General features: G+C 42.6%; 4 protein-coding genes across 6 annotated transcripts; 1 reads left to right on the top strand and 3 right to left on the bottom strand.

Annotated features, from left to right (window-relative positions):
* Window positions 1–32671: 32671 nt before the first annotated feature.
* Window positions 32672–51263, bottom strand: LOC308092835 (scavenger receptor cysteine-rich type 1 protein M130-like; the record flags this gene model as incomplete). The annotated part of the gene is made up of 18 exons (XM_080438934.1): window positions 32672–32739; window positions 33011–33308; window positions 33593–33612; window positions 33647–33883; window positions 34113–34410; window positions 34915–35057; window positions 35260–35565; window positions 35682–35969; window positions 36235–36454; window positions 37657–37758; window positions 39859–39957; window positions 40428–40556; window positions 45099–45397; window positions 47478–47490; window positions 47716–47771; window positions 47880–47903; window positions 49036–49161; window positions 51224–51263. The coding sequence occupies 18 exons, from the start codon at window positions 51261–51263 to the stop codon at window positions 32672–32674; spliced, it is 2766 nt and encodes a 921-aa protein (XP_080295060.1).
* Window positions 51264–59095: 7832 nt separating this feature from the next.
* Window positions 59096–69601, bottom strand: LOC308094435 (NXPE family member 3-like). Its single transcript, XM_080441087.1, has 5 exons — window positions 69466–69601; window positions 67973–68736; window positions 67797–67867; window positions 66008–66247; window positions 59096–65594 (listed from the first exon to the last, which is right to left on the bottom strand). The coding sequence occupies exons 1-5, from the start codon at window positions 69553–69555 to the stop codon at window positions 65041–65043; spliced, it is 1719 nt and encodes a 572-aa protein (XP_080297213.1). The 5' UTR covers window positions 69556–69601; the 3' UTR covers window positions 59096–65040.
* Window positions 69602–83825: 14224 nt separating this feature from the next.
* klhl20 (kelch-like family member 20) lies at window positions 83826–119504 on the top strand. 2 transcript variants are annotated; one of them, XM_080441085.1, is made up of 14 exons: window positions 83832–83925; window positions 87137–87202; window positions 88668–88925; window positions 91783–91891; window positions 93716–93922; window positions 99004–99162; window positions 102831–102925; window positions 103692–103807; window positions 105473–105656; window positions 106326–106469; window positions 106966–107099; window positions 112544–112752; window positions 115420–115526; window positions 116142–119504. In XM_080441085.1, exons 2-14 carry the CDS (start codon window positions 87180–87182, stop codon window positions 116224–116226), a joined length of 1830 nt encoding a protein of 609 aa, XP_080297211.1. In that variant the 5' UTR covers window positions 83832–83925; window positions 87137–87179; the 3' UTR covers window positions 116227–119504. The 2 variants fall into 2 exon arrangements, with proteins under 2 accessions (XP_080297212.1, XP_080297211.1); XM_080441086.1 differs by lacking the exon at window positions 87137–87202 and having other exon boundaries at window positions 83826–83925.
* Window positions 119505–126178: 6674 nt separating this feature from the next.
* On the bottom strand, window positions 126179–134675 carry cenpl (centromere protein L; the record flags this gene model as incomplete). 2 transcript variants are annotated; one of them, XM_080440344.1, is made up of 5 exons in its annotated part: window positions 134537–134675; window positions 131438–131591; window positions 130307–130558; window positions 127219–127830; window positions 126179–126253 (listed from the first exon to the last, which is right to left on the bottom strand). In XM_080440344.1, the coding sequence occupies exons 1-5, from the start codon at window positions 134551–134553 to the stop codon at window positions 126179–126181; spliced, it is 1110 nt and encodes a 369-aa protein (XP_080296470.1). In that variant the 5' UTR covers window positions 134554–134675. The 2 variants fall into 2 exon arrangements, with proteins under 2 accessions (XP_080296470.1, XP_080296471.1); XM_080440345.1 differs by having other exon boundaries at window positions 130307–130555.
* Window positions 134676–144179: the final 9504 nt, after the last annotated feature.

The raw sequence follows: 144179 nt of genomic DNA, 5'->3' as shown, positions 1-144179 counted from the left end.
TGAGTGAGTGAAGGGGAGGAGGAGAGGGATGAGTGGTTGGATGAGGGGCCTGATGGAGGTGATGGGGAGGGGGATGAGAGGGGATGAGGGATGGAGAGGAGCGGGCGGGGGGCCGGGCGGTCTGGGGCATGGACCCTGGGTATTTTGGCTTTGGGGCCCGTGGTCGGTCGGCGGCCTGGTCGCGCCGAGATCCCAAAAGATGGTGCGGTATTTTAACAGAAGAATGCGATGTGGGCTTGGAGGAGGTCGTGGGAGTTGGAGTGGATGTACGTGTGGTATGCTTGCGATGACCACCTACCCAGGATTTGTATGATGTGTCCGGGTTGCCTTTCCGGGAGGCTGTGGAGGCTGCGCCTATGCGGAATGAGTGGCCCGAGAAGTGCGGCGTAGCCGGCTTTGGTGAGAACGGAGCGAAGGTGGTGGTGAAACCAGGTGCGAGTGACTATGTTCCGAACTGTTCCGAACTGGTCAGTCTTACTGTGCTTGAGGGTGGATGGGCTGAGTATGGATAGGTCAGACAGACAGGGGTGGCGAGCTGGTTCGAACCTAGTGTTGGTGGAGGTGAATTCTGAACAGCGGAGGAATCCGTAGAACGCCAGGAGGAATACGGACTCGAGTGTGGAATCTGTGAGCGGATCTGAGTGACCGGAACGGAGGACGGTGATGCAGTCGGCGAGGACGTTGTCGGTGAGGGGTTGACGGCTAGGAGGGTGGTGAGGCTCGTGGCGTTTAATGCCTTTAAGCAGCAGTGAGACGTGCGGGTGTGAGTGAAAGGGGTGAGCGGCGCCGATGAGGAGTTTGACAATGAAATTGATGCCGGCTATGTGAGCTCGGATGGTTGATGAGTGCATGGACCGGGAGTAGTGGCAGTGTAAAGTGGAAAATATTCGAAAATGTCCTGCTTAAACGGCACCAGGCCACGTAGGACCTCATCTCGGAGCTACACGTGGAGGGAGAGGTTCTAAATGGGGCTATATGTAGAGCAGCTGCACAACAGCACAAGTATAAAAGTTTGGTGTGTAAATTGTGTTGAGTTTTGTTGGGATGTGCGTCGATTGCAAATGTGAGTTGATCATTTTCCATCCATGTTATATTTCAGTTCAAAGGGGGACGGCGTCCGAAAAAAGACAACTGGATCAACAGGAGAAGATGATAACCAACCAAATGGGTAAACAGACTGTTAAGAAGATTCCCCAAACTCTAAGTTTAGTATTATTGTCTCCGCCAGGCCGAAAGGCATGGCGAGAGAGTATGTTTTGCCCCCTGTCCGTCCGTCCGTCCGTCCGTCCGTGTGTGTGTGTGTCCGTCCTTCTGTCTGTGACCAGCTAATCTCCGCCACCGTTGGCCCGGTCGCTGTGAAACTGCGCACACACACTCCCTGGATGCCACAGCAGAACCTCTGCCCCACATTTTTCAGATCAGCCTGTCATAGCGCCACCATGAGGCCGACTTTTGCAAAATACTTTTTTTGCTTTTACTCCTACAGATTTTGTCCAAAAAACACGCAAATCGGTACACAGTATCTCTATAGCCATGTGATCAACACGGATCTATCTGATTTTCCATATTCCATCATGATTGGCTAAAATTGGCTTCCAAAGTTTGCAGGATTGGTTCATTTTGAACAAAATGCCTCAAATCATGAATTTTCCACAGAGATTCCCACTTGGCCCAGGAAGAAATGCCACTTGAAAACGTTCACATAAGCCTCATGGTGGCGCTATAACAGGCCGATTCACGTTTTTAGCTATAACTGCACCGATCTGTGTGAAACTTTGCACGCACACTCCCTAGAGGCCAAGGAAAAACCTTTGCCCTGCATTTTTCACATATGCCTTTTAGAGCGCCACCAGGAGGCTGAGTTTTGCTCTTACTCCTTCAGATTCTGTCCAAAAATCACGCAAATCGGTACACAGTATCTCTATAGTCATGTGATCAAGATGGATGTGTCCGATATTTCATATTCCATCCTACTTGGCTAACATTGGCTTCCAAAGTTTGCAGGATAGGTCCCTTTTGAACAAAATTCCTCAAATCATGAACACAGTGTGCGATTTCCGTGAAATTTTGCACGCACATTCCCACTAGGCCGAGGAAGAAATGCCACCCTTTTCACATTGGCCTGTTATAGCGCCACCAGCAGGTCTAATTTAGCAAACCACATTTTTGGAACAAAATGCCTTTAATCATGATTGCAGTGTCCGATTGTCGTGCAAGGCCTAAGAAGAAATGGCACCCTTTTCACATTGGCCTATTTTAGCGCCACCAGGAGGTCACAATAATCTACCTGACCTGGCGGAGACTTGTGCTCCGAGGAGCACTTTTTCTAGTTGTTTCTGTGTTTCCTCTAAAATAGACCCTTTGTTTTCACTTTGATTTGTGCTGAGTTTTGACATTTTCCTGATTCCTGGTTGGCAGTGGCTTCTTGGATGTGGTTATGATACATTTCTTTCTACAAGTCTGAAGGTGTATATACCTTTTTTTCACTCCTGTTGGAGGTTTTCTATGGCACTTAGAGTCTGTACAATAAAAATAAAGTAAAAAAAAAAAAAAACAAGAAGTGCGTTGTCATTTACGCACCACGGTGATCACACCTACCAACCTACAAATTATACTATTGAACAATTTTACATATGGTGATTTCCGTGGAAGTAAGATGTCTTCACCAAGTAGAGATGTGCGTCCCAAGCGCCTTGTGCGACCTCCAGGCTGGCTGGAGGACTACGAACACAGTTGACAAAAAGATTGTCAACATTGCCAGCAAAATTAAAATTAAAATAACCGCAACTAAAGTTGCGAGGATGTGTGATGATTTCTCTCTTATATCAACAATGCAAGCCATCTCCTTCTGCAATATGCATATGGCATTTGCGTACAGTTCCATCAGCTGTCTTTATGGTATTGTAGGTATTGTCTATGGGATGGAATTGGCCTTAGACAAATACTCATGCATTTTACACCTAAGATCAGAAACAGTAAGCTGTCCACAAGCATTGTGAGCTTGTAGATCTTTTTCTTTTATTTATTTAGGGAAACCCATTGAGAGCAAGCTCTCTTTTTCAAGGATGCCCTGATAACAACATAAATACATACATAATGAGAAACAATAACAAACATTTGAATCACATTACAATGTCTCAACTAATTTAACAATAAAGCAAAAAAGAAAAGCAGAAGCATAAAACAACATTAAAATAATCGCAAAAGGCAGATCAAATATACCAACGTTACACTTTCTTATCTCTCGTCCCCAGAGATACCATGTGCTGCAGTGGGCGACATGGTTGGCAGAGATCACCTTTGATGTCAATGCAGCAAACAAGTCAGTTGTTGCAGGTACCACGGAGTGCAAGATGCAACACACCGTCCACCACGTTCCCAAGGAAATCCCACCTGTAGTACTACATGGAGTTAATTCGAGAGATTCGCAAAGACTCTTGGCTTGGAAACCTTATGTACAACCTTAGGGACAACATCACAAAACTAGTAGGGTGCTGCAGCACCTGCTGAGAGACCACCAGCTGAGAGACCACCACATGGAGAGAGTGTATCACCACACAAAATGAGCTGCCAGTGCATGTGCAAGATAATTTGACCACATGTTATTATTGTTAAGATGTTGTCAAAAGAACATACTGTATCTGTGTTGTGTGATATTTTATTTAATTTAAAACCTAAGTCACTTTTGTTGTACATTAACATTTACATAATTGTTATCGTTAGTATTACTTTGTCTATTTGAAAATGGTTTTGTTGAGATGTGCGTCGATTGCAAATGTGAGTTGATCATTTTCCATCCATGTTATATTTCAGTTCAAAGGGGGACGGCGTCCGAAAAAAGACAACTGGATCAACAGGAGAAGATGATAACCAACCAAATGGGTAAACAGACTGTTAAGAAGATTCCCCAAACTCTAAGTTTAGTATTATTGTTTCTGTTTTTCCTCTAAAATAGACCCTTTGTTTTCACTTTGAGGTGTGCTGAATTTTGACATTTTCCTGATTCCTGGTTGGCAGTGGCTTCTTGGATGTGGTTATGATACTTTTCTTTGATTTTTGATTTTTATGATTTCTTTCTACAAGTATATACCATTTTTTTCACTCCTGTTGGAGGTTTTCTATGGAACTTAGAGTCTCTACAATAAAAATAAGACAAAAGAAAAGAAGTTGTCATTTACGCAACACAGTGATCACACCTACCAACCTACAAATTCTACTATGGAACAATTTTACATATGGTCCTTCGAAGCGGATAAGGTGATTTCCGTGGAAGTAAGATGTCTTCACCAAGTAGAGATGTGCGTCCCAAGCGCCTTGTGCGACCTCCAGGCTGGCTGGAGGACTACGAACACAGTTGACAAAAAGATTGGCAACATTGCCAGCAAAATAAAAACAACCGCAACTAAAGTTACGAGGATGTGTGATGTTTTCTCTCTTATATCAACAATGCAATCTAAGCCATCTCCTTCTGCAATACATATGGCATTTGCGTACAGTTCCATCAGCTGTCTTTATGGTATTGTAGGTATTGTCTATGGGATGGAATTGGCCTTAGACAAATACTCATGCATTTTACACCTATGGTCAGAAACAGTAAGCTGTCCACAAGCATTGTGAGCTTGTAGATCTTTTTCTTTTTCCTTTATTTATTTAGGGAAACCCATTGAGAGCAAGCTCTCTTTTTCAAGGATGCCCTGATAACAACATAAAATACATACATATTGAGAAACAATAACAAACATTTGAATCACATTACAATGTCTCAACTAATTTAACAATAAAGCAAAAAAGAAAAGCAGAAGCATAAAACAACATTAAAATAAGCGCAAAGGGCAGATCAAATATACTAACGTTACACTTTCCTCTCTCTCGTCTCCAGAGATACCATGTGCTGCAGTGGGCGTCATGGTCGGCAGAGATCACCTTTGATGTCAATGCAGCAAACAAGTCAGTTGTTGCAGGTAGCAGTGAGTGCAAGATGCAACACAGCGTCCACCACGTTCCCAAGGAAATCCCACCTGTAGTACTACATGGAGTTAATTCGAGAGATTCGCAAAGACTCTTGGCTTGGAAACCTTATGTACAACCTTAGGGACAACATCACAAAACTAGTAGGGTGCTGCAGCACCTGCTGAGAGACCACCAGCTGAGAGACCACCACATGGAGAGAGTGTATCACCACACAACATGAGCTGCCAGTGCACGTGCAAGATAATTTGACCACATGTTATTATTGTTAAGATCTTGTCAAAAGAACATACTGTATCTGTGTTGTGTGATATTTAATTTAATTTAAAACCTAAGTCACTTTTGTTGTACATTAACATTTACATAATTGTTATCGTTAGTATTACTTTGTCTATTTGAAAATTGTTTTGTGGAGATGTGCGTCGATTGCAAATGTGAGTTGATCATTTTCCATCCATGTTATATTTCAGTTCAAAGGGGGACGGCGTCCGAAAAAAGACAACTGGATCAACAGGAGAAGATGATAACCAACCAAATGGGTAAACAGACTGTTAATAGTAGGGGGTACTAAGCACAAAAAATGGCCAAATCGTTACGCGGCGGATAAAAGCACCAAATTTGGTACAGATGTCCCTTGGGTCATCCTAAAACATCCTAGAAGGGGTGCCCAAAAAAATCTTAAACAGGAAGTGAGTTATGGACAAAATTCAAAATGGCCACCTAAACTGTTGACCGTTGACTCAAAAGACACAAAAATAATCTCCAAAAAGCATAAAATTTGGCACATATGTCCCTTGGGTAATCCTTAGACATCCTAGAAGGGGTGCCCAAAGGAATCTGAAACAGGAAGTGAGTTATTGACTAAATTGAAAATGGCCGCCTAGTGTTGTCGAAGTTTAAGAAGACAAAAATCTCAGCACGGTATTTATATCCCAGATTCGAATGCTGGGCAAGTGTAGATATGCCACAACTGAACCCAGGTGAAGCCTGGACGGTGGGGTACATACAGGCCCTCACCAGTCTGACTGACCACGCCACCTATGAGGACATAGGCATGTAAGTTGCTTTGATAGGTGCGGTGGACAATATCCACCATGAGACGTGTGTGTGTGTGTGTGTGTGTGTGTGTGTGTGTGTGTGTGTGTGTGTGTGTGTGTGTGTGTGTGTGTGTGTGTGTGTGTGCGTGCGTGCGTGCGTGCGTGCGTGCACGTGTGTGCACATGCAGCATGTTAGCATATGATATATATTGTATAACAATCTCTGTCGACCCTACCACCTTCACAGCTTTTGACAATAAAACTGATTCTCATTCTGGAACCACCTCGCACACACACACACACACACACACACACACACACACACACACACGCACACACACCGACACCGACAGAAGGCATGGTAGCTTAGCTTGTTTACTGTCAGTGAATCTCTCTGAGTCTGTCCTCTCTCTCTCTCTCTCTGCTTGCTGCCACAGAAAAACAGTTCATTACTGGCAGCTGCGGCCGGGTCCAAACCATATGGGGGGCATCAGGGACTCAGTGAACCCTGACGTTAACTTCCCATGGGTTGACAGCAAGGAGGATTGTGTTATCACCACCACTGGCACTCCACACAAAACGTTGGATTTGTTCATGGATGACACCCCTAAAGGGAAAGCAGAGTTCTGCTGGTCTCCACCGACTGAAGACGACTGGTCTGGCGAGCGTGCTTTAGAAGATTTCCGCCAACACCGGACCTTCTCCACCTGGCTGGTTGCCTTTAACCACACTGCCATGGTAGGACTAGAGGAATGTAATGTGTTACATTCTACTTGAACTGTAAAGTGCCTTTCACACTGAGCACTATAACTATGAAGATGACTATAACTATATCGTTCACCATTGTATTTCTTTTAAACAGTTGGTGTGAACTCTGCCATCCACTTGAACGATTTAAAAATATATTTTTATAATAGTTATAATTATAGTTATAGGGCTCAGTGTGAATGGCCCTTTAAAATGCAGATATTATAACAGCAGTTTTTTTTTTGTTTCAGCGATACATACTGAAACTAAAAATAATTCAAGAACCGACTATTTACTTAAGTACAGTCTGTTGAATCTGTTCTGAAAATAGCAGATCTACAAGCACACAACATGTCGCAGACGCAACACATTGTGAGCTTGTAGATCAAATATACTAACGTTACACTTTCCTCTCTCTCATCCCCCAGGAATACCATGTGCTCAGGTGGGTGACATGGTCGGGAATGATAGGCGCTTCATGCGATGCAGTCAAGGGGAAATATAAGCTAACTACCATTGTGATGGAATCCGACATCCACACCCCAGATGCACCTAGTACCTTCAAGGCCATCCCACAGAGAGCACTGCGGGGATTTCGGGCGAATGATCTCAAAACAACAGACATCTGGTTTTTGGAAGATTCTGATGACTACCCTGACATGTACCAGCATGTGTCTCGATGAAATGCAGTATTGATACTTTTACTTAAGTAAAGAATTTGAGTACTTTTTCCACCACTGCTCACCAGGCACACACGAACACGCACGCGCGCGCGCGCGCGCGCACGCGCACACACACACACACACACACACACACATGTCAACAGTCTGCAATTTAAGCATTTATGAATATTTTGTGCCTTGATCCTTGTTTCACGCCTATTTTTGAGTTTATTAATTCCTACATGAGGACTTGATATGTCTGTAAATAAATATGCACTAAAGAAAGTACAATTGTAAAGTATTCTGTGCCTTAAATCATTCTACCAGATCAAGCAAGCGTCACTTGTTTTCAAATGGTGGCAAATCGAGAGCAATAAAGTGCATTGATTGGGATGGAGAAAATGTTCTCTTTTTAAAACATTTTTTGGAAATTCCTTCAATCTATAAAACAATCTTATATGAGGTTTAAACTTTCTCTTGAGCTGATAAGAGCATTTCCTTCACAAGGCTTTTTGGCAGGAAGTGGACTGACGTGCAGTACTACGAGTGCAGTACCATTGATTTCTGATTTATTTTGATGATGTTCACTTAACTAACTTTTTACATGGTACATTGCTCTCAGACTCATAGGAGAAAACAAATCAAATCATTCTTCTGCCTACACATACGTCATGTCCTAGTATGAGCGAATAGGGGAAGGGAATCAACGTCACATGATGCCTTTGTTTGGCCCGGCAAAAACTGGGATGTGTCTCAAAGAATATGATTATTGGCAGTATCGCGGAACGTTTAGAATATTTGGCGGTCCCGTTTGAATTTTTCACAAGATCGGTGGTTGTTGCAATGACCTGCATACAATACTTGACCACATGTTGCGCTATGACGGAATAAACCCTTAAATGTAACAACGTGTACGTTCCTTAATGCAATTCTTTTTTCTTTTTTTTTTTATCCCTCGATTTTTGTAACCCATTTTTTTCACCCGGTGCCAATTTCCTAAGTGATCCTGGGCGCTACACCAGCCCTACACCAGCACTACACCAGTCCCCCACAGTAGGGAGGCCAGGGCCGAGCTCATGCTTCCTTCAATGCATGAGAGCCAACTGACCTTCTTGTCACCTGACAGGGGGGAGTTTCCCTGGTTGGACGTAGCGCGTGGAAGGAACACGTTATTCCAACCAGTTCCCTTCCCCTCCATCAGGCGCCCCGGCTGTCATGGGGGAGGCGGTATAGCGACCAGGATTACTACATGTTTTTGTGAGGGTATTAACTACCCTAGGAGACACGGGGAGAACATGCAAACTCCACACAGAGTAGGCCCTTTCGCCAACCCCACCTAGGGTATGGGCGCTGATGACGCGGAGGAGAAGACACGCCCCCAGCGCCCTCCTTAATGCAATTCTAATGGTGAAAGCTGTGTTGTTTCACCCGGCGGATTCGGCCACGCCCCGAAATACCCGTATGTGTGTCTCAAAGAATACGCACACACACACACACACACACACACACACACACACACACACACACACGCTCGGAATAGGATCATTTAGATATTTTCATTTTTGTCTCCACTACACATATCTGCTTTGATTAGTCTACTACTAACATTACAGTATCTTACATTGTTGTGTTTAAACTCATACTGTGTAGCATACATTTTAGTCGCGATTTTTTTGGGGACACCTCTTGTAGCTCCGTTGTCATATACATACATATTTTATAGTTTGGCCATTCAAAAATAGCAGACCTACAAGCTCATACCGCGGCACTCGGTGCTGCGCTATGAGCTTGTAGATCTGCTATTTTTGAAAGATTGTGAAAACTTGTGCAAAACTTTGAATATATATATATTTTTCAAAGCGAAGATTTGTAACTCAAATCTTTGCTTCTGGGGGGTCCCTGGAACAAAATATTTTCAGATGGGGGTCCGCGGCCAAATACATATCATTTTGGGGGTCCTTGACATGAAAGCGTTTGAGAACCGCTGAACCAGCCTATACTAGTTGACAAGTTGCACTGCCTCAAGCTCATGAACACAATTTCTCCCCTTGCCAAGCTGGTATTATATCGTACCGATGTCTGCATGCATGGTCTTCCATGCATATGCAGGAGAAACAGGGTTTTGCATGTTGGGTTTTGGACATAAAACTCACAGATTGCAGCTTTAATTTGTCACCTGTTTGTAGATACGGTATATATTTAGCGATTCCTGGACTCCTAGCATTCCTGGCCTCAATATTATATATTATAGGCCAATACTGATATATTTTTACCTCTGCTTCTCTGTGTGTGTGTATGCATGCATCTGTGTGTGTGCATGCGTGCGTGCGTACGTACATGTGTACGCAGTGGTGGAAAGTACATTTACTTAAGTCATGTACTTAAGTACAATTTTGAGGTATTTGTACTTTACTTGAGTATTTCCAATTTCCAATACTTTTACTTCTACTCCACTACATCTCGGAGGCAAATATTGTACTTTACTCCACTGCAATACATTTGAAAACTTTAGTTACTTTGCAGGTATTAATTATGATATTATGAAACAAACATTAAACACTTTAGCCCTATTTTATAGGCTATTTGAAAATAGCAGATCTAGAAGCTCACAACGTGTCGCGGTGCGACGCGTTTTGAGCTTGTAACTGCTATTTTCAAACAGTTTAGCGCTTTTACTTTTGGTACTTTAAGTACATTTTGATGCCAATACTTTTGTACTTTTCCTCAAGTAAATGTTTGTATTCTGGACTTTTACTTGTAACAGAGTAGGCTATTTCTATATTGCAGTATCGGTACTTTTACTTGAGTACTTTTTCCACCATTGTGTGTACGTGTGTGTGTGTGTGTGTGTGTGTGTGTGTGTGTGTGTGTGTGTGTGTGTGTGTGTGTGTGTGTGTGTGTGTGTGTGTGTGTGTGTGTGTGACCTATCTTGTCGTCCGATAAAGGAGAGGTGAGCTGATAAACGGGGCAATCGTCTGGTTTTACAACTAATCCCTGCTAATCCCTCCTCTTTATGACACAGCCTCCTATCTCTGTTTTTCCCTCGTACGCCCTCCCCGCACACACACTCACACACTCACTCACACACACACACACACACACACACACACACACACACACACCGATGTCCCCGTTCGTTCGTGCACAGACTTAAAAATAATAATATACAGCGAGACCTCGAAGAGAGAAAGGAAGAAAGAAAGAAAAAAAGCTGCAAATCCACCAGACTCATCTCTCTTACTGTCTCTCTCTCTCTTCAGCACCATATATCACATGGTTCTCAAACTTTTCCATGTCAAGGACCCCCAAAATGATATGTATTTTTGCCCGCGGACCCCCATCTGAAAATATTTTTGTTCCAGGGACCCCCCAGAAGCAAAGATTTTAGTTGAACAAAAATATACATAATTATTCAAAGATTTGCACAATTTATTCATGATTCAATGGAGACCCCCCCCCCTCACACACACACACACACACACACACACACTCACACACACACACACACACACTGCCTCACATCCTCTATCCTTCCTTTCCATCCGTTACGACATCATTTGGTTCGACCAAAACAACACCTAAAAAGGAAACTGAAATTGGGTTTGCCGATAGACATTAGTTGATTATAAAAACCCTGGTATGGCAATTCCACACACTGTGGAATGAGGGTTTAGTGAGAGGGCACAAATGTAACCAAATGGACCCTATAACTGTAATATTAAAGGGATAGTTCACCCAAAAACATGCTTTATTTCTATGGATTAGTCACCCCATGGGGACTTGAATTCATGGATATTTTTGTTGTTTTTGTCGCATTCCTAAGCCAATAATTTGATGACCGGCAAAATGGCAGCAGTTCCGGTAGGAGACACAAAGGAGACTCTTTGTGTCTCTTACCGGAACCGCTGTCGGTCATCAAATTATTGGCTTAGGAATGCGACAAAAACAACAAAAATATCCATGAATTCAAGTCTCCACGGGGTGACTAATCGATAGGAAAAAAATCTTTTTGGAGGTGAACTATCCCTTTAAAAAGGTGGTATAAGTGATTTGTTGTTGATATAAAATGTGATTCTGATAGCCATCATTGCTAATGGAGTGTATATTCAGTAACAGTAACAGGGATGTGTATTCTCTGTATCTCTCCAGCTCTTTAGCAAACAGAAAATGCAAATTGGAACATATGTATTTTCTGTTTACTAAAGAGCTGGAGAGACATCTGGAGACGATGCACCCCTGTTACTGAACACACACTCTATAACAGTGATTTGCCATCACATCATATGTAATGGTGTGTAGGCAGTTGAAGAGGTGACTGTTGATTACTATATTGCATACACAGTCTGAATGCTTTCGGCTATCTAATTAATTGTCTGCCAGGACAATGGCTTAGGCCAAATGGAAGAGGACCCAATGAGTTTGAATTTCAGCTTTAAAATCACATAATAAGTTGAAGTGTACAGCCTAATTTATACCTCGGTATATACCTCTATATTTACCTGGAGTACATATACGTGAGTACACGGCAAGGTTATTATAGTTAACTAAAACTAACGAAATAACGAAAACTAAAGGTGAAAAAACATTTCAGTTAACTAAACTAAATAAAAACTAAAAGAAAAAGAAAAACGATAACTAACTGAAACTATATTGTGTGTTTACAAAACTAACTAAAACTAACTGAAATTATAGTCAAAATGCCCTTCGTTTTAGTTTTTGTCAATATTTATAAGCCTTTTAGATTTAAATTAATTCGATTCATTTCCCCTAAGCAGTTCTACCTCAGTTGTAGTCACCGTTGGTCCGCTGACATAGTCGCCCCAAAACACCGTCGCCCCAGGGCAAATCCGGCGGTATTAGAATCACTGGTACGCGAAAGAATTGGGGGCGAGTGTGTTTTGGGGCGAGTTACTCCGGTCGTTTTCAATGTGCATCGTAGCACGTGAGCAGCACTGACTGACTGACTGACTGCACAGCACTGCACGTTACTTTATAATGGCGACGGAGAAACAAGTTGGGTGAAATATGGTCCTATATGGGATTTATTTGAATACAACAGCAAGAAAGACAATAACAATTGCCCTGTAGTGCAAACGGGTGATACAATGTGGAGCAATTATCTAGGGGAAAAACCCCACAGACCACGGTGTAAAGTAACTAAGTACATTTACTCAAGTAGCCTACTGTAGCCCACTTAAGTACAATTTTGAGGTACTTTTGCTTTACTGGAGTATTTCCAATTTTCTGTATTTTTACTTCTACTCCACTACATCTCTCAGAGGTAATGATGGTACTTTTACTCCACTACAATTATTTGAAAACTTTAGTTACTAGTTACTTTGTAGGTATTTTGATTATTATTACAAAACATACATTATACCCACTTCATTTCGGCCCTTTGAAAAAAGCCGATCTACAAGCTCGCAATGCTTTGGTGAGCTTGTAGATCTGCTTTTTTCAAAAGATTTGTTTACCTTTTATAGCCTACATTTTGAAAACTTGTGAAATGGGACATTCTGCATAATGAGTACTTTTACCTTTGTTTGTAATTTTGATACCAATACTTTTGTGCTTTTACTCAAGTACATTTTGAATTCCGGACTTTTACTTGTAAGGGCGCGCTCCCACCAAGAGTTGGCTGGCCGCTGTTTGCAGAATCTGCCAATGCATTGTCAATGCAAATGCGTTGATTCACGCAAGAGCAGATTTTTCCGCTAGTCGCGCAGACCTTGCGTTTATCTGCTCTCCGCGACTAAGCATAAAACTGCTGGAGGCAGGCGCTGATTTTCTCCCTCTGTCCAATCGGGTGAGTCGAAGGCGGACCGTCTCAAGACTCAGGAAGCAACATGGTGCTCAAGGCAGCAGGCACAGGCGGGCTACGGGGAGGCTCCTGAAAGTGAGTGACAGGCGCGACACTCCCGTTTTTTAGAATCCGCTGGCTGCAAAAAACTGTGGCCGCGCACAACCTGCGTTTAACAGCGGCCAGCCAACTCTTGGTGGGAGCGCGCCCTAACAGAGTATTTCTACATTGCAGTATTCATACTTTTACTTAAGTAACAAATGTGAGTACTTTTTCCACCACTGATAGCGAGTACCTTGACAAGGCAGCCTCTCTGAGCACCTCGGAAACCTGAGACCCCTGGACCCTGTGTGTGTCATGAAAGGGTTTATGTTCATATATTGTATGGCTATTTTGATTTATACCAGGCACAGTACATTTTGCACTTAAAGGTATCATGACATTCATTTTCACTTTTTTTATTTTCAATGTTTTATTTGGGGTTTTATGACCTCAATTACACCCAAAAAAACTGAACTTAGAACATTCAGTGGATTTTCTGTGGTCTGGGGTTTTCTGAATAATTAGGCTGAAAAGTAATCTGAGCTTGGCCCTTCGACAGTGAGGTTACAGTCGATTAATCCCGCCCACTCTCCTCCTCGCCCCTCCCCTCCTCTATCCTATCCTTTGGGGGGGGCGGAGCAGAGGCGATGATTGACAGGCAAAATCCCTCACCAGCGACACCCGCAGGCAAAGATTTCTTTTTTCATTGCAGTTGAAAAGGCTTTAGAAATGTGAGAGAAAAACACCTGCCATTGATCACTGGAATGGAATTTTCACTTAAAACTTTTTGTACACTTTTGAAGGACCAGGACAAAGACTTTGAATGTGGTGTAAAAGTGAATGTCATTAAACCTTTAAGGCTGCTATCTTGTGGACTGTTGTGTGGATGGTTGATTGTCAAACAATAACTGAATGATATATATTTTTAAATGGTATCTTTTGTTTTAGCTTTTATTACACAATACTTACTTTGACCTGTTGAATCCTGCACCTGACAAAAAAACCAAAGTATGAAAAAAAACCTAAAACTAATAAAAACTAAACTAAAACTAAGCGTTGTCACAAAAATAGAAACTAAATAAAAACTAGCAAACCCGCTCTAAAAACTAACTAAAACTAACTGAATTAGAAAAAAAAAAAGTCAAAACTAACTAAAACTAAACTATAATAAAAAATCCAAAACTATTATAACCTTGGTACACGGTACCATTCAGTATTCCCAGGGGGAGACTCACTCAGCGTTTGGTTGCAGGTTGTTGATTACTGTCAAATAAAACATCAATGAAAACAATCATGTGAACACACACAACCTAAACATACTTGGAAACAGCGATATTGAGTTGATTTGATTTGTCATTTCTATTGAGTTACATTGAGTTCCTGAATACAAGTAACTGGGTGGATAAAAAACATTATAACCTTGCTTCCAAGCTGAAAATATGCTTCCTGTACAGACATGCAGTAGATCCAGTTTCCTATTAGAATGTAGGAGTTTAGGCATTTAGAGTTTAGGCATTTAGCAGACGCTCTTAATCCAGAGTGACTTATAGTAAGCAAGGACACAAGATAATACATCATAATACATCATAATACACATAATACATCAAATGCATAAAGATAGTAATCTAATAATAAAGTAATACATAAGTTAACCAATAATCTAATAATAACTAATACATACGTAAACCAAGAACCTATCATCAGCCTACATTGAAACTATACACACTATAGGATGCCTGGCATCTGTCTAAATAACATGCTATCTAAGTTACATTTTAGGCGTTGCATAATCCTGCAAGGTCGTCAAGGCTAGGACAAGTGTAGGCTGCCCCAACGCTCCTGATTTCGTGTATAGAGGGGCGGGTGTATAGAGCCGGCGAGAGATTGCGCCTGATCCCATTGGTTCACCGATCTGTCCGTCAACCCCCGCCCCGTTAACACAACATTACGAGCGACGCCCACTGCACTCTGGTTGGTTGGGAAATGAAACACTTCCTCATACCGAGTACACCGACTCGCTGGGCCAGGCTTTTATTTTTTGGCAAAACTAAACCTAAAAGCCTGGAGATCGAGGCTAGGACAAGTGCTACGGGCTGAGATGGAGTCTGAAGAGGTGAGTCTTCAGATTACGGCAGAAGATTGGGAGTGAGTTTGCAGTTCTAATTGCAATGGGGAGTTCATTCCACAGTTTGGGAGCCAGAAGGGAATTGGGTCATGGAAGCAGTGTTCTTATCAGTTGGAATATGGTGACGTCTATAGGAATGCTACAGACTCAACCCTATGCCTCTGGATTTGGTCTACCACTTTGCCATTTGATTTCACTAGAAGTTCGGCTTGCTGCGCGGGCCTCACATCTAGCGTGACATAGCGCCCACTTCGCAGCACAGATCGGCCAGATCCACCCTCTCTCTCCCTCTCTCGCCCCCTTCCCCTCTCTCTCTGTCTCGAGTGTCGCCCTCCCCTCTCTCTCTTCCTGTCTCAACCGCCCGCCTGTCCTCCCTTAAGCCAATTGTAATATAGGATTAGTGTGTTGTATTATTATTACTAGTACTTTCGTCTGAATCAATGAATGAAACTCAAGAACACACCTTCGCGCTGTTATTGGTTAGAACTCTGCCCCCCCCAAGTTACCTTGTATCCCTTTAAATAACATGACAAAAAAAGATAATCTTAAAAGATATATAACCACTAAAAAGTTATACCTTCAACCATCATGAGGACTCAGTGAGTCCTTAATGGGGTGAATGGATGGAAATTATGAACGGATATCGCACGGTAGCACTTAAAACAAATATCCTATTAACAAGCATTAATTAATAGTTAATACGATACTTATAAGTCCATATAAGATGCTATATTATTTTTTATAATAGCACTGTTGATACTATTTGCAAGCATTAATTAACAGTTAATAAGGTACTTATAAGTCCTAAGATACTTAATAAATGTAGTATTTGTTAGTAGGGCTATATAAGTCTTAATACTATCATTGTACACGTGTTTACTGTTATAAGACATTTATAAGCGCTTATAAGAACTTAACAGTTTATAGACTGCTTAAGAACATTAATAAAAGCCTTATGAGTTTCTTAAAAATAGTTTAAAATAGCATTACAAACACATTTATTCAGTGTCACTAACTTACCTATTATGTCATTGTTCAACCTTTACTAATTTGTTTTGTTGTTTTATTAACACTAGAGGTTCAAACTACGCGCTAGCCATATATGGGAATGCTGATATGCCCATATATTGAGATCTCTGTATCTGTCAGTCCTTGTCCCTTTTATGCCCATATATGGAGAACACTGATGTCATCAGTATATGCCAATATATGGACAACACACTCCATATGTGGGCATAGTGGCATTATATTGCTGAGTCATGGTGACATGAGTCAGAGGTCCGCTGTGTGTGAAAGGCTCTGCGAGAGGATCTGCCCGCGATAATAGCGCTCGCCGATGCCTTCCCGAGAGTTTCTGCCTATAGGGCAGTGAAAGAAACAGCTCCTTCTTACCTCCAGGCTATGGTCGAGCCTTACACCCCTGCCCGAAATGCCTTGCTTGGGCATATCCTGCTGAGAGCAGTATTATATTCAATTGGTCACTCCAGTTTTGCCATGGGAGAGCGCCCTCTGGCGTGAACATAGAAGCATTACTTGATACACACCAACTCCGGGCAATACTCTGATTGGCTAGACTTAGATGTCTTTCCTGTCTGGAAGTCCCACCCTCCGTGGTAATAAATACCCAGGATACATCTACTTCCTCCTTTTTTCCCGTTTCTTCTCGGTTGAGAACTAGAACGCATTCCCTCAGTCGCTGCACGGATTACTAAGCTAACAAGCCTCATTAGGCCAGGATAGACTTCTGTGACCACGAGGTGCTGTTAATCCAGGTGATTTTAATTTTGTATCCGTTAAGTGGCGAACCCACAGACTTTACAGCCAGCTAGCCTGAGCTCACAGCTCTCGCTTAGCCTCAGGGCTAGCGTCTGACTCCGAGCCTCGCTACTGCTAAGCCAGCCTAGCCCAGCACTCGTTTAGCCTCAAAGCTAAACAGTGACTCGGCCTTCGCTAACTCACCAACTAACCCGCACAGCACCCTGCTAGCAAGCTAACAGATGACTCTGCGTGTTGCTGCCTGCTACGCTAACAAAGCTAGCCAATGGAGGAATCGACCGCGAGGATAGGATCCTACACCGCGGCCTTCTCCCTGTCTTCCTTCCAGGGCTAACAAAACCTGAGCAGACGGGACAACAGGTGGCCTGGATAGACTCTTCGCCACTGTAGTAACTGGAAAAGCTAGCCTAGCCCAGCACTCAGTTAGCCTCAAAGCTAGCAGTGACTCGGCCTTCACTGCTTTCACCAGCCAAACCGCGCAGCACTTGCTAGCAAGCTAACGAATGACTACGCGCGTTGCTGCTCGCTACGCTACCAAAGCTAGCCAACCGAAGAATCGACCACAAGGATAGGATCCTTCACTGCGGCCTTCTCCATTTTTTCCTGCTAGGCTAACAAAGCCTAGCTGAGGAAAAGCACGTGTTTGGATAGACTCTTTACCACTGCTACAAGCTACCAAAGCTAGCTGACGGATAACACATCTTTGGATAGGCTCCATTCCGTGTTCTCCCCACCGTGAGTCGAGACCACCTCCTCACCCTCCCCCCCTACGCCTTCATGTGCCCGCGGCCGAGAAGAGCATGGCTTGGGTACCAGGCGACGCACCAGATCCACCGTCGACAGCATCCAGCAGAAGGCGTGCAAGAGGTACAACCACCTGATGTCCGGCGTGGATCGGCACACCCAGCGTGTGGCCTGCCTAGGCCGGGACCACGGCATACGTGCCCTCAACGAGGGCGTGGACTTCTGTACAGTCTGTGGAGCCACAGACCTGAGGTACTGCCGCAAAGAGGCAGCGTACTGCGAGGACGTCGACATCCACCTCGCTGGATGGATCCGATGAGGATGGACTCCTCATCCCCTAACTTTTTCCCAGTTCTACGGGCTGGGCAGAGCAGGAGGTACACGGTATACAAGCTCACTCACCGGACCCACAGGCACAGACTTATATACATTTCTGCACAGAATGTAAAATATCTCTGCCAAAGTGTTTAAATAAAAAATCATGTTCAGTACCAAAACCACCTGATTCTTTCAGGGGCAAGGATACTAGTGACAGATTTAAATACCTCTCAGAACTTAAGGGACATGGGTCCGCTGCCTCGGGGTCTACAGAACACCCCAGGGCAGCGGGACGTTTTCTCCCCTTACAAAGAGAGCCAGGCTCTCTGTCCTCAGAAGTCCCAGAATCAATTCAGTGCGGAGCCTCTCCATGGGTCATCCACACTCTTTCGAGGGGGTACAGGCTCCAGTTCGCATCGAGGCCCCCCACTTTTGTGAAAATCATTTTCTCAGAAGCGAAGGGCCAGGCGGGCGACATTCTACAGTTAGAGGTTCTCTCCCTGTTAGAAAAAAGAGACATAGTAGAGGCACCACAACATCAGGTCAACAGCGGGTTCTACTCTTGCTATTTCCTGGTCAAAAAGAAGGGGGGGGGGGGCTACGGCCCATCCTGGACCTAAGGATGTTGAATAAACACCTCAAAGTGTTTTAAAAAAATATATATCAGCATGCTAACCACAGCATCCCTGCTACGCACAACACGCCAGGGCGAGTGGTATACAGCATTCGACCTAAAGGACGCTTATTTTCACATTCCCATTTATCCGCCGCACAGGAAGTTCCTACGGTTCGGATTCAGGGGACGGGTCTACGAGTACACAGCTTCGGCATGTCACTCAGCCCGAGGGTGTTCGTCAAATCTACGATCGCCGCGATCACCCCCCTCCGGAGAGAAGGCATTCGCCTGTCTATGTACATAGACGACTGGTTACTGCAGGCAGACTTGAAACCCGAGGCGCAGCAGTACACGCGGAGAGTAGTGGATCATCTATTGAAACTAGGTTTCAGGATCAACCACGAAAAGAGCGTGTTAATACTGTGGCACAGACCACGTCTTTTATAGGCATAGCTCTAGACTCTGTGTCGTTTACAGCTCGCCTATCACCAGAAAGGGTCCAATCTTTCACGTTCACAACTTGCATGAGGATGACGGGTCTCATGGCCTTGGCCATCGTGCTAATACGCATGGCGAGGCTACACATGAGGCCGTTTCAAATAGGGATGACGGCACTGGGTATTCCCAGTCACCGTCCCTATAGCAGAGTGCTAGTCACACGTGAAGGTGTAGCAGCACTCGCCCAGTGGAGAGGACCGGGTTTTCTCTCCTCAGGCGTAATGATGGGCATGATCACCTCCAGAGAAGTGATGACCACAGATGCCAACCTGACAGGGTGGGGTGCCACCTAGAACGGCAGGATAGCCAGGGGTGTGTGCGACCGTCAACGGCAGACCAAACACATAAAACTACCTAAAGCTCCTGGCCGTGTTCCTGGCCATACGCCACTTTCTCCCATTCCTGTGCGCGAGTCACGTGTTGGTCAGGACAGACAAAATGTCAACGCTGTACTATATCAACAGGCAGGGAGGCACGGGGTCTTGTATGCTAAACGAGCTAGCACACAGACTACTTATCTGGAGCAAACCACGACTGCTCTCTCTCAGAGCGTCACACGTGGCGGGACTCCAGAATGAGGGAGTAGATCTGCTATCCAGGGGGAAATGCCATAACGCGGAATGGTCACTTCACCCCGTCATAGCAGAACAGATCTGGGCTCGTTTTGGGCGACCTCAGATAGATCCGTTTGCCTCACAAGATGATGCAAAATGTCGCTTCTTCTTTTCAGTAAGGGGGGGCAGCACCTCTGAGCCTGGACCCACTGGCGCACGTGTGGCCCAGGACGTTGCTGTACGCTTTCTCCCCACTGTCTCTCATCGCTCCTACACTCGAGAGAGTGAGGACGGAGGGCTTGAGGATGATACTAGTGGCCCCAGCTTGGCACTGCCGGTGCCAGTTGGTGTGGTGGCTCATTACACCAGGGGGATGGCCAGGGAGTTTTCTCCTCAGTAAATGTTTGACTTCCGGTTGGTGGACTTCAAAATAAGCTAAAATCGTCAAGTAAAAACTAAATTGATTATAATTCAAAATAAAAAGTTGTTTTCTGAAGAATGCTTAGTTTTCACTGTTGCTAAACTTAAAATATAAAACCGATAAAACAGGTATAGTTATGTAATGGGGTTCCAGGTCTAAATGGGTTGACTCAACAATCTGTCGTGCCTAGCAATGTACATTCCCTTATATCAGAGGTCTTCAACAGGGGTCCGGTAGGGGGTCCTCAAGTTACTACAGGGGGTCCGCCAAGTCTTTGTGTGATATGATATTTTTTACATTAACCACTTGAACCTAGCATCCCTTTCTGAGGAGAACTTTAGCCAAAAATAGCAGATCTACGCTGCGAGGCGTTGTGAGCTTGTAGATCGGCTATTTTTAAGAGGTTTGGTGTGGTGTAGAGGGAAAAAAGAGCAGACCAAGTAAAACAAAAAGATGACACACAATTTTATACATACAGTAGAGGGGGTCCCTGCTTCATCTCTCTCTCTCAGCTAGGGGGTCCTTGGCCTGAAAACGTTGAGGACCCCTGCCTTATATACATAGCAGCCATTCAGATTATGTGACAGAGTTTCAGTAACTGGATTGTGGTCATGGTGCAGACAATGAGGAGGAAACATATTAGGAAACCACAGAGAAAGATTGAGTCATGTTGGAAGGGACTTGTAATCTGGCTTTGACTGTAAAGGTGACTACTGTACATCCTCATCAACTGCATCATTTTTTAATATTGTATGAGAGACGGTGTGATCTGCAGCAGGAAGGCAAGCTAGCTTTCCTTGTAGTTTAAACCAGTTCAGTTTTGTTGTTGTTTTTGCTGTTGTAACATTACAAGATACCTCCGTGCATTAGCTGGTGATAAATGGTGTTCTGTATCACTAGCAAATCCTTCTCCCTGTCCATTTTCTCTCCCTGCTCTCTCCTGGCCTCTCTCTCTCTCTCTCTCTCTCTCTCTCTCTCTCTCTCTCTCTCTCTCTCTCTCTCTCTCTCTCTCTCCTCTCTCTCTCTCTCTCTCTCTCTCTCTCTCTCTCTCTCTCTCTCTCTCTCTCTCTCTCTCTCTCTCTCTCTCTCTCTCTCTCTCCTCTCTCTGCCGGAGACGCACACATGAATACAGGGAGCTGCAGCCGGGTCCAAACCAGGTGCCAGGCCAGGCCATCAGGAACTCATAGCTCCATTACCTCCCTGGTATGTCACCAACGGCAACGCAGACGACAAAAAAATGCGAGCATTTCACCCTGGCGGCCCCAGCACAACGCCAAACTAAGAAAGTTGCAATGTCCGACGCCCTGTATGGGTCAGTGTACTGGGTCTGGGATCCAAAGGATAAGAATGAAAAAAAACAAATGGCACGCCCCTGATGGGCCTCAAAGCTCGATGACCTCCCCTGCTAATAAAATAAATGGCACGCCCCTGATGGGCCTCAAAGCTCGATGACCTCCCCTGCTAATAAAATAAATGGCACGCCCCTGATGGGCCTCAAAGCTCGATGACCTCCCCTGCTAATAAAATAAATGGCACGCCCCTGATGGGCCTCATAGCTCGATGACCTCCCCTGGTATGGCGCCAACGACGACAAATGCGAGAATTCCACCCTGGCGGCCTCAGCACAACGCCAAACTAAGAAAGTCTTAATGTCTGATGCCCTGTATGGGTCAGGGTACTGGGTCTGGATTCCAAAGGATGACAATGAAAACATAAATGTGAGGGTGTACTTGGCAGCCATCTCTGCTGGTCATGTCCAGCTTTCAGAGGGTTCAGTGGGTAGACACCCCTTGGTCTCTAGGCTCATGAAGGGGGGCCAGGCGTCTGCGTCCAGCCAGAGCTAGGAAGGCTGTACGCTGAGATCTGGACATTGTTTTGTCAGCCCTTACTAGGCCTCGATTCGAACCCCTCGAGGCAGCTTCATTGAAGCACCTTTCTTTGAAGGTAGCCTTTTTCCTAGCAATCACTTCCACCAAGAGGGTTGGTGAGTTCTTCCTGACCGGAGGAGTGTGGTTCTTCAACCAAAACCTTCCATCTTGCCGAAGGTCCTGTCTGAGGGGTACGTCAACAGTCCCTGGTCTCTATCTGCTTTCTCCCCGTCTGCAGACGGGGAGGGGCAGGGGTTTGCCCTGTAAGGGCTCTGCAACTATATGTGAGTCGCACAGCAGTCACTGCGCAGGACAGACCAGCTCTTTGTGTGCTATGCAGAGGGGGTCCTGGGGTCAAGTCTGTTTAAGCAGAGGCTGTCCCATTGGATTGTGGGCACAATCCAGTTGGCATATGGTCTGGCTGGTAGGCCGGTGCCAGTTGGTGTGGTGGCTCATTCCACCAGGGGAATGGCCACATCTAGAGCCCTCCTGCGGGGGGTCCCAATCTCTGAGTCATTTTCTGAGCAAAGCTTAGCACACTTGTCAAGTCAGTCAAACGTTTGACTTCCGGTTGGTGGACTTCAAAATAAGCTAAAATCGTCAAGTAAAAACAAAACTCGAATATAATTCAAAATAAAAAGTTGTTTTCTGAGGAATGCAGTTTTCACTGTTGCTAAACTTAAAATATAAAACCTAGTCCAGATTTTGTATCGCTATTTAGATATTAGATAATACCGAGGTATGACAATTTAAGCAAATAATATCAGGAAATGTAAACTTAACAATATGTTAAATTATATCCTGATAACCTCATGAAGGTATACATAGGTCTATCTTCTTGATTCTTCTCTCAAAGTGCACTAGTGTGCCACATTTAACTGCAAATGCAATGGGATGATAACCACTGACCACAAGGTCTGACTACCCCCCACCACCCCAACAAGGCCAGATTAGATTAGATTCTTGGCCAGCCAAACCATTTGCTGAATGTTGTAGCGGACCCAGCTGGACATGAAGGAGTTGAAGCTCGACTGATGGGTTCCCATTTTTTATCCGTGTCTCAATGTGAAAACTAGGAACAAAAACAGACAATACATAAATCAAAAGTCAATTAATAAACATCATTGCATCAATACACCTGGCAAAACATATCTGTCCATTTCATATAAACTCCTAATTATTATGAATACGTTGCACATTATCCATTTCATGAGTCCTGTAACCGACCGTTTGACCATCCTTCCAGGTCCTCAAAATCACACGTGAGCTCAAACGCCATTGGAATTCCTTTCTTTTTTCTTTCTTTTTCTAACGTCTCCGGGTACGTTAAAAATTTCATTTCCTCTTCTGTTTCCTGTCCGTCTCCACAGTATCCGATTCTAACTAACTCGGACACAGGCTCGCTTTGTTTGGATTCAACTACAACCCTACTAGTCATGGCTCTCAGTTCCCACCTGGTGTCGTGTGGGAGTTCTGACTGCTCCAGACCGTACTGAATAACTGCTAGCTTACATAACGTCTTCAGACTAGGACTCAAGTCTAGGATTTGCACGTCATTGGGTCGGCGTCCCCCAAAGAGGATGATGCGATCTCCCACCACGCAACAGCACTTCCAAACGACTGGACCCGGTCCGTTCCCCTTTGGCTCAACCTTCGTCCAAGAAAAGGTCTCTGGGTTGAATTTCCACAGGTCACTTAAGGTAGCTTGCCGGGTGTGACCACCAATTATGTACAGCTCTCTATTGTAGGCAAAGGCTGAATGCCTAAATGAACAAACCTGTGCAGAGGGTGTGCTCAGCCAGAAGTTGGTCTCAGTGTCAAACACTCTGATGTAGTTGCAGTTCTGATCCACAGACAGGCAGGGATTACCCCCAAATACAAACATCTTTGTCCCGATGATGGTGGCAGAGTGCCGGCGTGAAGCAGGTGGGGGAGTTCCTCTGGTGTTAATTAAAGACCAGGCCATTGCGGTGGTGTCCAACCTGTAGGTGTCATTAATGCATCCACCCTGCCTAGTTGGCTTTCCTCCATGAATATACATGACCTTCCCCAAGACACAAGCTGAGTGGTCGACCCTCTCCTCTGGAACAGTCCCAGACACCCTGGGTTTGAACCAGCTGTGGGTGTCCACATTAAATGCATACACGTTGCTGGAAGGAGGATACCCTCCCCAGATGTACACATTATGTTCTATCAGCACAGCTGTGTGGCCCTCCCACAGCTTGCTTTTACCAATGAAGGCATCTTGTTCTCTTCCAATTGTCATTTCGGTCAATGCCCTCCAGCGTAAAGACTCTGTGTTGAAAACGTAGGCCTCAATCTCAATCCAGGTGCCGTTATAATTATCACAACGGCACCGTCCAAAGGCGTACACCTTGTGCTGCACTGCAGCATCAGCATCAGCATCAGCATCAGCAATAATGTTGCATCCGTATTGTCCTTTTCCTTTCACATATACCGTCCAGCGGAACATTTCTCACACTGTAAATCTGTCTGGATCCGTAAAGACTCGCTCTGAACAACACTGGAGTCCTAACGTGAGCATTTATCGCTTCTATTGCTTCAGTGGCACAGATGTCACGCAATGCTTGGCCAATCCACAAAGCCAATCAGGAAATAAAGCCTCACACTATCAAGCTCAACGCTGCCCTGTTGGCATTTGGTTGGTAATGTTTGTGGTTATGGTAATCAGAATCAGAATCAGAATCAGGTTTATTGTCACATCACAGGTTTACAAGGTAAAAAAGTGGGTGAAATTCATTTTTGTACATCGTTCACATCGCAACGTTAATTTCCAGAGAAAGCATAGCAACAAGAATCCAAAAAGGGGTTCCCGGCTTGAAATGTAATGTTACGTAATGGGGTTCCAGGTCTAAATGGGTTAACTATCAACAATCCTGTCGTGCCTATGTACATTCCCTTATATCAAAGGTCTTCAACAGGGGGTCCGGGACCCCAAGGCGGTCCTCAAAGTTACTACAGGGGGTCCGCCAAGTCTTTGTGTGATATGATATTTTTTACATTAACCACTTGAACCCTAGCATCCCTTTTCTGAGGAGAACTTTAGCCAAAAATAGCAGATCTACAAGCTCACAACGGCTCGCGCTGCGAGGCGTTGTGAGCTTGTAGATCGGCTATTTTTGAGTGGCTATTTTTAACAGGTTTGGTGTAGAGGGAAAAAAGAACAGACCAAGTAAAACAAAAAAGATGACACACAATTGTATACATACAGTAGAGGGGGTCCCTGCTTCATCTCTCTCTCAGCTAGGGGGTCCTTGGCCTGAAAACGTTGAAGACCCCTGCCTTATATACATAGCAGCCATTCAGAATATATGACAGAGTATCAGTAATTGGATTATGGTCATGGTGCAGACAATGAGGAGGAAACATATTAGGGAACCAGAGAAAGATTGAGTCTGGTTGGAAGGACTTGTAATCTGGCTTTGACTACTACTGAAGGTGACTACTGTACATCCTCATCAGCTGCATCATTTTTTAATATTGTATGAGAGACGGTGTGATCTGCAGCAGGAAGGCAAGCTAGCTTTCCTTGTAGTTTTCTCACACAGAGGAGCGGTGGTGGAACAAGAACTGCCAGAACCAGAAGGAACAAATTCCTAGTAGGCAACACACAAGTGGTGGAAAAAGTACTCAAATGTTTTACTTAAGTAAAAGTATCAATACTGCAATGTTGATCAAGTACTCTGTTAAAAGTAAATGTCCGGAATTCAAAATGTTACTTGAGTAACTTGAGTTAATTTGATGCCAGTACAAAAGTACTGGCATCAAAATATACTTAAAATACCAAAAGTAAAAGTACTCGAATGTTTGAAAATAGCAGATCTACAAGCTCAGGACCCAGGCATTTGCATTGATTGATTATTATTGATGGTGAAAATGACAGCTAGATAACATCTGTTTACAGTTTACTTGTCAGCCATGGTCCGGTCCATCCAGGTACGCAGTGCAGTGATGCGGGCGAAACCAGCAGGCTTGCTGTGAACGCCTTTCACGTCCCAGGAGGTCACACCAACCAGGGTCCAGGGTTCCGTTCCGTTCTTACACACCAGGGGGCCTCCAGAGTCACCCTGAAACAACAAGCAGTTGTGTTTTAACGTGTTTCATGTCTAAATGTCATCTCGATGTTTTCCTCTCTTTTTAGTTTAAGTGTGTGTCACTCACCTTGCAGGTTACAGCTCCGGAGGCTCCAGCACAGATCATCTGACTGGTGATGTTGAATTGGTTGAGGAAGCATCTCTGGCGGTCATCGTTGGTGAAGAGGGGCAGACAAGCCTGCTGGAGTTTGTCAGGTTTCTCATTAGCTGGAAAAATACAGAGCAGTCAGATGTTTGTGCTACAGTATAGACACCAATGTGCCTCTGAGAATGACACATTGTCTTTAAATAGTTGTCATGTCATTGTCCTTTTTGTGAGAGAACATTTGATGTTTGTTAGAAAAATTCAAGGTGATGACCAAAGACATGTAGTAGCCCTAATATTGTTATTGTTGTATTACATTGTCTGGAAGCTTTGCAGTTTAGTACAGTTATATTCTGAACAAGATGTTTCAAACTGAATATTAATGATTGACAATCGTTGATTGATCCTACTGTGAATGTTGTTAGTCTGCTCTATTAGTTTGCTCAGCGTTAGCCTACTGACATCCTACTCTATTCTAAATCATTGAAGTGACTGGTGAAATAGTCCAGTCACTGTGGCTGATGAATGGAAAGAGTGTGTTTCCTGTCATTCACTCACTGTGGTTGCGGGTCAAGCCCCAACCAGTGGTCACACACTCTGTGCCAGGAGGGAAGTTGTCAGTGTCAGCCAGACACACAGGGGACACATGACCGCTCATCTGGGCAGGGCTTTGCAGTTTGATCAGTGTGATGTCATAGTCAGAAGTGTTGGGGTTGTATTTGGGGTGCTTGAAGACCTATCAGTGACATTTTAACTGTTAGGAGATGTATTTTAAAAAAGAAGGAAAAACAACAAACAAAACAAAAACATGTAGCTTGTTGATTGAATGCCTGCCTTTAACCACATTTTCCAATCTGGAGGCTGAAACATCAAAAATGTCCCCTCCAAAAAAAATAGGAAACTAGAAAAAGTGCTCCTCGGAGCACAGTTCTCCGCCAGGTCAGGTAGATTATTGTGGCCTCCTGGTGGCGCTATAATAGGCCAATGTGAAAAGGGTGCCATTTCGTATTAGGCCTTGCACGACAATCGGACACTGCATTCATGATTTGAGACATTTTGTTCCAAAAATGTGGTTTGCTAAATTAGACCTGCTGGTGGCGCTATAACAGGCCAATGTGAAAAGGGTGGCATTTCTTCCTGGGCCAAGTGGAAATCTCTGTGGAAAATTTCACGGAAATCGGATGCTGCGTTCATGATTTGAGGCATTTTGTTCAAAATGAACCAATCCTGCAAACTTTGGAAGCCAATCTTAACCAATCAGGATGGAATATGGTAAATCGGACAGATCCGTGATGATCACATGACTATAGAGATACTGTCTACCGATTTGCGTGTTTTTTTTAGAAAATCTGTAGGAGTAATATCCAATAATGTGTTTTGCAAAAGTCGGCCTCATGGTGGCGCTATAAAAAGCAGATGTTAAAAATGCAGGGCAGATGTTTTTCCTTGGCCTCTGGGGAGTGTGCGTGCAAAGTTTCACGCAGATCGGTGCAGTTATAGGGAAAAACGTGAATTGGCCTATTATAGCGCCACCATGAGGCTGTTAGGAAAGTTTTCAAGTGGCATTTCTTCCTGGGCCAAGTGGGAATCTACGTGGAAAATGTCACGGAAATCGCATGCTTCGTTCATGATTTGAGGCATTGTGTTCAAAATTATCCAATCCTGCAAACTTTGGGAGCCAATCTTAGCCAATCAGGATGGAATCTGGTAAATCGGACAGATCCGTGATGATCACATGACTATAGAGATACTGTGTACTGATTTGCGTGTTTTTTGGAGAAAATCTGTAGGAGTCATATCCAAAAATGTGTTTTGCAAAAGTCGGCCTCATGGTGGCGCTATGACAGCCTGATCTGAAAAATGTGGGGCAGAGGTTCTGCTGGGACATCCAGGGAGTGTGTGTGTGCAGTTTCACAGCGACCGGGCCAACGGTGGCGGAGATTAGCTGGTCGCAGACAAGGACGGACACACAGACACACGGACGGACGGACGGACGGGGGTTAAAACATACTCTCTCGCCATGCCTTTCGGCCTGGCGGAGACAATAAAGGTAATGGAGAGGACTGTGTACAGCACCCTGATAACACATGTGACAAAATGATGATTATACATATATTACAAAACAGAGCACCTACCTCTCCAATGCTCCTGACATGGAAGTTGTTTGTGTTTCTGTCAGTGCGGTCGTGCAGGCCCAGGACTACTTCATGTTCAGATTCACTGAAAAGTTTTACAAATACATAACAAAGAAAAGGTGGTTGGGGCAGCTTAACTCAGAGAGGTGAGAAAGAGTAATACCTGATTTATAAATAAAGTAGGCCTATTATAACAGAGCTAACTGAGATCTGATTGGGTCACACACAGGCTTAAGTTTAGATGTAATCAAAAAATCCCAGGAGGAGTGAAGATGTACATGTTTTTCAAACTACTGAAAATGGTGGAAAATCTAAGGGTGGAGCTTATGGGTCACAGTGACAGATGTGTTCCTCATGAGTAAAGGTATGTGTGTAAGCACGTTTCATGGCTGTACAGCAGTAGGTCAAACAAGGCATGACATATGCCTCTTCAAAGTTTGGATTTTTAATCGATTGCTCTCGCACCCCCTTTGCCCAATTAGAGTAAGGTGTTTTTTTCAGCAGTGATTGGCATTCTACCAGACTGAAAAGTTGTGTATACAATACGTTGAGAACATACTGGCCCTCATTTATCAACGCGGTGCAGCCCAAATAATGGGCGTACGGCGAGATCACCGCACCTTTCGGCATTTATCAATATATCCTGACGTGGGCTTCATCCTACCGTATGCTGAAATCTCACGTCTGGTAGAGACCAGTTGTTGAACATTTTATAAAGTGATTTAAACAAACTGCTTTAACAGTCATTCAGATAAGATTGTAGATCTGGCTGCATTGAAAATAGCAGATCTACAAGCTCACAAGGCAGCGTCGCATCGCGAGGCGTTGTGAGCTTGTAGATCTGCTATTTTCAAAATATACGAGTGCTCGGGAGTTTAGACCGGTGCAGCGGCGCTGCTGTTATATTTTCATGGCCACCGGGAGATCAGACATTTAACCCATGGTCCAACACACACCAGCCTTCATCCATTAATGTTCTCTCCAGGCTATCTCTCATTAATGCGGAGCGGGACGGGACTCGCCCGTCTGACGGTCCGAGTCTCACTGGGAAATGGGAATAGCCTACATGACGGCTTTATTTTAGTGTAACTCGAACGCGCACTGCTCGGTATGGGTTAAATAAATGAATATACAAACGTATTCCATTCATGGCGATGTGATTGGTATGATAATATGTCATTCATGTAGGCTACAAGCCTACGTGACAAAGATTGTACCGCTACGGTACGGATTACAATACATGAAAAACACAGCTGGGCGGGCGTGTGTGTGTGTGTGTGTGAGAGAGAGAGAGAGGCGTGTGCGTGTGTGGCGAGGCAGGCGGGGGAAACTCTTTCTTATTGGCTTTTGATGTCTTTGGTCGTATTCTGGTTCTTCTTCATGTCGTAAAATAGGGGCGTTTTGAGAATATTTAAGGGCGTGTTATTTAAATGACGCTAGGTTTCAGCCGTGACATTTATCAAGGCTGGGACCAAATGTACGCTCGGATCAGCTGTGTAGGATGCGTTGATAAATGTGACTTCGACGTTGGTGTACGGCCGAATATATGGAAAATTATACGCTGGTTTATACGCTCCATTGATAAATGAGGGCCACTGCGTGCTTGGCTCCCTAACAAATACAATACACTACGTGCTTGGTCCCCTAAAAACTATGCTATGTTATCTTCTTTAAAAAAGAATTGTGAAGTCAAACGTAAAAGTTACAAGTTATAGCAGACTGAGACACGAGAGTGTGTGTGTGTGTGTGTGTGTGTGTGTGTGTGTGTGTGTGTGTGTGTGTGTGTGTGTGTGTGTGTGTGTGTGTGTGTGTGTGTGTGTGTGTGTGTGTGCGTGCGTGCGTAGGTGCGTGCGTGCGTGCGTGCGTGCATGCGTGCGTGCGTGCGCGCGTGCGTGCGTGCGTGTTTGCCCGGATGAAGTCACATCTTTCACAGAGTCCTGGCCCCTGACCTAAATGGTTTTCACAGTCCTGCTGTATAGGGCATAGCAGTGGCGGCCATTTTCTGGTTCCACTTCAAAATACTCAATGCATTTTTCCCATTGACATTTCCAAAAATATTTATATCAATTCATTTAAGCCTAGAATCATGACCATAAAACATTTTTTCTGTGATTTTATTTTATTTTATATTTAATTATATGATATACTATATTTAATAAATACCCTTTGTTTTGCCGTTTTCAAAAATGTTTTTTCACAGAATCAAACGTTGTATGGTCATGATTCACCAGGACCCTGGATGGCTTGATTCTAGGCTTAAAATAATTGATATAAATATTTTTGGAAATGTCAATGGGAAAAATGCATTGACTATTTTGAAGTAGAACCAGAAAATGGCCGCCACTGCTATGCCCTATAGCCTACTGTATGTATGATAGATTATACTATATTCAGTACAGAGAGAGACATTATAGCTTGACTACTATAGGCCTACCTGACATCGCAGTGGGCAGCAGTCACAACCCAGTTCTCCTTGATCAGTGATCCACCACAGAAATTAAAACCGGTGCTGTTCTGAATTATTATTAGCAACAGTATGATTGTTCTAACTTGTGATTGACTAATTAAGCCTATAGGCCAGGACGCCTAAGGCGCCATGCTGCTGCTTGCTTGTTCTTATGCTCCGATCTTCCTCAATACAAAGTCTATACTTCACCCTGAGTGGAAGTATGTTTCCCATTACAGTTAAATATGTGTCATAGTAAAGAAAATATACCATAGGCGTTTCCCACTTTATTGAATAAATAAAAGTAACACAGTAGATAGACAGACAGGTGTGCATGTGGATGATGACACAGAGAGTGATGTTGTAAATGGGACACCTGCCAGGGCCAGGAGTGAGGTTTAGCATCCTCACCGTTGATGATACCTAATCCATCACGGGGACATCCACTGACCACTGGTTTGATGGCAGGAACACCACAGCCTGAAGAACACACAGTATTTTAAAACTTCAATTCAACCTACTGAAGACCAATCAAATGCAGCCATTCACAGCACAAAGAATATCTCTGTGCAGGTTCTCTGTGTAAAACTTGTTTTTGTCTCGTTTGTGCACTCCCTAGAGGCCAAGGCCATATTCCATCCTGATTGGCTAAGATTGACATCTAAAGTTTGCAGGAGTGGCCCGTTTTGAACAAAATGCCGCACATCATGACAACGCAGCGTTCGATTGAGGTAAAACTTTGCACACGCATTCACACTACGTTGAGGAACAAATGGCACCTTTTCAACATTGCCCTATTATAGCGCCACCAGGAGGCCGATTTTTGCAACAATTTCTTTTTTTATATTACTCCTACAAAAGTTGTACAAACATCACACAAATCGCTACTATCTTTATAGTCAAGTGATCAAGACGGATCTGTCTGATCCGTCTGCTTTTTCACGTTCCAGCCTGATTGGCTCATTCCGAACATTGCTGGCCCACACTAACCTACCTGACCTGGAGGAGACCTGTGAGCTTGTACATCTGCTATTTTTGAAAGATCATGGCTTCAATACAATAAAATACAATTAAAAGGCATTTGTAGGCCTCAGGTCTTAATCAGGTCTTAATGGGTTAACTAACTCACTTGAGTTGTCCTTTCACTTTTGCAAATTGAGCCCTAAACTGGCCCAGTGACCCAGCATTACCTTCGCTCTTTGCCATCGCCCTCAAGCCGCTATATAGGTTGTGATTTGCAGGGAACAAGCATTTCATTCAAATCGGTGTCAACTGTCATAAATGAATGGTGTACGAGGACGACATACTTTTGTTAGTCTCAGACACTGAGAGAGAGAGAGAGAGAGAGAGAGAGAGAGAGAGAGAGAGAGAGAGAGAGAGAGAGAGAGAGAGAGAGACAGACAGACAGACAGACAGACAGACAGACAGACAGACAGACAGACAGACAGACAGACAGACAGACAGACAGACAGACAGACAGACAGACAGACAGACAGACTGTCATTGTTGAAGTCATTGTTTGTTACCTGAACAGTTCAGCTCCAGTCTGAAAGAGGAATTCAAAGACTTCATTCTTCCACAATCCCTCAGTGAAGATTCAGATCCAACACATTTAGATACAAACCACCATGTAGATTGACGTGTAGAATCGTGTCTCTTTTCTGTAGAAACAGCAGAGCCACAGTGCAGCAGTCTACACACTACAGATGATAACTCATGGTTCAAGGAATAAGATCTCCAGTCTACCAGCACAGCGACTGGTTCCCACCAACCTCACAGGCTCTGTACACAGACAATAGAATACGCTTTAAGAACTGTTGTGTCCCTATTCTAGTGTTAACTGTCAGTAGAAATAGACAATCTGTAAGCTCACAACTCGTCACAATACAAGCTTGAGGATCCACTATTTTAGAATGAAAACAGGAGTGGGCCTTGTACTGTATAGAGCCCCTGGGAATACAGTGAACTAATTATAGGTGTTATGTGATTAAAAAAGTAATATTACTTTGACCGTAAGCTACAAATCAAAGCTAAAGTGTAGTTTGTCTTTTACCTGAGCAGGTGAGTCCAACAGTCTTGTCAGGTGAGCAGGTGTTTCTAGTTGAGTCTGAGGTTCTACAGTCCAGGAGAACAGACTCGTTGCCTTCGCACTGGAACTCTTTGGTCCACATTGGAGCCTTCACTTCTCCATAGAGCGCCCCCTGGAGGTCTGAAGGAGCCCCGCAGCCAATCTCCCTACAGACCACCTTTGCATCCTGCTGGTCAAAGTCATCTTCAAACACTGAGACCCACGACTGATCAGACTTCACCTCCACTCTGCCTGAACATGAACTAGTCCCATTCACCAACCTTACAGACTCTGGAGAGAGAGAGAGAGAGAGAGAGAGAGAGAGAGAGAGAGAGAGAGAGAGAGAGAGAGAGAGAGAGAGAGAGAGAGGTCAATAGAGAGGGACAGACAGGCAGACAGACATAGACAGACAGACATAGACAGACAGACATAGACAGACAGACAGACAGACAGACAGACAGACAGACAGACAGACAGACAGACAGACAGACAGACAGACAGACAGACAGACAGACAGACAGACAGAGAGTTGAGATTAGTGTCATTATTGAAGTCATTTTTTGTTACCTGAACAGATAAGCTCCAGTCTGGAGGAGGAAATGCTGGACATAATTTTCCCACACTCCCTCAGCGAAGATTCAGATCCAACACAGCCAGATATAATCCACCATGTACTAGGTTGATATGTAAAACAATCTCTCTCTTCTGTAGAAACAGCAGAGCCACAGTGCAGCAGTCTACACACTACAGATGATGTCTTATGGTTCCAGGAATAAGGATGCACTGGTCTCCATTCTCCCAAGTGTTTCATCTCCAGTCTACCAGCACAGCGACTGGTTCCCACCAACCTCACAGGCTCTGTACACAGACAATAGAATATGCTTTAAGAACTGTAGTGTCCCTATTCTAGTGTTAACTGTCAGCAAATATAGACGATCTGTAAGCTTACAACTCCAGTGAAAACAGAAGTGGGCCTAGTATAGAGCCCTTGGGAATAAAGTGAACTAAATATGGGTTTTAAGTTAAACAGTAATATTACTTTGACTGTAAACTAATATCAAAGCTAAGGTGTAGTGTAGTCTTTTACCTGAGCAGGTGAGTCCAACAGTCTTGTCAGGTGAGCAGGTGTTTCTAGTTGAGTCTGAAGTTCTACAGTCCAGGAGAACAGACTCGTTTCCTTCACACTGGAACTCTTTGCTCCACATTGGAGCCTTCACTTCTCCATAGATCGCCCCCTGGAGGACTGAAGGAGCCCCACAGCCAGACTCCCTACAGACCACCTCTGCATCCTGCTGGTCAAAGTCACCTTCACACACTGAGACCCACGACTGATTAGACTTCACCTCCACTCTGCCTGAGCACATACTAGTCCCATTCACCAACCTTACAGACTCTGGAGGGAGGGAGAAAGAGAGAGAGAGAGAGAGAGAGAGAGAGAGAGAGAGAGAGAGAGAGAGAGAGAGAGAGAGAGAGAGAGAGAGAGAGACACACGCACGCACGCACGCACACACACACGCACACAGACAGACAGACAGACAGACAGAAAGACAAAGAGAGAGATGATGAGAGACAGACAAGACAGACAGACAGACAGACAAGACAGACAAGACAGACAGACAGACAGACAGACAGACAGACAGACAGACAGACAGACAGACAGACAGACAGACAGACAGACAGACAGACAGACAGACAGACAGAGACAGTATAGATAAGTGTCATTGTTGAAGTCATTGTTTGTTACCTGAACAGATCAGCTCCAGACTGAAGTAGGAAGTCCTAGAGGTCATTGCTCCACACTCCCTCAGTGAATATTCAGATGCAACACAGTCAGATAGAACCGGCCATGTAGGTTTTTCTGTAGAACCGTGTCTCTCTTCTGTAGAAACAGCAGAGCCACAGCGCAGCAGTCTACACACTACAGATGATGACTCATGGTTCCAGGGATAAGGATCCACTGGTCTCCATTCTCCCAGGTGTTTCATCTCCAGTCTACCAGCACAGTGACTGGTTCCCACCAACCTCACAGGCTCTGTACACAGACAATATAATACGCTTTAACATATCTAGCTATAGCTTATAGATCTGCTATTTTAGAGTGAAAACGAGAGTGGGCCTAGTATAGAACCCTTTGGAATACAGTGAACTAAATATAGCTTTTAAGTGGTTAAAAGAAGTAATATTACTTTGAATGTAAACTAATAATCAAAGCTAAAGTGTAGTTTGTATTTTACCTGAGCAGGTGAGTCCAACAGTCTTGTCAGGTGAGCAGGTGTTTCTAGTTGAGTCTGAAGTTCTACAGTCCAGGAGAACAGACTCGTTGCCTTCACACTGGAACTCTTTGGTCCACATTGGAGCCTTCACTTCTCCATAGAGCGCCCCCTGGAGGACTGAAGGAGCCCCACAGCCAAGCTCCCTACAGACCACCTCTGCATCCTGCAGGTCAAAGTCATCTTCACACACTGAGACCCACGACTGATTAGACTTCACCTCCACTCTGCCTGAACACCCACTAGTCCCATTCACCAACCTCACAGACTCTGGAGAGAGAGAGAGAGGGGTCAATAGAGAGGGTTAGACACAGACAGGCAGACATAGACAGAGAGACAGACAGACAGTATAGATTAGAGTCATTGTTGAAGTCATTGTTTGTTACCTGAACATATCAGCTCCAGTCTGGAGGAGGAAGTACTAGACGTCATTTTCCCACACTCCCTCAGCGAAGATTCAGATCCAACACAGGTAGATGTAATCGACCATGTATGTTGATATGTAAAACCATCTCTCTCTTCTGTAGAAACAGCAGAGCCACAGTGCAGCAGTCTACACATTACAGATGATGTCTTATGGTTCCAGGAATAAGGATCCACTGGTCTCCATTCTTCCAGGTGTTTCATCTCCAGTCTACCAGCACAGTGACTAGTTCCCACCAACCTCACAGGCTCTGTACACAGACAATAGAATAAGCTTTAAGAACTGTAGTGTCCCTATTCTAGTGTTAACTATCAGAAAAAAATTGACGATCTGTAAGCTCACAAGTCCTCATAATACAAGCGTGTAGATCTGCTATTTTTGAGTGAAAACAGGAGGGGGCCTAGTGTAGAGCCCTTGGGAATAAAGCGAACTAAATATAGGTTTTAAGGGGTTAAAAAGTAATATTACTTTGACTGTAAACTAATATCAAAACTAAAGTATAGTTTGTCTTTTACCTGAGCAGGTGAGTCCAACAGTCTTGTCAGGTGAGCAGGTGTTTCTAGTTGAGTCTGAGGTTCTACAGTCCAGGAGAACAGACTCGTTGCCTTCACACTGGAACTCTTTGGTCCACATTGGAGCCTTCACTTCTCCATAGAGCGCCCCCTGGAGGACTGAAGGAGCCCCACAGCCAAACTCCCTACAGACCACCTCTGCATCCTGCTGGTCAAAGTCACCTTCACACACTGAGACCCACGACTGATTAGACTTCACCTCCACTCTGCCTGAACACACACTAGTCCCATTCACCAACCTTACAGACTCTAAAGAGAGAGAGAGAAAGAGAGACAGACAGACAGACAGACAGACAGACAGACAGACAGACAGACAGACAGACAGACAGACAGACAGACAGACAGGCAGACAGACAGACAGACAGACAGACAGACAGACAGACAGACAGACAGACAGACAGACAGACAGACAGACAGACAGTGAAAGTGACAATTTAAGGACTTTTAGACCTTTTACCCAAAAAAACTAAAACAATTACTGAAACAAAAGTAATCGACAAGCTGGTCAAACATTGGCCAAATTATCAAATAATATAAGAAATAGGCGACATTGTGAAAATAGCTGATCAACAATCTCACAATCTGGGAACCTATCCACCTGTTTCTTAGGCTGTGTGTTTTCCACTTCCTGTCGATTTGATCCAATGAAATCCAATGAAACTGGTCAGATGACCAATGATATCCAATGAAATCGACAGGAAGTGGAAAACACACAGCCTAGGAAACAGGTGAATAGCCCTCTGCTGTTTTTTTTCCTTTTTTATTTTTTATTTGACTCCTATGTAGAATGAATAGAATGTGGATAACAGGATGTTGGCCATTAAGTCCGCCCTCAGCTTCCGGTCCAGATGTCTTTGTTTACATTCCTAACATTCCTAACTATACACGTTGTAACAGAAGCTCCCGACAGATTCAGCTGCGGAGCTCTGAATCTGTTTTGAGAGATTAACAAGCTCACAACGCCTCGCACCGCTATATATTTATCAATATTTATCTGTATTATCTGAGTCGACAGACAGACAGAGATAAAAAAAAAAGAAAGAGACAGACAGACAGACAGACAGACAGACAGACAGACAGACAGACAGACAGACAGACAGACAGACAGACAGACAGACAGACAAGACAAGACAAGACAAGACAAGACAAGACAGACAGAGAGAGCCATATCCTAATCCACACAGGTACGAATGACCTGAGGGCACAGCATGAGAGAAGGCTGTCGCTGAGAAGGCAGGTCACACCTTCCCTAAATCTAAGATAGTGATGTCCACCCTGTTACCAAGGAAGGATTTACACCCACAGACAATGCAACAACTGAACGTCAGCATCTCCAGAGACTGTGAACCATGGCCAAATGTTCACGTTGCCCACTACCCCTCTATCACTGTACACCATCTTTATGATCATGTTCACCTCTTCAAAGAAGCATTTCCACTGTTTACCAAGACACTGAAAGATGTCACACTAAATGGACGAGCAACACTCAACAGGAGGAGCAACACGGGAGCCTCCAACACTCAAACGGAGAGGCACATCCCAGGACCAGCCAACAGCATGCCGAGAAGAGCCTTCCAACCCAGGCCCAAGCAGCAGCACCTACAACCACCACCTCAGCACAGACGTCAGGATGGATGAGAACCAGTCTGTACCTAGACCCAGGACCTCAACACCTCCAAGACATGTTGTACATGTTGACATGTTGACATGTTTAGGGGGCGGCCATAGCTGAGTGGTTAGTGAGCCCGCCTAGGGAGCCAGAGGCCCTGGTTGCCCCAGGTACGATTCCAGGCCAGGCCAGCAAATGTGTCGATGAAATGAAATTTGTCCCTGAGCAAGACTCTTAACCCCTAATTGCTCACAGGCCCTCATTGGAAACAAGACCGCAAGGACTTTCATGAACGGACCTGTTAAAGGAATTATCCTTATCCTTAGTACCACCACCTCCCCAGCAGGTGGCAGCAGCCAGGCAGACTGCCTGTCCTATGCTGAGGTGGTCCGAGGAGCAGCAGGCCCCGCCCACAGTGAACTGAGAACCATCCAGGACATGCTGAGCACTTTATGCTCTCATCTAATGGGCCACACCCAGGGTCAGTGGTAATTAAGTAGGTACTGTAGTAGCCTACTTATTTAATAAAAGGTACACAAAAAAAAACTAAAAGTGGTACATACACGCAACGTTTAATTCTTGAAATCTATGGTCTACGTAATCATCACATTGTACATGTATGGTCTATGTATTCATCAAATTGTATATGTATATTATGTTCAAAACAGTTACACCTTCCTTCTCCTTTTAAAATGACAGTCTGTTGCAGTTGCAATGACACACATTTTAATGATTGGCCTCATCATCAAACTTAAGGACTATCAGACCCCATTGGATTAAACAATCACTGAATTAGAATTGGAAGACAAACTAAGGCTCTGCGGAACAAAAAAGCATGTGGGCCTGATGGCATCTTAAATGACATGTTAAAATATACCAACAGAAAATGCTAATTGTTGTTTTCCAGAAAGCTTTTGACTCAGTCTGGCATGAGGGTTTACTTTTTAAATCAATATAAAGTGGTATAGGGGGAAAGTCCTTTGATGAAATTAAATTAAAATATGAAAACTAATAGAATTTGCACATCACTTCATTGAGGTGCTGGGCTGGAAAGTAATATGAAGAAAAGGAATAAACCTGCACACTCATCTGCTCCAATGTAAATATATTGACAACGTTTCGAGCCAAGGCTCTTCATCGGGTCAAACAGTTTGACCCGATGAAGAGCCATAGTGCTTTCTTGGGTTTAATGCACTTAGCAGCACACGGTCTAACGCAATCTTGCGTTGCAGGAAACCATTTATAATGGGGACCTTCAACGCATGCACAGTCAGAGAAGATGGGAGGTTGGAGGAACTCACACACTGTGTAGAGAGCAGAGGAGTGGAGATCCTATGAGTCCAGGAGCATAGAAGGGTGCACGCTGAGATTAACATCAAATACTGCAGGGTTGAGAGTTACACCTTCGTCACCTCCTTGGCATGGCGGAACGAAGCCCAGGCAGCAACCGGAGGTGTGGGGCTGTTGTTGAGCCCTCGGGCTAGCAAGGCGCTCCGGAAAACCCACCGATTCTCAGAGCGGATCCTCATCGCTGAGTTTCATAGCAGCCCAGTAACAACCATCATGGCAGTGTATTCACCCACCAGCGTGGCATCAGATGAGGAAGCGGAGAAGTTCTACAGGGATCTGGCAACAGCAGTCCGTAGCGTCCCTGCTCACAACTTTCTTGCGATTCTGGGTGACTTCTACACAAGACTCAGTCGAAAGGACGCACCTTAAACATTCCATGACGATACAAACCGGAATGGAGCATACCTTGCCACCCTACTCCTGGAACAAGAACTAATGGCTGCAAACACGATGTTCAGGAAAAGAACTGGCAAAAGATGGACCTTCCAGGACCGGCCTACTGGTTTGAGGCGTCAACTAGACTACATACTGTACTAGTGAAGCAAAAATGGAGGAATTCCATATTGAATGCGGAACTCTACAACACCTTCAACTCTGTGGGTTCTGACCACCGGGTGGTATCCATGAGAGTTAGGCTGGGCCTTAGGATCCCAAAACCGAGCCCCAGGGTACGCCATGACTGGAGGACTTTCTCCACAAACCCTGAACTTCAAGCCAGATACACAGCAGAGGTCAGGGACCGCGTTCACATACAAGATGTGAAGGAGGAACCGGGCGCAGTGTACATGAAGTTCATGGAAGCAAACGAGGCAGCAAGAGCGAGGTGTGTACCAGTGATGCAAAAGACCAGAAGCCCTGCGAGATCGAAACACCCGGATGTCATAGCAGCACGGCAAAAAGTGGAGGACGCGCGCCACGCAGCTGGTCAAGACCCGTCCGCAGAACAACGCGAGACACTGAAGGAGGCCAAGCGACTTCTCTTTGCTGAGTACGACAAAATCAGAGGTGAGGAACTGATGCAAAAGGTCCGCAGAGTGGAAGCTGCTCAGGGAGAACACCAGTAGCCTACAGCGAATCATGGAAGGTGATTAATGAGATGTGTGGAAGGAAAAGACCGAAAGAGGGACAGGTGGCAGGAAACAGCCCAGAAGAGAGAATGACCACCTGGTTAACTCACTTCAGGAACCTTCTTGGCACACACCAGACAGTGGAAGGTGCCGAGAAGGAAATACCTGCAGTCCTGAGGGATCTCAACATTGATGACGGCCCTTTCACAACAGGGGAATTTGCCAAGGTCAAAGCCTCCCTGAGGCAGGGGAAGAGTGCTAAGGAAAGATGCTGGTGCAGAAAGCACAAAGTAGCTGGCCAGATGTATGGAGAATCGAGATGACTGATGGAGGTCTCGTCTGAGGACGACGTAGAGAGAGCAGACCTTGTATTGAACTGTACATTCCTGTGCTTTTTTTTTGCAAACAGCTAATAAAGTATTCAATCAATCAATCAAACTCATCACAGCATACAATACAACACAAAGACACCAACTCATAACCAGTCTAATACATACAAAACTAGCTGACCTTTCACCCTCTGACATCACAAACCCCAGCCAGCCTCAGTGCAGCTGCACTATCACTCAGAAGACTAGACCTAACCAAATTATAACTAAAGAAGATAAATACAGTTACACTATCACTCAGAAGACTAGACCTAACCAAATTATAACTAAAGGAAAAGATAACTTATTGGAATGAACTTACACAATCACAACACAAACTAGAAATGTTGGCCCTAAACAGACAGTATAATGTGGCAGACTACCTAAGCACAGTAACTGATAAAAACCTGAGAAAGACATTAACAATGAACAGACTGAGTGATCATAGTTTGGCAACAGAGAAGGGCAGACAAGACAGACAGACAGACAGACAGACAGACAGACAGACAGACAGACAGACAGACAGACAGACAGACAGACAGACAGACAGACAGTCAGTCAGTATAGATTAGTGTCATTGTTGAAGTCATTGTTTGTTACCTGAACAGATCAGCTCCAGTCTGGAGGAGGAAGTACTAGACATCATTGTCACTAGGTCCACACTCCCTCAGTGAATATTCAGATCCAACACAGTTGAAATATGGAATATCCCATGTAGGTTGATCTATAGAACCATCTCTCTGTTCTGTAGAAACAGCAGAGCCACAGTGCAGCAGTCTACACACTACAGATGATGTCTTATGGTTCCAGGAATAAGGATGCACTGGTCTCCATTCTCCCAAGTGTTTAATCTCCAGTCTACCAGCACAGCGACTGGTTCCCACCAACCTCACAGGCTCTGTACACAGACAATAGAATATGCTTTAAGAACTGTAGTGTCCCTATTCTAGTGTTAACTCTCAGGAAATATAGACGATCTGTAAGCTCACAACTCGTCACAATACAGGAAAACAGTGAACTAAATATAGGTTTTAAGTGATTAAAAAAGTAATATTACTTTGACTTTAAACTAATAGTCAAAGCTAATAGGCCGTGGGCCGAGTGCCTCTATCTCCTTTAGTTTTTGAGTTGGTTGATCCCCATCAAGAACCTGGCTAATTTTTTAGAATTGTGTAGATTAGTTGTTTATGAACACATTATCAAATGTTTCCATCCTGAAAAGTTGCGCCAGAAAAATAAAACTTAGATATAATATCACTAAGTAATGTTACTTATTTTTAAGAAAATGGCAGCCCACTGCGAAGTATAAACCAATCAAAGCTCGCCTATTGTATCGTGCAATTCAGTTGGCCAATCACGTTCTTCGTACCACTTGCAAGAGCAGAACCCGGAAATACAGCTCAGACTGACGGACTATTGTAAACAAGAAAACAACAGATATCCTATAGAAAGATTAAGAGGTAATATTTGTTTTGTGATGATCGTCGTTGTCTTATTCTTATGAAAATGTATACAATGGATGCAGACAATAGAATGAGCCGTGTTGATGACGGCACATTATGATATTAAGCATCAATATTATATCATAACGTTAGGGTTGCCTACAGGCAACAGGATGGTTTGCAGATGCAAATTTAGCGTTTTAACAACAGCTGAAGATACTATTAAGCAGTGACCAATCAATATGTACCCCTTTATAAATGTCTCGCTATCATTAGTTGGCTCTGCTACACGTTGCCTCGTTATTTTATTGATTCCATCTCGTATCTTTTCTGTTCAGATCTCCAGTCACTGTGCATCCGTTGCCAAAGTTGGTGGTTAGGGTTACGGTTGGTGATTTGTTATTTCTCTCTTGACAAGTTCTAAGCTAAAGTTACCAGTTGTTAATGTAGATATAGTTAGGCGAGTTGGGTTAAATTACGTTTGTCTGTCAAGTAAGTGTGTGTGCACTAGCATGCTGCATTCATTATTTTGTACAACTGTTCAGAGCCCGTTTATAGCTTTTGGTTAAATGCACAGTGTTAAAATACTAATTTGTAAGGTTTTTGTATGGCTTAAATGGTGTTTGTTATCTCGATCTTATGTTTGATTGTGTGCAATAACCACAAAAAGAAGCAAATCCTGCTTCATACATGTCCTGACTAGACATTACCATGTACCTGACTAGACCTTCAAAACAGCCGACAAAAATATACATAATCAGATCCTATTTAATGAATCAGCACCAGACAAAATCACTTGAATAATATGAATCAGTGTTGTGAAGCTACATTTAGGCAGAATTATGCTCGTCACAGAATCTGACTGGTCCTTCTAAACATGTTAATAGGACACAATGTATTGATACAGTACAGATTTTAATCTAGATAACACCGTTTTGACTTAAAATAATCTACAGAGCCCAAGTGTTTGTACAGAACACCTGAAATTCTATAAATCTAATTAGATTAGATGTGGTGATGTAATGTTTCCTCTTTAGAGACCTTTGATGTTTGTGTGTTGCAGGCTGTATGGAGTGGCTCAATTGCAGAGGTGCAGGAGGTGACAAACAACTGGATCTGGAAAATGATTGTGACATGTTTGAAGAAGAGTGGATTGTGTGTCACGTAATGCAGTCTATGAGAGATGGGTCGACATGATTATGAAGATCTATGTTTTAATGCTTGTGCTCTTTTGTAAATGATTGGTTCAGGAAACTAAAGATCTAGTGTGCACATCGAAAAACAAGAGATCAGAAAGCATGTGATGTCTGATAGAAACTGCTCTCATCGACTTCAATGCATTACAGTTAACTTTAGGTGCCAGTTTTCTTCGCAGTGCGTCTATGACACATGCAATGTTATAGAACAGCTGTCCTAGTGGTTATAGGGGAAGTTCAAGGCTGATCTGATATCCACTCAAATGCAGAAAATGTACATATGAAGTAATGTAGCTGGGCCACAGACAAGGACCTCATGGCATGTCATCCATCAATGGAACAGTTTGCTGCTGCAATGTGATACTATGTAATATTTTAACTTTGAATAAATCACTCTAAAAAAAGTTACCTTTTGTACTACTTCTACTGGTTACCATACCCTACTGAATCTAGGCTTTTTGATGCAGTTCAAGTGCCACGTTTTAGTACAAATGTTGAGATACAAAGAGTTACCGGTAGTGAGTAGGTTTATTTAACAAACCATTTATTTGGCTACCTTTTCTAGTCTTACATGCTCTTGAAATGTGCTCTTTATTGGTCAAGAGAATGTATCTGTAATTCTCAATCTAAATATTCCCATTGGTTAGCACATCTTGGTCTCTTAGTTTCATTTATTAAATGCAACTGAACCTGATCCATTGTGTGGACACTGTCTGGACAGATGACAGGAAGAAGCTGAGAGGTCAGTTACCACCATTGAAAAAGATGCAACAAAGAAACAAAATAGTATATTAGGTTTTGGGGTTATTTCATTTAATGATGTACATGTCACCTATAGTATGTTGTGTAAAGTAACTAAGTACATTTGCTCAAGTACTGTACTTAAGTACATACAGTTGAGGTATTTTTTACTTTACTGGAGTATTTCCAAGTTTTAGTTATTTTACTTCCACTCCACTATATCTCAGAGACAAATATTGTACTTTTACTCCACTACAATTATATGAAAACTTTAGTTACTTTGTAGATTTGAATTATTATTACAAAACATACATTAACCTCTTAGTCTTAATCTACAAGCTCACATCGGCTATTTTCAAAAGATTTTACATTTGATACATATTACCTTGTGAAACGGGACATTTAATTCAGCATAAGAGTACTTTTACTTACGGTACTTTAAGTACATTTTGATACCAATACTTATGTTCTTTTACTCAAGTGAATTTTTAATTCCGGACTTTCACTTGTAACAGGTTATTTCTACATTGCCTTTCCTTAAGTAAAACATGTGAGTACTTTTCCCACCACTGACTATAAATGGCTCACAGTTTAACAGGTAATAATGTACGATTTATTTGAAAAATTATCTCTAACTGTAACAGATTAAGTATACTTAAATATGATACAATTTTAGATTAGAAAGACAAGAACTAACGTAACCACTTCATTTATGTTAATGATCAAATCACCGTAGTGGCAGTGAACGAGAGGCAAGGCAATAGGCCTATAGCGAAATGAATGTTTTCTTCCTGGTTGCCATGGAGATTCTGAGTAGCCCTGCATATTTGCCTGTTTAAATTGCATTTGTTAAAATCGGTCTTTTTCATTCTGGCGCACGAATCGGAGATGGAAACATTTGTTACAGTACTTGTAAGAATTTTATATATCTAACCTGAAAAAATAATGCACTTTCTGAGTGGGGATCAATGAAAGTCAGAATTAGAGCACTCGGCCCACGGCCTATAAAGTGTAGTTTGTCTTTTACCTGAGCAGGTGAGTCCAACAGTCTTGTCAGGTGAGCAGGTGTTTCTAGTTGAGTCTGAGGTTCTACAGTCCAGGAGAACAGACTCGTTGCCTTCACACTGGAACTCTTTGGTCCACATTGGAGCCTTCACTTCTCCATAGAGCGCCCCCTGAAGGACTGAAGGAGCCCCACAGCCAAGCTCCCTACAGACCACCTCTGCATCCTGCTGGTCAAAGTCGCCTTCACACACTGAGACCCACGACTGATCAGACTTCACCTCCACTCTGCCTGAACACCCACTAGTCCCATTTGTCAACCTTACAGACTCTAGAGTGAGAGTGAGAGAGAGAGAGAGAGAGAGAGAGAGAGAGAGAGAGAGAGAGAGAGAGAGAGAGAGAGAGAGAGAGAGAGACAGACACAGTCAATTTAAGGACTTTTAGACCTTTTTAATACAAAAAAAAGAGAAGGAAACACAATTACTGCATCTAAAGTAATCGACAAACTGGTCAAACATTGGCCAAATTGTCAAATAATATAAGAAAGAAGCAAACATTGTGAAAATAGCCGATCTACAAGCACTTGTCCACACACGTACGAATGACCTGAGGTCACAACAAGAGAGATTGGCCCTGTCAGGGACCCGGGTGTTTTTGGACCCAAATGCAGGAACTCAACATCAAAGTAAGGGCAGGAGACTAAGGAGGACAGTTTAACGACATCTCTACTTAACCCATTGATACCTGGAACGCATCTGTGTCACTTTAGATGTCTTTGGCTATTCAAAAACAGCAGATATACAAGCTCATAGCGCGGCACCGAGTGCCGCGCTACGAGCTTGTAGATCTGCTATTTTTGAAAAATATTGAAAAAAAATGTTTTAGATTTTTTTCAAAAAACTGTTAAAATTTTGAAAACATTTTAAAAAATCGCCTCAGGTCTTAAAGGGTTAAATCATAATGCAAACAAACATACCGGTAGGTACACCACACAGGGCAAATTACATTACAACGGGGATGACACACGGACCAGGAAACAAGCCCCAAGACACTACAATGATCCAGCTCAGAGAGAAGTCACAGATAGTCTAGCAGGCAACATCTAAAATGACACGGATGCTTTCCCGGTTTTAAAGGGTTAAAATGTAAAACTAAAGGAAACAAAAGGAAACAAACAGGTGGTTTGATTTCGACTGCAAATTAGAGCCCTGCAGGCCCGCTGGGTTAGTGCGGCCGGCTGCTGCGTTGCCTGCGCGGCGCGCACCAGTTCACGCTCGAAAATAATGAATTAACACATCGAGTGCCATAAACGGTCCGGACCGTTTTTGAGGATCCAAACGAGAAGTGCCGAAAACGGTCCGGACCGTTTTTGACCCAATTCTATTTTTATACGAGTGGCCCACGTGGGGCGCTAAAACGAAACTTTGACATCACCCAAGGAGTTTCTGAGAAGAAGAGGCTGGATGTGGCTCCATGTCAAAAATACTTCCGGTCGGCGTTTTCAATGTTATCTCCTTGACTAAAAGCTTAATATCTCCATTTCTTTTTAACGTGGTGGAAACGAGCCGTTTTCGATCGGCGATCACGCTGCAATGGAGGATCGCGTTGGAAATATTATTGTTCCAGGCGTTAGTCGGGACCCTCCGCCGTCTCGCACGCACGCTTTGTTTACATGCACTTCCGCGTCGGGGCTTCCACAGCACGAAACGTATAACGCAAGTGGATGGAAGAAATGCAGGCACTCAACGTATAATATTTTAATAAACCTCTGGCACCCAATGTGTTAATAGTAATAAATAAATAAAGAGCTCTCGGGCTTCGGACTCGGGCTGTAAAATTGCGCCAACTACAGGCCACGGGCCAGGCCGGGCTGAAACACCACGGGCCCGGGCCGGGCTAGGGCCCACATATTCGGCCCGTGCAGGGCTCTACCGCAAATCCATCAGGAAAACACTAAGAAATATCTCAAAACCAAAAACACAGGAATCCAGACAGTCAGGAACTCCACCTCAGTTACTGTGAGAATCTAAAGCAATATCAAAACAAAAAGAACAATATGTACAAAACCAATGGGTTGGGGGTCCCAATTCTGGGAAAACTGGAAATTATACCAAGAAATATAAAAATGAATAATCCATTCAAAATGGAGATACATGGGAAAACATGTAGCTTCGCGGCCCTCAAATCTCCTCTCCTCTCCTCTCCTCTCCTCTCCTCTCCTCTCCTCTCCTCTCCTCTCCTCTCCTCTCCTCTCCTCTCCTCTCCTCTCCTCTCAGGCCACAGACAGACAGAGACAGAGACAGAGACAGAGACAGACAGACAGACAGACAGACAGACAGACAGACAGACAGACAGACAGACAATATAGATTATATATAATATAGATTATTGTTGAAGTCATGTTTTGTTACCTGAACAGATCAGCTCCAGACGGAGGAAGGAAGTAGAAGACATCATTGTTCCACACTCCCTCAGTGAATATTCAGACCCAACACAGGTAGAATTCATAAACCATATAGGTTGATCTGTAGAAATACGTCTCTGTTTTGTAGAAACAGCAGAGCCACAGTGCAGCTGTCTACACACTACAGATGATAACTGGTTCCAGCCATAAGGAAGCACTGGTCTCCATTCTTCCTGGCGATTCACCTCCAATCTACCAGCACAGTGTCTGGCTCCTCCCACCAACCTGACATCACCAGACTCTGTGCACAGACAATAGAATAAACATTTAAATAAAGTAATATTACTTTGATTAGACGAAACATTACTAGGTTACAATAATATGTATTTGTTTAATGATGTTTGTTTACCTGTTGTGTGGAGAGCCTGGAGAGCTGAAGAGAAAAATGATCAAATGAATGAGTTTGAGTGTAACTAATGGTGGAAGTAGTATTGAGTAAAAGTATCAATACCACAATGTAGAAATACTCTATAGTAAAAGTATCAATACTACAATGTAGAAATGCTCTGTAGTAAAAGTATCAATACCACAATGTAGAAATACTCTGTGGTAAAAGTATCAATACCACATTGTAGACATACTATAGTAAAAGTAAAAGTAAGGTATTGAAAATGTACTTGAGTAAAAGTAATTAAAGTACCAAAAGTAAAAAGTACTCATATAGCGGAATGTCCCATTTCAAAGGTCTTTAAAATGTAAAAAAAAAATATGAAAATAGCAGATCTACAAGCTCAAAACTTGTCGCGATGCGAAGCAACCTAACTCATACATCATTGTAGCATTTTGGAAAAGTATCACTTTTTAAGCTTTTGATAATTTTAAGGCTTTTTAAAGGCCTCTGCTTTTGTCTATTAAGTGTGGACTGGCTCCTCCTCCATGGACTGGCTCCTCCCCCATGAACTAGCTCCTCCTCCATGGACTGGCTCCTCCTACATGGACTAGCTCCTCCTCCATCGACTGGCTCCTCCTCCATGGACTGGCTCCTCCTCCAGTGTGTCTATAAGTGTCTCCATGGACTGGCTCCTCCTCCATGGACTGGCTCCTCCTCCGGTGTGACTTATATTATATATATTGTGTGACTTATATTATATATATTATATATATACATAATATAAATATATATCTCTTTACCCTAATCGAATAGATTTGCATTTAGAAATGTGTTCTTTCATCCGTAGCCAGCCCTTTTAGGGCACATGTCTGACAACCACATATTAAGTAAGTATGGATATGGTTCACCTATAGCTGTTCAGGTGAATGAAAAGTTAACCCCTACAATCAACTGCAATATGAGAAATGTTCGATGACATAATGCTATAATTTTTTATGGGTAATAGCTTGTAGATCTGCCATTTTCTCTCTCTCTCTCTCTCTCTCTCTCTCTCTCTCACACACATACACACAAGCGCGCGCACGCAAGCACACACACACACACACACACACACACACACACACACACACACACACACACACACACACACACACACACACACACACACACACACCTTCACACGATACATGCAGTATGTCATCAATTTCCTCGCTGATTTCAATTTCGCTGATTTCAAATTCCTCGCTGAATTCACTGAATCCATAATCACCGACACCGTAGTCATCATCACCGCAGTCACCTTCAGTTAGAAAAGAAAACAACAAATTAGCTTGAGAGTATTTCAAATAGCCTACGAGCTCACAACACATTGCATATTTCTTAGCTTGTAGATCTGCCATTTACACACACACACACACACACACGCACACGCACACGCACACACACACCCACACACACACACACACACACACACACACACACACCCACACCCACACCCACACCCACACCCACACCCACACACCCACACCCACACCCACACACACACACACACACACACACACACACACACACACACACACACACACACACCCACACCCACCCACACCCACACCCACACCCACACACACACACACACACACACACCCACACCCACACACACACACACACACACACACACACACACACACACACACACACACACACACTCATCTTGGATTTCACGCACTTCAAAAGAGCACATACAGTATGCAAAAATGGCTGATAAAGTAAAGACAAAGGCAGACCGTTATAAACTATCACAAAGCTATGGTGCCAGGTGGTAGACAGAGAAGCAGAGAGACACTGCATGAGAGACAAAACTGCACATTTTTGTCATTATTGTCCCCTTTGTGACAGTTTTGTTCTTAGTAAATATTGTTGTTCCATGGAATATTGGGGTTAGAAATGTTTGCTTTAAAATAATATAGCCCATTCAAAGATTTGCACAACATTGTCATGATTTTTCAAAAAAGGCAGATCTACGAGCTCGTAGCGCGGCACGACGTGACGTGCTATATGAGCCTGTAGATCTGCTATTTTTGAATAGCCAAAGTATAAAATAATGCTCTTTAGCTCAATCTAAAATGACACAGATGCTTTCCCGTTTTTGACCCTTTAAGACCGGGAACACATCTGTGTCATTTTAAGATTTATTTGTCTCTTCAAGAATAGCAATGATTATCACAATATAGAACTATTTAACACTGTTACTGAACAAACACTCTATAGTAATGATTACTATCACAATATAGAACTATTTAACACTGTTACTGAACAAACACTTTATAGCAATGATTATCACAATATAGAACTATTTAACATTGTTACTGAACAAACACTCTATAGTAATGATTACTATCACAATATAGAACTATTTAACACTGTTACTGAACAAACACTTTATAGCAATGATTACTATCACAATATAGAACTATTTAACACTGTTACTGAACAAACACTCTATAGTAATGATTACTATCACAATATAGAACTATTTAACACTGTTACTGAACAAACACTCTATAGCAATGATTATCACAATATAGAACTATTTAACATTGTTACTGAACAAACACTCTATAGTAATGATTACTATCACAATATAGAACTATTTAACACTGTTACTGAACAAACACTCTATAGTAATGATTACTATCACAATATAGAACTATTTAACACTGTTACTGAACAAACACTCTATAGCAATGATTATCACAATATAGAACTATTTAACATTGTTACTGAACAAACACTCTATAGTAATGATTACTATCACAATATAGAACTACTTAACACTGTTACTGAACAAACACTCTATAGCAATGATTATCACAATATAGAACTATTTAACACTGTTACTGAACAAACACTTTATAGCAATGATTACTATCACAATATAGAACTATTTAACACTGTTACTGAACAAACACTTTATAGCAATGATTACTATCACAATATAGAACTATTTAACACTGTTACTGAACAAACACTCTATAGTAATGATTACTATCACAATATAGAGCTATCTAACACTGTTACTGAACAAACACTCTATAGTAATGATTACTATCACAATATAGAACTATTTAACATTGTTACTGAACAAACACTCTATAGCAATGATTACTATCACAATATAGAGCTATCTAACACTGTTACTGAACAAACACTCTATAGTAATGATTACTATCACAATATAGAGCTATCTAACACTGTTACTGAACAAACAGTCTATAGCAATGATTACTATCACAATATAGAGCTATTTAACACTGTTACTGAACAAACACTCAGGCATCAGGAGGAGGATTAGATCTACTCACCATGAAGGAACAGAGAGGTCACAATCAGCCAAAGAACCATCTTCATCCTGCTGTCTGGTCCCTGAAGATACCTTCACTCACTGTCTGCTCTGTGTCTGAAGCTCTACAAGCTCTACAGATACCTTCACTCACTGTCTGCTCTGTGTCTGAAGCTCTACAGATACCTTCACTCACTGTACTATGACACTGTGTCCTGATATGATATGATAATATGCCCCCTCCATAGCCTTCCTAAACACACACTCACACACACACACACACACACACACACACACACACACACACACACACACACACACACACACACACACACACACACACACACACACACACACACACACACACACACACACACACACACACCCAAGACTGTGGGCAATGCTTGCAAAACATATGTCTTACTACAGACTCCTACAGACGTTGTCTCAAACCTCACGTAGAGGCAAAGATAAAGACATAAAGAGCAAAAATGTTCCTGTGGACCCCCTGGAACCCCCTAATTGACCCCCGAGGGTCCCCGGACCCCACTTTGAGAACCTTTGCTCTCTGGAGGGTACAGATCCCTAGCTCTGGTCAGCTATAATTACAATGGTTTAAGTCAGGGGTCCTCAACAGGGGGTCCAGGACCCTTAGGGGGTCCTCAGGGGTACTACAAGGGGGCCACCAACACTTTGTGTGAAACGAAATATTTTTTCTTTTTTCTTTACCACTTTTTATTTTAACCACTTGAACCCTCGCATGCTATTTTCTTTTAACCTCAGCCTCAGTCAGACAAGAGGACACTTGTGGTTAATGAATGTGATCAGTAATGAGCTGTTACAATGTGATACATATAAAGACATTAAAGCATCATTCTTCCTTAAAATTTAAGAAAATACTAAGAATGTGATTCCACCATGAATAAGTGAATATGTTCTAGGAAAACATGCACAATATGTGAGGGACAACTGAGGGACAGCCATGGACATCTGGCTGAACTAAGTCACTAAACTGCTGCATATCACTGTTATCATTGTCTCATTGATTGTTATATTGCTTGTTATTCATTATTGTTAGGATGTTATTTACCTGTTGTCTCTGTATACATAATGTTGTCACTTGTTATATAATATAGTATAATATAATACAAAACATATTTTATCATGCCAATAATGCATTTTGGTTTGAACATTGAGCTGGATGTTTGTTTTTCATATCTATCCTGCACCAGTGTTTACTCAGCACTCTGGACTCTGCTCTGAGCTACTGGCTCCTCTGTGTGAGATCAATACAATGTACTAATGTTTAATTAAGATCTTGAACATTCTTGAACATAGTAGTATGGAAAAACTTGGGAAACTCAACAATAGGTGTTTCAGAATACAGGAAGCATCATCTCCTCCATATGTGGCGACTGACAATTATCACAGACACTGAGCAGAATTTAGCCAATGTCTTATCAGCTCTTGGTTTATTGGGCAATTCCTGTAATCTGCAGGCCTCTCACAACAAATATATGGACATTGCCGAGGCTTCCAAATATGAACACAAGCCGTATAATAGCATCCTCAAGACGTTGGTATTTTAGCACCTTGGTAAGGAATGCCTCTTCCAGGCTGTGGTTGATGTACAACCTACTTCTAAAATGGTCACTTCTCTAGTGTCCTCATCAACAACAACAACATCTGGTGTATTAACCAAAAAAATAAAATGCATCATTTTCATTATTGCACAGTTTGAACATGGCAGTTGAAACACAAGAGTGCTTATACATTTTGGCAGATGATGAAACATAACTTATGTCCTTAACTAATAGATCAATAATCCTGTCGTTATAGAACCCCAGGTGTGATGCAGGGTCTTCAGCTCTCCCTCCCCTGGCCCACGCCAGGTGTTCTTGGGTCGGCCTCTCTTACGTTTACCGTCTGGTGTCCAGTGAAGGGCAGTTTGGGTGATGTTGTCCTGCTCTCTACGGATTACATGCCCAATCCATTTCCACCGCCTTCTCATATGGATGGTAGCCAAGATACCTCCGTGCATTAGCTGGTGGTAAATGGTTTTCTGTATCACTAGCAGTAGCCCTTACTGAGATCAAACAGTTGTTAACACATTGGGTGCCAGCATTTTTTCATAACAACTTACGTTGGGTGCCAGCATTCTCCCCATTGACTGCGCTTTGCTGTTTAAAGCTCTAGACTCCACGAGGAGCAAATCCATGTAAAAAAAAACATCCATTCATGTTGCGCGATGACCCTGGCTACAACCTGGAACGATAACATTTCACTCGCGAGTTACAATGGGGGGGGATCGCGCATCGCGCATGACCGGTTTTCCCCACCGGAAACAGATTCGGAGATATAGGTGTTTTAAAGAAGGAAATAGACAGGAAGTGGATGGCAGCCATGTTTTTGTTTTTCCGGTGATCTATCTGGCCTATCCTTCTCAAGATCACAATGGGTACTCCCAGAGCTGCTCTAGCCCCGCCCGTGTGGAGAAAAACGAAAAAAACAAAAAGACATATTTCACGGTCTGGACCGTGTTCGGCACCGGACCGCCACTCTGCGCAAACACGGTTCAGACCGTGTTTGGCACCCGATGTGTTAATAGCGTATCTCAAGAAATTAAAACATAATTAAGCAAACTAACATACGTATACTGTATGTTGGTTTGTTTGCTGTTGAGTGAGAAAACAATGTTGCACATTATGCTAATCATCTGGACCGACCCCCAGTTTGGGAACTGCTCTAGACTATCAGCAGCTTCCAGTATTGCCAAGTCTGCTTATCACAAGCGACTTTGGGCTTGTTTTTCTGTAAAGTAGCATGTAAATATTGGGGGCCCTTGACATGAAAATGTTTCAGAACCACAGCTCTAAAACAATATTAGATGATGTATAGCCTCTGATCTCTGAGTCATCCCTACCTAATAGATACATCATAGATGTATCTATGATCTGATTGTTTCAGTGATATTTGAATGAGTATATCTGAGGCTTGATTTAGGCTCAAACCTTTTGAAAAACGTTTGAGGGACATAAACAATATGATATTAATTTTTTTTTTTTTTTTTTTAATTCATGGTGTAGTCCGAAGAAAAAGTTCAAAGTTTGCATTTTTTATTTGAGTGCTATAGCGCCACCTTTTGACGAATGACTGTGAGATTCATTTCTCGATCGTTTTTCATGACCATCTACCATATGGCAGAGTTTCGTAAAAAGCGACTGCACGGTTAAGCCAGAACTGCGAAAAGTGGCAGAAGAATAACAATAGAGAAAGGGAACAATAGTAAGACGGGACCAGCACTGAAATGCTTGGCCCCGTAATAATAATAATAATAATAGTAATATTAATTATAATAATTATAATAATAATACATTTTATTTATATTGCACTTTACATTTGAAACAAACCTCAAAGTGCTACAGCACAGAATAATACATTTGCATACAAACATCTAAAAACAATGGTGTAAAAAAAACATTTAAAAACATGGGGGCAAAAGACCAGAAAAAAACAGAAAATCTAACCGAATGCTTTATTAAAAATCACACCCTGTGTGAAGTGGGCGGTGTCTTGCTAGCTAATCACAATACTGAATGGAGTCAACCAATCATGTACAAAAAATAAATACATTTATTGAAATACATTTATTGAAACACTCTTTATGATGGACGAAACCATAACTTCAAAAAAACAAATGTATGTTTTTTTTTTAAGTTATGGTTTCTTATATAGGGCTATGCACATGTGTCATGTGACACTGGCCAATCACAGTCCTGAATAGATTGTGATTGGCCAATCACGGTGCAGGGTTAGGCGGGGTACATTTTTGGCCAATCACAGCACAGGATAATTGTACAAATTTCCAAACCTCACTTATAGGGGCGGTTTCACCGCCCAAAAAGAAAGTCTTTAGTCCTCTCTTGAAAACATCAATAGACTGAGGAGCTCTTAGCTGGTCCAGGAGTGAGTTCCACAGTGGAAGGGCAGCTGAACAGAAGGCCTGGGCTTGGTAATGGGGGTTGGGAGGAGCTTGGTGATGGTGGGTAGGAGGAGCTTGGTGATGGGGAGTGGGAGGAGCTTGGTGATGGGGGGTGGGATGAACTTGGTGATGGGGGGGTGGGAGGAGGTTGGTGATAGGGGGTGGGAGGAGCTTGGTGATGGGAGGCGGTTATCCAGAGTGGAGTTTTGTGGCTTGATCAGTTACTTGAGGTAGTAGGGGGCATTACCATGGATAGTCAGGGCTGTTAACAAAAAAAGGGGGACACGGCTGACAAAAGCGCCAATTTTTTTCTACATGCTCTCCATCACCATAAGTTTCATTTTGGACGGGGAGCCACGTCATCAAGCTGGCAGAAGGCGGCCATCTTGGATTTCAAAGATGGCCACCATGTAATATCTATAAGTGCCAATATCTCGGCTTCAAAGCCACTTAGAAGGTCAATCTTGGTGTCAAAATATACATTTTCTGGGTCAAGGAATGCAATAAAGCTATTGAGAATTCCACTAGATGTTTATTTGTGCCACGATCAAATAAATATGGTCATTCTAGCAACATATTTACATAATTTTCAACTCGGTTAGCAGTCAGACACAGAAAATGGAGCATGAAGTGAATTGACATTCAAATTATCTGTCACATTGACAACTGCAAAGCTCTGTGCAATTCCAGTGTGCCTTCTTGCATGAGCACCTTGCACCACAACCACGTTTACAACCACACTTGACCAGTTCATTGCAGGCTTTTGACGCCATCGGTAGAATGCTCCACACAGGAAGCCAGACCTGGTTGTTGTCATCCAATGTCCATCCCCATCCTTCTGGACTGGGTGTCGGCTGCTGGGCCAGTTCAGACGTGGACCAGATCCCAGACTGGTAGGCAACTCGCTTCACGTGCTGCAACAGTGAATCTTGCGTTGGTGGAATGTGTTCCATCGTTTTGTTCTTCTGGCAGAACAACTCTCGCCGTGCTTCATTGACAGATTCCAAATCACTTGTCTTATCATACATGATGACTGTGAAACGCTCAAGAAGCTGAAAGTGTTGGGGATCTATGGTCACTGAAGTGAATGGATTTTCTGCCATGTAGTTGAAGGCCTGGGTGACCTCAGGGTAGGACTTCCATGCCACCCATGCTGACTTCTTTCCTTTCCCGCAGAATGCTGATGTTGTGTCACAGCCTGTGTAACAGTGGAAGATGGGAAGTGCTGTGGACTTGTCTTTGCCCAGAGCATGGCAGATGGTGTTTATATGGTGTAGTTCTTGCCAGTGCCAAAAGCAACCCAGATGTCTGCAGCTGGATACTTGGTGAGCAGGGCATGGAACTTGCCGATGAGGATAACGACAACATCCGTATCCACAGTGCGTATCAAGCAGGTAGAACAGCCATGTTCCAGGGCATCAAGCAGGTGAATCAATATCCTGGTGTCGGCCTCTTCGTGGTTACATGGCAGCATGGAGTGGCTGGTGTCTGTGCCGACCACTGTGATGCCAGATGTGATGAAGACCAGCTTGCCCTCTGGCCAGGCGGTGGATGCAATCTTCCCAGAGAGAAAGGTAAAGAGTTCCTGCTTGTTTATAGGATCACGCAGGAAATCTGGCCAATTCCCCGGCAGCTTGTTCTGACCAGCCACCTTCCGTCGTATCCCTTTGCCTCGCTTCTCCCTTGTTTACTCTTTTATGCTGCTGGTGATGTAAGTATCCCAGACCACATCAACTCTTTTGGAGATCTACGAAGCCCAATCCATTGCGTGCAAGAGACGAGATTGGCAAGGGGCAGGCAAAAATCTAAACTGTGTAAGGCAAGGGGTCGAAAACCAAAGGGGCAGTCAGAGAAGGCAGAGGTACCGGCAAGGGCTGGGCAAAAACGTAGTATAGAAAACAGAACAGAGATCAGTTAGGGCAAAAAACTTGATTTTGAACAATGCTTGAGAGCTTGGGTAAACACAAGGCAATCTGGCAAGAGACTGGAGAGAGACTGAGGCTTAAAGGGTAAGACCACTTTGGTAGAGGTTTGGGTTGTGTAGTTACCTTGCCATGATGTAACTCCAAAGGTGGGCAAGAAATCAAAAATAATTGCTCCATTGATTAGAAATTGATAATTCAAAAATATGCTCCTCATTGACTTACATTGTATGGTAAAACAGCTCTCAAAGTCACTCTTTTAGCACATAAATGAACACAAACAAAGCTGATTCAGACAATATAGGGCATCATCAAACCCAGTACTGTTTGTTTTTTTAATAAAAATGTCAACTTCCTGTTGATTTTACTATTTGAAGATCTGGATCTGGATCCGGATCCGTGGATCCAGTCCAGGTTTTCTACTTATTAAAAATGGCTAAATCAACAGGAAGTTGACATTTTTATAAATAAAAAAAAACAGTACTGGGTTTGGTGATGTTCTATATTGTCTGAATCAACTTTGTTTGCGTTCGTTTACGTGCTAAAATAGTGACTTTGAGAGCTGTTTTACCATACAATGTAAGTCAATGGGGAGCATATTTTGAATTATCAATTTCTAATCAATGGAGCAATTATTTTTTATTTCTTGCCCACCTTTGGAGTTACATCATGGCAAGGTAACTACACAACCCAAAACTCTACCAAAGTGGTCTTGCCCTGTAAGTACTGTAGGCATGATTGCAGGTGAGTGAATGCAGGTGGTCACACTGGCAGGAACCAGATCCAGACACACCCACACCCTAGGGACTAACAGGACACAGGTGGAGATAACTAATAATCACAGGGAGGAGAGACAAGGCAGGTAAACAGTAACTAGGCAGACAGGAAACAATAGGAACGATACTACAAAATAGATCTGAAAAATAGGAAATAACAAGAGTCAGATCTGTCAAAGTTTAATAAACACACACACACACACACACACACACACACACACACACACACACACACACACACACACACACACACACACACACACACACACACACTGAGATGTTGTGCATAATCTAGACGAAGCATGCATAATTGTGTACATAATTTACCAAATTATCTAATATTGGCTGAATTAGTCACTTATTGATATTCCCTATAGTTTTATTGCATTCCTTGTCCCAGAAAATGTATATTTTGACACCAAGATTGACCTTCTAAGTGGCTTGGAAGCCGAGATATTGGCTTTTATAGATATTGCATGGTGGACATCTTTGTAATCCAAGATGGCCGCCTTCTGCCATCTTGATGGTGTGGCTCCCCGTCCAAAATGAAACTTATGGTGATGGAGAACACGTAAAAAAAAATTGGCGCTTTTGTCAGCCGTGTCCCCCTTTTTCAAAAATCTGGTCTTAAGCAACCGGGCTAGGATGCATTGATGGGTTAAAGGAATAGTTCACCCAAAAATAGCCCCATTTGGCACCTCTCCCTCCGCTATACAGCTCCGAGATGAGGTTCCACATTACTAGGTGCCTGTAGGGGGGGACGCCGGCGAATATTTTCCACCATGCATGATTCTTACCCTTTTCCGCACATCGTAGGCCTATCCAAAAAGTAAAGGTCGGCCCCCCTGCGCTCTCAGATGTTTTTTAGCGCTCAAGAAAATCTAACCGACGGGTTGAAACAAGCGTTTAAATCGCTTTTTTAGTCAGTCTGTGGCATGTTTTCCCAATGCAACCTTATGGGAGCAGTACTACGCATACGGAAGGGGGTTGACTGGCCACAGGCTGACTAAATAAGCGATTTAAACGCTTCTGTCAGGACAACTCATAAATAGAAAAGACAAATAATGAAGGATAAGATATATTTATTGAATATAAAATGAGCAATATATTTATTATGAGCAATATATTTATTATGGTTTGGCGATGAATTGGATCTGCTTTTAGGTACTCTGATAAAGCGCATTTACCAACCATAGGGACTCCCCAGTACATAAACAGCAGATCCAAAACAACAGGTGGTAGCATGGGGTGGTGGAGGGTGAGCAGCAATTTTAGCAACAGCAGCGCAGCAGCAGCAACAGTGTGTGTGCAGCAAAACAACAGAATGAGAAGTGCAACCTTCCAGCTTAAATAGAGCGGTCTGAGAATGAGAGGAGTGTGAGTGGATGAGTGGATGTGTACGTGGAGCTGATGTGGTCCAATGGTAGGCCATGCTCACTGCACTGAGTTCCCTGACAGAACTTGCTCTGCGCATGTCTGTGACAGGCGCGACGCTCATTTCTGTCAGGACAACTCATAAATAGAAAAGACAAATAATGAAGGATAAGATATATTTATTGAATATAAAATGAGCAATATATTTATTATGAGCAATATATTTATTATGGTTTGGCGATGAATTGGATCTGCTTTTAGGTACTCTGATAAAGCGCATTTACCAACCATAGGGACTCAGAATCCCCCAAAACAGCGCAAACTGTGCAATGTCAGAATCCCCCAAAAAAGCAGATCATTCAGCACCAACCTTAAGCTATGTGTACAGTAGAGCGCCTACCGTCTCCTGATACAGGAAGACCATGCCGATATCCCTCCATTCTTGGAGACAGAAACACAGCTGTGTTCTTCTCTTGGATCAGACACTGGCCATACTAGCATTATGTGATTAAATCTATGTGTACAGTAGAGCGCCTACCGTCTCCTGATACAGGAAGACCATGCCGATATCCCCCCATTCTTGGAGACAGAAACACAGCTGTGTTCTTCTCTTGGATCAGACACTGGCCATACTAGCATTATGTGATAAAATCTATGTGTTCAGCAGAGCGCCTGCTGATCCTGAACTTCAGGTGTCCTAAACGGTGTCATAAAGCGATGTCCACCTTACGGGTGCCGCACCACGAGTAGGAATCGAAAAGGACATTCTATCTCTTAAATAAAGAAATCAGTAATCAGTACCCATGCACCACCTGGAGCAGCAATTTCCTCTTTTTCATTTTCATTTTTCCTTTTTCCTTTTTCCTTTTTCCTTTTTCATTCCTTTTTTCATTCCTTTTTTCATTCCTTTTTTCATTCCTTTTTTCATTCCTTTTTTCATTCCTTTTTTCATTCCTTTTTTTTTCTTTTCTTTTTTCTCTCTCTAAGCAAGCATAGCAGCAACAACTTTAAGAGTATTTATTATACCCATAACAGCAGTAGTAAGGTAATTAGCAGTAATAGCAGCGAGCTACAACATTATTCACTCATCAGTTTGAGCCTGAAGAATGTCCTTTGTGTTTAGCCTAACATAACTTTCATAGCTGCAGAGGACCACCGGCCCAAAGCTTTGAGCGTTGCAGCTGGCAGCCCACAGCCTTGACACAGAAGTCGAAGTTTGCAGAACCAAGGACCAGACATGGCTTCCCCCGAATCCGTCATGAACAGCTCTCATTGGCATTGCAGATGGACGGCATGCAGATAACGAGACATGGAGGAGACAGACAAAGATCAGTGTTAGTTTCTGTTATTATCACAGACATACCTTGACCAAGACTCTGATTTTTAGTGTTTTAATTTAATGGTGAAAAGGTGAGCATCAAAACTAAGTCAAGTGGAAAGACAATGCGTGGGATTAAATGAACAAGTAAGAGTGCAGAATTCACAGTGGCTGGATAAAGGTCATGTCAACAGACAAGTACGTTCTATGTTGCTATGTAGTAGCATCATTTTAGCTATAGCATGATGAACATTAGTATAATCAGCATAGTATTAGTACCTTGACTGCAGTAGAATTAGTAGCACAATAAAATAGTAGCAGCAGTGTTAGCTGCTGCTAGCTTAGTAGTTTTGTCCGTCAGTACAATGAGTAGTACTAGAACTAGCAGCAGTATTTAGCAAGCATAACTTGAAGCAATGTTAGCAGAACATGTAAGTAACTTAGCAGTAGAATCGTAGGCTAGCACTTTTAGAACTGGCAGCAGCATTTAGTCAAAGCATGATTTGTATCTGTAATGTTAGCAAGTATAGCTTGTAGTAGAATCAGTAGCTAACACTTTAGAACTAGCAGCAGCATTATCCAACATGATTTGTAGCTGTAATGTTAGCAAGTGTAAGTAGCTTATTAGCTGAATCACTAGCTTGCACTTTAGAACAGCAGTATTTAGCTGTATACAATACCCTCTCTAATCAGTAAGAATACTTGGGGGACTCTAACAGCGGCCCTCATCCAAGTTACTTCAACCTTGCATGGACCTCATGGTATCACACCACTAAGGCCTTAAACAAAGCTCCAGACATCCCCAAAACAACTGGTAAGGCTACTTCTTGGCCTTACACCTACAACTCATCTAACCCCTGCTCACTTTGCTAGGGTCGGATGACTCAGGGTTGAGGACAGAGTACAGCAACTTGCCATTGGCCTAAGAAGATTGCAATGGGTTAAGATACCCATGTACCTGCAAAAGTACTTCGTAAATGAATCCCACAGTCACAACACCAGAGGTAGCTCCACTGATTACAGCCAACCGACATTTGGCACAACGAGGGGTTAAATTAGTTCTCCTGCTATGCCACCAAAAGGTGTGAAGGATTGTAACACCCTACTCTCCTTCAAAATGCCCTAAAAGAGTACCTTCAGGAGGCTGCAATTCAAAACTAGCCCCTGTAAAGGTCATACCCTAGCCCCCCTCTAATAAGTATTCAACAAAAGCCAAAGCATGATTGCTTAGCTGAAGTGTTAGCAACATGTTTGACAACACCACGCCTTCATTAAACGTTAGCAATAAAGCCATTCCCATTCCCTGATCTCTTTAAATTCAACCGACTCATGTTTTTGTGAAGCAACCATTTGAAGCAACCATTACACATCACATTTCTGTGATGACATAAGCTCTATTATACACTTTTATATGCACCCATTCCATGCCTTTATGTATATAGTCTGCATATCCATGTTGATATCGGACCCATTTCCTTTAATTATCCTGACCTTCCTTTCTTGACACAAAGATGGCGCATGAATGCCACCTCGACTCATCCCACCCCTACAGCAAGTATAGCTTAATTAGCTTTGCCTTACAAGAGCATAGGGGCAACATTAGAACGCAATCAAAAGCTTACATCTGACCAAGCACTGCAGCCAACACAGTATAATAGCCCATTACTTAATTGATTTACTTATTATTATTATTATTATTATATTTACCAACCTCCACTACATCTTAGAGGCAACTGAAACTGAGTAAATGATTTGACAACTCCAATGCCATTTAGCCTACATTGCAAATTAAGATTAGCCATTTAGCCTACATTGCAAATTAAGATTACCAGAAAACGTAGCTACATCAGATGGAAATAGCTATAGCCCCCAATCAGCACATACTAGCTGCAACATTAAATCGATTACCACAATATAATGAACAGTCTGCACACTATAGTCTACTTTTAATATAAACGTTTCCTGTGCACCATAATTCTCTTTACAGCATTGTTTTAAATGCATTCTCCTAGATTGAGATACTGCTGAATAAATCACTATATAGCCTATATATTTTTTTAACCACTGTAGACTTACTTGAAACATAATTAATTCCTACACTAGATACTTGGCATTATGCTGCTTTACTCAAGAAAAATCTGCATACTACTGCAACTGCAACACTAAAGCAAGATAAAAATAAATGACTATATTACTTATAACTGTGTTTTATAATAAGCAGACATGGCAACCCAATATACCAAGTTTGAAAACACAAGAGCACAACTAGCTCTTCATCCACAACTGTACTTCCCTATCTTACTCAAGATTACGGCCAGACTGAGCATTAACCGTTTCTAATCAGTACATTATATGAAACATAACAGTTGAGCAATGCACTGCATAAAAGTGACGCTAAGTAATGGTCCTCTCTGCTCACAGTCTGCAACACTGACAAAACAGTGTTGCCAAGTTTTGAGAGAGAAATCAGCCAGACTAGAAACATCCTAAAGAAGCGACTACTAGCCACAAGAAAACTTGTCTTTAACCTGTATACATTGCCATAACCTCACCCACTTTACTCCAGAACCTGTGACAGTTGAGTATGAACTACATTGACTGTAGCACTGAGCACATGACAAGGTCCCTCTGTGACCATGTGGCATAGTAGGCCTATCAGGTTCCTTGCACCCATGCATGGGCATAATATTTTAACCATTAACAAACAGGGTCATACCTATGTTCCCCGGACCTATGTTCCCCCACTAAGGTTATGGTTTAGGTTAGGTCCTATATTCCCCTGATTATTAATTTCCCCCTCAATCATCATCCTAAAGTCCTCATAATGTTCTTTTACCATGATAACGATTTGCAACTGTTTTGAATATTATGAACGTTTTAACAACAAAATTACAGATTAATCTGGGGGTCCTTCACATGGACTGGTTTAGTCAACATAATTTTCTTAAGTGATTTAACAGAAACAAACACAAGTCACTTATAATAAGCCGACATGGCAACACTGATTTTGACAGCGCTAGTCCTTCAGACGCACACCAAACACACCAAACACACTGTTCTTCTATACTTGAGAGGACTTGAACTGACTTCCAATCCTTGCCTTGTTTATGCCCACAAATGACTCGACAGCCTTGATAAATGAATAGAATGCACATGTATACTCTGCATTAAAGCCTGACCACTGAATGATTATAAAATAAATAGAATATTGACCTGGATTCTCGACATCGAGTCTCGACATGAAGAACAGCAGGGAAGCAGTCAAGCAGCGCATCAGCTGGCCAAGGTTTCATCTCGGAATAAGCAGCACCCGGGTGACGTGATCACTTTGTTTTCTTAACAAACAATTGCGATTTCAGTGTAAATTACTGCACCACGGTAATGCCAAAGACAAGAACAAAAGCTGCTCCTTGGTCTCGGCTACAGATGGTCTACCTGTGCGAGTTCTTCTAGCCAGATCAAACTTTCTGTCTCACCAAGATTGTATCAAAGCAGAGCATTTCATGCATATTAGCCTGCTCAGTGGAGTCCGTATTTGAGAAGCCATTTGAGCAGCAATTTTAGCAACAGCAGCGCAGCAGCAGCAACAGTGTGTGTGCAGCAAAACAACAGAATGAGAAGTGCAACCTTCCAGCTTAAATAGAGCGGTCTGAGAATGAGAGGAGTGTGAGTGGATGAGTGGATGTGTACGTGGAGCTGATGTGGTCCAATGGTAGGCCATGCTCACTGCACTGAGTTCCCTGACAGAACTTGCTCTGCGCATGTCTGTGACAGGCGCGACGCTCATTTGTTACAACCCGTCACTTAGGTTTTCTAGGCCGCTAAAAGTTAAAACATCTGAGAGCAAGGGGGACGACCTTTAATTTTTTGGATACGATGTGCGGAAGAGGGTAAGTAAGTAAGTAAATATTCGCCGGTGTCCCCCCCTACAGGCACCTAGTAATGTGGAACCTCATCTCTGAGCTATACAGCGGAGGGAGAGGTTCCGATTGGAGCTAACCCCAAAGAATTACTTATTTTCTATCAATTACACACTCTATGAAGCCATTTTTTCAGTTTTTGATGCATTCCTGAGACAATAATTTGATGACCGGGTGTATTTCCGGTATGAGACTCAAAGAGACTCCTTTGAGTCTCCTACCGGATACATTAGCATCTTTCTGCTGGTAATCAAATTATTGGCTTAGGAATGCAACAAAAACTACAAAATCTCCATGAATTCAATGAATTCAACCAGAGATCTTGTATTCTGTCCGGGAGGAGATGGGAAGCCAGTGCAGTGAATGGAGTATGGGTGTGATGTGCCCGTATTTTCGCACTCTCATCACGATCCTAACATCACATGAATGCCGTCACAGGCTGAACCACATGAAGTCTGAGATCCACACTGGAGCCACAGCGTTCCTGTGTGGTTCCTGATAGCCACATGATTAGATTTTTATTACATTATCACACAAGCCTAGTCGGTCACCTCTGTGTCTGTGGGCAGATGTTTGACAAGAGAACATGGATCATATTTTTGATAATGGGGGGCTGTGGATGCAGACGATGAGGCAGGTCGTGTGCCAGCGTCATCTCCCAGGCGTCCACCAGAACAACACTCAGGCCCTTGAACATGGCCCTGAGCACCCTGTTCTGCTGCCACGAGTACCAGTCACTGTTGGTCAGGGTCTCGTAGAGGTCCAGAGCTTTGAGGTTCGGCGTGCGGACGACCACGAGGGTCCCGGGAGCCCTGTCCAGGAGGCGCACCACGGACCCGCGGATGCCCCGCAGCCGGCGGATGTAGACCTCGACGGGGAACGTGCTGAAGTGGGACCAGACGCCGAGGACCACCACGGTGTCGGGACCCCCGGCCAGGCCGTCCAGCTCGTTGGCCACGTAACGCAGCTCGCTGGTGGGAACGGTGGCGAAGCGGATCGGGGGCGCGTGGCAGCGGTACTTCACCAGGATGTTATGGCCGGTGTCCACCGCCATGAACGGTCCGACTTGCTTTAGGCTGTGCAGGTCCATCTCCTTGAGGTCTGGAACAGAGAGATCACACGTTTCACACAGTTGGGGAGAGAGCTCTTATGCCCATGATCGCAACTTGCCTACTCTGATTTCAAACTGTATTAGTATGTCGCTCTGAATAAGAGCCTCCAAATAAAATATATTTAACATTGATGTGATGCTCATATTAACTTTAGGAAGTATTTCATTTTCACACGCATTCCATACATTCCATAGGGCTAGACCACGCATGAACAAATAACATCATCAACTTGCAACACAACGGACATTGCCCCTAATGAGTGAAAGATTAACTATTTCTAAAATATAAATAATAATAGTTATAGAGGACAATTATAATGTATTAAGGCAGATTTAGCTTATTAGCCAGGGATCATTTTTAAAATGGTGGAGAATCACTGGCCTACAGTACAGTACATGTTACCTGGTAAAGCTGCAGTGAGGTACTCGAACCACTGTCTAGCGGTGGAGTCTCCATACATGTGGACGGCCTTGTTCCTCAGGCACTGTGTGATGGCAGAGGCATTGCTGAACTGGTGCACTGTGGTGCCACCGAGGGCTCGCCACACCCCCTGGTAGTAATATCCAGAGGGGGGTCCAGAGGGGGGTCCAGGGGGGGGTCCAGAGGGGGGTCCAGGGGGCGTCACGCTGCAGTTCTTCAACTCTGGGTCGTTTATGTGAACAACAAGTAAAACATTCATTTAGAAAACGTCACACGGTGGATGTCGGGATCCACATGGGAACAGCGTGGCTGTTGTCGTATCATGGACACTTTCTAAAAACCCTCTAAAAGGTGGGTTTGACTAAGATCTAAAGATCCTAAGGGGTGTTTCATTTTAAAACACTTCTGGGGACGCTGTGGGTGCTGGGGGCGTGTTCTCTCCTCCGCGTCATCAGTGCCTAGGCCTGTCCCCGACTAAGGATTTGTTTAGTCGAATCTAATTCTGGCAGTCGACTAATAAAAAAAAGGGCCAAAATAATTTTTTTTTTCAAAGGGCCAAGTCTACACAGTTTGTTTTGTGTCTCCAGCAGAGTTTCTAGTGTCTCTATCTCTCTCTGGAAGAGGTTGCACATGAACTCTGCAGCCGCACTGAGGCGCTCCAACACAAACAATACCAATACAAAGACGAGGAATAAGAAGAATAAAGTGGAAGTTACGTGTGGTTGCAGGTGTAGACTTGGCCAAAAAACAATTTAAAAAATTTTTGGCCATTAAAAAAAAAGAAAAAAAAAAAAAAAAAAATTCCGACTAGATTCGACTAAGAGACAAGCAGTCGACTCGGACCCCCCACGACTAACCAGTCGACTAGTCGACTTAGTCGAGGTCAGGCCTAGAGTGCCCATACCCTAGGTGGGGTTGGCGAAAGGGCCTTTCTGTGTGGAGTTTGCATGTTCTCCCCGTGTCCCCATAGGGCAGTCAATACCCTCACAAAAACATGCAGTAATCCTGGTCACTATACTGCCTCCCCCTGGGCAGCCGGGGCGCCTGATGGAGGGGAAAGAAACTGTTTGGAATAACGTGTTCGTTCCACGCGCTACGTCCAACCAGGGAAACTCCCCCCTGTCAGGTGACAAGAAGGTCAGTTGGCTCTCATGCATTGAAGGAGGCATGAGCTCGGCCCTGGCCTCCCTAGGTTGGCAGAGGGAAGGTAGTGCCCAGGATTACATAGACAATTGGCACTGGGTGTAAAAAATGGGGTTACAAAATCGTGGGATAAAAAAAAAAAAAAAAAAAACACTTCTGGGGTAATTTTAAACGTCTGCTCTGGCTTTTCATCTTTTCTTGATTCAATATTTAGACATTTGATATTCAGACATGCATGCTACCCTCCTGTAGAAGTCCATTGAACTTCATTTTAACCATGTTATACTCATTGACAACACACGTCCCTGGTTCTGGAGGCCTTCTAATGTGTCGTTTTTGGTTTTTGCAAAGAAAAAAGAAAAAAGAGACTAATTAATTGAAAAAAACAGCCACGTGCATTAGAAGGACAATATCAGCCACCAGAACCAGGTACGTGTGTTTTCAGTTTTAACATGCGGTTAAAATGGAGTTTAAAGTTCAATGGACTTATAGAGAATGGGGGGGTGTCTGATCAAATAAATATAAAATATCTAAATATTGAACTTAAAAACTGTCCAGGGTGCAGGATGTTAAAATGAAGAAGTTTTTTTTGTGAAATACCCCTTTAATAGCTAGTTTCATCACTCACCTTTTTCCTTAGGCAACACTCTGACACTGTCAGACCCTGAAGCTTTAACTGGGACTTTCATGTTGATCAAACTGTGGAGAAATAGACACAATATTCCTTTAGTATTGAGCAAAACAAGAAGAAGAATTAAAAAAATACCCAAGAAAACAAGAGATCAGTTTTCCCCCCTTGCTTACTTCTGAAAGAGTGTCTGTTCATCAGATCTGATGTTTTGGTTGAAGCCTCCCTTGGCGTGGGTGATGCGTTTGTCACAGTTCAGCTGTTTAGGCTTGTAGCAGTACCAGGGCTCCCCCGTGTGGAGGTCTGTATGATTGCAAAGTGGTTGCTGCTGGCTTGCTGGCAGACAAACATTACAAACTGTGGTTTCAGAGACAGAGCCTGAGCGATACGCGCTCTGGAAGAACACCCTGTCTGGCTGCTCCCTCGTCAGTCTGCGCAGCACGGTGACGGCTTCGCTGGGATGAACCAGTGTCACCTCCACCTGCGCGCGGCCCTCCCAGAGCAAGGGCAACACGGCAGAGTAGGAGCCGTTCAGGTGGTCCACCACCTGCCCCGCCACGCCCGCTCCGAGGGTCGGCTCGCGCAGCCGAGCGAGCAAGACGTCTCCCCCGTAGCGTTTGGGCCGTCCCTGGAAGTCGTGCATTCGGACGAGAGCCTGCAGATGCCCCCCTACGTGCCGCTCTCTACCTCCCTCTGCTGGGAGGATAGTGAAGTGGCTGTGTGCCGGGTCACTGGTCTGCTTCAAGTACACGCCTGTGGGAAAGTGTGGATGTTCAGGCCAGTCTATGGAGTCTAGGAGGGAGAGTTCCTCCAGAGCATCCTCAGGAGACAGCTTCTGTCCCTGGCAGCTCCAGAGGCTGAGATTGTGGTGTTGAGGGGGAGAACTTTCAAAGAGGACAATGGTGTTCAAATTGATTTTAAGTGTGATCTGGCGGGTAATCTGAGGGTTTGAAGAGAGGAGATTAACAAATATTAGCAAGACAGACAATAGAAATATCAGTTTAAATTATTTTTTATTATATTTTTAACAAAGTTTTATCCCACGATTTTTGTAACCCTTTTTTTTTCCCACCCAGTGCCAATTGCCTAAGCTGTAATCCTGGGCGCTACTCTCCCCCTGCCAGCCTGGGGAGAGCCCCGAACTGAGCTCATGCTGAGCTCATGCTTCCTTCAATGCATGAGGCAGGGACACAGGAGGGGCAGGGGGGAGGGGGGAGGGGGGAGGGGGATTGGACATATTCAGTTCCTTTAGGAAAGTCCCCCTGACTTTTGGGATGAAAAAAATAAATAAACTCCAACATCTACACTTCATGGGGTACATTTTTTGTACCTTATTAACCGAATTAACCGAAATAAAGTAACCAAAAAAAAAAAACCAAAAGTTACAAACAAGGGAAAAAACGCACATTTTTGCGAAAATGCCCTCTGCGTCCTTGGCATGATGAGTGAGCAGGCCGCTTCTTATCACCTGACAGGGGGGGGGGGGTTTCCCCGGTAGGACGTAGCGCGTGGAAGGAACACGTTATTCCCACCAGTTCCTTTCCCCCTTAAATTCTGAAGTTAAAGGGGGAAGGGAAGGAATGTATTGAGTTATGCGGGCCTTCTTTGCTTGTTGGTGTTTAGAAATGCGACGCCTTGAAATATTTTCACTCGACATCGAAGTTCTCACCTGAAGAGTGTTGATGTCACGCAGCAGAAAGACCAGAGCCGACAGCGCCAAGAGCAGGAATATGACTGCAAACTTTTTACATCGATGCATCTTCTTCACCTCGAATTCTCGAAATCCCTCTCTGTCACCACCATGGTAACAGTGTGTGTGGCGCTGTTAACGGTCCCTGTTGTTTCGTAAACCAAAAAAAACGTGGAGAATGAAAATTAAGGAGAAAGTCGGACAGCAACAGCATTCTAATGCAAGTCTATTGTGCTCCGTTGGCAGTCACTGTGTACTGTTACTGTAAATAGACCGTAGAGTCTCATCTGAAACTACGGGGAAAAGCTCTGCCCACCCCCCATGCACTTACAGTACCAAACATGATTAAGCACAAGTATTCCAAGCTACACAGCGAAAATCCTGAGTGTTGATTTAATCCTGAGAATGGTAAAAAAGGACCTGTAAGGGCTCAAGAGTTAAATGAACGCTCAGGATACTAGTGTGTGTCTATTTATAACAAGGACCCTCTGGCAGCCAGAACAACAACATGGGGAAACGGGAAACGACCAACTCTATTCCGGGGCTCAGAGTTCAGCAGTGTGACTGTAGTGACGGGATCCCTTGGCTTGACACGTTCTGGGTTTTAGAAGAGACATGGACAAGGGAACACTTTGCTGCCGCAACACCTCAAGCCTGATGACTATTTTGTTCAGGCTATAGCCTGGATGCTTTGTTGTAGTCATGAGTTATGGACGAGGATTGTGTTACTTAACTCTTTATGCCGGCTTTGGTATGTAGAGCAGCAACAAAGGATTGTGTGGTATAGGCTTTTTTTTTTTTACTTAAGTAAAAGTATCAATACTTCATTGTAGAAATATACTCTGTTACAAATAAAAGTCCGTAATTCAAAATGTAGCACAAAAGTAGCGGCATCAAAATGTACTTAAAATACCAAAAGTAAAAGTACTCATAATGTCTGCATTATGTCCCATTTCAAGTTTTTAAATGTATAAAAATATTTTGAAAATAGCCGATCTACAAGCTCACAATGCGTCGCACCATGGCCAAAATGTATATAGGGCTGAAGTGGTTAATGTATGTTTTGTAACAAGAATCAAAATCTACAAAGTAACTAGTAACTAAAGTTTTCAAATAATTGTAGTGGAGTAAAAGTACAATATTTGCCTCTGAGATGTAGTGGCGTAGAAGTAAAAGTACTGACAATTGGAAATACTCAAGTAAAGTAAAGAAAACACCTCAAAATTGTACTTAAGGACAGTACTTGAGTAAATGTACTTGGTTACTTTCCACCTCTGGTATGGTGTGACACCATTTGACTTTGGCTTAACTGAGCGATACAGCAGGATAACGGGTGTTCGTTGCCTGTGGTCTATTATCACCCAAGAGCATGTTTTTTAGAGGTCACTGTTGCTCATAAATGTATGATATGGCATGGAGTGGCTATGCTATGTAGAGTACAGTACAGCTGCTGTAGTGTAGATTCAGTTTTATGGCTGGGAGTGGCAGAAAACTCAATTTAGAAGCAGTTTATTGTGGTACAGTATGCTATGGCTAGATTGTTATTTTTTCTGCTGACCAGTTGTCAAGAGATGCTTCACAGTCACCAGAATTTCACAAAAGATAAAGAACAAGAGTAGGTCTTTATGTATATTTTAGCGTTCTTTTAGGTTTTATACCTATTATTACATATTATATTACATATTACAAAAAATAAGTAAATAATGTATTATTGTTATACAAGTATGCAGTTTGTACATTTATGATATTTTAGTGAAATGGATGACTTAACAGAACTTAACAGATTGTATATTTATAGCCATTACAATGGTACAATAGTTAGACTTATGTTAGTTGTATAAAGATGTGAACAATGATCGTGTGAATACAAACAAGACAATATACTGTATCAGTCTTACCTTTGATGATTTGTTCTTCCTCCTATTGCACACTATCCACCATACACGTCCAGCTTATTTATATCCATGAGGTAGTGAATACAGTTCTCTTGTATGGTCACAGGCAGCCTGAGAGGGGTGTGTGTGTGTGTGTGTGTGTGTGTGTGTGTGTGTGTGTGTGTGTGTGTGTGTGTGTGTGTGTGTGTGTGTGTGTGTGTGTGTGTGTGTGTGTGTGTGTGTGTGTGTGGGGGGCTTATGTCTGGACGAAAGCCTCACTCAACAAGTAGAGGCCTGCAAGTGCAAAAGTGTGGCAATAATGTTCTGAAAATATCTCATGGTTTATCAGTTGAAAAGAGTCCATAGCTGTATACCGTGCACTGTGAGACAAATACACTTTCTTTTAAATTAATAACTATGTAACGATCAGTGTTTCACATACCAACATTTTACTGGATACATTTCAGCATTGTATTGTTACAGTAGGATGATGACCAGTGGTTGGAAAAGTACTCAAATCTTTTACTTAAGTAAAAGTATCAATACTGCAATGCAGAAATACTCTGTTACAAGTAAAAGTCCGGAATTCAAAAATCACTTGAGTAAAAGTGCAAAAGTATTGGTATCCAAATGTACTTAAAGTAACAAATGTAAAATTACAAAAATATTTGAAAATAGCAGATCTACAAGCAAGCTCCCAACGCGCTGCGATGCGCTATGAGCTTGTAGATCGGCTATTTTCAAATAGCCTAGGTATAAAATATGGCTAAAGTGGTTAATGTATGTTTTGTTTTATAATGTTTTATAACGTTTTTCAAATAATTGTAGTGGAGAAAGTACAATATTTACCTCTGAGATATGGTGGAGTAGAAGGAAAGTAAAAGTACCTCAAAATTGTACTTAAGTACAGTACTTGAGTAAATCTACTTAGTTACTTTACACCACTGATGATCACTCTATGAACTCTTTCCACCAAGTCCAGCCAGTCAAACCCACAAAAAAGGTCCTGAGCCATCAAACAGCGACCAATCAGGAAAATAGGCGGGGCTCTGGTTGCAGCAGGCGGTTGCTATGGTGAAACAGGTGGTTGCTATTTGCTGGGGAGTCGTCGTCTTTTGATGTGCCTGTGTCCTGGCAGATTGTAATTATGTTGCATTCAATCATTACTTGAAGTTTCCTGACCGTTTCTAAACAAGTCCAGCGTTGCTCCATGTTCTTCCATGTGACGTATCAGTCCAACTTGTCACACAGTATGAGGCCTACGTTATCCTGGAACTTTTAAATCATTGTTATGTTCAGTAATAACAGTTACTCAGTTAATCCTGTGTGTGTGTGTGTGTGTGTGTGTGTGTGTGTGTGTGTGTGTGTGTGTGTGTGTGTGTGTGTGTGTGTGTGTGTGTGTGTGTGTGTGTGTGTGTGTGTGTGTGTCTAGCCTAAAGGGTGCTAGAAACCCGTGCTTTACAGCAGATCAGACCATTTCTCAGAAATACCTTGTGACTAAGAACAATGTTTAGTACACAACCCCACTTCAGACCTCCTCCTGGTCATACTGCTCCTATGCAAGTAATAATTGCTTGAAATACAAAGAAGAAAAGTACTGGAGTGCTTTTAAAACATTTCAAAGTAGGCCTATTCAAAATTACATACACATTTCAAGGATTTAGTTGTTGTTTTTTTTAAGCCAGTTTTTAAGAGCTATTTTGCAATGCGATGCGAGAGTGCGGTCTATAGCCAACACCAGCTCGTGACTCCTGAATCGCTGCCCTCCACACCCTCCTATCTAACAGCGCTGTTTTAAAGGTGCTTAGAGAAGCACTTGTTAGCAGCAGGATGTGGATTTTGGTGTGTATACGTCTACCCAGCACAGCCTCTGTAAATTATGTTCCCCACACATAGGCTACACATGATTCTGTACATAGGCTACACATGATTCTGTACATAGGCTACACATGATTCTGTACATAGGCTACACATGATTCTGTACATAGGCTACACAGGATTCTGTGATAATGTTGTGGCCATATGCACGTACAAAATGAGAACCCGCCAACCTTCACTTTCTGGAAGGCAAACAAAACACTAACTGGCTAAGGTCATTTCTAGGCTCTTAAAGGAGTAGTTCACCCAAAAGATTACTTATTTCCAATCAATTTTACATCCCATGAAGCATTGAATCAATGGTGATTTTTTAGTTTTTGTCGCATTCCAATAATTTGATTACCGGCGGTGACGGGCGGTCTATCCGGTAGGAGACACAAAGAGTCTCCTTTGTGTCTCCTACCGGATACATAAGCATCTTTATTATTATCATCAAATTATTGGCCTAGGAATGCGACAAAAACAAAAAAAATCTCCATGAATTCAATGCTTCATGGGGTGTGTACTTGATAGGAAATAAGTAATTTTTTGGGTGAACTACTTCTTTAACATTTTGCGCCTTTATAATAAAATACCTTTTTTAGTTTGCCTGCAGAGATGAAGCACAAACAAACCGACAGTGACAGTTAGCAGCCCTGTGACACGGACAGGAAATCTTGCAACCTCCGCTGCTGGTGACAATTAAGCATAACGAAAGAGACATGATTGTATTATAAGAGACAGAAGAGACAGATGGTGGCCTCCCTGCTGAGCTCTGGATAAAAGCAAGAATTCTGTTAGACTGTATTTTCATTATGACATCTATAAAGAGAGACCTCACATGTATATATTTGGAACTGAAAACATGCAAGGCGGGTCATTCTTCTCTGACATCATTGCTCAAAAACAGGGACATGGCACAAACAGGTGCTTTGTCTGCAACTGTCCACTATAGACTGGTACTTAAGTACATATTCTGAGGATCTGTACTTTACTTGAGTATTAGATTTCTTTGATACTTATTACTTTTACTCGAGTACATTTTCAAGACAAATATTTTACTTTTACTCGAGTACATTTCAAGGAAGGCTGAAAAGTACGAGTTACTTTTAGGTTCGCTGGTTGTTGTTTTTTCCTCCTAAAATGCAATTGGTCTCTATGGTCCCTGACCATGTTGCAATATGTTTTTTTCTTCTTGTTCCATGGAACAGTGCATATTATCGACCTGGTGACCTATGATGACATGTCAATGTTGTCAGTTTCTGGGAAGTTGGGAGGTCAAGACATTCCACAGAAAAGGGAATTAGAATCTCAAGAAGGGGAAGTGTACCGGATTGCCTGATGGAGTCATCATTATTAGGAAATTTGGCCATATGATTGCATGTGTCTGTGTAGTCCATGGACCACTGGTTGAGAAACAGTGGGATGTATCATGGAATGCATGCATACAGTAGCAAGTGTTAGCAAAGCACTAATCTTAGCTTTAATCTCACCCAACACAACAGTGGTCCCCAGGTTGATTCTTAATCAGGGTGGTGGTCCCTGGTTCACAATCAGTTGAAAACCCCTGCTTTAGAGAGTTTAAAACTATAAATCTCACTGGAGTTTAGGCTATAGCACTAGTATTTAGCACATAGCAGTGACATATGGTACTTTTTTGCCTTGAATATTCTTGAAAGGCAAAGAGTGACATGCTTTGTTTTTTGCCTTCAAATGACCACTCCTGGATCCTGACACCCACTAACTACATTGAAAACCTAACATCACTGCTACTGCTTAGATGAGGAGTTATTGTGTTGCATTGGCATTGCTGAGGTTTTAGACATATTATAGTTTGTTCAAGACAGTATATTTAAATTGAATATTTTGTGTTTATTTGGTTATTTTGTGCTGCACCACTAGGCTATAAAGATATTAATTTAGATTACTCGTTTTGAACCAATGCTGCACTAATTTGACTTGTGATTTAAAAAAAATGACAGCAATTCATTGATGTGAAAAATAAGATATGTATTTTTAATTTTACTTTAATTTTACTTTAATTTATGTAATTAATTAAGTTAATTTAATGTAATTTTAAAAGCATTTACTCTTGAATACTTAAGTACATTTAAAAGCAAGGACTTTTTTACTCTTACTTGAGTAATATTTTGACTGAGCTACTTTTACTTGTAGTGGAGTAGATTTAACCAGGAGTACTCTGTACTCTTACTCAAGTACTGGGGTCGAGTACTCTGTCCACCTCTGAGACTGGCTAACAGACCTGTGTCTGGTAGAGGCTGAGGCCTCCACCAGTACAGAGGGCCAGAGGTCAAGGGTCAAGAAAGAGAGGAACGTGTTTGAGGCAGTGAGAGAGTACAGTATATGGCAGATATAGAACTGGGTGAGAGAATACCAATCGCCCAAGTGTCATTATTCTTTTTTTTATTTTTATATATATATATTTTTTTATATATATTCCTCAATTTTGGCGCCCCCTCTAGATGGCGCTCTAGGCGGCCGCCTATTTCGCCTATAGGAGGCGCCGGCCCTGCCATTGACTTCACAGCATCACGCACACAGCTTCACAGCTTCACAGCATCACACAGCTTCACAGCTTCACAGCTTCACAGCATCACACAGCTTCACAGCTTCACAGCTTCACAGCATCACAGCTTCACAGCATCACACAGCTTCACAGCTTCACAGCATCACGCACACATCACACACACAGCAGTGTGTGTGTGTGTGTGTGTGTGTGTGTGTGTGCGTGTGTGTGTGTGTGCGTGCGTGCGCGTGTGTAGGGGCACATTGAGCTAATCTTTAAAGAAGTACTCGTCAGGGTTGGACAGGTTGTTAAAGGTATCATGACATTCATTTTCACTTTTTTTATTTTCAATGTTTTATTTGGGGTTTTATGACCTCAATTACACCCAAAAAACCTGAACTTAGAACATTCAGTGGATTTTCTGTGGTCTGGGGTTTTCTGAATAATTAGGCTGAAAAGTAATCTGAGCTTGGCCCTTCGACAGTGAGGTCACAGTCGATTAATCCCGCCCACTCTCCTCCTCGCCCCTCCCCTCCCCTATCCTTTCCTTTGGGGGGGGCGGAGCAGAGGCGATGATTGACAGACAAAATCCCTCACCAGCGACACCCGCAGGCAAAGATTTCTTTTTTCATTGCAGTTGAAAAGGCTTTAGAAATGTGAGAGAAAAACACCTGCCATGGATCACTGGAATGGAATTTTCACTTAAAACTTTTTGTACACTTTTGAAGGACCAGGACAAAGACTTTGAATGTGGTGTAAAAGTGAATGTCATTAAACCTTTAAGGCTTCCAAGCCAAGAGTCTTTTCGAATCTTTCAAATTAACTCCATCTACTACACGTGGGATTTCCTTGGGAAATGAACGGTGGTGGACGGTGTGTTGCATCTTGCACTCCCTGCTACCTGCAACAACTGTCTCGGTTGCTGCATTGACTTCAAAGGTGATCTCTGCCAACCACCGACGCCCACTGCAGCACATGCAGGGCCGTGTTTAAGCACAGGCAATGTAGGCGAATGCCTATGTCCTGTCGGGCGGGGGGGCCCAAAAATGCACCCATGAATTAAATAACATAAGCCTAACCTAACCTTAAACCGAAATAAAGTAACAAAAAAACGCCCAAAAACGGCCGCAATCCGCCAAATAACCGCACTTTTTTTGCGCGCGCGTTGGCGCACAGGTCGCGCGGCATGCATGTGCCCTGGGGGGGTGGGGGGGGGTCGAAAACTGTCCGTTGCCTAGGGCGCATTCTGACATTAACACGGCCCTGAGCACATGGTATGGGGACGAGAGAGAGGGAAGTGTAACGTTAGTATATTTGATCTGCCTTTTGCGATTATTTTAATGTTGTTTTATGCTTCTGCTTTTCTTTTTTGCTTTATTGTTAAATTAGTTGAGACATGGTAATGATTGGGGGGATGGAGATTATATGACCGCTTATGTCCCTCCCCTCATACTAGGAAGGGCAGTGGGAGGCGATTAATGAAGGGAGCAGGAGACAGGATGGAGCATAGAGAGAGATACAGGCGAGGCAGGAAAGCCTCACTCAAGCACAGGCCTGCAAGTGCAAACATGTGGCAATAATGTTATGTTCTGGCCTGGAGGAGATGTCAGTGTCTGCACACCGCTGAACTCCCCTCCCTCGACCCTCGACCCCTAATGGGGATCCTCTGGAAGAAGGAGAATGAAGGTATACATGTTGCTCAGGAACGGCGCCTATGAAGATAATCACCTTTGTGATTGTCATATGTCTTTTTTGTTTTTTTGATTGAATATTTTATTAGGCAAAAAATGTAAAACAGCACAGTTACATTTAAAATACTTTGTCTAACAGGTCCGTTCATAAAAGTCCTTGCGGACTTGTTTCCAATGAGGGCTTTGGTATTCAATTCATAGGCATATATAGTGGCACCACAGTTCAAATATCATTACAAAATAAACAGCAAAAAAAAAAAACATTATGTACAACAAAAAATTAATTTAAAAAAGGGGGAAAAAAAATATGTACAAGAACAGGGGGGGGGGAGGGTCTGCTGTCTAACGGGAAAATGGTACTACCTCCTCTTTTGGCCTCCTGAAAGGTGAGCAGCGAACGGAATTTTTTGAGGGATGGAGTTAGACTATTCCAATCCTGTCAAGGAGGAAAACAGTAGCCTGGTTCCAGCCGAATCTGCCATTGCAAAAAAAAAAAAAAAGATTGCCCTCGGCACGCAGTGTGAAATTGTGTGGCCACGCGAGGCTAGGAAAACAGAAGTTGGTTAAATGACGAGATTTAGTAGGAGAGTACACAGCAGGCGTATCCTGTACTTTGGGCTGGTGAGAGCAGATTACCACACACACAGGCACAAGCCCTCACATAGATTTATTAGGGTGTGTGGGCGAGACGCTGCTGCTATACACACAGGCACACGCACACACACATGTGTGAGACAGGAATGCTGTGAAAGTACGGGGCCATTACAAGATCAGAGGAGGGGTCTTTATTTAGAGAAGGATAGGAAAAGTAGGCTGACAGGAAATGGGGGGAGAGATGGGGGGGGGGGGGGTTGACACGCAGCAAAGGTCGCCGGGAACAGGAGTCAAATCCGCGACACGCTGTCAGGCTGGCATCGCAGCCTATAGAGCGTGCCTGGACCGTCCCACCACGGCCCAGGCCAAGAAAGAGGATCTTGACTGTAATGAAGCAGAGAGGCAGATCTAATGCTGGACATGATGACAGTTATGATTATGAGTATTGATCAGGCTGAAGTATGAAACTGAGTAAAAGATATGTGTACAATATCTGCATTACAATATCTGCGTCACATCTGCATTTCAGTGTTGTTGAACCATGCATGGGTGTATACTCTCAGCTGGCATAGCAGTGGGTCCATCCAGTCAATGGAGTTTAAAACTAGCCAAGATATGCTGAGACAATTTGAAGAGAGTCCCCGATTTATCACTTTTTGATCAATCGTTAAGAGGCAGAACAGCGACTGATCATCGTAGAGTTCCTTTTAAAGTTTAGGATCCCTGCATGGCTAATAAGCCAAATATGCCTTAATACATTATAATTATCAAACCGGGTTCAAATCCGGGGTAGAAGAGGAAAGTTAGATAGTGCAGCTTTAAGTTATTGAATCATACTTTTTTCCCCCATTACATTACATTACATTACAGTCATTTAGCAGACGCTTTTATCCAAAGCGACTTACAATAAGTGCATTCAACATTGGTAGGGAACGCAATATATCAGCTACCTGCTTTCATAAACAGATGAGACAAAATAGCAAAATCAAATGAGCAAGAGCTAAAACGAATAAGTGTATCGACTAAACAAGATCCAATAAAACAATACAACAATAAAACAAGAGTTCGTACAACTAGTTAACAACAAGTAGGCCAGGCAAAGAGGAAGGGTAGTGTTTCCCCCCTTCAGATTTTTCCAGTCCAGAAATGAAGAGGTTTGTGCATTTTAATGTTAGGTATGAAACTAGCTGCTTATCAGTCTGCAGGTGTGGTGAGGACAGCATAGGAGGAGGAGAGGATGTGGCCAAGATATTGATATATATCTATATATATATATATATACAGATATGGATCTTTCAACCGCGCAAACACCATAGCTTCTCTGCAACCACCATTTCCCTTCTCACGGATGTTCTGTTTTTTTTTGGTCAACTGTAGAAGCAGCATGAACAGTTAATGTCTTCTTGGCATGTGTGTGTGTGTAAGGAGTTATTATGTCATTACGTAATTACAATCACTTACTTACACACACACTTACTTACTGTATAATCTTTTGAACAAATGCAAAACTTGCACGTCTTAATGAGCATGTATCAGGAGTACAGAATCGTCTATTGAAATATCACTGATTGCTGTTTGTTGGTTATTTGTAATCATAACCAGTGGTGTAAAGTAACTAAGTACATTTATTCAATCAAGTACTGTACTTAAGTACAATTTTGAGGTATTTTAACTTTTCTGTAAAACTTTTATTTTTTTGAGTATTTCCAATTTTCAGTACTTTTACTTCTACTCCACTACATCTCAGAGACAATATTGTACTTTTACTCCACTACAATTATTTAAAAACTTTAATTACTAGTTACTTTGTAGATTTGATATTATTATTACAAAACATACATTAACCACTTCAGCCCTATACACATTTCTAAATAGCCGATCTACATTTTGTAGATCTGCTATTTTCAAATGATTTTCACACATTTGAAAACTTGTGAAATGGGACCTTCAGCGGAACGAGTACTTAATACTTTCGGTACTTTAAGTATGAATGAATGAATGGTTTATTTCGGTCCTTTTTTTTTCACAACAAATCAAAACAATTGTGTGGACTTTACAAAAAGAAAAAAAAACACAAATGTACACGTTCAGAGTCAGCACACACACAAAATCCAAAATCAATGCATCAAAATCCAAAATCAAGTACATTTTGATACCAACACTTTTGCACTTTTACTCAAGAACATTTTTAATTTCGGAAGTTTTACTTGTAACAGAGTATATTTCTACATTGCAGTACTGATACTTTCCACCACTGATCCTAACAACCCCAGGACCGTGACTCTGCATCTTCAGACCAGATGGCCTCAGACAGTAAGTGCATGATGGACAGTGTTTTAGCCCCATGCCCTTCCTGCCCTGTGAACAATCACAATCACAATCCATTTATCATGTTTTTTTGCCTCCTGCAGCCGACAAAAACACTGACGACCTGGGCTGTCCTGTCCTGTATTGGAATGGAAATGGAAATGGAATAAGGCAAATGTTCTATTAAGTATGTATTAATTAATGATAATGATAATGAATTTATTTATATAGCACATTTCCAGACAAGTCACAAAGTGCTTTACAGAGCAGAATAAAAAGAATAATCATGATAAAACTTTGGATAGAAGCTGTTACAGACGATAAAGCAAGTGGCATACTGTACATACATACAGATATACTCAAATAAAACAAAAATGACAGTAAAATTTAAGAAAAGGCCTTAGTAAAGAAGAGTTTTAAAAGATGATACTGAATTTGATACTTTAATTGTACAGTAGCTACACACTGTGTCCTCTTTCGTTTGGCTGGATGTTATTTTTTACTGAGGCTCTGTTGGTTATGTTACCACTTTGTCATTTAAACCATTGGTTCTCAAAGTGGGGGTCCTTGGGGGGGGGGGGTCCAGGGGGTCCCTAGCTAATGTGTTAATATGGTGTCACAATCATTTTAACCACTTCAACCTTTTATACTTTGGCTATTCCAAAATAGCAGATTTAAAAGCTCATAGCGCGGCACTCAGTCCCGCGCTATGAGCTTGTAGATCTGCTATTTCTTTTTTACTCGTGAAAATTTGTTTTAAAGCGAACATTTGTAACTCAAATTTTTGCTTCTGGGGGGTCCCTGGAACTAAATATTTTGAGATGGGGGTCCGCGGCCAAACACATATCATTTTGGGGGTCCTTGACATGTCTCAGACTCTCAGATGTCTCAGAGAGAAACTACTGCTGTGTGTTGTTAACGGTGCTGTTCCTCATTATGGTGGAACACTGACTGTACATTTATTTATTATTAATCCCAATTCAATTCAAGGGATCTTTATCGGCATGAACAAACCTACATTTACATTGCCAAAGCAAGTGTCAAAACATAATCGTGTCAAAAAACAATTTAAGAAAGAAATGGGGAAAGTATGTACAGTTGGAGGGGGTACAGCATTGTGTTAAACAGAGCTAAGTCACATTGCAATGTTATATACATATACAGGGTATAAAGCCTTTTGAAACAAATAGCAGCAATTTTGCAGTCACTTTTGGGACAATTAGCGGCAAACTATTTAAATAGTATACAAAAAAGCCTCAGATTAAGGAAACTCAATGTGTGTGTGTGTGTGTGTGTGTGTGTGTGTGTGTGTGTGTGTGTGTGTGTGTGTGTGTGTGTGTGTGTGTGTGTGTGTGTGTGTGTGTGTGTGTGTGTGTGTGGGGGGGGGGGGTTTGGAACTTATCTATCCAGGCAATCTGTAGGAAGGTGCCCAACAACTGCATACGACATGGTGAGAAACCACTTTGCGAGTGGTGCAATATTTGTGAAGCATAAGCAGTTGATGCTATGAGAGATTTCCTTGAGGACCCATGCACACAGTGACTCTGAAACAGCAAAAACACACATATATTTATTATTTATTTTTTATTATGCACCATCCTGAGTGTTAGGTTTCTGACAGTAACAAATGATATGCCGGTATGCACGCATTGTACAGACAACCAAGAGATCTACAATATTGTTGTCCAATGTAAATAATTTGATGATGATCAGCATCAATGGGCCCCCTGTAAGTAGGCTATTTTTGAGCCAAGGAACTACAACAACATGGATGAAAAGCCATCACTCTGCCACACAAGCAAGAAGGCAATGCACACCTCAGATGCCTGCAGTGTTCCATTAGTATGAATACATTGATTATGTTTATAAGTGCCTTTTCAGAATTCATTTGTAGAAGTTCTGTCTCTGAAGCTTATTTGTCTTGCAGCAAGTTATTGGATGCTTTCTCTTTAATCAGATATACGTTTGATAATATTTTGGATTGGAAAATAAGTGAACATTGTTCATGTGAAATTGTGCTTGTGAAGACATAGACCATTCACTTTTTCCCACATGCGTTTTTTCTTTACCTTAAATACTGTTTATTATTTCTGCTAAAATGAGTGAGGATTTATTTTTAAATTCTTAATACAATACTGTACATAACAATAAAAATCATGAATCTTGGATCCTGTTTGTGTCTTCTTCACTTCCAAGTTCATAATATTCTGTAATAGATGAGTATTTGGATTGTGACAGAACAATCTTCACTTTAATACTGCGATCCATTGCTTTACTTTCTTTCTTTTCTTGTTGATTCACAGCATTATTCCATTATTCAGGTGGGGAAAAAAGGTTTGTATTGCCCTCTAGTGGTAAATGTAAAGGAAAGACACGGCTGCTGTTATGGCAAACCTCAAATCACATACTTTAATATATTAAGGCTAACTAACTGGTAAATAATGATTCACTGCAAAATCCACAGACTCTACAAAGTAATACTTTCTTATTCTATAATTTAACCACTTTCACCCTGGCTACATGACCCTATTTTGGGTTTTGATTGATTGATTGATTGATTAACATGTTTATAACGATACGGCAGTACAGTCAAAAAAGCTCAGTTAAAAGGATTTTCGTCCATTTTTACTCAATTCATCAACACGACATAAATAGGCCTACAATGCAATACTTACATTAGCCAACAATAGCCATGGTTCACATGACGCTCGTCTGTCACAAGCGTCATGGCAGAACTTCTACCTGATTTTGTCTCTTTCTCCATTTACAACCCGTACATCTACATAAACGTTCATATTTCAAATATAAAGTGCTGACCCTACGGCCATGGATGTAACAAGTTGAAATGGGTGGATCTAAGTACCTGTATCTTCCGTATTGTTCAATAAAAAGCATTTTAATCCAATCAGCAGCCATTTCATTATAGAGTTATAATGTCTCAGAGTGCAATACACCTCCCAACCAATAGGGTTACGTAGTTGAAAGCATATGAAGAACATTTGAAAAAAAATGGCCACCAATCGGATTAAAATGCTTTTCATTAAACAATACTGAAAATACAGGTACTTAGACCCACCCGTTTCAACTTATTACATCCATGGCCATAGGGTTAGTACTTTATATTTGACATTTGATCGTTTATGTAGATGTACGGGTTGTAAATGAAGAAAGTGTAAAATTAAACCAGAATGAAGTTTCGTTATGATATGACAGTCATGTTTCAGAATACTTACATGTAATGTCATTTAGGCAAATAAGGAAATGTCAAAGACCCCCCTTCCCCCTATTTAGGAAGGATATACAGATATATACATACATATAAATATAAAATATAAATAAATAAATACATGTGCGATTTATTTATTCATTTTTAATGTGTAATTTGTTGGGGTGGAGGGGGGGTTCCGTTTCCGGTTGTTGTTGTTAACCGGAAGCGGAAGTTTGCTAGTCTCTGCTCTGCGCAGCGCAGACGCAGATTGATTGTTATGAGGAAGGAGCTAACAGCTAGCAGTGTTTGGTTAGCCTGTTAGCTGTTAGCCTGTTAGCGCTGTCCTGTCCTCCTGTTTTACTGGAATGATGGAGATATAAGGTAAATACGTGTTCTATTAAATATGGATTCATACTGTAGTTACACACTCTTTCATTAGGCTGGATATTATATCAAGGCTCTTATTGCTTTAGGTTAAACATGCTATAGTGGTGGTGATGCTAGCAGAGCTAGCTGTAGTATACAACCCTCGTAGACGTATTTATGATTCTGACGTTTTCAATCTACGAGAGTTGTAGGGTGCACTTCCCATAGTGACCTGGACTTTCTGCACTATGCCCCGTAGACACTCCAAACATTGTACAAAATGAAAATAAAGGCGCTTACCGCCGAGCCCCAAATGTTAACTGGGTCTACGGGGTAGTAGTGTAATGTAATAATCCATATCTTTCAATAAAGAAGTGTTTTAATGCCGTCTGTGGCCGATTCTGTCGGAAGTTCCCAATGGGCGGTAGTGACGGGTAGTGACGGGGCGCATCCGGTGGAACCCGGAATTACACTAAATGTAAACAGGAAGTTAACGAGGGTGAAAAAATGGCGTTCGGCCACAGACGGCATTAAAACACTTCTTCATTGAAAGATATGGATTATTACATTAAACTACTACCCCGTAGAAGTAGTTAACATTTGGGGCTTTGGGGTAAGCACCTTATTTTCAATTTGTACACGTTTGGAGTATCTGAGGGGCATAGTGCAGAAAGTCCATGTCTCCATGGGGGGTGAACCCTACAACTCTCGTAATTGAATATGTCTACGAGGGTTGTATACTACAGCTAGTAGCAGAGCCATCCATCCATTACATCTACAGTCTAAAGGGCCTGAAGAAGAACAGACTAAGATAATAATTTTAACCCACACAGTGGTTAATAAACTTTTCCACGTCAAGGAAAGGACCACCCTAGATATGTATGTGGGCCGCGGACCCCCATCTCTAAATGTTTCGTTACAGGGACCCCCCATGTGAAGCAAAGATTTGAGTTACTAAAGGTTCGCTTTAAAATATATATATGTATCCAAAGATTTGCACACATTTTCACGATTTTTTTCAAAAACAGCAGATCTACAAGAAAAATAGCAGATCTACAAGCTCATATAGCGCGGCGCTCGTGCACTTCTTTTTTTTTCATGTGAAGGACCCCCACTATGATATGTATTTGGCCGCGGACCCCCATCTCAAAATATGTTCCAGGGACCCCCACCAGCAGAAGCAAAGATTTGTGTTACAAATGTTAGCTTAATCTGCATTTTGCACACATTTTCACGATTTTTCAAAAAAAATTTGCAGCACTATGAGCTTGTAGATCTGCTATTTTTGAGAAGTCAAAGCTAAGTGGTTAAAATGATTGTGACGCTATATGTTAACTTATTTCGCTGGGGACCCCCTAGTGGTGGTACCCCCCTAAGGCATTGGTTCTCAAAGTGGGGTCTGGGGACCCCCAGGGGTCCTTGAGGGAGTTCCAGGGGGTCCCCAGCTAAATGATAAAGTTAGGAACCAAATGGACCCTTGTGGGTCTGTAACTCAGAGAGTGTACAAATGGAACGGGTCCATTTGGTTCCATTTGTACACTCTCAGAGTTAAATTAACATTGATTTTACAATATAAATTAGGGTCCCAGAGATAGAAATGCCATTAAATGGGGGTCCGTAGCCTCTAATGCATGTCAAACTGGGGGGACCAAATGGTCGAAAATCACTGCTAGAACCGTAAAAATCTTCTCTTATGGGGGTCCTTGGCATATCTTGTCAAATGGGGGTCCGCGGGCTAATAAGTGTCAATTTGGGGGTCCTTGACATGAAAAAGTTTGAGAACCACTGCCCTAAGGACCACTGGTTGAGAACCACTGTTCTATACTACGGCGATGGTCTGCAAGGTCAATTATTTATTGGGCATTAATATTATTAGAGCCACGGAACCACCGTTTGATGAGATGTAGACCCGGCCTTTAGACCCCAAACTTTAGAATATTTTGTTGTCTTTGGATACGATTTTGTCCACAATTCCATCCATGATGGAGCTGTGGTACCAAACTTTCTCATGTCAAGGACCCCCAGATTGATATGTATTTGAAAATATGTTGTGCCAGGGGCAGGGACCCCCCAGAAGTAAAGATTTGTGTTAAAAATGTTCGCCTTTAAAAAATATATATTTAAAGATTTGTAGTTCTGCTAATTTTGAATAGCCAAAGTATAACATAATATGGTTAAAGGTGTTAAAATAATCGTGATGCTATATAAACTAATTTTGCTGGGGACCCCCTGGTATCCCCCCAACGACACCACTTTGAGAACCAATGCCATAGGCGAGACAACAGGCAAACGTTGATCAAAATAACAATTATTTAATGAAGTAATGCAGATGTTTAACAATCATTTAACACTCAAGAGTTAAAGATCTACCTGGTAAGGGTCCATTTGGTTACCAACTCCATCATTTAGCTGGGGACCACCCGGAACCCCCTCAAGGACCACTGGTTTATAGGTTAGCACTTATTGTCATTTAAACATGCTGTGGTGATGCTATTTAGCAGACCATCCATCCATTTATACATCCACAGTTTGGGCCTGAAGAACAGACTAAACAAACATGATTCATTCACTGTGTTAGGTTTGTTTTTTATATTCCTGTGAACGTCTATGTGCATGGAATGGAACATGGTTGTACATCAATGGATCCTAACTTTACTAAAAGGGATTCATTCTGATCTACTCTGAGCCAAATGGAGCTGTTCGGGATCTGGTCTGGTCTCTGGCAGTGGTGGAAAAAGTACTCCCTATTCTTTACTTAAGTAAAAGTATCAATACTGCAATGTAGAAACACACTCTTGTTACAAGTAAAAGTCCGTAATTCCAATTTTTTTAGCAGATCTACAAGCTCACAATGTAAATACAAAGTTTTCAAATAATTGTAGTGGAGTAAAAAAAAAAAGTACAATATTTGCCTCTGAGATGTAGTGGAGTAGAAGTAAAACTATAGAACATTTAAAATACTCCAGTAAAGTAAAAAAAATCCTCAAGTGTACTTAAGTACAGTACTTGAGTAAATATACTTAGTTACTTTTTCACCATTGACCATCACCACAGTAAAATCCTTTATGTCTGGGGAGTGTATAAATGTAACCAAATGGACCATTATGCTTACATTTGTGTACTCTTTAAGTTACAAATGGATACAGATCAGTGTAACAACACACATGAATAGGTTGACACAAAGTTTTTAACTTTTGACATTTATCTTATTTTGCGGTCTGTGAAGGTTGGTGACAATTGGCGGGCAACTAAATATTGCTCTTCAGTGCATGGATGCAAAGCCAATGCGCAGGTAGGTGGAAATAAACCCCAATATGAATGAAAATAGCAGATGTACAAGCTCATAGGGCGGCACTGAGTGCCGCCCTATGAGCTTGTAGATCTGCTATTTTTGGGAAAAATCATAAATTTGTGCAAATCTCAATATATACTTTTTTGGGAACATTTGTAACTAAAATCTTTGCTTCTGGGGGTCCCTGGAACAACATATTTAGAGATGGGGGTCTGCGGCCAAATATATCATCTAAAAATGTTTTCTAAATCCTAATAGTATGTTGCTATATCAGTGGTGCTCCAACTTTTCCGTGTATTTGGTCACGGACCCCCATTTCAAAATGTGTTGTTCCAGGGACCCCCAGAAGCAGAGATCAGAGTTAAAAATGTTAGTTTAAAACATGTATATCAAAATATTTGCACATATTTTATACGATCTTTCAAAACAATAGCAGATGTACAAGCTCATAGCGCGGCACTCGCTGCATATGCTATTTTTGAATTGCCAAAGATGTGTTCCTGGTCTTAATGGATTAAGAAGGCTTTGTGTCAATGACAAAAATCCTCTCTGCCATTCAGACTGGTTTGTCAAGAGTTGTGACGTTTACAAGATGCCTTTCTGAAAACTATTTAACCTGAATAGAGACACAGAGTACTTTTCCCTCCTACTGTCTTCTGTAGGTGCCCATGGCGGCATCAAAGGGAAATGTAGTTGATTGAATTAATTGCGAGTACTGATAGGAGATTGCAAGGGTGGCTGTGGCTCAGGAGGTAGAGAGCAGGTCGCCCAATGATCCGTGGGTCGGCGGTTCGAACCCCGGCTCCTCCTGTCCACATGTCGAAGTGACACACTGAACCCTTGGCAAAAGTGAGCATTTAATTTCATTGTTTAGATTTATTGTTTTGGACATGTTATCTTGGTGTTGTGCACTGCCAATCTGCAAGATCGCAACGTGTCACAATGCAACACGTTGGAGCAGCTTGAAGATGAGGCTGTTTTTGTTATTTTAGAACAAATGTGACAAAACAATTGTTATTGTCACAATATCGATATACAGGCTTTTGGTCAAAAGTATCCTGATATTTGATTTTGTCTGATCGGGCGTTGAACATTGGAACAAATGAATACAAAATACGTTTCTGTTGGCCTTTAGGCTGCGTCATAAAAAAAATGCACAGGCCAGATATGACAAATAACTGAAATATACAAATAAATCGTTGAAATTAATGTTTAATAATTTTATACATTTGAAAATAGCAGAAATAGCTACAATCTACAGCTTGTAGATCAGCTATTCCTGCATTTTCAAAAAATATGTAAAAATGTGTGAACATTTTTCAACATGGAGACGGTTATGACGATTATGCAAAAAATAATTGCGATTAAACAATTATGTAATAATTGTGACAGGCCCAGGCGCCCACTTATAGAGTATTCTCAACTAACGATTCAATGACACACACACACACATTCATTCATTCAGGGCCACCAGCGCACGCCAAGACGCCACCGGAATGGACATCACCAGCCGCTGTACCCTGGGGGACCCCAACAAGCTTCCCGAGGGGGTCCCGCAGCCCGCACGCATGCCCTACGTCTCCGACAAGCACCCGCGGCAGACCCTGGAGGTCATCAACCTGCTGAGGAAGCACCGCGAGCTCTGCGACGTGGTGCTGGTGGTGGGCTCCAAGAAGATCTACGCCCACCGCGTCATCCTGTCCGCCTGCAGTCCCTACTTCAGGTTAGACCCGAGGGGGGGTCTTCAAACAGGGGGTCCGGGACCCCTAGGCAGGGGTCTTCAGAGTTGCTGCCAAGTCCTTGTGTGATTTTGTGTTTTTACATTAACACATTGACCGCCAGAGGTTAATCTCATAATGTACTCACCAGTGCCAACGTTTTATTGTTGTTTTTTGTTTTTTTCACGTCGCCATAGACCTCGTTAAAATCCTTAAGATTGAGCCGTGCACTGTTTGTAAACATCGCGGAGATCTCCCTGCGTCTACCAGTCCAAACCACGTGTCAAACGGAGCCGCCATGTTGTAGTTAGAACGGTTTATGTTAAACAGTGATCAGCGAGGAGAAAAACTACAATCGAAGAAAATGGCGTTTCAGTGTGCGCTTTAGAATGAAGGCCTACGGGATCGGCAAAACGTGATCCTGAATAATTCCATTTTCGGTGGTGTTACAATGAAATGTGCCGTACTAGAAAATTGAAAAAAGTGTTTTTTTCGAAAAAAAGGAAAAAGCACCACAGCCCGTAGGCTACGGGATCGGCGCTGTACAGTTGGATTTATCGGCCCGTAGGCTACGGGCCTGGCGGTGAGAGTGTTAAACACCTCAACCCTAGAATCCCTATTCTGAGGGGAACATTAGCCGAAAATAGCTGATCTACAAGCACACACTGCGAGGCGGCGTTGTGTGCTTGTAGATCTGCTATTTTTGGCAAAGAGGTTTGGTGTAGAAGGATAAAAGAGCAGATTAAGTACAGAGCCAATACTAAGTATTGAGGGTTTAAGTGAAATAAGCATAAAAAAAAACATTAGTTAAAGGTAGGGTAAGTGATATTTTTTGTTAATTCTTTTTTTGTTTTGTTAAAAAGGTTAAAGTACTATGTTGTGATAGTAATCATTGCTACAGAGTCACAGGGGCACAGCTCTTTAGTAAACAGAATATAGTACATTTTCAGGTAGGTGACAACATTTAAGCCAATCAGGAGAGAGCTCTGAAAATGCATTTTCTGTTTAATAAAGAGCTGGAGAGACATGGAGACTCCTTTTACTGAACAAACACTCTATAGTAATGAGTTCTATCAGAATGTAGAGCTATTTAACACTTATTTTAACCAAAGTAAATCACTTACCCTACCTTTAACACAACACTGATGAAATCTATGAAAAGGTTTAATCTGGAACACAATGTTATACAACATGTAGAGGGGGGTCCCTGCTTCATCTCTCTCAGCTAGGGGGTCCCTGCTTCATCTCTCTCAGCTAGGGGGTCCCTGCTTCATCTCTCTCTCAGCTAGGGGGTCCCTGCTTCATCTCTCTCTCAGCTAGGGGGTCCCTGCTTCATCTCTCTCTCAGCTAGGGGCTTGACCTGAAAAGGTTGAAGACCCCTGAGGTAGACCATGAACCAGTGTTGATTTTGACCGCAAATTTTGATGTAGTTTTAGTCATAGTCTTTTGAATAAAATTCCATTTAGTTTTTAGTCATATTTTAGTCATCGAAATGTTTTAGCTTTTGTGTAGTTTTAGTCGACTAAATATCATAAGATTATAGTCGACTAAATCCACAGTTGATTTAGTCGACTATAATGTATTTTGGACGGTGCCTTGATGGCATCGTGATGGCTGATTTTACACTTGGTTGCATGCTGAAAATAGCAGATCTACAAGCTCACAAGGGCGTCGCGAGCTTGTAGATCTGCTATTTTCAGAGCGCAACACCCGAGCGCAACCAAACATAAAATGACTTGTCTTTTAGTTCTACTGGATCTCTTCTCCACTAGATCCCTCACTGACATTTTAGTCTAGTTTTTATTTGTTGACGAAGTCTTGTCAATATGTTTAGTCTTAGTTTTAGTCGTCCTGAGCTTAGTTTTTATTTAGTTTTCGTCACTGGTAAAAGGTAGTCAGCCGACGAACATTTTTTGCCATAGTTTTTAGTCGACGAAATCAACACTGCCCAAACGTTCATGTCTAATGCATGATATTATACAAAGACCTTTATCCTCAAATAATTGGTCCTCACTGCTGATGCTCATTATAGAGCACCGAAGTCTAACGTCACTGCCACTAGAGGGCGCTGTTCCACAGGTTCGTGGCATTATTCTTTTGTGTTGAAATCCCCATTTGGGAATCTTAGATCACGTCATATAAGAACTGTGTTCCAAACATAAACACACCACCCTGGCGTTTCTGTCAGGGGGGTGGCTCTGCATCGTTTATGATATTCATTCATATTTGATACAGCCTGTTTCTGGTGAAAATGGAATTAATTCTGCCTTAAAAGTCTTAAGAACTACTACTTCCGGGTCTGAAATCACTGTCCCTACAGCAGCCGTGTGCATGGGAAATGTAGTCTTTGGGTTGTTTGACTCGTTTCTAGTGTTTATATTGTGTTACTCTTTGGGTAAATGTGTACATTTACACCTTCAGTCGATGCTTCATATCCATATGAGTAAAAAACGCCAGCGTGGTGTGTTTATTTTTGGAACACAGTTCTTATATGAAGCGATCTAAGATTCCCCAATGAGGATATCAATACAAAAAGTAAAGCCATGAACCTGCGGAAAGCGCCCTCTACTGGCAGTGACGTCAGGACTTTGGTGCTCTATAAGATGGCACCATTTCTGTCTACTTGCTCTGTGTCTCAGAGGAGGGCTGTGGACAGTTCAGAAACCTGCCTAGTGTCTACTAATGACATTGTCACTAGGCAGGTTTGGTCATTTTAAAACGGCTCACAATGTGTTGCGTTGAGCTTGTCGACCCGCTATTTTCGCCGAATGTTCACCTATTCATATGACATGCCCAGAGTGAGGGACGCTAGGGTTCATGTGGTTTAAATAAAATTGTTGTTTATTTGACTTCCGTTCTCAGGGCGATGTTTACGGGAGAGCTGGCAGAGAGCAGGCAGACCGAGGTCGTTATCCGAGACATAGACGAGCGAGCCATGGAGCTGCTCATCGACTTTGCCTACACGTCACAGGTAATCGTGTGGTTCTTTGTGCTGCTAATTGTGTTTTTTTTGGACAGGATATAACACCTGCAGCTGCCTTTCTGTTTTCATCAGCAAGGGTGAAAACATGATGAGAATATAAGATCTGTAATTTATGGCAAAGAATGATGATATAGTCGTGATTTTGTACTCCCATAATATTCTTTTATAGTAATATTGCCTTTTTTAAATATTGCCATATGCAATGACTTTTGACTGCTTATAAGCAGTGTTGATTTTGACAGCAAATTCTGATTTAGTTTTAGTCGTTGTCTTTTGAATAAAATTCCAGTTTAGTTTTAGTCATATTTTAGTCATCTGAAATGTTTTAGTTTTTGTCTAGTTTTAGTCGACTAAATCTACAGTTGATTTAGTCGACTAAAATGTATTTTTGGCGGTGCCTTGATGGTTTCGTAGTGGCAGATTTTTCACTTGGCTGCATGCTGAAAATAGCAGATCTACAAGCTCACAGCGGCCGTGCTGTGACGCGTTGAGCTATTAGATCAGCTATTTTCAGCATGCAGCCAAACATAAAATGACTTGTCTTTTAGTTCTACTGGATCTCTTCTCCACTAGATCCCTCACTAACATTTTAGTCTAGTTTTTATTTGTTGAAGAAATTGTCAATATATTTAGTCTTAGTTTTAGTCATCATAGCTTAGTTCATCATAGTTTTAGTCGACGAAATCAACACTGCTTATAAGAAAAAGGTTTCTGTTTTGTGTGTATCACTCTGCCCTGATGTGGGTCAGGGATTCATATTTACATAATCGTCTAATCGAAATTAGTTGAGATAATCGCAATTATTTTTCCATGTTGAAAAATGTTCACATATTTTCAAATATAAAAATAGCAGAAATAGCTGATCTACAAGCTCACAACACGTCATATTTCTGCTATATTTACATGTATTAAATATTTCAATCATTTCTTTGTATATTTCAGTTATTTGTCATATCTGCCCTGTGCAATTTTTTGCTTACGAAAGCGAAAAGGCTTCACATGTTCCAATGTGTTCAATGGACAATTAAACACACAATTAAATCGTTAATCGCAATTATTTGAGTGACAATTAATCGTCAACTTAAAGGGGAATTTTGGACTAAAGTTTTCTTACCTTTTCTATGACGTTATGATATCTTAGGATGAATGGTACAGTAGAAAAATTTCATAACTCCACCCCTGAGCCGCCACAGCTTAAAAGGTGCGCGGATAGGCCTTAGGTTAGATCACATATTTTAATAGTTTTTTTTTTAGTTTTTTTTGGTGAGATCTGACGTTCATAGTGACAGAACACTGTCCCCAAAAAAAAAAAAAAAAAAAAAAAAAACAGAAGTCTCGCTAGACGAGATTGAAATCTCGAGATTTCAATCTCGTCTAGCGAGACTTCTGTTTTTTTTTTTTTTTTTTTTTTTTGGTTGCATAGTGTTCTGTCACTATGAACGTCAGATCTCACCAAAAAAAACTAAAAAAAAAACTATTAAAATATGTGATCTAACCTAAGGCCTATCCGCGCACCTTTTAAGCTGTGGCGGCTCAGGGGTGGAGTTATGAAATTTTTCTACTGTACCATTCATCCTAAGATATCATAACGTCATAGAAAAGGTAAGAAAACTTTAGTCCAAAATTCCCCTTTAAATGTGTAATCGTGACGGCCCTAGCGATGACTTTTGACTTATGGTTGCTTATAAGAACGAGAGTGAAAAACCTCCATACTTCTGTTCTGTGTGTGTGTATCACTCTGCCCTGATGTGGGTCAGGGATTCATAGTAATGACTCATAGTAACGCCCTCCTCCCCCGTGGTGCCACCATAGGTCACGGTGGAGGAGGGAAACGTGCAGACGCTGCTCCCCGCGGCCTGTCTCCTCCAGCTGGCGGAGATCCAGGAGGCCTGCTGCGAGTTCCTCAAGAGGCAGCTGGACCCCTCCAACTGCCTGGGCATCAGGGCCTTCGCCGACACGCACTCCTGCCGCGAGCTGCTCAGGATCGCCGACAAGTTCACCCAGCACAACTTCCAGGAGGTAAGGCGGAGGAGGACACGGGTGGTGTGAAGCAGAGGGTCTTCAAACAGGGGGGGTCCGGGGACCCCTAGGGGGTCCTCAGAGTTACTACAATGGGGGTCCGCCAAATCTTTTTGTGATTTTCACATTAACCACTTCAACCAAGCATCCCTGTTCCTGAGGAGAACTTTAGCCAAAAATAGCAGATCTACAAGCGCACAACGCGAGCGTTGTGCGCTTGTAGATCTGCTATTTTCGGCAAAGTGGTTTGGTGTAGGGGGGAAAAAAGAGCAGGCTAAGTACAGAGTGAAAGGTCAGGTTTACTAAGTATTGTTTAAAGGGTAAGACCACTTTGGTAGTGGTTTGGGTTGTGTAGTTACCTTGCCATGATGTAACTCCAAAGGTGGGCAAGAAATAAAAAATAATTGCTCCATTGATTAGAAATTGATCATTCAAAATATGCTCCCCATTGACTTACATTGTACGGTAAAACAGCTCTCAAAGTCACTATTTTAGCACGTAAACGAACGCAAACAAAGTTGATTCAGACAATATAGAACATCACCAAACCCAGTACTGTTTTTTTTTTAAATAAAAATGTCAATTTCCTGTTGATTTTGCCATTTTTAATAAGTAGAAAACCTGGACTGGATCCGCGGATCCGGATCCAGATCTTCAAATAGTCAAATCAACAGGAAGTTGACATTTTTATTAAAAAAACAAACAGTACTGGGTTTGGTGATGCTCTATATTGTCTGAATCAGCTATGTTTGTGTTCATTTATGTGCTAAAAGAGTGACTTTGAGAGCTGTCTTACCATACAATGTAAGTCAATGAGGAGCATATTTTTGAATTATCAATTTCTAATCAATGGAGCAATTATTTTTGATATCTTGCCCACCTTTGGAGTTACATCATGGAAAGGTAACTACACAACCCAAACCTCTACCAAAGTGGTCTTACCCTTTAAGTGCATGGTTAAATGTCTGGAAATACACATGAACATGAATCCAACATGATAGTGCTGTGAAACGAGTCTATGAAGTTAGATGCCAAGTTGCCAAATAGGCCTCGCCCTCCATCACACTTCCCAACCCGGAAGAAGGGGTGATTTCGGCCCATGCACTGGGTGAGCAACTCAATGCAAGTGGATGGGAGGCGATATCCGGTGCCCTCTCTATTATTTTTTAACTCTATGGTGCACTCCCTCCCTCACACTCCTTCCCACCATCAATTAAAGCAGCTCTTTTGTTATGACCACGTCACTGGTCCTTTTGCAAACACTTTGAAATGAGGTGTGTGTGTGTGTGTGTGTGTGTGTGTGTGTGTGTGTGTGTGTGTGTGTGTGTGTGTGTGTGTGTGTGTGTGTGTGTGTGTGTGTGTGTGTGTGTGTGTGTGTGTGTGTGTGTGTGTGTGTGTGTGTGTGTGTGTGTGTGATTACCGCACGTGTTTCTGTTTTAGTCACTGTGCTCTTTCCATTTCTCTTCACTCGTAGCATTTACTCGTGTTTGTTTGAATAACGAGGGAGGAGTTTCTTTCAGCATTCCTGCAGGTCATTAGTTTACTGTGTGTTTGTGTGTGTCAGACAACATGGGCCTGTCTCACTGTCTCTCTGTCAAAGAAGCCACACTGAGACGTGTGTCACAGACATGCATGTGACGCATGTGTGAACATGACAAAGCAGAAACTCCAGTCCAGCAGCAAGCAGCTTTGTCTCAGTGCATTCAACCACCGTTTCTGACCTCTGGTTGCCATCACTTTCGTCCGTGTCTGGCATAGGGATGCAAATGATCGATTCATTCGGTAACCTTATCGATCGATTAATTGATAAGCAGCGTTTTTTTAGGACAAAAGAAAATTGTTGTCCGGAACCGAAAACGAGTGCAGAAACATAATTGCGTGACGTTGGTGTTTTGACAGAACTGAGGCCAGTTTACTTTTCACTCTCGTCATGTGGTACGGGGTGTGGACCCACCCTCTGTCTTCGCCATATACCCTCAGGCAGTGGTGTAAAGTAACTAAGTACATTTTTCTACTGTTGTACTTTCACTCAAGCCATTTTTGATTACCGGGCTGTTACTTGTAACGGAGTACTTCTACATTACACTATTGATACTTTTACTTAAGTAAACCATTTGAGTACTTTTTCCACCACTGCCCCCAGGTATATGGCGGGGGGTGTGGACCCTTCGCCCGTCTTCGCCCATATACCCCCAGGTGATTAAGCCAGAAGTTCACCATGTTACTGACAGCGTGAGATAGACGGGAGTGGAAGATTATTGACTTACTGTCTGGCAGACAAAGGCTTGTATATAAAGTGCTTAACAGAAAGACAGACAGGGACACATTGTTGTCTCATCAGGGTGGCGGACAAACCCAGCCAGTCGGCCTGACTGGCTGGCTGAGTGATATTTACAAAATGGATGTAGGAAAATTGACTCACTGATGGACTTAACACACTTGACTGTCTCACTCTTTGGCAGCCAGCCAGAAAGACAGGCAGACAGACTAGTTCAGTGGTTAGGGAACTGTTGGAGTCTCGAACTTTTTAGCTTGAGACTCAATCTTTCTTTTCTCCCCGGGACCCAAACTAGTGAAAATAGCAGATCTACAAGCTTGTAGATCGGCTATTTTCAGTACTTTGTATTTTTTTAATTTATTTTTTTATTCATGAAATTAGAATTTTTGGGGGATTTTTGAGGAACTGTTTTGAAATGATAATGGATTAAAAAATAGCCGATCTACAAGCTCACAACGCGTTGCAACGCTATTTTTGCAATTTGCAAATTTCACGATGATTGAAAATCTCTGCGATACGATTATTGTGAGTTTTTTTTTTTTTTTATCACGACTAACGATTATCGTCCCATCCCTATTAACACATTGACCGCCAGGCCCGTAGCCTACGGGCCGAAAAATCCAACCGTAAAGCGCCGATCCCGTAGCCTACGGGCTACTGTCTTTTTAGTGGTCCACGTTAGATTACCCCCTCAGGCACATCGTCACAAAATATCATCAATCTAGACCACATAGAAGTTGAAAAATCTCGTTATCCAATCACATGATCACATAAAACCTATTATTACAAAGCACTAAAGCTGCATAAGGTCAGGGGGTCCGCCAATCTGTTTGTATCAAACCGAAAGTTTGATCCAAGCGAGCAGCCTCTCTCTCTCTCCCTGCCTGCCTCACAGCCCTGAGCCCTACTGTGATCAGTGAGTACGGGCGGGGCGAGCATGCACGCGCTCGGGGCGAGCGTGCGCGCGCGTGGTCGTATGTGCACACTCGCGGGGGAGGGGATGAAGTTCTCCTGAACCTGCCTAAACCTAAAGTTTACACAGATCTGTAAAGTGTAATGTGCACAAGCATGCTAGCTCATACACGCGCGGGGATGCACGCAACTCGTGTGTGTCTGTGCGAGCAGTCGTAGTGAGGCGCGCGCGCGCACACCCCCGGGGGTCCCTTGTCCACCTCCAGTTCGCGCCCAGGGACGGTGGGTAAGGGCGCTGGAAAAAGAACAAAGTCCTTACCTTTAGTAGTTCTCTGCAATGCGCCGATCATGGCACACAGATTTATCCATATAAAAATAAACTCCATGGACGCAACTCGTGTGTGTCTGTGCGAGCAGCCTGTAGTGAGGCCACCGCGCACACACACAAACACACACACAGTCGATTCATGGCGACTGTGACGCGCGCGTGTTGCAATGATCACGGTAAATGTTTCTTTATTTGTTTCAAAGCAATGATAGCGAGGCGACCACATCTCTCGGCTGATTTAGTAAGTTACGCGTTACAAATAGTACATATCACTTTGTTTTTTGGGCGTGTTTTCATAGACCTGGTTGCTTATTTCTCTCTCACAACCTGGCATGGAATGTGTCTCACGTGACCGCTAGCAGAGGGTCTTCAACCTGTGGGTTGGGATCTCAACGCCTCGTTGTGATCGCCTCGCTTGTTGATAGATATACTTTATTGTCCTTGCGGAAATTCATTTTGTACCAAGCAGCCATCAGGATACAAAAAAAAATCACAAAACATAACATGTAGATCTAGGCTTGTAGATCTGCTATTTTCACAATATTTATCTGTGGAACCAGTCAAACAAAATGAGGTCCCCAGTTCAAATATGATTATTTTGGGGGGTCACAGCCTGAAAAGGTTGAGAGACAGAGAGACAGACAGACAGACAGGGAGAGGAAGAAGAAGAGAGGGCTGGCTTGTAGATCTGCTATTTTCACAATATTTATCTGTGGAACCAGTCAAACAAAATGGTGGTCCCCAGTTCAAATATGATTATTTTGGGGGGGTCACGCCCTGGCATCCCTTATTTTTATTTATTTTCACAAATTATCATAAATGGCATAAAAGAAAAAAAAAAGCTGATCTAAAAGCTCAGTAAAAGCTTGTAGATCTGCTATTTGTTGCTATGAATACAGGTGTGGCTTGAGATTTTGACTTGTGTGGGCAAAAAGTTTGGAAAAGGAAGCTCTCGATGAATGTATTGATGTTGCACTTTGAACTTTTAATTATTATTTATTATTTGGAAAAAAAATATTTAGAGAAAAAAAAAAATACAGTGAAAAATGTTGTTTGAAATGAGCTGAAATAAGCTTGCACTTTGGAAACGGTGATAAATGTACAATCAAAGGCATTTAAAAAAAATATATATAAACAAGTATTGTTTACATGACTGATGTCAATGAAGGTGCAAAATAAATGTCAAACACTTTTGAAATCGTTTTTATGCCTCTAAAGTGTGTCTTACTAAAACGCTCATAACTCTGATTCTAAACAAAAAGGTCTGTTTTTGGTGAAAACCAAGCTGTATTCAACTACCTCGAACTAAAGAACGGAACATGCTATCAACTCACTTTTTTTTTCAGATGAAAGAAGAGATTCTAAGCTTTGTTTTGAGATATTCCATGTGTTCATAGTCGTAGCACAAAATATTCTGTGTGTCCTCAAAGATGAGTCAGAATGGTCAAGATGTCTGGCAGTGGGGAAGCCTGTTCTAGAAAACCCTATGGCAGTCAATGTGTTAACGCTGGGCTACCTGACCGACTTGACTGGCGGGTTTCTGTGTTTGGCCGCGTCTCCTAGGTGATGGAGAGCGAGGAGTTCATGTTGCTGCCAGCCAATCAGCTGATAGACATCATCTCCAGTGACGAGCTGAACGTGCGCAGTGAGGAGCAGGTGTTCAACGCCGTGATGGCCTGGGTCAAATACAGCATCCAGGAACGCAGGCCTCAACTGCCACAGGTCAGTCAAATAATATCCCACATGCTGTGCACTACTACCAACACCTCTATTAACCATTCTAGTCCATACCCCGTGGGGGGGATATGCGCACATGATCTGGCAACCCGGGAGGCCAGTTCGTCCCATAGCTTGCGGGGCCATCCCACAGCTGGGCAGCAGCCGTAACCATGGCGACATTCTTTTACACAAAAAACGCGAATAAACAGCTGACAGAAAAACGGGCTTCGCTATAAAGACCCTCCAGAAAAATGTGATTATGCGATCGCAGAATTTACTGCATAATCAGCAAATTGGCGCATAATTATGCGGGAGTAACGTTTTTTCAAAAAGGCCGCATTGCATAATATGCGCATTGCATAATATGCGCTTCGCATCGCATATTTCGCATATTGCAAATTCAGATCAATTGCTCCAGCCACTGAGGAGACAGAAGGGCAGAAGTGATGTTGGCCTCACCACCACCCCACCACAGAGCTTTCTAGAATTATAGAAGGATGGACTTTGTCGTCCGATAGTGGTGTGCTGCAAAAAAAAAATGCAGATCTACAACCTTGCAACACATCGCCATGCGACACGTGAGCTCGTAGATCTGCGATTTGTGATTTATTTATGACAAAGACAACCCTTTACAGTGTCGCAGTATGAAACACCGGACGGATGCAGGAAAAAAAGAGATGAAATAATAAAAATCACACCTAGTGTGAAGTGAGCGGTGCTATTTATGAGTTATTAATTTCATCATGCATCTCGGTAGCCAATCACAGCACGTCCTGCGAAGTGACGTGCTGACATTTTTTACATTATTGCGTCTCGCTAGCCAATCACAGCGCGTCTGCGAAGTTTGAAGTTAATTTCATCATGCGTCTCGCTAGCCAATCACAGTACGTCCTGCGAAGTTTAGCCAATGGCCGTGTTTTCCACAGCATGGCGTCACAGCGAAAGACACATTTTCACGACGGAAAGAAAAACTTTCGCCACGGATGGGTCCTAAACCCACTTATAGGAGCGGTTGCACCGCTCAAAAATAGGGTAGTAACGTGTTTGGAATAAGATACTAAAAAAGAACAGAAGATTTAAAGTCCTTGTTTGGCCCTCCGTACTTGGACCGCCTGGAATTCGCATGTTGAATGAGATATTAACAGGTATAAGTGTATATACGTTTATGACTGTAATATGTGGCCAAAACAGAGACACCAGGTTGAAAAGAGTTAATGAGGCTGTACACAGCTTCCAGGGTTTCCCATCATATCCTCCAAGGGGAGATAAGTGAGCTATCTGCAGATCTGTTGAACTAGCCTGATTAAATGCCACGGTGCTGAGGAGCATAAAGCACACACATCAAACCACATTGTTGGTTTACCCTCTTGCCTCACACAAATTGTGGCTGAAAACCATAATTTTTTTAATTACATTCTCCCCGATAAGGTACTGGTGGAAATGTTTCATGGGTAATTTTACCTGACAAGTGTATTTATTTTTAAGTTGTAATATTAAATTAACTCTTTAACACATTACCTGCCAAACACGAGTATAACCGTTGTTGAAAAATACACCCGTTTACTGCCAACAACGAGTATAGTATTTTTTTTTTTTGATTTATCCACACAGAACCAGAGATATCGCGATCCAAAGATTTCTAGCTCCATTCACTCCTTGGTTAACTTATTACTTTAAAATCCTGTATCTCGGCTCCTGTGTACTTTTTTTTTGGGTGAAACATGCTATTTTCAACTGGCTGCAATTATGGAACGGATTACCGCAATCGGATTATTTTTTCCACGATTCTACGAGACGTGTGTGTGTGTGTGTGTAATGAGGGGATCACCGTGAGGACGGTGATCTTGGAAAATATTTTGTGACTACTTAAAAAATTGTTAAATAAGGTTAAAACAATGATGGCAGTGGGGGAAGTAAAAAAAAAAAAACCCTCTGGCAGGGATGTGTTAACTGCCAGAGTAATAGGGTAATAGTGTGACGCTGCTGCCAACGAAAACGAGCGATTGTACTGTGCCTTTGAAAAATCATGGAATATTATCCGTGATCCCCGTCCTCACGGAGATCGCCTCATTACACGGTCTGGTAATATAGCAAAAAAAACTCCAATTCTTTGCCTTTGCAGTCATGTAAAAAAAAAAAATATATATATATATATATATATACATATATATTTTTTAATATATATTTTTGTTAACACTGTCGTGACTGGTCAAATTCCCTTCTGGTCTGAAGAGCAGAGGGCATCTTCTTGTTCTCACCTTTTGCGGGGCTGAATTCTGAACTCTGTAGCGTTCTAAGGTTGTGGAAGAGATAGTCTGACTAACCCTGAGAGTGACGGGTCATATTTCGTCTGTCGGGTGGAAACCTCATATGTCCAAAACTGTTACTTTTCAGGATAATTTTTTTTTAAAAGTAGCAGATCCACAAGCTCAAAACGCATCGCTTCTCGCAGCGTTTCGACCTTGTAGATCTGCTACTTTTGATGCTTTTGTGTGACACTGTAATCAAGTACAAGTGTGATCAAGTACACAGTTAACCCGTTCAACCCGGGAACACATCTGTGTCATTTTAGATGTCTTTCGCTATTCAAAAATAGCAGATCTGGGGGGCGTCCGCTGGCCTAGCGGTCCAGGCGCATACCACATACGCTGGTAATCCAGCTTGACAGCGTGTCGCGGGTTCGACTCCCGTTCCCGACAACCTTCGCTGTGTGTGTGTGTCCCCCCCCCCCCATATCTCTCCCCATTTCCTGTCAGCCTACTATCCTAATAAAGGCAGAAAAAGCCCCCAAAAATATCTTAAAAAGCAGATCTAAGAGCTCATAGCGCAGCTTGTAGATCTGCTATGTCTTTATAGACAAAGTATAAAACAATGGTAACAGCTCAAATCTTAAAATGACACAGATGTGTTCCCCGTCTTAATGCATTGAGACCTGGAACGCATCTGTGTTACTTTTTGATTTGAGCTAAAAAGCATTATTTTTGGCTATTCAAAAATAGCAGATCTACAAGCTCGTAGCGCGGCACCGAGTGCCGCGCTACGAGCTTGTAGGTCTGCTATTTTTGAAAAATCGTGAAAATGTGCGCAAATCTTTGAATACATATTTTTTTAAAGCTAACATTTTTACTCAAATCTTTGCTTCTGGGGGTCCCTGGAACCAAAATATTTTGAGATGGGGGTCCGCGGCCAAATTCCTATCATTTTGGGGGTCCTTGACATGAAAAAGTTTGAAAACCACTGATATAGAAACATACGTTTTACAGAAAACCTAAGACATTTTGCAGAATAGGAACCTCAGGCCTCAATGGGTTAATTAATGGATTAAAATATGACAGCAACGATGTGTACTGTGTGTTGATTCGTGAGTTGCTGTGATAGGAGAAGGATATCAAACGGAACACAACCACCCTAAAGACTAATCATTGTGTATATTCCTGCACTATACCTGCACCCAGTGATCTTGGTACATAGAAATTGATCTATTGAAGATTCTGACTTTCAAATGTACATATTTTTTGTTTTGGTTGTATTGCTGTATTATGCTTTCTGCTTTGGCAATGTAAACGTATGTTTTCTCATGCCAATAAAGCCCTTTGAATTGAATTGAATTGTGTTGACGACCAGTGTAGCCTGATAGTGACGGCTCATGTGTTGTTCTGTGTGACTTGCAGGTCTTACAGCATGTCCGCCTGCCTCTGCTCAGCCCCAAGTTCCTGGTGGGGACCGTGGGCTCAGATCCTCTCATTAAAAGTGACGAAGAATGCAGGTGAGTTCAATAAGTGTGTGTGTGTGTGTGTGTTTTATACTTGTTACAGTGGGGCTGACATTTTGTCAGCCCCACTGTAACTTTTTTTAATGAATGAAAATGATTTAGTCCAATCTGCATGGTATAAGGATAATTCCTTTTAACAGGACGTTCATGAAAGTCCTTGCGGGCTTGTTTCCAATGAGGGCCTGTGAGCAATTAGGGGTTAAGAGTCTTTCTCAGGGACAAATTTCATTTCATCGACACATATGCTGGCGTGGCCTGGAATCGTACCTGGGGCAACCAGGGCCTCTGGCTCCCTAGGCAGGCTCACTAACCACTCAGCTATGGCCGCCCCATAGAGTAGAGTATGTTAGCCCATTCAATCCGGGAACGGATCTGTGACATTTTTAGATTTGAGCCATAACCATTATTTGATACGTTGGCTATTCAAAAATAGCAGATCTACAAGCTCATAGCGTGGCACCGAGCTTGTAGATCTGCTATTTCTTGACTAATCTTGGAACATTTGTGCAAATCTTTGAATACATATATTTTTGGGGAAAAAAAACTCAAATCCGGGTCTGGGGGTCCCTGGGACAAAATATTTTTAGATGGGGGTCCGTGGCCAAATGCATATCATTTTGGGGGCCCTTGACATGAAAAGGTTTGACAACCACTGATAAAGCAACATAAGTTTTTTCAAAACTGTGTGTGTGTGTGTGTGTGTGTGTGTGTGTGTGTGTGTGTGTGTGTGTGTGTGTGTAACTGTGTGTATTGTCTTTAGAGACCTGGTCGATGAAGCAAAGAACTACCTGCTGTTGCCACAGGAGAGGCCCCTGATGCAGGGCCCCAGGACTCGGCCCCGGAAGCCCATTCGCTGTGGAGAGGTTCTGTTTGCAGGTCTGTATCTGTGGAGAGGTTCTGTTTGCAGGTCTGTATCTGTGGAGAGGTTCTGTTTGCAGGTCTGCATCTGTGGAGAGGTTCTGTTTGCAGGTCTGTATCTGTGGAGAGGTTCTGTTTGCAGGTCGGTATCTCCAGGACTTTAGATTTATTGGCAACAGCCATCAAACCCAACACAGCCCAAAGGTTCAGCTGTGACCATTGAGTGGGTCTGTGCTGCTGGCCACTTTGGGCAGTGGTAGCTAGCCATTATTCAGCTAGTCCTTACTGTTCTCTACATACACTGACGTTGGCTGTCAAGAAGCCCCAACAGGCTGGGAAGATGAGCAACCTAATCCAGCACTAGTTATGTAACGTAATCACTTTCAACCTTGACACAAAGTTTCAAGGTTAACAAACTAGTTAAGGGACTCAATCAAAAAACCAAAGAGCACCTGGGGTGCGCTTGGCGTCCCTCACACGCTTTTATTGTTCGCGTACGTTTGCATGCGACTGTTTCTTTTCGCCAAACCTGACCACTGCAGGACATCTGGTCAATGCCTTTCAATGAGAGGAAAAAAACTAAAACAAGTCTTATATCTATGATGGAGACCCGTGAGCATTTACAGAAGGAACTATTAATCAGTGATTGAAAGCTCTCTTGTTGTCCCAAGTACAGTAGTTTGAACGGCAGCACCCCCTACTCTCTTATCGTCTCTCTATTGCTCTTCTCTTCATAGTGGGTTCACCAGTTTATAATCTTATTCAGTGGAATATCTAGTATACTCATTATTCAGTGGAATATCTAGTATACGTACTCATTATTCAGTGGAATATTTAGTATACTCATTATTCAGTGGAATATCTAGTATACTCATTATTCAGTGGAATATCTAGTATACTCATTATTCAGTGGAATATCTAGTATACTCATTATTCAGTGGAATATCTAATATACTCATTATTCAGTGGAATATCTAGTATACTCATTATTCAGTGGAATATCTAGTATACTCATTATTCAGTGGAATATCTAGTATACTCATTATTCAGTGGAATATCTAGTATACTCATTATTCAGTGGAATATCTAGTATACTCATTCTTAATCCCTCTTTCTTCCCACTGCTCCAGTGTTGATTTTGACAGCACATTTTGATTTCGTTTTAGTCATAGTCTTTTGAATACAATTCCATTTAGTTTTAGTCATATTTTAATTTAAATGAAATGTTTTGTCTAGTTTTAGTTGACTAAATATCATAAGATTATAGTTGACTAAATCTACAGTTGATTTAGTCGCCAAAAATTATGTTGGCGGTGCCTTGATGGCGTCGTAATGGCTGATTTTACATTTGGTTGCATGCTGAAAATAGCCGATCTACAAGCTCACAACGCGTCACAGTGCGACGCGTTGTGAGCTTGTAGATCTGCAACACCCAAGCACAACCAAACATACAATTACTTGTCTTTTAGTTCTACTGGATCTCTTCTCCACTAGATCCCTCACTAACATTTTAGTCTAGTTTTTATTTGTTGACAAAATTGTCAATATATTTAGTCTTAGTTTTAGTCATCATAGCTTCGTTTTTATTTAGTTTCAGAGTCAGTGAAAAAAGGTAGTTGACGAACGTTTTTCGTTATAGTTTTAGCCGACGTAATCAACACTGCACTGCTCCCTCTCCTGTAGTCGGTGGCTGGTGCAGCGGCGACGCCATCTCGAGCGTGGAACGCTACGACCCGCAGACCAACGAGTGGCGCATGGTGGCGTCCATGAGTAAGCGACGCTGTGGCGTGGGCGTCAGCGTTCTGGACGACCTCCTCTATGCCGTGGGAGGTCACGATGGCTCCTCCTACCTCAACTCTGTGGAAAGGTCTGGAATCGGTTCACTCTCATATACTTCCTTTCAGCCTCTGTCCTTCTTTACCTCCTCTCTCTCTCTCTCTCTCTCTTCCTCCCTTCCCCTCCTGTCTGTAATTGTATTGGTCACACAGCAGATCAACTCAGACTTCAATCCGGAAACGCATACTGTCATTTTTGATGTTTAGCTATAACCATTATTTTATACTTTGGGCTATTCAAAAATAGCAGATCTACAAGCTCATGGCACGGCACCAAGTGCCGTGCTACAAGCTTGTATATCTGATTTTTTTTTGGGGGGTGAAAATGTGTGCTAAAATTTCTACAAATGTCTTCTAAATCCTAACGGCTTTTAAAAGAAACTTATGTTGCTATAATATCAGTGGTTCTCAAACTTTTTCATGTCAAGGACCCCCCAAAATGTATTTGTCTGCGGAACTACCTCTGCTCTAGGCGAACACTTGCAATGTTGTCATTGATCCATCATTCCCACTATTATTACTTTTTTCATATTAAAGGCAAAACCGTTATTACTTACTATTATGGTTTCCCAGTGGCTCTATGTATTCTGATCTGCTCTCCTTGCTTTCTCTCATCGCTCTACGTCTGCAGCCATCTGCTCTGCTCTGCCACACTTGTTGACACATATTAAACTGTTGTTCTGGTCTGTGTTCCGTCTTAGATACGACCCCAAGACCAACCAGTGGAGCAGCGACGTGGCCCCGACCAGCACCTGTCGCACCAGTGTGGGCGTGGCCGTCCTGGGGGGCTACCTGTATGCTGTGGGGGGCCAGGACGGTGTCTCCTGTCTCAACATTGTGGAAAGGTGACCATAGCAACACTCAGGCTGGGGTGTGGTTACAGTATTTACATACGTGCCTGTCTCAGGGGAGGGGAGGGGGGGGGGGCTACCTGAACATCATCCCTATGTTATTAGATCACTGTAGTTATTAGCAGTGGTGGAAAAAGTACTTCAAAGTAAAAGTATCAATACTGCAATGTGGAAATGCTCCGTTAAGTAAAAGTAAAATTCCGGAATTCTAAATTTTACTTGAGTAAAAGTACAAAAGTATTGGTATCAAAATGTACTTAAAGTACCAAAAGTAGAACGTACTCATTATGCAGAATGTCCCATTTCACACGTTTTCAAATGTATAAAATGTATATATAGCTGGTGAGCAAAATGTACATAGGGCTGAATTTATTTAGCATTAATAAAGTAGTGGGTCTTGAAATTGGTCTTGTGTTTATTTAGTGGTACACTCGTGTGTGTGTGTGTGTGTGTGTGTGTGTGTGTGTGTGTGTGTGTGCGCGCGCTCCAGGTACGACCCCAAGGAGAACAAGTGGACCCGCGTGGCCTCGATGAGCACCAGGAGACTGGGGGTCGCGGTGGCTGTCCTGGGGGGCTTCCTCTACGCCGTGGGGGGATCAGATGGGACGTCACCGCTGAACACAGGTAAGCCACTTATTGGAACAGGGGGTTTTGGGTTGGTGTACAGTAGCCTGGTTCACAGGCCTTCACTCATCTGCTATAGTGGTGGGGAAAAAGGTTCATTTCAGTGAACGAAAACGATTTTGTTCACGGCAATGATTCGATCAAATGATTCGTTCACATTCTCGTTCAGTAGCGCTATTTTCTAGTGTTCAAAATGTACTCGAGTAAAAGTACAAAAGTATTGGCATCAAAATATACTTAAAGTACTAACATATTTGAAAATAGCCGATCTACAAGCTCACAACGCGTCGCATCGCGACGCGTTGTGAGCCTGTAGATCGGCTATTTTCAAATAGCCTATGTATGAAATAGGGCTAAAGTGGTTAATAGTGTTGTCACGATACTGGATTTCTAACTTCGATATCGATATTTTGAAAAATATCAATATTCGATACGATACGATACAATTCAATACAATTCAATACAAAAAGAATTGTACGATACAATTCGATACGATACGATATTCGATACGATATTCGATACGATATTCGATACGATATTCGATACGATATTCGATACCACGCAACCACAGGAATTCAGAGTGCAAAATGTTTTCTTTTTATTTAAAGAAAAACTAGGAACTAGGAGGTAGTGCATTTTCACATTTTAGACAGTCTGGTGCAATCAGTAACAATGCCCAAATTAATAAAAAAATAAAAAATAAGCCTGTGACACACATTAAAAAGCAGGCATTTCAAGTCAAAATAAAGGCAGCACAAAACGGTCATAGGAACTAGGAGCCCTAGGAGGTAGTGCATTTTCACATTTTAGACAGTCTGAGTCTAGTTAGTGCTTAGTACAAATACAACAAATCAATTAAAAGAGGTGCAATCAGTAACAATGCTCAAATAAAAAAAATAATAAGCCTGAGTGACACATTTAAAGGCACGGCAGGCATTTCAAGTAGAAATAAAGGCAGCACAAAACAGTCAAGAGCAATAGTACTGTACTACTACAACAAATGATCAACTGTGTGAAACAATTCAAACACATTCAAAAGGTAGTTAAGGCACTTGGCAGCACTAGAAACACATTTTACTGAAATTGAAAAAAAAAAAACAAGGAAAAGGGAAACAGTGCAACTGCTTATTGCTTAAGAAGTACAAAAACTTCTCTGTAGCTAGCTTAGCTAGGTAGGTTTATCATCTTATTCTTTTCTTCCTCTGGCCCTCTCAGATTTTTTGCTAGGAACACCAACATGTCAATGTGCTCCTCTGTAAGTCGTGCCCTTCTTGGACTGACAATGAGCCCTGATGTACTAAATACACGCTCTGATGCTACACTTGAAGCAGAGATACACAAATACTTTTTGGCAAAGTGGGCAAGGTGAGGTAACAATTTGTCGTTTTCTCCCCACCATTCGAGTGGGTCCTTTGTTTTTTCTTCACAGATTCTGTCATATATCATGAACTCTTTTGTGAGTCCTACAGCAGCTTCCTCCTCGTCTTCGACATTTTGACTCTTTTTTTCCCCCTGTATGCTGAATAGCAGTCCCTTCAGATCCGTTTTCTTTTTCTTTGCTGGCTGTGGGGCTTCTGGTTCTGGAGGAGGTTGTGCTGTTTCTACTGAATTGCCAAGACTTTGTTTTACCTCTTCTTTCATAGTAACAAAACTGTCCTTGAACCTTGGGTCAAGAAACGTGGCTGTGTTCAGTAGTAGCTGCAGACTCTGGTTCTCATATCTTTGTTTGAGATCCCCTCCAATAGCTTCTTTAATTTGACGTTTTAGGTTGCTGTCACTTTCCTCAACTGTCAAATTTTTGAATATTTTCCAACATAGGGGAAGGACAGAGGAGAGTGTGGTATGTTTTTCACCACTAAGTGCATCAGTGTAACCACTGAGGGGGCTCAATACCTCCTGCACATACTGAAGAGCTACAATGTCCGTGTCTCTGGGCATGAGGTGCCATTTCTTCCGGTCCTCGGCTAGAACGGCACAGACTGCTTGCTGCTGCTCTAAGTATCTGTTTACCATTTGGTATGTTGAGTCCCAGCGTGTGGGCTCATCGTGGATCAATTTGTGCTCTTTTAGGTTCAGAGGTAATTGTTTTGTCTTTAAGTTTCGATACATCTTTGGAGACCTGCTGAACGCAGAAACAGTCTTTCTTAATCTCGACAGTACTTCAGGCACACGGCCTACATTCAGGCCCCTGCCCACGGCAAGGTGGAGGTTGTGGCCAAAACAGGGAACCCATGTGAAGGAGGCAAATGCCTTCTTATTGTTTGAGGCATTATCAGTAGTAATACCGGCCATATCTGACATGTCCAGCTTCCATGTTTCGTGTACCATCTCCTCCAATGCCTCCTTCAAGCTGTCCCCTGTGTGATCCGAGTGCATCCCAGCACAGCCCAGACACCAGCTCTTCATCTTCCAGGACTCTGTTATGAACTGTATAGTTACTGCCATGAAACAGGAGTTGGCCCTGCTGGTCCACAGGTCAGTGGTGCAGGAGAAGAAGCGATTCCCCACAAAACTGTCTGTGACAGTATTTTTTATTTCATTGTACAGGGCTGGGATTTCAGTGTCCATGAAATAATTACGTGATGGAAGGGAATATTTATTGTTTAACTGCCGAAGAAGCTGTTTGAACCCAGGCTTCTCTACAGTGTAAATAGGGACCTGGTCCATGCAAATGTAAGTCGCTACAGCTCTGTTGATCTTCTTGGCCTCTTGCGAGTCTTCATCATACTTTTTTTGTCGATCCCAGGTCTCTCCAACACTCGGCTGTGCCAGTGGACAGTGACTGGCTGCACGTTGAGTTTCAGATTGAAGCTCAGCATCTCTCTTGCGCTGAAAGAAATATAACAATCTATCTTTAGAAGTTTTATAAAAACTGTTTTTTGCTTTTAATCAGGCTTTTATAAAAAACTAACTATTTAATACTATTATCTATCTTCTTATCAATTAATCTTGAATGAAAAACAAAGTAAGTATACATTAAACTAAAGTAGTGATGTGCTATTGTGCTTACCTACAATACTTTATTTGTGTATGTACTTTCTTTGATTTATTTCTTAGGAGATTAATTTGATAAGATAACAAAGTTATAACTTATATTGAATGCCTGATTCAAATAGAATAACTTAGATGCTGTTGTGTGTGTCTCACACAACAGCATTGGTTGATATGAATAGAAACCATGATGAAGCAGTTAGTTGACTATGGTGGTAAAAAATAAATGATTAGATTTGTGCTTAGCAGGAGCAGGTTACAGCATTTAAAGGGATATTTCACTTTCAAATAAAATAAACATTTAAAAAATATATTAAAAATAAATGAAAAAAGTAATGGAAAAAATCACGGCCCCCTCACGCATTAGAGTGTCCTACTAATGTGTGAGGGGGCCGTGATTTTGCCATAACTTTTTTCATTTTTTAAAAATATTTATTTTTAATGTTTATTTTATTTGAAAGTGAAATATCCCTTTAAGTTATTCTCTTTCAATGGCCTTTATAATAACGTATCTTATCAATTAATCTTAAAATAAACCAAAGTATACAAAAGTAGTGTGTGTCAGACTCACACAACATCATCTAAGTTGTTCGTTTCTTTTTTACCAGTCTACTCCTGCATTGGTTTGAGGGTTTCTATTGATATGATAACTAATGCATCCGGTCTAAGGCACGCCTACTCAAACTATTTCTGTTCAATTCCACTACCCCACCCACACACACGCAAACTGAGAATCGTTTCCGTATCCTCTCTCTAGAACGGATATGCACTGCAGTTAGCTTTAGCCATCATCGCTATCACTAACAACAACAAACACGTTTACTGGCCTCGCGGGCCGATTTTAGTGACTCATTTATGGTACAAACCTCTCTGAACTCCTTGTATAGGTCTTTGTGTTTGTCCTGGAGGTGTGATGCAAGGTTGCTCGTGTTGGCTCCCTTGCTCGGCACAATGCGTTTGCATCGCTTGCACCTCGGTTTGCTCGTGTCCTTTGGCTGTCCGTGTGCATCGGGTTCGAATCCGAAGTAGTTCCAAACTACACTTCTGGCGTTCTTTTTGTCAATTAAAACGGGCAGCGAAGGTCCTGCATCTGCATCTGCACATGCCATTTTAAGAATAGAAAAGCGACTCGTACACCATTAACTTTATACTCGCACCAGAGCAGCTCAGCAACAGTAGCACACTCACATGGCTAGAGAGACAGAGTGGAGAGGGGAGGGGCTGCAGCCTGCATGCATTGCGTTCCAGTCAGGCTGCGCCGTGTGTGTGTGTGTGTGTGTGTGTGTTTACTACTGGCCCCGGCTGGCGCTGTTGCGCAAGTGTTTTCTTCACCAACGGCAGAGGTACAAACGGAGTATCGTTATAACAAACGGAGTATCGATAGATCGATACCACGGGGAATTCATATTGAACCGTTTTTATTTTATAATTATCGATATTTATCGATATATCGATATTTTTGACAACACTAGTGGTTAATGTATGTTTTATAATGTGTGTAAAACACCATCGCGGGAGCGTTTCTTTTACGTCGTGCGTCAAACGTAAGAGTTTCAGAAAGTGAACGAGCTCGTTCACGGCAAATGAACCAGTTCTTTTGAACGAGTCGATCATGAACGACACATCACTACATCTGCTAAGAGAAAAGCCTGGTCACGACCTCATGCAGAGAGTGTCTATAGGGGGCAGGACTTCCGTCGCACGTATTTCCCCCGGAAGCGACCTTTTTCGACCAATCACAACACTTGTTTCAGTCACAGAGAACGTAAAACGGATTTTTTTCAACGTCAACGTTCATTTCCTTAGGCGGTACTTCCGCCCAATTCCGGTTCTTCTTCTTCTTAGACCAGGGGTCTTCAACAGGGGGTCCGGGACCCCTAGGGGGTCCTCAGAGCTACTACAGGGGGGCCGCCAAATCTTTGTGTGATATGATAGCATAGCATCCCATTTCTGAGGAGAACTTTAGCCAAAAATAGCCGATCTACAAGCTCACAACGCCTCGCAGCGCGAGGCGTTGTGAGCTTGTAGATCGCCTATTTTTGGCAAAGAGGTATAGGTGTAGAGGGAAAAAAAGAGCAGACCAAGTTTTAATTTCTTTTTTTAATCTGTAACACAATTCCAATACAATATAGAGGGGGTCCCTGCTTCATCTCTCTCTCAGCTAGGGGGTCCTTGGCCTGAAAACGTTGAAGACCCCTGGTTTAGACACTCAACCGGCTAGGTCTTGCCCAGTGTTTTTTCTTCTGTGGGTTTGACCCGCTTCGCCCGCCCCGCCATAATTGCGTCGTAATCTATAACCCGCCTGCGGGACCTGCGGGTCGGCCCGTGCATCACGACAGGTGACACACACTGTGGTACCGCAGTGCACCACTGCTTACCGGCACACTGTATCCCCTGTAGGCGTGCGGTTTGAATTCATCTTTCTATTCTGTCTCTCTCTGTGCGTGTGCCAGTGGAACGCTACAACCCTCAAGAGAACCGCTGGCACACGGTGTCCCCCATGGGCACCAGGAGGAAGCACCTGGGCTGTGCCGTCTACCAGGACATGATCTACTCGGTGGGGGGCCGGGACGACACCACGGAGCTGAGCAGCGCGGAGAGATACAACCCCAGGACCAACCAGTGGTCGCCCGTAGTGGCCATGACCTCCAGGCGGAGTGGGGTGAGTAGTACTGCCGTCGTCAGAAGCGAAGAGTCTGTTTTGGGGGGGCCACTTGGGTCACGGCCCAGGCAATGGAGCTCTGGCCCAGTCTGTCTGCTGAAAGACACGGGCCAGAAAAAAATATTCTGCTCCTCCGACAACAGCGTCGATTTCGTCGACTTAAAGGTTTAATGACATTCATGTTTACACCACATTCAAAGTCTTTGTCCTGGTCCTTCAAAAGTGTACAAAAAGTTTTAAGTGAAAATTCCATTCCAGTGATCCATGGCAGGTGTTTATCTCTCACATTTCTAAAGCCTTTTCAACTGCAATGAAAAAAGAAATCTTTGCCTGCGGGTGTCGCTGGTGAGGGATTTTGCCTGTCAATCATCGCTTCTGCTCCGCCCCCCCCAAAGGAAAGGATAGGGGAGGGGAGGGGCGAGGAGGAGAGTGGGCGGGATTAATCGACTGTGACCTCACTGTCGAAGGGCCAAGCTCAGATTACTTTTCAGCCTAATTATTCAGAAAACCCCAGACCACAGAAAACCCACTGAATGTTCAGTGTTCAGGTTTTTTGGGTGTAATTGAGGTCATAAAACCCCAAATAAAACATTGAAAATAAAAAAAAGTGAAAATGAATGTCATGATACCTTTAACCTATGACAAAATGTTGGTCGACTACCTTTTTTCACTGACCAAAACTAAATAAAAACTAAGCTATGATGACTAAAACTAAGTTTATTTTTATCGACAATTTCGTTGATAAAAATAAAATCTAGACTAAAATGTTAGTGAGGGACTAGTGGAGAACAGATCCAGTAGAACTAAAAGACAAGTCATTTTATGTACTTTCATTTTATAGTCATTTTATTGCACTTGGGTGTTGCGCTCTGAAAATAGCCGATCTGCAAGCTCACAATGCCTTGCGACGCGACGCATTGTGAGCTTGTAGATCGGCTCCGGGGGGGCGTGGTTTCCCCCAATCCCCAGTGCGGTCCCAAATCACGTGTCAGTGACATTGGAGAGAGACAGGAAATGCTGAGAGAGACATAGTAAGGCAATGACTTTAAGCAAATGTTCTGGCCGGCTGGGAAGCAAACCCGGGACTCACTGATAAGAGCATTGTGCCCATAGTGTACAGTATGTGCCCATAACATTCAGGTCACCCCACTGTTATTATAAAGTTATTGTTATTATGGCCAAATTACTAATGATGCACGTATTTAGCACACGGTGTACTATTAATATGATTTCTGTGTGGTCTGAGGCAATTCTACAGTTTTTTTTCCATTGACTAAGAACAAATTTGATTAGAACATATTGATGAATTACAAAATGTGGCATAACATGTTCATACGGAGGGTTTAAAACACTTAAACCGTCTATTCTATTTAGTCAAACGGACCTGAGTCGCACTGTACTCGGTGCGCAGTATTTCCCGATCCACACCAAATCTATTTGCCAAAAAACAGCCGATCTAAAAGCTCACAACGCGACACGTTGTGAGCTTTTAGGTCGGCTGTTCTTGGTGAAATGTTCCTCCCCAGAATGGGGATGCTGAGATTCTTAACCCATTAACTCATTGGCCGCCATTATCGCATTAACGCGATCTAATAAATAGCGCGCTTGGCCGCCAGGATCGCATTAATGCGATCTAACGTCTTTATTGATCTTTATGCTCTGATCACGCTATTCTGTTATGAATCAGGCTAAGTTTCGGGTTCCACTTACTTCAACCACCACTGCATCCGGTTCCATGACTTGGGTTCCGTTTTCGGTTTTACATTTTTCCCCCCAGTCATTTTCGACCATAATAGGGAAACAAACGGTTTTTCACACGCTATGAAAAGCGATCGGAGACCTCCCCTCCTATAATCTATGGTCTGGGTGACGAACAGTCATCCCCGTTGGGTATCACAAAGTAATTTTCGCGGATAACAGAATCTGAGACATTTCACTTCCGGTTCATGTGTTTCACTGTGTGAGTGGGTCTGGGAGGGGGCGAGTGTGATCGAGAGGCGATCAAGCTTGGTATGTGCTGCTCTCTGGTGGTGGAACGATCAAAACGTTTCAAGTGTCAAGGTAGACTTTCTAGATGTGAATTAAATAACAAAATAACGAAACAAAAAAACACGAAAATCGCTGGCAAGGGCTGCTATGAACGAGGTTTTAACTCTGGCAGTCAATGAGTTAAGACCTGGAACTGTGTCATTTTTAGATTTTAGCTAAAAAGCATTATTCTTTTTTTTTTTTACTTTGGGCTATTCAAAAATAGCAGATATACAAGCTCATAGCGCGGCACCGAGTGCCGCGCTACGAGCTTGTAGATCTGCTATTTTTGAAAAATCGTGAAAATGTGTGCAAATCTTTGAATATATATATTTTTAAAGTGAACATTTTTAACTCAAATCTTTGCTTCTGGGGGTCCCTGGAACAAGATATTTTGACTGGGGTCTGCGGCCAAATACATATAATTTTGGGGGTCCTTGACATGAAAAAGATTGAGCACCACTGATATAGAAACATAGGTTTTTCAGAAAACTGTTGGGATTTAGGAGACATGTAGAATCGGCTTCAGGTCTCAATGGGTTAAACACAGATTTGTTGGTGAAAGAAGGCCAATGTGCTGTGTGTGTGTGTGTGTGTGTGTGTGTGTGTGTGTGTGTGTGTGTGTGTGTGTCCGTCCAGGTGGGTCTAGCCGTAGTGAACGGTCAGCTGATGGCCGTGGGAGGTTTCGACGGGACCACGTATCTCAAAACCATAGAAGTATACGACCCGGACGCCAACACCTGGAGGTATGTATGGAACTCTATAAATAAGACAAAAAGGGGTGGGGCACGGTGGCGCAGTCGGTAGTACTGCCTCTATACTGCCTCCCCCTGGTCAGCCGGGGCGCCTGATGAGGAACTGGTTGGAATAACGCGTTCCTTCAACAGGCTACGTCCTACTGGGGAACCTCCCCACCCTGTCAGGTGATAAGAAGCTGCTCACTCCTCATGCATTGAAGGAGGCATGAGCTCAAGTTCGGGGCTCTCCCCAGGCTGGCAGAGGGAGAGTAGCGCCCAGAATTACAGCTTAGGCGATTGGCACAGGGTGAAAACATTTGTTACAAAAGACGTGGGATAAAACTTTGTAAAAAAAAAGAAAACAAAAAGGCTACAAAATCAATACAATGTCCAATTAGTTGGAGGCAGTGGCCATTGAACTGTTCAAGCTTTCTTTATTTGTTATATTTGTGTGATGCCCTTCTAGATACTATAGCGCCATTTCCCTTTCTTAGTGTGTGTGTGTGTGCACTTTACTGCTCGTCCCATCTAGTTGTTAAATTAAGTTCAAGTACATAAAACTGTTAAAATAATGAAGTTGTCAAACATTCACATTCTTCACTGTGTCTCTGTGTCTTTCTGCAGGCTTTACGGAGGAATGAACTACCGGCGTCTGGGAGGAGGGGTGGGCGTCATTAAAATGACTCACTGTGAATCCCACATATGGTGACCCCTCCCTCCCCCCCCCCCCCCCCCCTCTCTCTACCCTCTACACTAGAATGGATGCCTCCGCTCATTCACCCCCCGTGCCTCCAACAGACACACATTTTGTCATATTATCATGAAAGCGTTGAGGGGAGTTGAGGGGAAAGGGAGATGTGTGGAAAGATGGAACGAAGGAGAGACTTGCATTGACTGTTGACATCTCACCCCCCCCCCCCTCCCCCACCCTCTCCCAGCCATGAACTTTGACCAGCAAATGAAGAACCCATGTCGTCTCCAGTGACAAGGCCACCGTTTGGCTTTATTTATGAAATGTACTAACACTAAGGATGCTATCCTCTTTGAGTGTCCTTGTGCCCCCCCTCCCCTCCCCAAACACACACAATTTAAGGAGAATTCCGGACTAGCCTTTTTCATACCTTTTATCTGATGTTATTATATACGAGAACGAGTGGTAGAACATTTTCATAACTCCATCCCCAGTCCCACCGCAGCTAAAAACGTGAAAGATGGTCCTTGCGCTAAATGGCTAAATGTTCTACTGTACCACTTGTTCTAGGATATCATTACATCGGCTAAAGGTAAGAAACAACGCTAAGAGCCGGAATTCTCCTTTTTAACGCGTTGCGCATCGGCCTCAAATGAACCTGAAAGGTGAAATGGGCAAAACGTGTGGAGATTCAGCGGTATTTGTACTACAAAGGCTGACCTATCGGAACACGTTCACACAAGTTTGAATCGGTGATGAGGCCTTCTGAAAATGCTGGGAATGACGACTCCATGAGCCTTCTTCAAAGTTCCGTCTCATCGTTGGGGGGCCGAGTGCTGCGTCTTCATCGGTGGTCATTGGTTCTCTCTGTGCCGCATTAAGTTGTGTAGCGTGAGTAGTACTGTGCTGTACTTTACTCTGACCACCGGGGGGAGAGAGAGAAGGAACCACTCTGACCAACCCAGTCCCACTAGGAGGAAGAGGAGGATGAGGAGGAAGTGAAAATCTTTGGCAACACTTCCTTCCCCCCTGTTAGAAAGATGAAAGACTCCGCTGCTGCACTTAAAAAGGGATAGTTCACCCAAAACCTGACTTATTTTCTATCAATTACACACACAATATGAAGCCTTGAATTCATGGAGAGTTTTCAAAAATCTTTTTCAAAAATAGTACTGTTTAGAACAGCGGGTCTTCAACAGGGGGTCCTCAGAGTTACTACAGAGGGGTCCGCCAAATCTTTGTGAGATATGATTTTTTATTTTTTTACCTTAACCACCCAGAAAGATCCCGTCGGGGTGTACTGTACGCGTTCGCCCTTTGATTTTTGCAAGCTGAGGAATGCTGCATCGAAGTGATCAGCAACACCACCATCCAGCTGCGTGCTCCAGATGGGCTCATAGCCAATCGGAATGGAGAGTTCAAAGAGACACAGTATTCATTCAAAGAGACACAGTATTCATTCAAAGAAGTGTTTGGAGTGTCAACCACCCAGATGGACCTATTTGAGGTTGTTGCCAAACCACTGGTGGAGGACCTTATACATGGGAAAAATGGGCTGCTCTTCGCGTAACTGGTAGGGTGGTTAGGTACCCTATAGCATCCCTTTTCTGAGGAGAACTTTAGACCTACACCTATAGCCAAAGAGGCTATAGGTGTAGAGGGTTTTTAGTTTTTGTCTTATTCCTAAGCCAATAATTTGATGATCGGCGGAAAGATGCTAATGTCTCCGGTAGGAGACTTAAAGTTGACACTTTGTGTCTCCTACCGGAGCCGCCTCCGCTGCTCATCAAATTATTGGCTTAGGAATGCAACAAAAAAAAAAAATCTCCATGAATTCAAGTCTCCATGAGGTGTGTAATAGATAGAAAAAAACGGTTGTTTTGGGGGTGAAATATCCCTTTAAGCCTGAGTTATACTTTCATGCACGGGGAATAGACGATCTACACGTGTAGATCTGCTGTTCTCGGTTAAGGGGGTCTGGTGTCTTCAAGCGTTAACGTTGAGGTTACAATTCAATTTGACTTCAAGTGAAGTTAATACATTGAAATAAATTAAGGCATGGCAACAAATATGGGTTCTAAAATGCAGGAATGGCCACTGTAGGGGCTGAAGATGGAAAAACAAGGCCTTTATAAATAAATGTGAGACATTTTGAAAGGCGTGTCACTGATAAGAACGAGGCCCCGTTTAAGAGGATGATGACAAAATATTTTTTATCAGCAGACATTTTGGTGAGCTGAGCCTGAACTAACATCGCTTTTCTTACGCTTATCTGCTTTGACATGCCTGTTGGTTCTCCTGATAGATTTCTATTGTATAGAAAAAAAATCGTCTTTAATTCTTGTCGGAAGTGAATTCAATCAATTTTGCCATAACTGCCACGTGTTACTAGCTGCTCTGCACCGGGTCTGACTGCCTTGACCAGACGTCCACCCCAGGAGACATGGCTCTTGTCACACAACAAGACAAGACATTGTGGCGCTTCCAACTACAGAGTACAACAAATGCATGTTTTACCCACTTGGTTTGACCCATTAAGACCGGGAACGCATCTCTGTCGTTTTAGATGTTAACCACTTGAACTTTTATTCCTCTTTGACCTTGTGAGGGAGACGGGACACAATACAAACACTACACCTGCTCTGAAGGGCATAGGACAGCGCACGTTGTCGCCGCGCAGTGGTACCGCTACAGACAGAGGCATTGACACACACAGAGACAGCCACAGAAAACAAATATGACTGCTGACAATGATGATTTTCAGACTGATTCTGAAACAAATTCACCTCGGTTATTAATTTTTAAACGTATTTCTATTGTACTTGTAACAAACTAAATTCACCTGTATTCTGCGAATGTGAAGACGTGCACTCAGGCTCTTATGGAAAAAATCAGCACAGCGTTTCTCAACATATTTAAGGCAAATTGAACAGAATTGACTGACATTTTTTAAAATCTAAAGGACGCAACAGTGACGAGGTTTTATACCAGGGCCGTGCTATGAGCTTGTATATCTGCTATTTTTTAAGATTTTTGAACATTTGTGAGTGACTCAAATCTTTGCTTCTGGGGGATTCTACAAATGTCTTTTAAATCCTAACAGTTAAAAAAAAAAAAAAAAGTATGTTGCTATAACCAGTGGTTCTCAAACTGTTTCATGTCAAGGGCCCCCAAAATGATATGTATTTGGCTGCGGACCCCCATCTCAAAATTAGTTGTTCCAGGGACCCCCCCCCCCCAGAAGTAAAGATTTGAGTTCAAATGTTGGCTTTAAAAAATATATATATTCAAAGATTTTGCACACATTTTCACGATTTTTCCAAAAATAGCAGATATACAAGCTCATAGCGCGCTATGAGCTTGTATATCTGCTATTTTTGAATAGCCAAAGTATAAAATAATGGTTCTAAGTGGTTACACAGATGCGTTCCCGGTCTTAATGGGTTGAAGAAGAACGGAAGAGATTGTTCAATTCTCACAGCGGTTCTCTTGTTGATGCGGTCCTCCCCCGACCTAATGCTGATAAACTAAAGATCAGTGACGGTTTCTGCTGTACTTTGGGGAATGTTTGGGGGTTTTTTTGTGTTAGTTTTTACAGCTCCCATAACTCCCTATTCCATAGCATTTAGCCGCACACACACACACACACACACACGAAGAAGCTGCCGAGTGTCGAGTGAGTTTGAGTGAGTACTTGGTTTGGATGTAATGAGTATAACAAAAAGATATCCATAGTACTGAAAAAAAACCAGTTTGTATTCTTGTCCAGCATTTGGAAGAGGAACCATTTTTTGGTCTTGGATACCACAGTTCAGCCGTGTGTTGTCATCACATGGTAGGAAATGTACCCATTTCTTTGGCTATTCAAAAATAGCAGATACAAGCTCATATCGCGGTATGAGCTGGTAGGTTTGCTATGTTATTTTTTTTTACTGTGAAAATGTGTGCAAATCTTTGAATATATATATTATTTTTTTAAGCAAACATTTGTAAAGATTTGATTTACAAATGTTCGCTTTAAAAAACGAAAAATTATATTCAAAGATTTGCACACATTTTCACGTTTTCTTTTTCAAAAAATAGCACTGTTTACTACAGCGGTCTTCAACAGGGGGTCTGGGACCCCTAGGGGGTCCTCAGAGTCACTACAGGGGGTCCGCCAAATCTTTGTGTGATATGATTTTTTTTTTTTACATTAACCACTTGAACCCTAGCATCCCTTTTCTGAGGAGAACTTTAGCCAAAAATAGCAGATCTACAAGCTCACAACGCCTCGCGCTGCGAGGCGTTGTGAGCTTGTAGATCGGCTATTTTTGGCAAAGAGGTATAGGTGTAGAGGGGGAAAAAAGAGCAGACCAAGTAAACAAAAAAGGTTTAATCTGAAACACAATTTTATACAATATAGAGGGGGGTCCCTGCTTCGTCTCTCTCTCAGCTAGGGGGTCCTTGGCCTGAAAAACGTTGAAGACCCCTGGTTTAGTACTTTCCCATGCAGTGAGAGTACTGAACAGTTTGTGTTCTTGTCCAGCGTGTGGAAGAGGAACCATGTTTTGTCCGCGGATACTAACAGTTCAGCCGTGTTGTCAAAATCATAGGAAATGACCTTTTCACTTCTATAATTTATTTTATTCTGTGTTAAGAACAAACGTATTGTTTTTCAACTTGCAGGATTGCCCAGTTTGATCGTCAGAGGGCACGGAAAGCGTTTTTCTTGACTTGTATATTCGTTTTTTTTTTGGGGGGCGTCATGACGCATGCATAACGGTTATTTTCAAAGACGATTTGATGCAAATTCTTAATATTTAGAATGATGCCGAATAAGAACCTTGGCTCTTGGGAATGCCGTGGTAGCATGAATATAATGATAAAACGTCTCTGTTCGGGCGGAAGCCTCCGTTATGTCCAAAACTCTTACTTTTACAGGATTCAAATAAAATAAAAAATCTGCAAAGACAACGGATCGACGAGCTCAAAACACGTTGCTTCGCGCCGTGTTTCGAGCTTGTAGATCTGCTCCTTTTGTGAGACGCTGTAGTATTGTGTAGGGCGTCATTTTAGATTTCTTTTGGCTATTCAAAAATAGCAGATCTACAAGCTCATAGCGCGACGCCACGCTACGAGCTTGTAGATCTGCTATTTTTGAAAAATTGTGAAACTTTGTGCAAATCTTTGAATATATATATATTATTTTAAAGCGAACATGTGTAAAATATTTTGTTCCAGTGACCCCCCCCCCCCCCAGAAGCAAAGAGTTATTTGAGTTACAAATGTTCGCTTTAAAAACATATATATATTCAAAGATTTGCACAAATGTTCACGCTTATTTTTCTTTAAAAAAAATTGCAGATCTACAAGCTCATAGTGCGGCACTCGGATTGAATGGGTTAATACATAGAGAGGTTTCCTGTCCCGACAGCAACGATAACCTGCTTCTTTAAAAAAATGTTCATGTTCGTCTCTCACTGCCAACACAGTACAGAGAGGAGAGGAGCGCCACTCAATCTAACATTCAGTAAGCTGTCACATTCTGGTCAAAGACAGCTCAGTCACCATGTGTTGAATAATGTATAGTTTGTTGAATTTACATGTGACCTGTTATCAAAATGTAAAGTAAATAAAACGCCATGAAGGCAGAATGTTTTAAATTTACCGTTCCAAATGTGTTTTACTATGGTAATACCTCAGCACTTATATGCTGAGGTATTTCCACTGCACCACAAAATGATGTATTAGATTATCTCTACACATGTACGTTCAGTATATCATGCACACGTACAGTACAGTTGTGCTTTGAGATGTTGGTCCCGTTTTGAAACTTTCTTTCTTTCAGTTGTGATCACTACCTGGAGCGATGGTATTCATTATGAATCAGGATAACATGCCTCTCCCTGGTTTGTCTTTATTTTGAAGGTCTATGAATTATATGGAGACCATATATACAGTATATAAAGGCCAGTCCACACGCACAATGCAACTACTTTGCTTTACTATGCATGTAGTTGCATTGGTGTGGACTGGCCTTTAAAACGGTTCTGTTGTGACTATCTCAGGGGTCACCAACATCTCCGTACACGGACAAATGTGTCCGTGGCAAAGACTTGGTCTTGTCCGGGGAACATTTTTTTCTTTAAAAAACAATGTTCTCATTTTGATCATAAGACCCAATTACTGAAAGTCAAGTCTCCAGGTTTTCTTCAGAATATGTATGGCACTGATTTACTACGACTCTATGGCATATTAGGAGTCCAACTAGTGCTAGTGGTTCTCAAATGGTTTATTTGCAATAGGACCCCCTTAACTCTGAGAGTGTACAAATGGAACCAAACGGACCCGTAAGGGTCCGTTTGGTTCCATTTGTACACTCTCAGAGTTACAGACCCATAAGGGTCCGTTTGGTTCCATTTGTACACACTCAGAGTTACAGACCCATAAGGGTCCGTTTGGTTCCATTTGCACACTCTCAGAGTTACAGATGTGTTATGGTCAATCAGGGCTGGAGGAATATGTGTTTCTGGTAATATTATTGTCCACTTATTTTGTATGTCCATGGCAAAAGACATATTTTGACAAGAACGTCCACAAGCCAGCATGGCCTCGACCCCTGGACTAAGCTGCATTGGTGCGGTCTGGCCTTTATTATACATGAACTCAGGGGTCTTCAACAGGGGGTCCTCAGAGTTGCTACAGGGGGTCCGCCAAATCTCTGTGTGATAGGATCATTGTTTTTTTACGTTAACCACTTGAACCCTAGCATCCCTATTCTAAGGACAACGTTAGCCAATCTACAAGCTCACAACGCCTGAGCTTGTAGATCGGCTATTTTCGGCAAAGGGGGGGGGAAGAGCAGACCAAGTACAGAGTGAAAGTTTACTAAGTATTGATGGTTTAAAGTGGTTAAATGTCTGAAAATACACATTGACATGAATCCAACATCTATGAAAAGCTTCAATCTGCAACACAATTGTATGTAATATTATATATAGTGGGGGTCCCTGCTTCATCTCTCTCTCAGTTAGGGGGTCCTTGGCCTGAAAAGGTTGAAGACCCCTGCACTAACTTGAACATTAGTTGTTCTGGATTTTTTTCTTTTTTTTTCAACAATATGTTTATTTATTTTTTCTTTCTTTACACAAAATATATCATATTACAAAAATGGACAATTACATTAAATCATACAAGACGAAAAAACAAAAACAAAATAAAAACATACATAGGCATCAGCACTACTCCTCTCCAGATTCTTCCATTAAATGTGGCAGATTATTGTTTTCCATATATTGTATGAAGCAACCCCACACCTCCTGAAACATCTCTTGTTTGTCCTTAAGTATGTATGTGATTTTTTCTAGAGGTAGGCATAAAGACAATTTCCCTGAACCACTGTGCAATGCTTGGTCTATCCGGCCTCTTCCAGGTCAATGCAATTACTCTTTTAGCTTGTAAAAGACAAATATCTATGAATAGTTGTTCTGGATTTACACAGAATTCACTGGGTTGGGTTATTTCTCACAGTTGTTGCCTTTGGTCTGTCTGTAAACATCAACATATCCATGAAAATGTAAGTTTTCCTTTTTAAGTATTCTAAGAATGGTATCTGTTCTCAAAGAGTCTAAAGATGGATGATTTTTTTTTTTGCCACTAAGTTCTTTTTTTTTTAAATAGCATCTTCCTGCAAATGAGAGTTGTGGTCATGTGACATGAAACACACGGGGAAACATCTAAGAACAGAAGACATGAGCATATTATTCCAGAGTACAGGAGCTGTGCTGAACATCTTTAGACCTTTTTTAATTCTATGTGAACAAAAGCAACGGGGATCTGGAGACATCACACAGAGCTTTTAGTTTATTTCAAACATTCGTTGACCACTTAAAAAGCCCTACTTGATCGGGGTCTGTGTACTTAGTTGATTCCCTCCTTTTTCCACTCTGCACCCAATCACTTTGCCGAAAAAATAACTAATCTGCTATTTTCAATGAATGCTTCCTTTTAGGGTTCGTGTGGATAAAGTACTCAAATGTCTTAAGTACTAAAATGTTTGGAAAATAGCAGATCTACAAGCTCACAACTGAGCTTGCAGCTTGGCTATTTTCAAATAGCCTAGTTATAGAATAAGGCTAAAGTGATTCATGTATGTGTTATGATGTAATAATTTATATCTGCAAAGTAACTAAAGTTTTCAAATAATTGTAGTGGAGTAAAAGTACCTCAAAATTGTACTTAAGTACAGTACTTGAGTAAATGTACTTAGTTACTTTCCACCACTGATGGTTAACAATCTGGTACCACCCACCCATAAAACAAACATGGGCAAATTCTCCTTCTATAGCACAGCCACCAAGGAATGGAATAGTCTAACCCCATCCCTCAAAAAATGCAGTTCGCTGGGCTCATTCATAACAGCCCTAAAAACCCATCTTTCTGGAGGCCGAAAGAGGAGCTAGTACCAGTTTCCCTGTAGACAGACGACCCCCCCCCTCCTCTTTTTTGTACATATTTTGTATTTCCTCATGCTTTTTTTGTATATAATTTTTATTTTTCCATGCTTTCCCCCCCCTTTTTTGTACATATATTTTTTAATTGCTTTTTTTTTTTTTTTGTACATAGTGGTATTTTTTCTGTATTATCTGTATTTTCATGTTGATTTTTGAACTGTTTGGTTGCTACTATATATGCCTATGAAATTAACTCAAGGACCCCAACGGAAACAAGTCCGCAAGGACTTTTTTGGCCGGACCTTTTAGACAAAAGCATTATAAATGTAACTGTGTTGTTTTACATTCTTTTGCCCAATAGAAATTTCAATCAATCAATCAAACCACTTATAGTTGAATAGAGACCTTCTCAGCTCTATATGCACTAGGCACATAAATACATAAAAACTTAATATATGTTGCAAAGAGCCGATCTACTAGGCTAGCTCACAATGCAAAACGCTGTGAGCTTGTAGATGTGACAGAATGCATGCCCCAGAATAGGACGTTAAAGTGGTTCATTTGAAAGATTAGATTCATGTTTATCTTACTGAAAAGGGCTCAGAAGGGGCCTACTCTGTGTGGAGTTTGCATGTTCTCCCCGTGTCTCTCAGGGAATACCCTCACAAAAACATGTAGTAATCCTGGTCGCTATACCGCCTCCCCCATGACAGCCTGATGGAGGGGAAGGGAACTGGTTGGAATAACGTGTTCCTTCCACGCTCTACGTCTAGGGAAACTCCCCCGTCAGGTGATAAGAAGGTCAGTTGGCTCTCAAGCATTGAAGGAGGCATGAGCTCGGCCCTGGCCTCCCTAGGCTGGTGAGGGGAGTGTAGCGCCCAGGATCACTTAGAAAATTGGCACCGGGTGAAAAATAAGGGTTACAAAATCGCAGGATAAAAATTATAAAGAAAAGAGCTCAGAAGATGTGAGCATGAAAGGAAAAGGGGAAAAGGGAAGCTTGACAAATGTGTTTATTCTTGGCATATTTTAGCGGATACACCAATCAGGATCCACAACACCTGAGCATGTTTTTTTGTTCTTCCTCAGAGGTATTGTAAACGGTTCACCCATTGTGTCATTATGCAGGAAAACAACCCAATTCAATAGAAATGCACATCTTTTTCGGTTCATTTAGACCTGAGGCCGATTCTACAAATGTCTTGTAAATCCTAACGGTATATGTCAAGGACCACCCAAAACTATATGTATTTGGCCGCCGACCCAGATCTGGGACCCCCAGAAGCAAAGATTTGAGTTTGCAAATATACCGTGCTGTATATATTCAAAGATTTGCACACATTTGCACGATTTTTCAAAAATAGCAGATCTACAAGCATTGCTATTTTGGAATAGCCAAAGTATAAATATAATGATTTTTTAGCTCAAATCTAAAATGACACAGGGTTAAATCGGTTAACTTTATTGAATTATACCAGCAAAAATAGGGGAAAATATCATTGTGACCATAATTGTGATAAGATTTCCTTTTCTTCTCAGATCGGCATTTTTAAGACAGCCATCTCTGTCAGCAGGGTCAGGGTGGTGATCATGTACTTCTTGTTGATGATCTGTCAATAGAAAGACAAGAACACATGGATTAAAGCAAAACGAAATCTCACGACTGAAACATGTCGTTAGGCCAAGTCCCCTAATCTGAGATTTGTGAAATAGCATGAAAGGACCCCCCCACTATCTCGCTGTGTTTCATAAACAAGCTAAATATATAAATGAATGATGTTTTGGTAGCCATACATAACAGCCAGCCAAGTTGAAGACATTGCAGATTGAGGCTCTGAGCCTTTGCTTTTATGAAATATCCGAGATACTTTTTTCGAAGGTTTTCTGGAAGATTGGACATGTATTCTATGGCTAGTTTGACCACTTCAAATGGTAATGGTAAATGGTGCATTTATATAGCGCTTTTATCCAAAGAGCTTTACATTGATTGTGCCATTAACCCATTCACACACACATTCATACACCGAAGGCGGAGGAAACCATGCAAGGCACCAACCTGCTCATCGGGAGCAATTAGGGGTTCAGCGTCTTGCTCAAGGACACTTCGAGCGCCCCAGCCCGGGATCGAACTGGGAACCTTGCGGTTTCCAGTTCACTCTACCCGGCCACTCTACCCCTGAGCCACTGCCGCCCCTAAATACTCTTTCATCTTAAAATAACCTTAAAATAAAATAACCAATAATAGGCTAATACATAAGCAGACGATGTGTCGCAGACGCGTTGTGAGCTTGTTGATAGCCTAAAACTGCTCATCAATACAATAGAGCAGGGGTCTTCAACGTTTTCAGGCCAAGGACCCCCTAGCTGAGAGAGAGATGAGGCAGGGACCCCCTAATCTATATCGTATAAAATTGTAAACTGTTTTTGTTTACCTGGTCTGCTCTTTTTCCCCCCTCTACACCTCTTTGACAAAAATAGCCGATCCACAAGCTCGCAGCGCGAGGCGTTGTGAGCTTGTAGATCGGCTATTTTTGGCTAAAGTTCTCCTCAGAAAAGAGACGTTAGGGTTCATTACCTTCACTCTGCCGCCGCACTTGGCCGACCCCAGAGCGGTGGACACCTGGCTCAGCTTCCCCGCCGACAGGTGGACCCTGAAGTGTCTGTAGAAGTGTCCCTCCAGGCCCTTAAAAAACCTCTTCACCTCCTTGATGTCAATAGCCTCCTCCTCCACAGCCCCTCCCACGCCTCTGTTCTCCTTCCCCTCCTCCCCCTCCTCCTCCTCCTGCTGACGATGCGTCTCTCTGGCGCTCCTCCACAGCTCCCAGACGTCTTGGGACTTGAACGTGTAGTCGACGTTGAGCGGCGGGGTGACGGGGAGAACGTACGAGAGTTCCAGCTGCTTGACGTCGGACTCGGGGTGGCAGTTGGTCCACAGGGCGGCCAGCCACTGCAGGACGGTGTGGTTGAGCTCCAAGCGGCCGAAGCAGCAGTCGAACGTCCGTTGGAACCAGGTTTTGACCAATGACGTGAGGCCCTCGCTGCCGCCGCTGCAGAGGAGCGGCAGGCTGACGAAGTCCTCCGGGAGGGAGCGCAGGAAGTCGCCGTCGCCGTTGACGCACGTCAGCCAGCCGCTCCACGCCACCTTGTGCGGCTCGTCCTGTCGGGCGAACGGCGGTTTGGAATGGATCTGTGTGAGCGGAGGGTGATGGAGAAGAGGAAGAGAGTGAGAAGAAGAAGAAGAAACAGCCAAGAGGCTTCGCGTGAATGTCATCAGATACCAGAAGATCAGAGCTTTTTCTGTATCAATGTAAGTATCAATACTGCAAAGTAGAAGTACTCTGTTACAAGTAAATGTCCGGAATAAAAAAATTACCTGAGTAAAAGTACAAAAGTATTGGTATCAAAATGTACTTAAAGTACCAAAAGTAAAAGGACAAAAACGTTTGAAAATAGCAGGTCTACAAGCTGACAACGCGTCGCGATGCGACACGTTGTGAGCTTGTAGATCGGCTATTTTCAAATAGCCTATGAATAAAATGGGGCTAAAGTGGTTAATGTATGTTTCATAATATAATTTATATCTGAAAAGTAACTAGTAACTAATGTTTTCAAATAATTGTAATGGAGTAAAAGTACAAGATTTGCCTCTGAGATGTAGTGGAGTAGAAGTAAAAGTATAGACAATTGAAAATACTTTCTGCATCATCTGATATACTAGCCAGTGGTGGAGGAAGTACTCAGATATTTTACTTGAGTAAAAGTAGCAATACCACAACATAAAAGGCCTGTGTTCAAATTGTTACTTGAGTAGAAGTACACAAGTATTGGCATCAACTAGGGCATTCACAACTAATGATCTCTACTAGTCGACTCATTTGACCAAGTAGTAGTCGACTAAGAAATTTATATTTAATTTCTTTTTCTTTTTTTAGGGGGGGCATTGTTTTAATGCCATCCTACTACTATATTACTATTATTATTATCCTTCTGCCCTTATTTTTATGGCGTTTTAAGGGAAGCGCTTCTGGCACAGCAGCACAGCACCACAGCAGCGTCTCCAAGGATCCCCATTGCCCAATAATAGGCTTTTATTGGGCATACTTTTGACCCCCTTTTGATAAAAAATAAAGTCAGGAGGATAATAATAATAGTAAGATGGGCCATTACTATGGCATAAAAACTTTAACTATTCGACTAGTACCAACAGAGTCGACTAGTGGTTATACTAGTCGACTAGTGGTTATACTAGTCGACTAGTGGTTATACTAGTCGACTAGTTGGTGAAAGCCCTAGCATCAACATATACTTAAAGTATCAAAAGAAAAAGTACAAAATCTTATCAAGTTATCTACATATGTATTTACCCATGGTACCTGAGATAAGATATAAGGTGTGTGAGCAGCATAGCTGCAGACGTATACTGTGCATGATATACTTATGGACGTTAGTTAAAGGAGTAGTTCATCCAAAAAGTACTTATTTTCTATCAATTGCACACCTCATGAAGCCTTCAATTCATGGGTTCCTTTTTCTTTTGTCACATTCCTAAGCCAATAATTTGATGACTGGATGTATTTTCGGTAGGAGACGGAAAAGAGTCTACTTTGTGTCTCCTACCGGATACATTAGCATCTTTATGCCGGTCATCAAACTATTGGTTTAGGAATGCGACAAAAAACTAAAAAATTATCCATGAATTCAAGTCTTCATGGGGTGTGCAATTGATAGAAAATAAGTAATTTTGTGGGTGAACTAATCATTTAAAGTGCTAGAAAAAACAATAAAAATACCAAATTCAGTGCGTTGGGATTAAGGTACAAAATGTCAGTGCGTGTCGACCGCATAATCCACATAAAGTAGACTGACACTAGTATAATCCACAAGTATGGTTTTTTATTATAGAGAGAGAGAGCGAGAGAGAGGATTTAGGCTGGCAGTCTGAGAGTAGCCACTGTGTCTGGGTCTCTGAGACTAAAGAAACATTCATCATGGGGGGGTTGTACCTGTATGAAGACGGTCTCTGAGACTAAAGAAACATTCATCATGGGGGGTTGTACCTGTTTGAAGACGGTCTCTGAGACTAAAGAAACATTCATCATGGGGGGGTTGTACCTGTATGAAGACTGTCTCTGAGACTAGAGAAACATTCATCATGGGGGGGTTGTACCTGTATGAAGACTGTCTCTGAGACTAGAGAAACATTCATCATGGGGGGTTTGTACCTGTATGAAGACAGGTCTCTGAGACTAAAGAAACATTCATCATGGGGGGGTTGTACCTGTATGAAGACGGTCTCTGAGACTAGAGAAACATTCATCATGGGGGGGTTGTACCTGTATGAAGACGGTCTCTGAGACTAAAGAAACAGTCATCATGGGGGGGTTGTACCTGTATGAAGACGGTCTCTGAGACTAAAGAAACATTCATCATGGGGGGGTTGTACCTGTATGAAGACTGTCTCTGAGACTAGAGAAACATTCATCATGGGGGGGTTGTACCTGTATGAAGACGGTCTCTGAGACTAAAGAAACAGTCATCATGGGGGGGTTGTACCTGTATGAAGACGGTCTCTGAGACTAAAGAAACATTCATCATGGGGGGGTTGTACCTGTATGAAGACGGTCTCTGAGACTAAAGAAACATTCATCATGGGGGGGTTGTACCTGTATGAAGACGGTCTCTGCATCGTCCGGGGTCTCTGCCATCCCCGTGATCACAGAGAAGCTGACCTTGAAGCCGGCGTCGAGCCCCGCCTCCTCCATGACGCCTTGCTGCTTCTCGCCGATGATGAACGCCGACAGCGTCCTGGAGTAGCTCTTCAACTCGGCGTGTCTGAACTTGTAGAGCGGCGTGACGTACGACAGCTGCCACTCCCTCTTCACCAGGAGGGCCAGCTGCTCTGCGTCCACCTTCTCCTGTAAAAAACCCAAATCAAATCAAATGTATTTATATATATGTATCAACATTTAAAGCAGTGAACCTTGGTGCAATGTGATTTGTTTTTAACACATTGATGGCCAAGATCGCATTGATGCGTTCTTTAATCTTTGGGGGAAAATTCCACAAGGGGCGACCTAACACACACACAGCTAGTTTTCAGCGGGCCGAAGCCCCAAAATGGCGGATCGCGGTTGGAACGTTGTCGTTCCTATGGATACACAGATCCCTCCGCTAACCCACGGGGACTATTTTGTTTGTGTTTTTGGGACACAATGTCGGCTCCACGGCGTTTCAAATATCATCGGATTGAGGTAATTATGCGCTGGCAAGGGGATAGAAAACTATGTTTAATATCTTGGCAATCAATGTGTTCATTCACTGCCATAGGACAACTTTGACGACTTTTTTCCAAAGGCCCAGACTGCCAAGGACGACTTTGGACTTAAAAAAAAAAAAAAAAAAGCGCACAGAACCAGGAGATAACGTGATCCAAAGATGTACTTTACCCCATTCACTTCCTGGTTAAAGTATTTGGGAAATCGCCTGTATCTCGGCTCCTGTGTTTTACTACGTATCTTTGGCGATTGACGATTATTTTTCTAAAATAGCAGATCTACAAGCTCGTAGCGCCGCACACAAGCTACGAGCTTGTATATCTGCTATTTTTGAGTAGCCCAAATAAATCTAAAAATTCCCGGGTTTAATGGATCTAAAAGACTCCACGGAGCGGACAGACCTAACTAACAGCGAAGTGAATGCTGTTCCAAAAAAAAAGGGGAAAGAGAGAGAGAGGTGAAGTGAAAATAGAAACTAAAGTTACATGTTTGTTTGTTTTTTTTACTCGTTTCACTCACAGTGATGTCATGTGGCGTCGGAGCTCTCCTGCTGGTCGTCAGCCTCCTGGAAGTGCCTCCGGCGGCAAAGTACGACGTCCCGTTAACGCTGCGACCGTAGGACTGGCGGTAGCTCTTACTCCCTCGGTCAGATCTGCGCAGCGTCTGCGACCCGCTGGCGATCATGTTGAACAGAGTTTGAGACAAATGATTAGGCGGTGATGTTAAATGGTGCATTTATATAGCACTTTTATCCAAAGCGCATTGATTGTGCCATTAACCCATTCACACACACACATTCATACACCGATGGCGGAGGAAACCATCCAAGGCACCAACCTGCTCATCAGGAGCAGTTAGGGGTTCAGCGTCTTACTCAAGGACACTTCCACACCAATTCTGGGGGAGCGCCCGGGATCGAACTGGGAACCTTGCGGTTTTCCAGTTCACTCTACCCGGCCACTCTACCCCTGAGCCACTGCCGCCCCACGTGGGCCGTGATACTTAAATAATCACACAAGTCAAAAATAGCCAGTGTGTGTGTTTAAAGTGCTCATGTGGCCTATAGTCGCTTCTTTTGGGCTTGTTTTCATAGACCTGGTTGCTTATTTCTCTTGCAAAATCTGGCAACAGTGGAGGTGACTCCTATGCCCTCCTGTGTGGGTGAGACCTATGGGGGGGGGGGGGGGGCATATACCTGTACGTATGGGGCACACAGGCAGTGGTGTAAGGTAACTAAGTACATTTACTCAATTACTGTACTTAAGTACAATTGTGAGGTGCTTTTACTTTCCTGGAGTATTTCCAATTTTCAGTACTTCTACTCCACTACATCTCAGAGGTAAATATTGTACTTTTACTCCACTACAATTATTTGAAAACTTTGTTACTTTGTAGATTTTGATTATTATTACAAAACGTACAGTAACCACTTCAGCCCTATGTACATTTCGGCCATTTGAAAATAGCAGATCTATAAGCTCACAATGCGTCGCGAGCTTATAGATCTGCTATTTTTAAAAGATCTTTATACATTTGAAAACGTGAAATGATGCATAATGAGTAGACTACTTTTACTTTTGGTACTTTAAGTACATTTTGATACCAATACTTTTGTACTTTTACTCAAGTCTATTTTGAATTCCAGACTTTTACTTGTAACAGAGTATTTCTATATTGCGGTATTGATACTTTAACTTAAATACAAAATGTAATACTTTTTCCACCACTGGTGAGTCCTATGGGGGGGCATAGGATATACCTGTAGGTATAAGGGGCGGCCATAGCTGAGTGTTTAGTGAGCCCGCCTAGGGAGCCAGAGGCCCTGGTTGCCCCAGGTTCGATTCCAGGCCACGCCAGCATCTGTGTCAATGAAATGAAATGTGTCCCTGAGCAAGACTCTTAACCCCTAATTGCTCACAGGTTCTCATTGGAAACAAGCCCGCAAGGACTTTCATGAACGTCCTGTTAAAAGGAATTATCCTTATCCTATGGGGCACACAGGTGTGATTAATTACCCCGCACTATGTCATGTGCTCCTAAAGATAGTTGTCATAATGTTCAGTCCAGCTGTCATATTATCTGGTCCCGTTGGGAAGGACAGGAGAATGTCTGAGATGGATTTGAAATGGAAACTAGATGACAATATTTGACTCCAAGTCTTAGGAATTAATAGAGTGAGACAACTTCTAATGGACGAATACATGACATGTTTGTAATATCACAGCCATTCTAGGGCTATAAGTTATAGACTTGGATCAAGACTATCAAATATGTATTTTTTTTTAATTGATTTTGACATTTGTAGATCAAGACTATCATAGATGTATTTGATCGATTGTGACGTTTGCATATCTATGATTGTCTTGGTCTTTACCCCACAGTTGTCACTGGACATCCGCCCGTAAAGGTCGTATTTCTCCAAACATGTACAAATGCTAAATATAAGGTGCTTACCCGCTTGTCCCAAATGTTAACTAGGTGTCCGGAGAATTTGTACAATGTATTAGTCCATATTATTCAATAAAGAAGTGTTTTAATCCCGTCTGTGGCCGAACGGAATCCCCCCCCCCTCGTTTACTTCCCGTTTACATTGAGTGTAATTCCGGCTTTCACCGGATGCGCCCCATCACTACCGTCCATTGGGAACTTTCGAAAGAATCGGCCACAGACGGGATTAAAACACTTCTTTATTGAAGAATATGGACTAATACATTGTACAAAGATTCCGAATGCAGAGTTAACATCCGGGGCTACCAGATAAACCACCTTATATTTTTGCATTTGTACATGTTTGGAGGAATACGGGCTTTACTGGTGACATTCCAGGGCAAACTGGGGGGGGGTGGAGCTAAGACTCAAATGCATCTAGGATAGTGTTCTTGATTTAAGGCTAAACAAAGACCATGTTGAATGATACGTTATAGTTATAGTAGAGCTTGATGTGAACGGCTCTTTATGCATCGTGAAAGAAACGTTGTTGATGTCTTTATTAACCACTTTGAGAGAACAGTCACCGTTAGATAAATAACACCGTTACTCAGTGGTGTAAAGTAACTAAGTATATTTACTTAAGTACTGTACTTAAGTACAATTTTGAGGTATTTGTACTTTACTTGAGTATTTCCAATTTCCAATACTTTTACTTCTACTCCACTACATCTCAGAGGCAAATATTGTACTTTTACTCCACTACATTTACTTGAAAACTTTAGTTACTAGTTACTTTTCAGATATAAATTATGATATAATGAAACATACATGAACCACTTTAAACCTATTTTATACCTAAGCTATTTGAAAATAGCCGATCTACAAGCTCACAACGCGTCGCGAGCTTGTAGATCTGCTATTTTCAAATATTTTGTACTTTTACTTTTGGTACTTTAAGTACATTTTGATGCCAATACTTTTGTACTTTTACTCAAGTACATTTTTAATTCTGGACTTTTACTTGTAACAGAGTATTTTTATATTGCAATATTGGTACTTTTACTTAAGTAAAGAATTTGAGTACTTTTTCCACCACTGCCGTTACTTGTGTTGTGTCAACATTTACTTAACGTCCACACAGTTTTTAATAACGCCAGGTTCAGATGAATGTATTTATGTAATATCTACCTCTGCCGTGGCTCCATGTCCGCAGTGTTGTTGAGCTATAATAATGTGGTTGTTAGGCAGAGTAGCCACAGATGTTAGCATGTAGCATCAGGAGCTACAACAACAACAACAAGACATTCAAATGTAGCCGGAAACACCGCGCTTTCCCATAATGCCTTGCGTCCGGGGTTGCCAGATCTGCTTATCATAATTTCCCCGCAATATTTTATTTGAAAATAGCCGATCTACAAGCTCACAACGCGTCGCATCGCGACGCGTTGTGAGCTTGTAGATTTTTAAGCTTGTAGATTTTCAAATAGCTGATTTACAGTGGTGGAAAAAAGTACTCAAATTCTTTACTTAAGTAAAAGTACCAATACTGCAATATAAAAATACTCTGTTACAAGTAAAAGTCCAGAATTAAAAAATTACTTGAGTAAAAGTACAAAAGTATTGGCATCAAAATGTACTTAAAGTACCAAAAGTAAAAGTACTAAATATTTGAAAATAGCAGATCTACAAGCTCACAACGCGTCGCATCGCGACGCGTTGTGAGCTTGTAGATAGGCTATTTTCAAATAGCCTATGTATAAAATAGGGCTAAAGTGGTTCATGTATGTTTCATAATATCATAATTTATATATGAAAAGTAACTAGTAACTAAAGTTTTCAAATAATTGTAGTGGAGTAAAAGTACAATATTTGCCTCTGAGATGTAGTGGAGTAGAAGTAAAAGTATTGGAAATTGGAAATACTCAAGTAAAGTACAAATACCTCAACATTGTACTTAAGTACAGTACTTAAGTAAATGTACTTAGTTACTTTCCACCACTGCTGATTTATATGTTAAAGTGCTCATGTGACCCATAGTCGCTTCTATTGGGCTGGTTTTCCTAGACCTGGTTGCTTGTTTCTCTCACAGAATCTGGCAACGCTGCTTGCGTCACCCAGCAACTACACGATAACGTCACCTAAAAGCATACTGAATGCGACGTTGGTGCCCTCTAGTGGCTGCGTTCATACATCACACCTCCTACATCACCTCTCCTCGCTAGCGTGTAGATCGGCTATTTTCACTACTTCTTACATGATTAAAACATATATATATATATATATATATATATATATATATATATATATATATATATATATATATATATATATATATATATATATATATATATGGACATTATTTTATTTACATTTTATTTATGAAATACTTGAAATGTGTTGGAATTCAATACATTTTTACTATAATTGATTGAATAGCAACTTTAGTATAATTTTGAGGTCATTTTACTTTACTGGAGTATTTCCATTTTCAGTACTTTTACTTCTACTCCACTACATCTCAGAGGCAACTTAGGTACTTTTACTCCACTACAATTATTTGAAAACTTTAGTTACTATACAGTTACTTTGTAGATTTAGATTATTATTACAAAACATACAATAACCACTTCAGCCCTTTCGGCCATTTGAAAATAGCCGATCTACAAGCTCACAATGTGTCGCTATGCGACACATTGTGAGCTTGTAGATCTGCTATTTTCAAAGGATTTTTATAAAAAAAAAATATTTGAAAACGTGTGAAATGGGACATTCTGCTTAATGAGTAGGCTACTTTTACTTTTGGTACTTTAAGTATATTTTGATGCTGATGCTTTTGTACTTTTACTCAAGTACATTTTAATATGTACTTGAGTATATTAAAGTTGGTATTTAGTTTAATATTTAGTTTAATAATTTAAGACAAACAGGGTCTTCAATCAGCTTTCACACGGGCACGTGTGTGTGTGCAGCAGAGCACCATGCAAACACACAGTGGTGGCAAACTTACTCACATTTTTTTTAAACTTATATCTTTTTTTTTAGTAAAAGTATCAATATTGCAATGTAGAAAAATACTTATTAGAAGTAAAAGTCCGGAATTCAAGTAAAAGTACAAAAGTATTGGTATCAAAATGTAGTTAACGTACCAAAAGAAGATGGTACTCATTCTGCAGAATGTGCCGTTTCACAAGTTTTCAAATTTAATGTATACAAATCTTTTGAAAATAGCAGATCTACAAGCTTTGCATTGTGAGCTTGTAGATCTGCTATATTCACAGGTGGACAGTAACGGAGTAAATGTACTTGAGCACTGTAGGCCTACTTAAGTACAGATTCTGATTATCTGTACGTTACTTGAGTATTAGATTGTTTTGATACTTATTACTTTTACTTGAGTACATTTCCAAGACATATATTTTACTTTTACTCAAGCACATTTCTATGAAGGCTGTATAGTACTGAGCACTTTTAGGTTGGCTGTTTTAAAAAAACATATTTTAAAATAAAGTAACTAACTAGTTACCGTTTGAGAGCAGTAGCCTAACTAGTAACTATAACTAACTATTGTTACTTTTTTAAAGTAACTTGGCCAACACTGTTTATAATGTTATTTGAGCGAAATATTTGTCACCACATCTCCAGCCGACCCCCTTGCTTTGACACAGGTTCTTAGTTTGTTGATATAAAGTTATAAATATACGTTTTTTGTCACTATATTGTTATCCTAGGAGCAGCTTTAAGTGTCTTGCTCTGTTTGACGCTTTGACACATTGCTGAGGCCTGGAGTCGAACCTGGGACCTTTTGCCTTCCCAGACAGGCTCTCTGACGATTCAGCTATGGCCGCCCCGTGTTGACCTGGTTACCCGATGTGTCCAATCACAGCACGTGGAGGCCGGTCTGGAGTCATGTGGAACTCCATTTTCGGGACAATGACGTCACATTTGATGAGTAGAGGTTTGAGGAGCTGGATTTAACCATTTCTGGATCGTAACTTGAGACGTCACTGTTTGGGTTCTTAGACATCACTGGGACAGTTCTAGACAGATGGAGAAGACACTCAGTGAAGAGATGGAGAACAAGCTGTGTGATGCTGAGATGAGGAGGATCCAGCAATATGAGGTGGATGTGACTCTGGACCCTGATACAGCACAATGTGAACTCATCCTGTCTGATGATGGAAAACAAGTGAGTAATGGAAATGTAGGGAAGAATCTCTCAGACAACACAGAGAGATTCTCTATATGTGTAAGTGTCTTAGGAAAACAAAGCTTCTCCTCAGGAAAGTTTTACTATGAGGTTCAGGTTGGAGGGAACACTGACTGGGATGTAGGAGTGGCCAGAGAGTCCATCAACAGGAAGGGAACAATCTATCTGGATCCCAACAATGGTTACTGGGCTATATGGTTGAGGAATGGAAATGAGTACAGGGCTGCTGGCCCTTCTGGCCTCCTCCCTGTAAGAGAGGAGCTCCAGAAAGTGGGAGTGTTTGTGGATTATGAGGAGGGTCTGGTCTCCTTTTATGATGTGGAGGCCAGAGTTAATCTCTGCTCTTACACTGGCTGCACCTTCACTGAGAGACTCTATCCATTCTTCAGTCCTGGTTTAAACCCTAATGGTACAAACTCTCTCCTCTGATCATCTCTCCAGTCAAGCACACTGATTGACAGGATTAATCCTTACATTTACAATGAGGTTTGCATTTACAATAGAATGTGTAAACTACACAGTGTAATTGTAACTCTGAACAAACCTGCTTATCTGCAGCAGTTAGGGCTTCAGTGCCTTGCTCAAGGACGCTTCATCCAGTTCAAAACACTGGTGACGACCTACAAGACAGTCAAGGTCACGTCACCTCCTGACCTTCAGGACATGATCCACCCCTACAGCCCTTCACAAACATGTTGCATCAGATATCAGTTTGTTCTTAAAAACAAAAAAACAAAAAAATAGGTAGAAATGGTGTGGTGAGTCATGTGACAATGAGCATAAATCAGGGTTGTGATACTCCATACTGTTTGACTGTAATTAGATTCATAAATGTGTGGGCGGGCTGGGACATATTTCTGATCCAAAAAACTAAACATAATCGAACACAACATCAAATCAAATGCTACTTTTGTTATTTTTTAAATAGAATCCTGAAAACTAACTGTTTTGGACACAAGTTTTTCAGAAAAACCCAATGCCCAGCCTGCAGGACCTGTGGGAAGACACTCAAAGACAGAAAGGGGAGTAGGCTAAGCGAGCTTGCTTGAGGTGTGAAGGGGGATGGTGTGTGTGTGTGTGTGTGTGTGTGTGTGTGTGTGTGTGTGTGTGTGTGTGTGTGTGTGTGTGTGTGTGTGTGTGTGTGTGTGAGACAGAGAGAGAGAGACGGGTGATCATTTAGAAAGTCGAATATTTACAGCAGCACAGGTTATGTTGATAAAGGCTGGTGATGTTTGCTTTTATGCATTATTACACACTTAACTTAAGACAGGCAAGCCCATTGTATTTAGTATTCAGTTAGTATTTCATTGTTATTTATTTATCGTTTATTTGGTCAGGCATTTCTCAGGACAGCTAAAGGTCCTTATTTGGGCCCTTCCAGGACCCCATTGAGTCCCTTTGTTCACCAAATTCAAATCAGGAAAGGAGCCAAGCAGAGAGGAGTGAAAACTAAGAAAGTAAGTGGATTTACATGCTGTAGGCTACAGATCTCTTTAAAATGTAGATTATTGTGCATTCCTCTGTTTGATTTTGATTGAATACTTTATTAGCAGTTTGCTAAAAAAGCAAAGTAGCCTACAGTTCAATACAAGGTCTGCTAAGAGGATTTTAAACCCCAAAAAGCCTATGGCTTGTTTACATCAAGCTAAACACAAGCTAAACTTTATTTTCATGCTGTTTTATGCTGCTCAGTTTGGGTATTCTTCTTGCTTGTCTTTGTTGAATTATTATAGTATGCTAGCTAAGCTATTAGCTGAAACTTTTACATGTGCTACAACATATTTATTGATTCGTTTTATTTTATCAAGTAGGTAATTATGTTAGCCTTTCACATACAGTTTAAAAGCTTAAATGCTAGGTTTTGATGGAGGCTTTGAACAGGTCGGGGGTGGGGTGGAGGCGTCTGCACTCTGAAATATATTCAATATTATGTTGTGGTGTGCAACAATACAAAAACTTGATGTATTATTTTTTGTATTTAAAGGGATTGTAGGCAACATTAAGCCTAAATCTGAATTTTTTTTATATATATATATTTTGCATTTTTCCCCCTCTATCAGCCACTATATAATGATGCTGGGGTGTTTTCCTGCATTGAAACACAGTCCTCTTTCTGAAATCCGTATTTTCCCTACTGTTTATGTTTGTCCGGGGCGTAAATTAACGCACGCATGTGCGCATCCGTGCGCGTCCGTGTGAACTTTTTACTTTCGGTTTTAAAACGCTCTCAAACTTCTTTTTTGAGGCACAGAATTTACTTTTCAGATAGCGTTTGGATAGAATTTAGTTGTTTAACTTCATATATGTGGTAAATTTGTCATGAAAGATCCTATTTAAAAATTAAAATTCAGAGAACCGGCAGGGGCGGGCAGTTCCGCGAATTGTATCCGAATAAAGCAACCTATATTCGGCATGGCCCGTTTAGAAGTCCCCTTAACTCTATGGAAGTCCTCCCTGCGTCACCCCCTGGTCGTCGGGGAAACGAACTGCTGGAGTTTTTTTCTTTGTTTATCTCTGAACTTGCCTACAATCCCTTTAAAATAAACCTCCAAGTAAGTGTGAGAGCTGACTCTGTCTGTTTATTATGTTGTAGCCCTGGGTGGTCGAGCCAAGTTTAAAGGACCATAACACTATTTATATTACACTTTACATTTGAAACAAATGTCAAAGTGCTAAAACAGTTAAAACGTTGCATAAAACATCAAGAAGAAGAAGATATTAGAATAACATTAAGATCCCATGAGGGCATAAGGCCTGTAGGAGAAACATTTATTGATTAGTTCATGTTCACACAACTCTGGTTCCTGACAGTGATGTCACTGTTGCATCAGCTCAGGAGTTAGAGCAGTGGTTCTCACACTGTGGCTCTGGACCCCAGGGGGGTCCCCAGATGATTAGCTTAACGTGCAACATTGTTTTCTCTCTCAACAGTAAACAAACCAACATACAGTATAAGTGTATGTACAGGGTATCTGTGTGTATAAGTGTATACTATACAGGGTCTCTGTGTGTATAAGTGTATACTATACAGGGTCTCTGTGTGTATAAGTGTATACTATACAGGGTCTCTGCACATTTATAAAGTCACACTTTAACAGTGGTGGGAAAAGTACTCACATTTTTTACTTAAGTAAAACTATCAATACTGCAATATGTAAATACTCCGTTACAAGTAAAAGTCTGCAATTCAAAATGTACTTGAGTAAAAGTACAAAAGTATTGGCATCAAAATGTACTCAAGGTACCAAAAGTAAAAGTACTCATTCTGCAGACTGTCCCATTTCAAGTTTCCAAATGTATAAACATCATTTGAAAATAGCAGATCTGCAAGCTCACAATGCGTTGTGATGCGACGCATTGTGAGCTTGTAGATTTTCAAATGGCCAAAATGTATATAGGGCTGAAGTGGTTATGTTTTGTAATAATAATCCAAATCTACAGAGTATGTAGTGGAGTAAAAGTACAATATTTGGATCCAAAATGTAGTGGAGTAGAAGTAAGTATTGGAAATTGGAAATAACTCCCCTGGAGCTAGATCCCTTGACCCTACCCATCCGCACGCCCTAGGCCCCAGGTCCCGCCCCCAGGCGAGACTCCAGCCTCACAGGCGCCCTGGCCCACCGGGCCAGGATGCGGAGAAGGTACCCGAAGGCAAGGCCCTGACAGACCACATGGTCTGCCTCATTCAACTAATGGACAGACACTAGTCTTCCCCATATTGATATGAGAACCAGGGCCTCCTCTCCCCCGGACCCCAGCCTAGCCGGTTCAGGGGAGGCCTAAGAGGAAGAACAAGTAGGAAGACAGGCATGCCCCTAGGCTTGCACAGTACTCTCCTAACCTGAACCAACCGCTACACCTAAGACCGTGTGCAACATCGCATATGCCACCACGTTCAGGCTGTAGAAGGCCGCAAGGCCTAAACAGAAGATCAAGCCGGAAGAGAGGCATGCCCCTAGGCCTGCACAGCACTCCCCTGGCTTGACCCAGCAGGGAGAGAGGCATGCCCCTAGGCTTGCTCAGTACTCTCCTGACTTGAACCAGCAGCTACACCCAAGACCGTGTGCGCCAATGCAGATGCCGCCACGTCCAGGATGTAGAAGGCCACAAGGCCTAAATAAAAGAACAAGCAGGGAGAGAGGCATGCCCCTAGGCCTGCACAGTACTCTCCTGACCTGAACCAGCTGCCACGCCCCAGACCGTGTGCGCCATCACAGATGCCACCACGTCCGGGCTGCAGAAGGCCGCAAGGCCTAAACAGAAGATCAAGCCGGAAGAGAGGCATGCCCCTAGGCCTGCACAGCACTCCCCTGGCTTGACCCAGCAGGGAGAGAGGCATGCCCCTAGGCTTGCTCAGTACTCTCCTGACTTGAACCTGCAGCTACACCCAAGACCGTGTGCGCCAATGCAGATGCCGCCACGTCCAGGATGTAGAAGGCCACAAGGCCTAAATAAAAGAACAAGCAGGGAGAGAGGCATGCCCCTAGGCCTGCACAGTAGATCTGTGGCCTGTTAACTGGCTTGGCCCGCCTAGCACCGTTCATGAAACGGCGCACCAGCGGATGTTGACCCACCGTCTTGCCATCGAACCCCTCGTGACAAGCGGAAATGTCCGCCAGGTACACCTTGATGGTGGAAAAAGCCAAATCCTGTGAGTTCAGGCTCACCCTTTCACGGGCCAAACCCACAGGTCTAGTCGCTGGGGGTCCTCGTGGAACACCTCGTGCCCTCCCTGTCTCAGCAAGTCTCTGAACGGAGGGAGAGGCCACGACTCGCCGTAAAGGAGGGGAGTAATCTCCGACCTCCACACGCCCCATGCCGGGGCCACCAGTAAGACTGTCCGGCCCTGGAGCCTGACTCTCTCCAACGTTGGAGGGATCAGTTCCAGAGGTGGAAAAGCATACAGTAGTACGTTCGGCCACTTGTGTGACCACTCCCCGTACCGGAGCCCACTCCTGGACAGTAGGTCCGCCCCGCTGTTGAGGAGGCCCGGTACATGAGCGGCGTTTATCGACGCTAGGCGCGAGTCGCACCAAATCGTCAGGTCGCGAGCCAGTTTGTCCAACACAAGGGAACCCAATCCGCCTTGTTTGTTGACATAACACATCGTTGTGGTGTTGTCCGTTCTGACCAGGACATGACACCCCATGATGCGGCCCTCGAAATGCTTGAGAGCGAGGAAGACAGCTAGCAACTCCAGGTGGTTGATGTGGGCCTCCTTCAGAACGGAGTCCCACACCCCCCTGGCTGAGTAGCCCTCGTGGACAGCCCCCCTTCCTGAGAGGCTGGCGTCCGTGGTAATGACCTTCCGTGACACCACAGCGCCTACTCTGACCCCCTCGGACAGAAAAGGCGCTTGTGACCATGGTCAGAGTGCCTCCACACACGTGGTGACACTACCACCTTTCGAGAAACCAGAGCTTGTGGGACCCCCAGGTCCCGCATCCACCTCTGAAAAGGTCTCATGTGGAATCTGCCCAACCGGACCAGGTGTATGGCCGAAGCCATGAGACCCACTGCTTGCATGCAAGTTCTGTACGTGACTCGACGCCCCAAGCGAAGAGACCGCACACATGTCAGAAAGCCGGCTATTCTGTCCTGAGACAGACGCGCCGTCAGCGTGGTCGAGTCCAGCGAGATCCCTATGAAAGTGGCCTGTTGGGATGGGATCAGAACGCTCTTTTGAGCGTTGATCGTGAATCCCAGGGACGTTAGGTGCGCAATGGCCATCTCTGTGTGCCGCACTGTGTACTCGTACACTTTCCCTTCGTAGCCAAAGCGCAGGAACTTTCGGTGCGGACGGTAGATTGGGACGTGAAAATAAGCATCCTTGAGATCTATACTCGTCCACCAATCCCCCTGTCTTATCGAGCGTAACAACGTCGCCGTTGTTAGCATCCGAAAATTGAAGACCGTCAGAAATCTGTTGAGGCCCTTCAGATTCAGAATAGGTCTCACGCCCCCCCCCCCCCTTCTTTTTCACGAGAAAATATTCCGAATAGAACCCCAACCGGTTCTGATCCGGAGAGAATTCTCTGATTGCTCCCTTGCTCAGGAGAGACAGAACCTCCTCCCTCAGCATCACAGCCGCACGGCCCGACGCTCGAGAAAACAGCACTTTGTCTGACATCGGAGGTTTGCAGGAAAATTGCAACCTGTAGCCCTTCTGAACTGTGCGCAGCACCCAAGGGTTCGGTTTGCAAGCTTTCCATTGATTCAAACACTGAGCGAGGGGATTCGTGGGGGTGGTGGGGGCTGCTGACGTCACCTGCTCCATGGAGCTCGTGCCCGTTCCCATGGGAACCGGTGACGCCTCTGATTTGGTCCCCGGGACCGTAAGAGAGGCGTCCACAAGGGGCAGCAGCGGCAGCCTTGGTCCGTTCATCGGGCATGAGGAAGTCACGTGATTGAACACGGAAGCCTTCCGTGATGTCAACATCCGCCCTCCAGCTCTGCTCGTTAGCGACAGCTGGGCTCGTGGGGCGGTGGGGGCTACTGACGACATCAACTCCGCGGAGCACGTGTCCGTTCCCATAGGAACCGGAGACGCCATCGTTCTGAGTGACGTTGCAGCGGAACCCTTCTGCGATGTTGTTGTTACCCGGAACGGATCTTTCGCCACAC

Source organism: Gymnoscopelus braueri (genome assembly GCF_963280865.1).
Source record: "Gymnoscopelus braueri genome assembly, chromosome: 10".
Taxonomy (NCBI): domain Eukaryota; kingdom Metazoa; phylum Chordata; class Actinopteri; order Myctophiformes; family Myctophidae; genus Gymnoscopelus; species Gymnoscopelus braueri.
Note: the sequence above shows the minus strand (reverse complement) of the source record. Positions and strands in the feature narration are given on the sequence as shown.

What these genes read in the sequence shown, in the direction of transcription:
- LOC308094435 (XM_080441087.1), bottom strand. Translation starts at nt 69,555, where the DNA reads ATGCATCGATGTAAAAAGTTTGCAGTCATATTCCTGCTCTTGGCGCTG. An exon ending in AGTGTTGCCTAAGGAAAAAG is followed by an intron (nt 66,248 to 67,796) that starts GTGAGTGATGAA and finishes TAAACGACCCAG; the next exon opens with AGTTGAAGAACTGCAGCGTG. An exon ending in CCTCACTGCAGCTTTACCAG is followed by an intron (nt 65,595 to 66,007) that starts GTAACATGTACT and finishes TCTCTGTTCCAG; the next exon opens with ACCTCAAGGAGATGGACCTG.
- klhl20 (XM_080441085.1), top strand. Translation starts at nt 87,180, where the DNA reads ATGGATGCAAAGCCAATGCGCAG. An exon ending in GATGCAAAGCCAATGCGCAG is followed by an intron (nt 87,203 to 88,667) that starts GTAGGTGGAAAT and finishes TCATTCATTCAG; the next exon opens with GGCCACCAGCGCACGCCAAG. An exon ending in GCAGGCCTCAACTGCCACAG is followed by an intron (nt 99,163 to 102,830) that starts GTCAGTCAAATA and finishes TGTGACTTGCAG; the next exon opens with GTCTTACAGCATGTCCGCCT.